The sequence below is a fragment of the Lonchura striata genome, chromosome 2, assembly GCF_046129695.1.
Source record: "Lonchura striata isolate bLonStr1 chromosome 2, bLonStr1.mat, whole genome shotgun sequence".
Classification (NCBI taxonomy): domain Eukaryota; kingdom Metazoa; phylum Chordata; class Aves; order Passeriformes; family Estrildidae; genus Lonchura; species Lonchura striata.
This window is the reverse complement of record NC_134604.1, coordinates 85,370,302-85,514,480: the sequence shown is the minus strand read 5'-3', so window position 1 is coordinate 85,514,480 and position 144,179 is coordinate 85,370,302. Positions and strand designations below refer to the sequence as shown.

The window sequence follows — 144,179 nt, the reverse complement described above, 5'->3', positions numbered from 1 at the left end:
CATTGCCAGGGCTGAGGATTTGGGAACTGACCGAGTTAGAGTTCATGGGATTCTACAGGTGGAGATGGGAATATACTGCCATGAGGGTCATCAATATTATGACAGCAAGGGCTAGAAATACATAGGTAGATATTTGATATACAAGATTATATAAGAAACAAAGATTATCTGGCAGGACTAAGAATGTTTTTCAGGGTGGTGCCAAGATCTTTAGTGACCACATCTTCATTCATCTTTGTCAGTTGTCATGTCTATCAAATCCTCCTCCCCAGTTCACCAGCACATGCATGGATTTGTACCTGCAGAGAATTATGCCCTTGCAAAAAAGAATGGAATTGTCTTATTTTAACTATTATTCAAGTTTCTAATTATTCTTCATGCTGTCACATTGGATTGTTTTCCAAAGAAGCAGGACCTACCTTGTTTTCCCGACACCAGTACCTTAAAGCAAAATTACATGTTCTCACAGCTTCTTTGCCATGATGATGAAATGCTAAAGCCTTTTTTCTCACAGCAACAGTATGTTTAGCCTGCCATGAACTAAGTTTGTTTGAGCGTGTGCCCACTCCTCAAGTTTTATAAAAAGGAATAAACCAATCAGTCAAATCTGTTTAAAAACCTGGATTAAGAGCTGGAACTAGCAAGTTAGGAGTAAGAGGTAAAGCATTTTGATATCTTCTAAATGCCTTAGTTGAAAAGGGTGAAGACTTGACTTATCTGAAAATAAATCCTTTTACCAGATGTCATCCTGGGGAACTAAACTGGTACAGCAATAAAATTTCGAAAGAGTATTGGTGTGGCTGAATTGTGAGTCTTTGTTTTCACAGGAAGTGGTCCCACCACCCATCCTCACCTACAAATTATAGTTGGGGCAATAGTCCCTCTAGTTTACATAAAGCAATCAAGAAGCTAAAGCACTAGTTGAGCAAATACTCTGTTCTGCTAAATGTGTTCAAGTTATAGGCCTCTGTCTTGCTAATATCATGTCCTAAATAGTTACATGACAAGAAATTACATACAGCAGTGGTCAAGGAAGTTGGGAATTGGAGACTGTCATAGGAAATGATTGATAAAGCCTTTTACAGGGGTTAGTGTAAGGGGGAACAACAATTGGAATAAAATTCTATTCACAGCAGCAGCTCCAAGCCTTCTAATTACTTCAGGTCTAAGAGTGACATATCTGCATAAAACTTGGCTAAATCACAGGAGGAAGAATTAAGGCTACAGAGATGAATCCAGAGGTTAGTTACATACTAGAATGGCATTTTTTCTCCCAGACATTCACGGCAGACTAGTCCTCAATCTCAAATCTTTACATCAAGATATGTTTTGGGGCATGGCTGCTATTTTTCCTCCCCCTTACATTTTTTTTTCCAGCCTGAATGAGCATTTGGATTTCTTTTCTGTAGACGGTTGACAAGTAGTTGGGCAAAAGGGTTGATGCAGGCAAAGTCACACCTGTGGTGAATCCAGGACCCTGATAAAATACACACTTTCAGCAAGAATTAATATTTTTTTTTCCCTAGTTCATTAACATAGCCATCCTTCTAAATGGAAAAGTACAGGCACCATGTATTTGCTTGGTCTGTTGTCTGAGCCACAGGAGCTGTGGCAAACTCATAGACTGTGGTCTGTGAGACCAAGACACCAAATACATCTGGGTTGGGTGCAGTTCTGAACCCAGTTCAGATCAACATGCTTTATTCCCTCTTCCTATGAGAAAATAAGAAAATTGTCTCTCTGAGTCTCAGAGTGGGGAATGATGTGTTAAACACATCACTTTCAACATCAGTTTCCGACAAGCACTTAATCAGACAGGGCTAAGTAGATCAGAAAATCAAGAAATATAAAAGCAGCAGATGTTTTGACTCTAAATAAAAGTATTTTGATAGTCATGAAGTGAATGGCAACTGTCCATCCTTCTTTAATGCAGGAAAAAAGTTGTTTGACAGCACTACATAATTTGTTGCCTTTTCAAAATGCTGTCGTGTAAATGCCACTTGCATTATGGTCATTCACAAGAAATGTCACTTCAGCCAAGCAAGCTTTTGGCTGAGGCTCTGTCATTTTCCATCCAGTTTGCATAATGAATCAGGCGCTGTGGTAAAGGGGTGCATGAGGCAGACAACTGAGGTAAGTGGGGAGAGGGCATGCTGAGAAAGCTTGGCAAGAAAATCTTCTCTCAGCTTTATCCAAACTGATAAATGCTAAGAGAATGCCATTTACATTAAAACCATGGTCAGATTACAAATAGTTTGGTGATTCATAAGCTGCTTCTTTCCTTCTGAGAGAATATTTGTAGAGCTGCGAAATATTGCATTTTAAATATAGCAGCATTTAGGGCACCATAACGTGGTAAGCGGCTTCTTTTAAAAAAAGCCTGCAATATGCATCAGCCCAAGGACACCCAGAAATTAATTTGCCACCACAGTTGTATCCCTGTTTGATGCCATCACTCCCTTTTGCCTCCTCCAGCACTGTTCAAAGCTCTTCCAGCAGAGCTCCCAGAAACTGCTGCACCATCTCCTTTGAGCCTGAGGTTCTGCTGAATGGGAGAGGAATCTGTACATATCAGCAACATTACTTCAGCCCTGCCCTTGCAGCTAATAGCTAGAATAGAGTGTGGTTCTGGCCTTATTGGCGAGACCAGTGCAGCTATCCAAAAGGCTTGAGAGCTGAATGAAATAAAATGCTGCCTTAAGTGTTTTCCACCTCCCAATAGATTAACTGGTATCTCTGTGGGAAATCAGAAAAGAGTGTGTGGGCAAGCTCATCTTTCAGGACTCACCAAGAAAGCAGATTGGTTGATCACTGTAGGCTGCCTTCAGTGTCAGAATTTATTGCCATGTGAGTTAAGCAAGTTTTCTGAGGTCATGTCCATCAGATGCTATCCAGTCAAGCTTACAGAGTTCCCCTGGTTATACAGGACATTACTATATTTGTCCCTGCAATAATGTATTTCTATAAATGAACTCTGACTACTGAGTGGACTTTGGGGGCAAATAAAGATCCTGCCATCAGTCTTAGCAAAACCATAAATTCAAATGTATGTGACACTAAATCCCTTTTCCCACCCCTGCCTTGTTACAACCAGCACTCTTAATGGATTGTCTACGTGCAGGTGGCTGGATCATCCTGTAGGAATGTGCTAAGGAGCACAGGGATGCTGGATCAATGGTATCAAAACCTGGCTTAACAATGGTCCTGTCCCTATTTGAATCATCTCTCAGAAGAATAATTTGGGGTCAGCATCTGACCCCCAAGAGACTGAAAAATGAAAGTTAAAACTGAACTAGGAAAAAACCCTACAAGCTGCGGTAAGAAGCTTAGAGTGGAGAATTAGATGCTGGCTTTGCCATGAGTGTTCTCTGGGGAATCAGTACAGTAGCAGCCTAATACATTTTATTCATGACCTGAGGAGAAATTATCCCAAGTGTGAGCATGATGATATTTCACCAAATGTAGTCAGCTTCACTGATCAGAAGATGAGAGCCCACAGTGCTAAAGAAATAGCCTATAAGAAGAAAATGTTAATGATGTAGAGGTAATAAGGACCATTTGGATTTTGTAAGGACTACATATTCTATTTATCACAGTGACTTTTAACTTTCTCTGTTAGATGGGAAAAAAAAAAAAAAAAAGCTTCCCAAGTGGATTTAATTCCAAAAAGTTTGTGTTTTTACTTCTGTAGTAACTTTTCTTGATTTAAATTTGGAATCTTGCTGTATCTAGTACCTTAATTTAGTGAACTGTCTGAATCGTGATATTACCAGGGTGGATTCAGTCTGTTTGGAACACATGTAATACAGCCTGATCTTCAGGATATGTGCATTTTTTACACCACATCCAAATAAACTAGCAACTATCCAAAAATATTTTTGCTAATATAATCTTGCCATTTTAAGAAACTTAATTTTCTTAAGCCAGCCAACACTGGGTGTATGGAGTTTATTATGATGTGGTATAGTTGAGGTCTATGTGAAATCTTTTAAGACTAGGTAAGACATCTGTTTTTAATTTCACAGAAGTAGAGGGTGATGGCACCTGCTTTTGCATTCTCTTTAAATTATTCTTAGTTTATTTTAATTGATTTTTATCTTCAAAGGTGGTTAGTAAAAACACTTTGAAGATTTACCTGGGTGTAGATCACAGAACTACTTCATTCATGGGAAAAAAAAAAATTATCAGACACTGTATTTAGTCATACTTCATTATTAACAGCAAAACTAATCAACTGTGATTGTAAAAAACTTTACTACTTGCCATCATTTATCCATAATGCTGCATCTTCATTGGAACTACAGTGTAAGGTAACCTTGAACTGTTTTCAAAAATTCTAAAAAACATTACAAAAAAATCTAATATTTTGCTTTTCTAAAGGAAAATATGACAGTTATAAAAATAACCTTACATAAAGACCTTCACCAGTGACCTGCAACAACTTTTAGAATTGCAAACATCAGGTGTCTCCAGACCCTGCAGAAGGAGATTTGTGTTACAGGAAGAATCTGGGGTTCTTCACTCTATACCCTAGAAGGTCTTCTAATCACAAACCAGTCCCAGTCTGTGTGAATCTTGTTTGGGCATTTGAATATTGTATGGTTTCTGGAAGTAAATCTGCATAAAAAATAACACAACAGAAATAAAATAAGTCAGAACCCAGAAGAAGCAGTGACCCTTGAAGGGGGAATAACATGCTCTGACTCCATGTTGCAGAAGGCTGAATAAATTGCTTTTATTAAGCTAAATTATATTACATTAATACTACACTATCCTAGAACTATGTCATACTAAAAAGATACTAAAGAAAAGCCCATGACTGTCTCCAGACAGTCATGACACAGCTTTGACCCAGTTGGCTAATCAATCCAAACAACCATCACTGGTGTCCAGTTAACAAATCACTCTTGGGTAAGCAATCTCCTTAACACATTGCACATGTGCTGTGGAAACTCAAAATGTCTCTCAGACATTTTTAGAGGCTCCAGGCCTTGGTCAGAGGCATTCTAGACCCTGGCAGACAGCTGAAAAACAGCTGTGATTTTGAGTTTGAGCCATGGAATGAGTTACCAACTTTGGAGGTGGAACAAGCAGCCACAAAAGGTTAGATAGTATAGTAAAGGTAATTACAAAATAGAGGGGAAATTTTTTTAGTATTGTACAGGGGGGTTTTAGCACATGTACAGGGGGGTTTTCACTTTGTACATGGGGGTCAGAAGTTCTAAGACGGAGGAAAGTGGGCTGAACCCGTCCTTCTTCTTTCTTCTTCCTTATCTCCATGTTTTTGGTGATGTTGGCACTCACAGATTGGTTTAGAGTAGAAAAACACTTGGCATCGTAGGTAGTAGGTATTGGGGAATAATTGTAAACATGTTATACATAATATATCTTATAAAAGATAGCAGCAACCCTGGGCGGGGAGAGACGAAGAAGACAGCAGACAGAGAGGATGTCAGGGTGTGTGTGTGCCTCTACCCAGGCTGCTGATCAAATAGCCGCAGTCCAAGAACATAATCTGTTAGATAACTAGCAATAAACTGCCTTGAGACCGAACAGCTAAAGCCTGCGGAGTTTTTCTTTGGAAGCACGGGTTGGAGGAGGAATTTCACCACCACATGAGACCCCAGAGCAAGGCTGGGGTTCTCACAATGTGCCAAACAACAGGAGCAGTGAATAGAGATAACAATTGTTTTCTTCTTTCTCTGAGCTTTCTCACTGTATCTCACAGCTTCCCAGGAAAAATCCTGGGAGAGAGAATCGTGTCTCTCTCTCTTCAGAGATTGTGAATACCACAGACTGGCATATGAAATAAATTATTATTTCAAGTGGGCATTGAATTCCAGAAGTAAACCTTGCAGAACCAAATCACTGTAGAGTATAGGACAGCATAAGATCTACCAGAATACCAGTTACTGAACCTGTGTTCCTTCCCCACGTAGGCAGGTTATTTTACATATCTAGTTCAAGCATATGATCTAAGAAATCATAATATAATATCACAGAATTTATTTCACTCTTAAATCCATGGCAAATAAAAATAAAGCAGTCACATTGAGCCGGAATGATCTCCTTTCCCATTTCCCATCAAACCAAAAAGGATGTGTAAAAATCCCTCTACCACACAAGACAAGTGCCAATGCTGTTTGGTGTTCGTATCTCCCTTTACAAAGAGAAACTATCTCATGGCTGCAGAAAGAGAGAGGAGTTGAAATGATTAGACACACCGAGGTGTGTTTTCCCAAGAGTACTGTGTGTACTCCATTTACTACTGAAGATCTTGATTTTACCACAATGTGAGTTGACTGATAAATTTTATGAAGATACAGAGAAAGACTCAGGTCTGTTGTATCAACATGGTCACCTAGTTGTCCTTCAGGATAATAGACATGGAGAAGACGAATGTCTGTAAGTAAATTAATAAATAAATTCCTGCCTACTTGTAGTTGACTGAAATGTTGAGATATGATGAAACCTGTGGGCCAAAAATGGTTAAAAGCACATTTCACAACCCAGCAACCACTTTTTAGGGTGGGATGCATGAATGGGGGTCTTCATACCATGTGCAGGAAGCACATCAATCTAAATTTTCAGCAAAATGGCTGCTCAGTATCAGCCTCAGTGTATTTTTCACAGCACCTGCTCCACCTGCTTCTTCAAAGCACAGTTATGTACTTGGCACACACACACACTCTCACCAGTTTGTTTCTTGACCACATATCTCACATGGTATGGACATCCTTGCCATGTTAGGATCTGTTCTGTGATTGAAACTGGGGGATACCTGAGCACCTTCAGTGATGACAGGCATACCTGAACTACTTTGGTTTCTCCTCCTGCATTTTCTCATCTGTCTGTACATTTAAGCCTTCTGTCAGAAGAGCCACCTTCATCCTTACAATATTGTTAGCATTCCAAACCCCCCCAAAAAACAGAGGATGATAATTTAATACATATAGAGAAATTATTTTGTCTTTCTTCTATATATGGCAAAAATTAATTTGATATAATTCTTCATACAAAATTTTAGCAAAAAAACCTTCCTTACTGCAAGATGCTTAACAAGTATTTTGATGCTAATTAATCACACTAATTCTGCATTTTTGAGGGAGGAATTTTTTTATCACTGATCTTTTGGATAAGGGCAAAGTTTGCTAGGTTTGGGGTCAGCAAGTTTTTTATTTTTAGACAAATGATCTCTTTGGCTCTTGGAACAGCAATGGTGGAAACACCTCTAAATCTCTCCCATCTAAAAGACAGTTAATACTTTGACCTTTTCACTTACATTTATTTTACATTCACAGAGCCTCAGGCACAGACTAAATTGCAAACCCCTCCCTGTTCACACACTCTGACTACAATTGCTAGCTCATCAACAGACCCAGCCAGAGGTAATTTCTTGAGTTACCTACTCTTGAACCTGGACCTCTTGCTGTCTCTTGATTTTTATTTTGTGTCTTCCCGGTTCTGTGGCTTTCTACAGACAATTTAAAAGCAATGGCAGAAAGTCCCACCCACATGTGTTCCTGTGTAACCTCTCTATGTGATTCTGCCTTGGCAGGAGGGTTGGACCAGAGGATCTCCAGAAGTCCCTTCCAACTCCAACACTTCTAGGAAAGTGAATGGGCTGCTACTGAACCAAAGTGTCACCTGTCACCTCCTCACGTCCTGTGTTCCCCACTTGTCAGTGCTCTCAGTCAGCTATGGCAGCAATGAATTCAGCAGTAAATGTTTTCTATTTCAAAACCAAGTCAGTTCTTTATTCTCCATCCTACCTTATAAGCTGCAGCCAAACCTCTCCCAGGAGCTCAGTTGAGACTTGAAGTTAGGTCATGGCATACAAGCATTTCTGGTAGTAAAGAGACACCTATGAGGATTTCACATGTTCAGGGTGCTCCTGCTTTGTGATTGCTGATTGAATAATGTGCATCCTCAGTGGCCACACATTTGTAGGCAGCTATTCTGGCAGTTGTTCTGGTGCTGTCTTATTGCTGCCTGTCACATCAGGGTGTCAGGTACCATGTCCCATGCGAAAGGCTGATTCAGAAGGTTAGGATAAACATGCCAAGGGACAAGTTTTCAGTTAATTCAAAAGAGGCTTTTTTATTCTGTCTTTAGGCATCTGTGGGAAGGGAGGAGGAGAGTCTTGCATTACTCAAGAGAACGAGGTATTTTGCCAGAGTTGGAGAACATGATTTTTTTGGTCACAGGTGCTTGAAGCAGGAAGCAGGGATCAATTTTAAAATAATATATTCTAAATTTTTTTTGTTTAACTATTGACTCATTCCTTAACTCCGTTCTGATGTCCTCAGACTGTCTGTCTTTAATACAAGTTTCCTTAAGGGTGCTATAAACCTCCCATTTCACTAGGTACCAGAATTCAGCCTTTCTCCAGCTTTTCTCTAACTCTGCAGACATAGCCAGAGTGAGCTGGGCTTTGATACTAATTGCTGGATATTTCCACCAGTAATAGGCTTGGGTAGCTCTGACTTGTGGAGACACTGGAGAAGGTTTGAGAGTTATAATCACTGGAAAGCCTCACATTGCACTGATGAGAGCAGCTGGCTCCTTATGCACTGTAACACAACCAGTGAATTGCAACAGACTTATCTTGTCAGCCACAGTGAGAGACATCAGAAAAATGTGTTTCTGTCCAATGTGGGGAATGGAGAGACCAGGTATCCTGGGGTGACCTTTTGCCTTTCATGTAAGTCGGCCAGGATGAGACTAAAGTTCATCAAGTCTCTGCAAAATCGGAAAAAAAATCAGTTTCCAGATTTCCGGGTGTTTCTAAACCCCATAGAAACTGTAGTTGAACCTGGAGCATAACTGAGGGAAGAGAGGTTAGGCTCTAAGTTCCCTGAAGAAAAAAAGTACAGAACATGAAAACTTGGTTGAAACAAACTGCTGTGCTTAGTAGTCCTGTGAGAGCCCAGAGAAACACATGCACAGGGTCTTTCCTGCACTTCCATCTGCCTGTGAAGTTTTTGTGTCAACACTGATTATCCAAAGAGTCTGTCCCATGTGATCAGCTTCTGCCAGACCTGCCACAGGAACTTCTGTTGTTCTCCATGTGCTCCAGAAAACGCATGGATTTATGGAAGACTTTGTTCCATCATGACACGCTGTGAGGAAACCAGCAGTTAGTATAGATCTATAAACATGCTCAGAGGGAGCAATTACTTCTGGCATGTGAATGATAGGATCAATATGTAAACATTCTGTATAGTCTTTACCTGTCTGCTAAGTGCATTGGGGAGATTATTTTTAGCAGTGCAAGTTGTTTGCCAAGGTAAATTTTTGTACCTTTGCTAAAGTTACTTCAGCCTGGGAAAGGACAGGGGAGAGACATCTGGTGGAAGAGCTTGGATGAAGAGCAAATCTTTTCCTAAAAGAGGGAAAAAGTTTGGACCAAGCTTGCAAACCCAAAAGCTAGGTTAATTAAAATATTTCATCCTGTCATTCTGATGTTCATGGAAGCAAACCAAAATACTTAATATTGCCCTTCAGGGTCAGACCATGCTTTGCTTCACTTCACTTCTAGCTGCCTTTCCCAGTCATTGTTAAGTGCAAGCCTCCAGCTCATAGGGATATCAAGCTTATTAATCAGCTTTCAGATGAGACCACGTTATATTGTCTGGGTCCCAGGACTGTCAGGTGTTTTATGCTGAGGATTGAGTCTGATGTTTAGATTGATCATCCATTTCTGAGCATTTAGTGGAAACTCATCTACAGTTATGCTGATAAGGTTTCCCTAAATGAGGTACACCACAAGCTGAAAAAAATTAGCCATATTTCATATTAACAGAAAGCATTTTGAACTAAAGTAAAAGCACACTGAAAGATGTAGCATGAAAGAGAAAAATATTGAAATATACTCTTCCAATGACAAAAAGTTAGGAGCAGAGAGACTGTAATAAGGAGATGCATTAAGCTTCTGCTACATATATAGGATTTAAGCATTAATTTCTTCAAAGTCATTGGAAAATATTAAATTGAATCTCCCTGAAAAGCTATACATCAAAGTGACAGAAGTTGAAGGCTACTCTTGTTGTGACTCAGAGCTGAAATGACTACCATGGATTCAATAACATGGGAAAAGAAGCAAAAAAGAGAATAGTGACAAAAAGAAAGAAAGAAAAGAAAGGAAAGAAAGGAAGAAAGGAAGAAATAGAAAGAACTCTTTCATGTATGAGGAGAATGCAAATATTTAAGAAAAAGACAAAATTAATTCCCAAAGCATTGCAGATCACAGATAGAGTTACACACACAAAGGAGTTCAGGTTTCTCCTCTATATCTTCCCCACAAAGTCCTTCAAACATTTCTGCCTTTACCACACTACTCCTTCTTGGGCCAGAGAGAGACAGACTCCAGTATATTTGTTTAGATTTAATGTGACCTTCAAGCCATCCTTGCTCTGGTATTTTTGGTAATAAGTGCAGTATGCCTGGATACTGTCAAATGGATGATGGCACTGGACAGTGGGACACAGCCACACTGGAGCTGAGATAAGCATGAAGTTCAGTGTTGCGCCACTCACAAGAAACAACTTCTAGACAAAATGATTAAATTTGGATATATATTCCAATCAAGATTTATGTCTCCAGTTTAAGGAGGAGATTGTATTTTTCTTGGAAAAACCAGAGGGAGTAAGCAAGAAAAAGAGCTGAACTCCAGCTGTTACAGGTTAAAGAGGTTAAAACCCCAAGGATAGCATCTATCTCAGCTATCAGTGGTGAGAGATAACCCCTGCCTTGCTGCCTCTCTATTCAGTTTCAGGACTTGTCTTATTCCTGGAGTCTGTGTGTAATTAGTTTAGTCCTGAACACATACCCTGTCTGCCCTGACATTTAAGACATGCTGCGTCTCCCCCTCGAATCCATGGGGACAGATCCCCTGTGGATCCCGGCCAGCTGGGCAGTGGGGTGAGTTGGGCAGAGGGAAGGAACTTCTCCTTGGATCCTGGGGGCTTGGAGAAGCTCCCACGTGAGTCCAAAGATGAGCCGGTCCCACAAGCAAAGGAAAGAGGTGCTCTCCCTCAGGATTAGTTCCAAAGTTTAATGAGGGCCTGGAGAGATCCCAGGCCACATCTGACCTTGAAGGGCATCCGGAGCAAGAGAGTCTCCTGCCCAGAGCAGCCAGACATAGGGGGGCAGGGAAACCCAAGCAGGCAATGGGGAAGGACATGGAAGCGGCTCTCTGGGGCAAGGCCTCAGAGTGACCCCTGAGGAGGGGGTCGGGGAGGAGCCACAACCAGGGTCCAGTTACCCTCTGACCCTGGGAGAAGGATCTGGACAAAGGGGAAGGGTCACCAGGTGATGGACACATCACCTGGGAGGAGACAGGGGGATGGGCTGGGGTTTGATGGACACACAGGTACTGATGGGAAAGCTGGGATGGACCAAACAGGTACAAAGAGGGGATATGGAGGGACAAACCATTATGAGGGGATATACAGTGCAAACACAACTCTACAGAGACCTGACTCTCCTTATGTCTGAAGGATATGATTTTTGTCATGCTTCCAAAATTTTGAGGCAAACAAAAGAAGCTAGGTCCATTTCTGGGCTTCCTGTCTTACCAGGACCAAGAGCTGTGATCCTATAGCTCAACTCTTCTCTGAGCCCCTTCTGGTGTCAGTCTCACTTAGTCACACTTTGCATTCTCTTATTTCAAATTCCTGTTCTCCTGTTTCAAATTCCTGCTCTCAATGCCATCAATGACAAAGCAGGTGCAGTAATTTCAACAGGTGTACATCAGAACAGATTTTTTAAAGAAAGAAGAAAGGGAATTTCATAAAACATGTTCCATTTAGTCCACAGTTCCTTCTGAAATGAGAGGAAATTATTCCCTATTATTATCGTCCTTTTTTTTTTTTTTTTTTTTTTGCTTTCTTTCACTGCTATAACAAATTAATCTGGAAACCCTTTTCTTCCTCAGAAAGTAATAAAGAAATAAGCAAAAATTTAAGGAGCTATTACTCTATTTTTTAAGACATCTGCTTCCAAAATAACAAGAGCCCAGGTCTTCACTGTTGGATTGAATAACTGCTGGTGATGCAAAAAAAGAGAAGAGACTGCTTAGGCTTTGCAAATGCCACAAGAAACAAGAAATCAAATGCAAGTCCTTCCTCACATCGTACTGAATCCTCTAGTTATTGTAGATCCTCTCTTATTCTTCTTCCTAAATCAATTCCTTTCTTCTTTTCCTCAGCTGGATGGTTAGATGGTCTCCAGAACTCAGTCCAAGGGGTGAGCGAGGTATGGGGGAAGATCCTGCTGTCTCTTCTGCAAGGTGAGTTATTTCCTCTGATGTAGAGGAAGTGTATTTGCTAACTCACAAAATTCTGCAGTTTGGTCTGTTTTACTGAGTAACAGTAACCTTCAGGGGCCTTCAGAAATGTATATTATTCCATGCTTTCATGGAACTCTTATGACTTTACCACATGATTTGTAAGGTGGTTTATGAAGAAAAATTTTAAACTCTACTTTTCTTAAAACTTTCTCCATAATGCACAAGCCTTAGAGCCCTCCAGGTACATAAATTAACTTGCTTATAACTGGTCAGGGATGTTAAGACTGATAGAAGGCTGAGAGCCTAGAAGTTCCCAGAACTGGGAAGAAGGTCTGGGGCAGAGGAGGCTGATTGCCCAAAGCAGGAGACAGTGTTCCTTAGGGTAAGGAGGTGGGAAGGGGGATGTGGAACTCACAAAAATGTAGACCAGGTCAGCGATTTGGTTGCTGAATGAAGCGTGTTGTCTGTAAGAATGGGGTATAGGAGATAAGGATGAGGAAGAGGAGGTAAAGATGAAGAGGTCAGTGTGTAGAGAGCATACTTGAGGCAAAAACATACTTTTAGTTTTAGATTTTGGGCTGACACATGGGAGGAGATGAAGAATTATATCCCCAAGCTCTGAGCATTGGTCTTACTCAGTTGTCAACATTCAGCTGTGAAATGAATATTTCAGCAGAGGGTGTGACTTACTGGGTCTGGTGGGGGCCACAGCAGGTGGGGACATGGCACCTCTGTTGCTGAGGGATCACAAACCTATGTCAAAAAGGATAATGAATAAAGGAGCCTTGAGTTTCTCTTCTGTTTGTGGTTTGGTTTTGTTTGTGTTTTGGGATCTTTTAATATTATTTTTTAAGCTGTGAAGTCTTCATTTGAAGCCACTGTAAAAAAAAAGTTGAAATAATGCTGTTTGCAGATGTAATTACTTCAAAGATAAGTGTCAGAATCAGGTGTGAATCAGTCTTTGATGACACATGTACTAAATTCTGCCAGTGTCACACTAAAAAGTAGAGTCAGAACATGTAATGATGCTCTCATATGGCATACACAGTAGAGGAGAGGTGTTATATTTGATTATGCAAGCAAAATTTGAGTTTTCCCAGCCCATGAGTGCATTTTTTTGGCAATGATAGTAGTGTTATCTTAGCTTCATGAGTTCCATGTAAGCCAGTGCTGCAGTTAATGAGAGGCACTATATACTTAACTGCATAATGCCATCTATTTTTGCTGTAACTTTGGAGCACTAATGCCCTTTAAATAGTTTATAGATTTTGCTTTGGCTGGGTGTTTAGAGCTTTCACATATTCAACCTCTATAAAATATATATATATATAGAGAGAGTTTTGCTAGTATGTAAGTAAGCTCATATAGATAGGAGTAACAACACATTGTTTAATCAACTTCCCCAAGTAAACTATAAATGGAACTCTGCTTACTTGTTTGTGTAGAAAATATGTGAATGGCATCTGTGTACCTATGCTAAAAATAGACTTATGAAGAGAGAGGCCAGAGAAGATTTTCTCAAAAAAATATGGCTTTTGCATCCTGCTGTGTTTCTCTATATTGGGAGTGCATGAATGTGGTATTTTATTTTTTTTTTTTAAATAGCTCAGTAACTCATTTATCTATTTCCACAGCATTTTGACTTCTAGGAACCATAATTGGTGTTCCATTAGGCACAGTGCTAGCTTCACTTCAAATAAATATAGAAAACTCTTCCAGTATGCATCATTAATGACTGCATAGCACACACAAAATCATTCCCCATGAAAGGAAAACAGATGGCTTCTTTACATTTTTAATATTGCACAGAGTAAAATCTTGCAATTGCTTTTATTCAAGAAAAGCTTTTGTTTCCTCTGCAGTAAGATATATTTTAGCCTTTATGGTCTCACAGCTTACGAGATAAATAATTACTGGATTTCCATCTATGACTGCAGGCACAGATATTCTCTAGGTACAGATGGGACTGGAGTATATTTATGAAACTTATAGATCATCTTTAATCAGTGGGTTCCTGAAGTGACCTTCAGATACATAAATAGCTGCCACCAGGTATCCGTGTCTGAAGCCTAGATTTCTATGGAGAAAAAAGAGTAGATAAGGAATATCTAGGGGGTAAAAAGAAAGGAGGAAAGTCACTAAGTTGCTTTAAGTTGTTCTTTGAGAGGAAGTCTACCTCTGAAGATTAGGTACAGTGCCTAGAAAAAGAACATGAGAACCTTAAGAGAGTCCCTGGTTGAACCCTCCCCATGTTCTTTCCAAGGAGAGTAGCACATATCAGTGGAGAGACTATCTTGACAAATACTTTTGTTAGAAAATATCTTGAGTTCCAGGGGCAACCTGTGTATTTCCTCCAGATGAGTTAGATGAGAAGTACACAAGCACACATTCAGCCTCACTTTTGATTTCAAAGTATATTACCTGCTGAGACTATGGTTTAAGTAGAAATCCATTTTTAGTAGACTTCTGGAAATTTATTTACAGTAAGATTCTTGTGGCTCTAGATGAGGCAGAGCCAGGCTGTTTACCAGCCATTTTCCCAATCTGTGCCAAGCACTGGGATGTGAGGAAGGTGAGGTGGTCACCTTTCCAAGTTCCAAGATATCACTAAGATATTCACCTAATCTCTGTGAGTCAGTGAGGGCAGAAAAGTGATTCCTCCCCCTCACTCAGACTCTGAGACACTTTGGTGAGACAGCACACATGAACTGTGAAGGGGCATATTAGGTTTTACAAATCTTGGTTAACCTGTTGCAGTCGAGTATTAATTCTTCAGATTGTTGAACATAATAATAACAATAAATAAATAACCTTCCTCCCTGACAATGACAGCAAGAGTATGAAAATGAAAGGTGGAGATGGTTGATATCCACTGTTGCAAAGCCCTACTTCTCAGAGAGCAGAAGATCCTTGTGAGGGATGTGCAGCCTCTCATTTGGGCACAGGTTTTACTCTGAAATGAAATAATTTATTCCAGGGAGACAAATGACTGGAAGCAGAAGTGCTCTGAATTGAGACTTGCATCATCAATAGGCCAACTTCCACACCACCCCAACTTCAGTCTAGAGTTTCCTTTGATGTCATTGTGAATGAGAGCATCAAATGCTATGTCTGACTGCTCTGATCCCAAAAAAAAAGAATAATTGACTTTATTTGAACAGTGTAACAAAGGCGTAACACAATTGGGCAATTTTTAAAATATTGGAGAAGGGCACAATGCTTTCATGGTGCTATATTTGCACTGGAAAATTTTTTCTCTGTAATTTTTCAAATTCAGATGAAGAGGAAGCTCAGACCATCTGTACTTTAAGGATAACCTGGACAACAGATGTTTCTCTTACATCATTTTACTCTCCTCTGTGATTTGTAATCTCTTTTTTGGTATTTATTTTGTTTGCTGTTTTCATTTTTTACTACCAAATTCTTACCCTGCTAAGTCTAACTTTGCTTTGAGCTGAAAAAACAGTGAGTGTAATGAAGTCAGTAGGGCTGTGCTGACATGGAGACAGTATTTTCTCAGTGAAAAAGTCTTTGGACATTGCTTCCTAATGCTGTCACACTGCTCTGCAACCATGCAGGAACTGTAGAAGCAAGTGAATTTCTGAACCAGCAATTTTAGCATCTAGTTACAAAATGTAGCCATATGGTCATTTTTGTCTTGGTCCTAAGGGTCTGTTTATATTTGCATGTTTCCTCTCAAGGGCCACCACAGATGAAGAGCACTTTGGGGACAGAAAACAACAATAGCAACATCAACACTGACTTCAGCTGGGGGAGCACATATTCCTACCATTCCCATGGCATTGTTGGGATCTTCCATTTGTTGGGATGTTTATAATTGTCAGGTTATATAAGTGCAAATGTGCAAAAAGGAAAGAGACCTACACAGAGGGAAATTCTGTTCAATGCCTTAGTAAAAAAATGTGTTCACAGGAAATCACAAAAAATGCTAATTTGCCTCAATGGTATTGAATGTTCTCTTTTCCCTTTGATATAAAAATAGGTATTTAAGAGTCCAGAATTTATCTGAAAGTGGAATGATGGCAACAGTATTAAACAAAATCTTTGTTTTTCTGCAAAAAATCCTAGTTTTCATCATCTATTCAATCACCCTGCTACTGGATCTGTTTCATTAGCATGACCTGTACCTGCATTGGAAACCCACTGCAAAATCTTTCTTGAGGTCAGTATAGCCTGGCAATGTCTCCCGACACTGTGTGGATAGTCATGATGGCTGCCTGTGACCAAAAGCACTACTTGTATGCAACTTTTCTTTTTATAGCATGTCCAATTTTCCTCCTTTCTCTCTTTTAGATTTATTTTCTCTCTAATTGCAAGTTGGAGTATTTCTGGTAAAGGTAGGAGTTTGGTAACCCTACCACTTTTAACAGTTTAAGCTGTTCATAAAATAGGAAATGGATGTGCCTGAAGTTCTTAAAATTCAGAGAAGGTGATTAATGGTGGGTGGTCATCTCCATGATGCTTCTTAAGCAGTGCTATGTGCAGCTATGATCTTTATTTGCCTTTCAACTATGTTATTCCTATTCCTTACATCTGCTTACAAAACACCTTATGTGATGCCTGATGGCTCTTCTCAGATACATAACTGAAGAAAGGGAACCTCTGAGGAAAAAAGCCCTTAACCATGGTTTAACATTTTGAATTAGTTGCCTAGGAGTCTTTGACCCTAAGGACAATCTCAGATACATCCCAAACAAGATAAATATTCAGGAAGGCCCTTGAAAGTGTCAGGTTTATATTCTCCAGCCTTCTTGAATTTCTCTCCTAGCTTAGAGAATTTGCGACACATTTCATGCAAGTTGTAATCTCCAAGGGGAAAAAAGCACTTAAGCATGCTGTCAGGCTCTTATTTCAGGCTCTCAGCAATTTTCTCCTTCCTCTAAATGCTTGTGTATATGAATGAGACTTATAGATATTGTCTGACTAAACAAATCAAATCACCAGCTATCTCATGGAAATTCCGGAGGTAACTTTGCATCCCTGCTTTTCAAAATGTCAGGGTGTCTTTTAAATATTATTGAAAGTCTGCTAGAAATGCCATTCAAGGTGTTGCAGCTTGAAAACAAACACATGAATCGAGGAAAACAAGTTTGATAACTTTGTCCTAATTATCTACAGTTTAATAATAAGAACTTAGAAGGGTACATGTATAAATTTATTAAATAATAGATGCACAATTATATTTTTACTTTATGTACTTGGTATACAAGTACATAAAGTTATACATGTATAGCATATATATAACATAATAGCACATATATTGTTAGAATACACAATTTCTGTAGGAAGGGACTTATAAAAATAATTCATTCCAGCTGCCTGACAACTTGAGAGCTGACCAAAAGCTAAAGCACATTAGTTATGTCCAGAGAAATGTTGTGAAGAACAAAATCAAAAAACCATATTAAATCCAAAAAACTGCATTCACTGCCTTTCCTTCTTCCACAAGACAGGTGACCTTATCAAAGAAGGATATCAAATTAATTAAAGAGGACTTTCCATTTGTGAACCCATTTCGGCTGTGCCAGAGTTCCTAAAGCTCTGTAAATCTAAGAACCCTGAGAAACCTGGGAACTCAAAAGGAAAAATCTGTGTGTGAACAAGAATATATTAAATCCATCCTAAATCACATTTGGAAAAATAATAGCAAGTTACTATGTCTTAAGATATCTATACCTGAAGTAAAATATCATTTGGTGGATAGTTCACAGACAAGAAAATTATTGGGGAAAATTATTCTCAGAAGAATAAATTGTCTGAAATGCTATACATTGATGGATGGTATACAGAATGGGTGGCTTATCAAATTAATGAAAACAGGAAACATCTGTGGGAAAACTTGTTAACCTTGTGTATGGGTCACATAAATTAATCACACGAAAAATCATCAAAGTTGACATAACTGATATCTTATGTGTGTCAGACTCCATCACACAGAGATTAATTGTGCTGAAACTACTTTTTGTCCAAGCTGGGTGTGCAGAATTGTGTGTTCTGATATTGCCTACTGTAAACTTTGGAATTTCTGTAACAGATTTTAAAGATAAATAAATTTATCTTGCTGGTATTTTGTTTGATATCCCTCAAATGGTAAGTCTGTGACTTGCAGGTCACAGAGAGATTCCTTCTACACTACTTTCACAGTTCTTGAAGACCCTATGGAACAACATGAAGTTCTAAAGAAACATAAAGGAAGAGTTTGGATTGAATATTCTTGCTTTCTTTTTTCACTTTCTTTTCTTCCATGTTTTCTAACCACCACTGAGACACAGCACATGGTTAATGAAGAAATTTCAAATAGCCTAAGAAATGGTGAGAACAAGCTCTCGACAAGGTACTATTGTAGTTGACATCTCTGCACTGGCAAGTGCTTACAATTCCCCTTGGGTGTCTCTAATTATAATGTATTGTTCATTAAAAATGGCAACAAGAGTTCACTGAGCCTGAATTCTTGTGATTAATTGCAGTGTTCTCCTAATCTTTTATTGTTATTTATACTTCTGCCTTCATGCAACTGATTATGCTGTACATTTACACCATTCATAGAGTAACAGGAGGGACACAAAGGGTGAGTTTGCATGATGCAATGGAGCCTTGTGGAAATACATCTGAACTTGTGCTGACCTGAGCCCAGAGATGTGCATCACTAGAAATTCTCATCTCAGAGCTACAAGGAAGCCACGTTGAGTGCTTAAGTTCTGCCTCAGAAAGATGATGAGGAGCTGGTTTTGCTGCTTTCAGTTAAGCTCATGCTGCTTCCAATTGGTGAAAAAATGACAGGCAGTTCAGTGTAGGGGAGCACCTTTTGAGTGTTCCTCCCTGTATGTGATGCCTGTATAAATATCAGTTACCAGATTTCTGCTAAATCCTTAAGGCTCCTAAATGTGTCTTTAAAGTGACCTATAGCCACTGTCTAAGCACTGATGTACATCAAAAAATCTAGTGAGCAAAACCCCCATAAAAGTCTCTGCAGCTCCCACCATCAGGACAAACAGAAATTTTGATTTATCCATGAAAAATTGCTTGCAGCAGGATTGTAGCTTGATCCACCTTGAGTTTACATTTGTCATTAAATGATTTATGATTTTCCTTTGATAATTGTAGCTAAGGTAGCAAGCAATTTTAGGTGCCCATTATTGGATACCCCAGCCTGAGATAGATGTCAATAAATTGATTTTTTGAGAAATTTCAAAGCAGCTATCTCTGAAAATGAGTTAGTCCTTCAGGTAAACTAGTGTGGATGGCTTGGAGAGGTGCACACTTAATCAAGTAAAAAACTGGCTGGAAGGCTGGGCTCAGATTGTGTTGGTAAATGGAGTTACATCCAGCTGGTGGCAGGTCACTAGTGGGGTTCCCCAGAGCTCGGTGCTGGGGCCAGACCTGTTTAATATCTTTATCCATGATCTGCATGAGGAGATTAAGAGCACCTTCAGTCACTTTACAGATAACTCCACTTTGGGTGGGAGTGTTGATTTGCTGGAGGGCAGGAAGGCTCTGCAGAGGCATCTGGACAGGCTGGACCAATGAGCCAAGGCCAACGGTGTGAGGTTCAACAAGACAAAGTAACAATCCTGCACTTAGGTCACAAAAACACCGTGCAGCACTAGCAGCCTGTGTAAGAGTGGCTGGAAAGGTGCCCAGCCAAAAGGACCTGTGAGTGCTGGTTGACAGGATTTGAACATGAGCAAGAGTGTGTCCAGGCGGTCAAGAAGGCCACTGGCATCCTGGCCTGTATCAGCAGTAGTGTGGCCAGCAGGAGGAGGGCAGTGATTGTCCCCTGCATTCAGCACTGATGAGGCTGCACCTCAAATCCTGTGTTCAGTTCTGGGCCCCTCAATTCAAGAAGGAATCAAGGTACTTGAGCGTGTCCAGGGAGGACAATGGAGTTAGTGAAGGATTTGGAGCACAAATCTTACAAGGAGCAGTTGTTTATCCTGGAGAAAAGGAGGCTCAGGTGAGATCTTATCACTCTCTACAACCACCTGAAGGAATCTTTTAGCAAGCTGGGCATTGGCCTCTTCTTGAAAGTAGCAAGCAATAGGACAAAAAGGAAACAGCCTCAAGTTGTGTTAAGGGGAGGTTTAAATAAGATATTAGGAAAAATTTCTTCCCTGGAAGGGTGGTCAGGCCTTGGAATGGGCTGCCCAGGGAAGTGGTCACTGTCCCTGGAGGTATTAAAAAATTTGTAGACATGGTGCTTAGGGGATAGGGTTTAATGGTGGACCTGGCAGAATTAGGGTAATGGTTGGACTTGATGACCTTGGAGTCTTTTACTAACTTAATAAATTTATAATTTTATGATTCTATGCATGTGCATAAAATATTGTGGCATTGACATACCAGCTTCAGTTTTGGGTGTTTTTTCAGAGAAGCCAAAATGTTCTGTGTTTTTTGAGATCTTTCTTATGTCTTCCTCTTCTATTAGTTTTCTGCTTGCTACACACCTGCTCTAAAACTCTTCTGTTCCTCAGTTTCAAGCTTTTAGTTGCAATCTAATCTGTTTGCACTGCATTGTTGCCCAGAGGCCTAAGTCAAGGCTGGCAAGGCTCCTACTGGAATGTTATGTTAATAACCACTTGGTATTGTTCTCAGTGAAAACAATTTGTTCCAACAAGTGGGATTCGTCCTGCTTTTCTTAGTGAGTATACAACTACACTCTAGTACAAATATTAAAGGCCAAGATCCTTAAAAATAGAAAGGTAGGAACCACCAGCATCACTGCATCCAAGCCAGCAGCTGCAGGATCCTTGGAGTAGCTGCCTGGTCCAAACTGCCCACCAGCACCTGGCCTTACCATCAGACCAGCGCTCCTAAGAGCAAATTTACATTTGCTTACTTCTGATTGAGGATTTTGAGCATCCAAGCATCTCCCTGCCAGTTTCAAATATTCAGACGTTTTAGCCAGGCAATTGTTGAAATTTTGGCCCACCCTGGCATGTAAGTACTGCAGGAAAAAATCATGCAGATAAGGACTAGCAATATACTGCATTAATTAATACACATTAATGGGAATTAAGGTTGCAGAGAGCATGCTTGTCTGTAATGTACTTGTTCTTCAGTACATGCAAAGTATGTCCCTAATATTACATGCACTTTTATTTGGCACTACAAAGATGCATCTCTATGGTGTAAGCTTGGCATTTTGACTTCCTGGGAAGTTTCAAAATAAATACCCCCTGATAACAAAATAATGCTACTCACAGGCAACAAAAAGTAGTATGTTAAAGTCTATATTTTTAAAATAAGTCTGTGAAATTTTACAGTAATTTGCATTTCAAGTCTGCAATTAGATTTTAAAAAGCCCACAACTGCAGCTGTGACAAGTACTCTGTTATGGGGGGGAAAAAAGCATGTAAATAATCCTCTTGTCCTTCAGTGACAGCTCTGATGAGAACAAATTTTAGCATAGCACTCAACAATTGCCTCTTCAAGGTTGTTTTCATGCTTGATACAATATGAATGGTAAACCAAAACGAATTGGCATCCAAACAAGATATGTATTTAATTCTACAAATTGCTCTTGGTATTGCACATGACCCTTTACAGAGCATCTTCTCAGGCTTTTTGGATCAGCTGTAGAGCATCCCCAGAGCCACAGAGAGGCTTTTCCTGGCACACAGGGTGATATGGCCTCCCATCAGCTCCATCATTATTCATAAAAAGGGGAGATGAAGGTTTTTAGGGATGGCCATCCATCAGTTCCCCTGGAGCTGGGAGTGCACATCCTCCCAGGAAGTGGAGCAAAACACAGTGGGCAGCCAGGTGTGCAGTGCACTGCTCTGCGCTTTGGCTGATTGTTGCCATTACCAATGGTTTTCCCTGGTGCTCATTAGGGTTGACATTTGTAATCAGTTTTTATACTTAGCTGAGTTGGCAAAAGGAGGTGCTGAGGTTTGACATAGCTCTGCCCTGAGCACCTGGCTTCACGTATGGACAATGACTTCAGTTTTAAACCCCAAAATAATCCATCATTTAAAGTCTCTTCCTGCCAGCATTAATGCTGAAATTGTAACAGAGGTGTGTTTGGTCTGAGCCCCAAGACCTCATGGAGGAAATGTGGCATCTTGGAAAATATCCATTGCCTATATCAGAAAGCAAATGGACACAGCAGGGAAAAGTGAATTACAGACACAAAAGACAAATAAAAGTAAATGATGAACTAAGGACTGGGCAGGGGAAGAGACTGATGATAGTTACTGGGAGAGTGTGTTGAAGTGACACAAGAGAGGACATGATAAGGAGAAAGGAACAATATATAATAATTTTGTCATTTATGATCCATAAAGAGGGTTATTATTTTTTTTTTTTTTTTTTCTACAAGAGGTGAAAGACTAAGATGGTGGTCAGGGAAGAAAAGCACACAATATGACTTAAAATAACTGAACTTGTTTCAGCTTAGCAAAAGGAAGATTGAGAAGGATGCGATTTCTCTCTAGAAATATATCAAAAGTACATGCCAGATAGAGAGGGGTTATTTGAGCTAGTGGGCAATTTTGGCAAAAGAGAAAAAGGGAGAAAATCAGCCATAAATACTTTCATCCTGGAGAGCTTTCTACCCATCTGAGCAGCAAGGGTGTACACTGTCCTCTCAATTGGTGCCACTGGGGCAACATCTGGGATTTAAACCTAGAGCCCATCACTGCATGGAAAAGAATCAGTGCCAGGACTGCCTGGCTTTGGCAAGGCAGGATGCTCCTAATGTTCAGGTCTTTGGGAAAAGCAAATGAAAATGAAGGAAGGATTTTCTACAGTCTTTTTGTTAGCTAGCAGTTATCAATAAGTCTGAGTGTACTGAAAATTTCCACAGTTGGCTTCACCCTCACCCAGCTAGTCCCCTGAAGCTCTTATCTTCATGTTTTACAATCACTTTACAATGGAAAAGAATGCATATCTGTGAAGACAGTGCTTCAGAAGTTACCAAGACGTTTTCTTATTACAGCTGAAGCTACTAAATATGCTTTTCAAAGTCCTTTGACATGCTAGCCAGTACTGAAGTCCAAATAAATGGCACCTAAATAAATATTAGATAGAAATTCTTCCAAAGTTGCTAAATTATTGTCAGCGTGAAGGTAGCCCTCCTTGGAAGTTCTCTTTCATTTTGGTTGTTATGATTTCTCTGTTCCTTAAACCTGTAGTAACTCACTCTGAGACTGTTGGACTGGTGTCAGTGGGCAGGAAGCAGCACGAGAGCCAGGCAATGTTTTTGGTTTTGTATATAGTAAAGTTTCTGGCCAAAAGTTCTTCACTTCCCAAATTAGAACTGTCCCATAAATTCAACATGGTTCAACACTGCTAGGTCTTGATAAACATTTCCTTTCCAACAAAGCATGTAATATGTCTGATTAAACATCAATAATACATTAAATATTATATCAACATTTTTATTAATTATTAAAATAATTGAAATACCTATCTGTTGCATCTAGGATTCCAGCCGTCTGGAGATGGGGAGAGTTTTCTGACCTGCCAGATGAGGTCTGCTTCCATTTTTTGGTGGTGGTTTGGAAGTTTTTTTTTCATTTAGTTTAGCATTTTGCTGCTAAGGAGAAGCCTGGGTGTTGTGGACAACGATGGAGAAACAAAAACTCAACCTGGTTGTTTTTCACCTCAACATCAACAGTGTAGTTGATTAAATTAAAATCACAAAAATCCTATCCATTGTCTACTGCAATTTCTGGTTTCAGTCCACTACTGTATTTTGATCTTTCCTATAGTCAACTTATAGTCTGGAAATTTTTGTATCTTGATCTTCATATAGTCAATTAAGATGTAAATTTTCCAGCAGTCTGGTTAATATTAATTTCAGGTGGTATGAAAAGCCTGTTGAAACCTCTGAGAGCTTTTCTTTCAACTATAATGGGCTTTGGATCAGAACTCATAATAGCAGTAATTTGCTTGAATCTATTCTAGCTAATGAGTGATTAGCAGATGCTTTTTCCCCTCTTTACCTTACACTTGATAAACCAGAATCCATGAGGAGCTGTGTACTAAATAATGGTGTGATTTTACAACCCTCAAATTGCTTTAGAAAATAGATTTATAAATCATGCACATAAAGGCAACGGATATTGACAAATTCTCTGCTATTAAAGAGGTGGCTTACTGAGCTTTATGTGAGCCTTTCAACAATAAAGTGTTACCTGTGATGGGGCACTGGGAAAAACAATCAGGTCTTTATATATATTGGTGTCTCTTTTCTGTTCTCTTTTATTTGAGGTGATTTGCATGTTTTTGGTATTTCAGCTCAAATTTCCTGTATTTTTAGGACAAAATCCCTGTTTAAATGTTGTTAAACAGTTGTTCCTTTGTGCAGGAAGAGAGTTATGCAAAGGAATTACTTGCTGTTATTCTCTAAGTCACCTTTCAATCCAAGCAACCTTTCTAAAAGTGAAAGATACCGACTATCAGGATTTGTTCTACTCGACCTTTCTTGATATTTAGGCATCTGGCTTTCCAGCTCAAGTAATCAAGATGATAATTAAACCTACATCTTTGTGAATGTCAAAACTGTCATCTGCATTCAGGATGTTACAGGTCTGCAAGAAATCATGATCAAGAGAAATTTAACATCAGTGAGGTCATTAGCAAATTGTTCCAGCATTGGCTTCACCAAAAACTATCTTGTCAAAGCAAATGGGATACACGGAAGCGTGTTTTATTAACTTCCTCTATAGAATACATAATCAATGTTGCTACAAAATAGGCATATTTGTCAAATAGAACTGTCAGCAGTATTTTAAATAATGCCCAAGCAGTAGTTGCAGGTAATGGGTATCCTTTAGAGTGTTTCACTTCTAATATCTTGCACTATGTGCAGTTGTATATGCATTTATAACACCAAATAATTACTTTCCTGCTGCAAATGGGCATTGCATTTTTAGAGAAACCAACAAAAACCCTCTATGCTTCACATTAAAAAATGTAAAATGAAATAGTAATTCAAAAACTAATTAATGATGCAGTAGCCTCCAGCTTAGAATAAGACAGAGTCAGAACTGTCAAGTTCATGGGAAAACATGTCTTGAAATTGTTCCCATTTGCAAATGAAGTCATGTCACAGTTTTCCAATCCCCAAACAATCAGAAGTAATTTTCTAATAGCCAATGTGGTTCTGAGTTTTCAGCCAAAGCTGTAAACCCACACTCAGCTCACACTGATACCAAAGGGAGATGACCACTGTCGGTCATGATATGGGACCACTGACATCACAGGATGTCTTCTGTCATCTGCACTGAAATCATTTCATCCAAAACTTTACAAATATAGGCAAGTGTAGGAATTATTTCCATTTCCCTGGCATTATTTCTCTCTTGTGCTCCCTATCATATGCAAAATTCAATCGCAGGAGCTCCAGCTGCAGAGCAGCATGCAACAGCACTACTGTGCACAAGTTTCCTCTGCTCAAGTCTTTCTTTGGAGATGATTTTGCAGCTAGTTGAAGAAATGAAGCTAAAAATGTTGGCTTGGAACTCCAAATGTGTGCTTTAAATAACCAGGATGTAGTATGTATTTTAGTTTCTTAAAAATAGAGTCTACAAAGATGGAAGGACTAACTGGATACCTCAGATAAATGTGCCATGTGAGATGGAGTGAATTCAGTCCATGTGTCCTCTGCTGTGGCAGGAGAATTGTACAGATCTGCAGGGCAAAGCAGCACGTCCAGTGTGCAACTGTCCAGGAGCAGTGGCAAGAAATAGAGAGTGCAGGGAGAATCCAAGCCTTGAAGGCACTCAGAGACATGTCTGGCATCCAAAGCCTGCTCATGACAGGAGACTTCCCTCCATCTTAGATGCAGTTAGATGTAGTGCTTTTGTCAGCTCTTCACATCAGAGACATGCCTAAAGCAATTGCCCAAAGAGTGCTCTGGGTCACGTTTCAGGATCATTCTCAGCCAAGCTGGAATTTCAGTCAAAACTCTCTAGCTGCTCAGCCAAGAAAGACCTTTGAAAACAAGAGGAGCACACATGCCTAACTCCAACCTAGCTCTCAACCAGCTTGTGTAGGGAGATTTACTGTCTGCTGGTTCCTGCTCCTGCAGTTGTTTGTGCCTTTCACATTAAATATCTCCAATGGAAGAAGATGTACAGATTGTTGCTAGAAATTTAAAATACTTCAGCATTTACCTACATTACTTGTGTTTTGTACTGCAAACTCTTAAGAGTAGCCCTGGGCAGGAAATTTTGTATCAAATTACTTTTGTCCCTGTAGATTAAATGTATAACTTGAAGCAAAATGTGAGCCTGGGTGAACAGAGAAAGGTTCTTAATTTTCTGAGACCCTGCAAATTCCTCTTTTTCTAGTAATTTTCAAAGGATGGGGAAACGGGGTCTCTAGTGGCAGTGCTGGCATTTTAGGAGAAGATGTGAAGCAGCAGCTCGTTGTTAGACTAATTATAGCATCTGATCTGTGAGAGACTTTCTAACAAGCAGAGGATTTAATGGTACAGCTGAGCAAGTCAGCACTTGGCAGCACACGCCTGCAGGTCTGGGCTCTCAGTAGCAGGGGTGGTTAACCTAATGCAGGGCCAGTGCAAACTCTGACCTGTGATGTGGGTGAAGGATGGAGGAAATGCTCAGGAGAGTACTGCTGGGCAAATTTAAAGTGTTTAGAAAAACTCCCCATACTCTGGCCCAGGTACATTAATATAAAAAGCACCAGCATCTGGAGACAAGTGTGCTAACCCTTGAAGGCTAGAACATAACTGAAATATATTTAAATACAGTATTAGACTGAATAACCTAAAGATTACCATGATGTATCTTAGCCCTGAGTCCACATGCTGTTTCCAGTGTACCCTCTGACAGCTGAGGTAACAGATACTTTATCTCCAGGATTTTGCAGCAGGAGCAAAACCAGCTGAAAACAACCCAACTGCTGGTGGTAAGCTGGGGGATAATGCAGAGTTAGCCTAAGGCTCCCTCTGAAGTTAACGGAACGATCAGTGCCTCCAAGGAGGATTCAGAGATGGGATCAGAGTCTTTCTGGAGAGCTCAGTGTAGGGAAAACCCAGAGAGGTGCTCTCTCTTTGCCTTGCTGGAGCTATGCAGGTGCAGGGCCACTTTCTGGGTTTTCTTTTGTTTATGGGGGGAAGAAAATTTGCTAACGTCAATTAGGCTGCAGTGCTGGGACAAAGACATACCACAGTGAATGCTGCAAAGCTAAGGGACATTGTAAAAACAAATATTGTGCTTGCTTTAATATGACCTTAAGTTCAGTTAATTAGTGATTTAAACTTTGGCTGATTTTAGGGACAGTTGTTTTTTATTTTTGTACTATTACATATTATATCCAGATAGCTTTAGTTTTTAAGTACAAATGATGCTGCATGTTGAGAAAACTGTCAAAAGGTTGATTTTCTGAACATGTATGTCAGAGTCCACAAGTCAGCTCTCACAAGCTGTAAGGACCACATGAATTAAACACCCATGATCTGAAATAATTTTTGTAAAACTCTGACCCTGTATTTGGAGGAGTTTGAAGGCACTTATGAGAGATTTCTTTGTTCAAAACCAATTCAGAGAAGCCTTGAGGTTCCCACTGGTTTTAGTGCAGTTTTCAGCTACTGCTGTACCTCTTTTAGCAAGAGGCACTTGCTGTTGTAACAGTTGTGACTATAAAACCAACATCTGTGGAAATAGTCTTGATACTAACAGAACCCTAACTGGTGGAGAAAAGAACTCCTTTGATATAATGAGCAATTAAATAGAAATTTATCCATACATCATCTCCAAAATACACAAAGAAACACATCTCTTAGCAAATATTCCCCATCATAAAACTGAGCTTGCTACATCCTACTCTACAATGCAGGCTGGACTAGAAAAAATAAATTATATATGTTACTTACAACCTGGGAAGCATTGCCAGAAGTGAGCAGAAACGTGCTGAAATAAGAGGGAGCCTTTTTGTTGATTTAAAAGGCCGTTACTATGGTGCTGAATATTTCATCTGCTTTTAAAAATTGTGACATATATCATTAGCTACTATGAAATTTAAGCAAGCATATGACAGCTTGTTCCTGCTTTCCAAATTTTCAAGGTATTTTTTTGTTCTGGGGAAGGGGTTGTAGCACTAATAGCAAGGTGTCTTTAAAACCTGCTTCCACAAAATCCTCTGTATCCTCACTTCTCTAAAATAACTTACTTAGCAATAAAAAATTTAATGAACACAGTACTTGATTACTAAAACATATAAATAAATATTGTCTTGGTTTGATATTAAAAAACTCTTTTGTGTCCTGGGTAGAAGCAGGCTTTTTCATACAAAACACAGAACAAACTTTTTGCTCTTAACTGGCAATGCCACAGCCTGAAGACAGATTGGTTTGCTATTAAGAATCTTGCTAAGTCAGTGGATGTTGTGTTTCTCTCTTCCTTTATCTACTGTATAAAGCACTAGGAAATATAGTTGTTCAATGCTCCAGAAGCTCTTCTTCTATTTGTGTGTTGTTTAGAAAATGCTTCCATATTTCGTCTTTTTCTGTAAAATGTGTAAGACAAATAATTACATGCTATTTAAGATTAAATTTGGCTAAACAGTCATCATGCTCCTCCAGTCACAGAAAAAAAAAAAACAACAAAATAATTTTTAAATCCTTTTTAATAAATTAGTATTCATTCATCAATATTTTCATAAAGCATCTCTTCATCGTTCCATTTTACTATTCTTTTTTTTCACTGCAGAAGAATACCAAAAATACATAGCTGTGCCGTAAGCAAAAAGGATTGGTTTTTTTTTAGTTTATCTTTACAATGGGATGAAATCAACATGGAGTAAAACCACCATAATATTTCTACTGTTTATTGACCCTTTCAATATAACAGAAGATAGTTCCAGTTTTCCTTTTTTCAATGCCTTTTATAAACAAATTATGTGTAAATGTTATTTATAGTAGTGTTGAGTTACAAAGGAGTTAATTAGCTATGAAATACAATACTCTGGTGTGATTTAATTGAAATTAGTGTTTTTAGTCTTAAAGCAATCTATGGTTAAAATAATATACTGCAGCTAGTGCACAGGGTCAAGAGAAAATGGGAGGTCAAGGCAAACACTGTTCTTAACACATGGTTGTACGTGTGTGTTTTTGTGTGTAAGAAGTTGTGCTGGGGCTGTAGGAACAGAATTGGCAAAAAAAGGCACAAAAAATGTGTGTGTAAGATATGAGATTTTCCTGGCTTTTTTCAAGTCAAACCAAGACATGGATCTGTTCAAGGTTAAAGCTGTTTGTGACTAAACCAATGAATGTGAAATCTTTTGAAAAAGCTGAAATGTGCAACTGCCTACTTTTTGCAAGGACAGGCAAGATGGGGAGTACAGTTCCCTGAAGGGGGCTGCAGTAACCTGCTGCCCTCCAGTAGTGCAAAGGCTAAGAGAGGGAGAGAGTTCTCAGAGACTCAGCCCTCTTGCACATGCAGGTCCCCGAAAAATCCACATTGCCTCTTTGCTCTGTGCAGAGAGTAATTTTCTGCCTTCTTGGAAATTCTGGTTGAAGCCACTGAAGAACTAATTTCAGTGGGATTTGGAATATACCTTTCTATCACAGCAAAAAACTCACTTCTTATTGAAGGTTTCTGCCTGGCTCTGTGATTTCTAGGAGGTGGGGCTTGAAGAAAAGAGTGCTGTGGTTAAATCATGATGGCAGGACCATTCTCAAATCCAACTTCTTAGGGTAGTTATTTTAGGGCACTTACAGGAAGACTTGCTTGGAGATTATTTCAGTAGGGGAACTTTTCTAAAGCAAACCCTGGCATTTATAATTTTTATTAAAATGAGATAGTGTGTTGTTTAAACATATTTTACTATTAAGATAAAAACTTGGGAGAGGTTTTCAACAATTCTATCTAATATGTAATTTGGGAGGGTATTAATTGTTAGTTACTTTGATTATAAAGGTGACAATGTGCTCTATAATACCTTCACAGTTTGGAGAGATATTAGAGATCTCACAAAACATTGCGCTTTACCAATGGGACTTAATACTGAGGAGCTTTTAAACACCACGTTTTTCTGCTCCAGCTCTATGGGTTCCTTTGAGGCTCTTCATACTGTGTAGTTGTCTGCAGATACAGTGCTTAAAAACTGCAGCTTCAGCCACTTGGCACCACTGCCAAGGATGCAGCAGGACTGCGGCGCTGATCCTGCCCACGGCAGCAGCCGGGTTCCGGTCAACATTCCCGGCTGGGGATCGCGCTGCAGCGGCGCTGCAAGGCAATGCACCCAGCCCGTCCCTGCTCAAGGAGCAGCCTTGGGGATGGAACTGAAACACCTTTGCAAACCAGGCTGCAATTGCAGTCCAAAGTTTCACAGTTCAGCTGCAAATAGGGGTGGGAACAGTAATGGGCTGTAAACGGCAGCAACCCAAGAATCAGTGCTCTACTCACTGGTAAATCAAGCCCTAGCGAGAACAGGAGGTGGTTGTTACAGAGCCAGGACGGCCTTTTCAGCTTCATTCATATTTGGTGGTTTTGCTAGATGTATATTCACACATATTTTTGCCCATATAAGTCTCCAGCTAGCAACCAAAGCTCTCTGTCAAAAATCCCATTGATGTCCACAGGAATTTTGCATGCAGAGAACTGTCAGGGCTAAGCCTGAATTCTATTTTTTTAGATCTATTTATGCTACTGTATTTGTTGTTATTTGAGAATGTACATGATAGAAACACTGTTTACAAAAAATATATCTTCTTTTCTTTAGAAAGATTTAGTTCTGCTAAATAACAAATTAGGTTTACAGATCTGAAATTGGCATACCTTGATGACTACAATCTACTAGACTAAAAAAAGCTGGAATCCCAGTGAGGGAACAAACTGAGATCAAAATTAAAATGGTTACATTTGCATGAAGGGTATGTTAATGCTGAAACATTAACAGTTAATGCTGAAACAAAACATACTCTTGTGATCTGTGATGGCAGCACACTACCTTGGTAAGTGTAAGCATATACTTTCAGTATATAAATAAAATATGAAAATGCTCCATTACTGAATCGAAGTATTGGAAGTGCTCTATTTGCTCAACTCTAGAGAATAAAAACTTATCACAGAAACAAAATATGACATAACATGCGGCCACAATAGCAAGCACAGGGAAGAAAATTATTGAGAAAATATACTTATATGCATATTATGCAAATATATTTTACATCAACATACAATGTTATAAGAATGTTAAATAATATGAATGCATGTTTAAAAACCGCTACAGCTACGTGATTTCATGTTGAAGTAACAAATAACCTGAGACATCTTCTATGCTTTCACTGGAATAGCAATCTTTAAATCTACAGCAGACGTAGAGCACATTGACAGTAGTTGAATTCTCAGCTAAATTATACTAGAAATGTGCTGTTCTTTTTCAAAATTACATAGCAGCTGGAACCAGTCCAAGGGAAGGAAAATGTGCTGTACATTTACAGTACTTACAAAAGATTCATGTCACTGTTGATGGACACTTAAAATGCTTGTTTGAAATATTATAAACCTGTATATGTCTCCAAAGACCTACAACACTCCCATTATCAGCTTGCTTGCTGCAGAAGAGAAAGCAAGAGATCATTAAAAACTATGTCCATCCTGGACTGGGAAATACGAATTATTAATATAAACCCAAAATAATTTAGCAAAGAAAAATAAATTTTGCTTGATGAAATGGTAGTTGATGGATCTGCAATATAAATAACTTATTTTAAACTTACCAGTGTAACTCTACTGCTTTATGATTAGTGTGTATGACAGCATTTACAAAGGATGTTACTAAGTACTGACTTTATACATGATTACAACTGTTCAAAAATTTCTATGACAATCAAAGTTTTGTAGTGGTAATATATAACACTTACTTTCTCAAGGCTTGCTTCTTTGATGACACCTGCCTTTCAATTTAAAAAGTTCCTGTGAAGTGCATTCCATGTTAAAGTGTCCATAACCTCAGAATGAATGTGTTCATGTGTGTGTGCATACATATTCTTTTGCTATGCAGTATGTGCTTTTAAGTACATACAGTTCTTTGCTACATGTATTCACACATACATGAGTATGGTCTACATAGTAAAAGTTCATATATATATTTTTTTATATATAAATATATATATAAATATATATATAAACTCTGCAAGCAAGTAGTACTTCACTTGTTATTGAAGTCCTTTAAAAAAACTAAGTCACTCAGTTAACATAGTATAGCCAGTAAATTAAGTTGAAAAGAGAAAATGTGAATGGAAACACCATTCTTGACCATCTGTCGATGGCATTCACATCTGTTAGATCGGGGATTTTTATTTTTAATTGCGAAGACCTTCTTCGTAAATGGCCCCTCTTGCTGTGGGAGCCTGTTCTTTCTGACGAACGCCTCCCAAGGCTTTCACGATGTGAGCTTTGTTTTCTGTACTGGATTCCTGAGCTGTCAAAGGATATAGTTGAATTTCGGGCTTCTGTAATGCTGGTGGTGACCTCGTTGCTTGCCACCTCATTGTGAATTTCAAGCGATGTTAGCAGAATGTTTCCATGGGTGTCCACCTGGGGGGAAAAAATAGAAACATAAATTCTTTCAAAAGACTTGACATTGATGAGTAGAATGTGGGTGTATGTAAATCTCCAAACCCATACAGATCTAGAAAAATAATGTAATTATTTTTAAGCATGTGATAATCTTAAAAAAGAAATGGCACTATTCAGCTGCCTAAAAGTAGGCAAGTGCTTAAATACTTTTACAAACAGGGTTATTATCATACTACCAAACATCCAGTACAAAACTGTACTTGGCAAACTCCACCATTTTCTTCTCCCTGTGAACCAGCCACATGTTAAAGGACGGTGCAGTTCAGTGAAACCTCTGCACTGCTGGCAATGGAGGGAGAGAGTAAGGGATGGATCGTCTCTCTGCTACAGTAGGAAATTAAATTAAACTGGCTGGATTTTTTTTTTTCCTAATTGTGATCTAAAATAAGATAAAAAAAAGTGCCTGTGAAGTTTGCTAAAATCACAAGAACAGTTCTGATGTGCTGAACTCTGTATTTTATAATCACAGAACTTATTTACAACTTATCTCCTGAAGTTTTCCTTCCAAAGTAATTTGCAGAGTTTTCCAATCATGACAATTTTTAACTGTAGAGATTTTCTGTCTGAGTGATTGATCTTAAAAACCAATGGAATTAAGGCATAGAGGAAAAGTGGGTGAATTAAGGAACTAGGAAGGACTCTTTCCTTTCATTGCCCTATTCCAGAAGCAAGTGACCAGTGTTTAGCACAAAATGTATTTATTATGCTAACAAAGTCAAAGTCTTGTTGAGAGAAACTTGACAGCGATTTCTATGTAGATATTTTGTTTAGTACTAATAATACATTGCTTAATTTAATAGCAACTGCAAATAAAGTAAGGTCAATGTTTGTGTTAACAGTAACCCATACCCAGTCAAGGACTACACATCACCCTGATAGACAATAAAGCAAGTCCCTGGTCAGCCATATCCCAGAGAGCTCCATACAAAAATCATCAATACCCCATATAAATTTCCAAGTACAGAGCATGACATTTTCAGTAATAAAGAAAAAGCTCCTGATCATTTAGAGTCTTAAAATCTGAGCCAGACTCTTCAGTCCTCCCAAGTGGTAAAAGAGGAGCAGCACAGAGATGTGTATGGCTCCTTCAGTCCAGAAGAGTTCCTATGAGTGGCACTGAGGAGAAGTTCCAAGCAATAGTGTCTGAATCAGTATTTGATAGTTTCATTGGTGGGGCAGCACAACCCCCAGGCCCAGGCCCTACATGCTGAAATATTTGCAGTCAATACAGGTAATGCAGGGATCAGCTCCAAATTTTCTGCCAGTTTTGGGACAAGGAAAATGAAGGCTAAAGGTAAAAAAATGTCACGTGATGGGTATTTTCAGACAGATAACACATGTGTTACTCTGTTCAAGAGAATTTAGTTCTCTGTGTCAGAAATAGCTAGTGAATCATAGAATACAGGATAATTTCCAGTTTTACATATGCAATTTATTCATCCATAATTCATCACACAATTATTAATACCTTTTTCTAACCTGCCACATGATCTAGCTGTGTCAACTGTGTAGCAGTTAAACATCTCATTTTAGAAGCATCAGTTTAAAAGTGATTGTAAAAACAGACTATTGTCACAGACTTCTGAAGTTTGCACAGTCATCTGATACCACGTCCTCTGCAAGCTGTGTGATGGATTAGAAGTATGCGCAGCTATGTGTCTGTCCATATGCATTTAACTTTTTTCACTCCTATTGAAATTATGTGAAATGGATATTTCCTTCATCAATTATTGATGCTTCAGCTTATCTCAGGGAAGACAATTATGATAGTATATCAGTAATGCTTTGCCAAGGCGCTTATAAATGGGAAAAAAAAGAATGTAAAATGCTATGAATGATATACAGGCAAGTAGCAAAAAAATATCTAAGGTATCTAACAAATCGTGCTGCTGTAGGCAATGACACATTATGCTGATGAGTGCCTATAAATAAAAATAAACAATATGAACAAAAATAATGGCATGGAGATACTTTAGTGGTGGTTAAGAAGAATTTATTTTCTCCATCGCAGAAACCCTTTGGGTACAAAAGTAATACCTCGAAGTTTGTAGAAGGGAGTTCACGCTGTTGAGCAGTCTCTGTAACCAGGGAATAAACACAAGTGTAAAATACAGTTATGGATATCATCACTTCTTATGGTGGTCTCTGAAAAAAATTATTCAGTTTCTTCTGTTCTTTTTTTCTCCACTTAGAGTACAAATTATAATCAGGGTATTTTTTAGACAATGCGCAATGCGTAAAATATCTCAACAACATGTTTTTTCCTTGTGAAGCTTAAAACTAAATCTCTCATCCAGACCCCCATGGCATCAAATGTCATCTTTCCCATCTCCTCCTAGGCTTTGAGAAACATCCTTCAGCTTACTAAAAATGTCATAGCAGAGACCATTGTGGTGGGCTTCAGCCCTAGAGCCCTGCCATCAACTCTTCTTTCCCTCAGCATTTCCTGATCTCTCCTGATTTTGTCTGCCACCTACATATACACAGACATCAGCCCATCCTGGGTACTTTGTCCTTCTACACCAAACCTCGACTGTTGTGAGCTGTCAGTTGAAAGCCTGTATTATGGAGGGTACACCTATGCATTCAGGCTTCTCTTGATGAAGGAATTAATTCTGTTCCTATTATTTCCTTGCATGTCATAGCCTTCTTCACCTTATCTGCCAACTTCACATGCCACCTTAACACAGCTACTGCCTTTGATGTGTCAACTTTTCCCTGTTTGTTACTGCCTCTAGAAATCAAACCAGAAAGGCAGTCAGGTAAGTAGCAACTTTTGTGTAAATTGTTTTTCTGAAGATACCAGTATGTCCTATGAAGCTGTATGACAGTATATGTTTTTCACAAAATGTCAAATGAAACATATTTGGAAACATAATTTAGAAATTCAGCTCTTTTCTAATGGAGCAACAGGCTTGCATGTCAAATATGAGGAAGGAGCAGATGGAGAGAAGAAGGGGTCTGCAAAAGCTAAATCAGCCTCTGGTCCACAGATACTCCTGAGATTTATTCTCTCAAACTGATTCCTTCAGATGTTTTGAATAAACCACCTAAGCTGTTGACAACATTAGAGCACTATATGCTAATACTTTGTGACAATCTTAAGGTGATGTCTTAAAGTATGAATACTTAATGCATGCAGCATGCTAAACAGTATTTGCACATAAACATGACTTTAGAATCATTTCAGCAATGATTTAAATTACTTTGACAAAGGTACACAAGCTCTCTCAACAAATAAAGAAGCAAACCAATAATGGCAGGGTAACCTGTGCAAGTCACCTCATGCTTGTCTGAATATACAGGGAAGGCAAAATCCTCCATGAGTGAACACGAGTGCTGCTCAGTGGCTCCAGGGAAAATGTTACCCCAGGTATAGATTAAGAAAAGTAGCTGACTGGATTACAGGCAGTCATGGCTACGCATGGCAAACAAGGCCAATGTCTTTGATAAAATTTAGTTTTATTCTGTATGAGCCTTAGAATACAATGTTATCATCTGGCTCAAAAATGGCATTCTGTGCAGTGGAAATTCTCCCCAAAATGCTAATTGCAGGCTTTACTCTCAAAAGCTGTTAATAAATTAGAGAGGAAACTGAGGATTTGTCCAATTTCTCATTAATTCTTAACCATCCTTCTTTAACCAAAGTACAAAGTATTTCCCTTTTTTCACTTGTCTGCCAACCCTGTGCTTCCATTCTTTTTTTTAGCCTTCTTTCTCCACTGAAGCCATTCCTTCCCATTTCTTCACTATGGTCTCCATGTATGGTTTTCACATCTCCTCCCCAACACAAGCAAGGGTTGGTGGTTTCCTTGGAGTGTTTTCCAGTAAGTGAATCAAAACAGATGAAAGCAGCTGAGTACCAAATCATTAATTAATTCACTGCTGAATCAGCATGGATACAAATATGCAAAATCAGTACTCTTGTTTCAGAATAAATTTTTATCCAACTCCATCCCTCCCACCTTTGAGTAATTACAGCTTCTGCACCAGGGTGAAGTGACTGAATCTCACAAAAGTGCACATTGAGAAGCAGATTCACTTTTGAAGGTTCACCATTTCTGAACTATACATATTACAGTATAGTAAAAAATTCAAATACCCCATCAGCCTAATGTCATTACCCAAAAATGACTGTGACTCACCTAAATGAAGCTAGAAGGAGGAGAATTAAGACAAGGTTCACAAAAAACCTGCTCCTTGCTCTTGGAGGAACACCATATCACCAGTGGACTCAACTGGATTATGTGTTCCAGGTCCAAAACTTCAGTGCCTTATTATATCTGAGAAGTCCTAAATCTACTTCTTGATTCTGCCTAGGATTGGGGCTCATTTAGATGTTAGCTATTCTAGTTTAAAAAACAAAATATATGCTATTAAATACCTTTCTCCAATATTTTTTTTTAAAAATTCAACTTTTAAGCCAGTTTGAAAGCACTTTACTAGGGCCAGAAAACTACCATAAGCCTTGATTTATTATTAGATAAAATCTGAATTGTTTCAAGTTCATTTAGTTCTCTGTTTAATATTCCATAAATTTTAAAGAATATGTTAAAATGAAATCTCCTTTTCCTCATAAGTCTTTCAGAGGGAGCATTTTCTCAAAAATAGGAAGCATTTTGTTCAAACCCCATAGGTATGTTTACTTGTTCATCAATCCCAAATTTTCAAATACCATGTAAACCCTTCCCATCATGTGAAGCAATATAAATGCAAATAGGGGGTTTAAATAACATAATGAAAAGCTCTGTAGTTAGTCTTGCATTATTTTACATCAAAATTAGTCTTTAAGTAGATACAGATTCACAGAATATTGTGAGTTGGAAGGGACCCAGAAGCATCATTTGGTCTGACTCCTGACTCTGCACAGCACTGTCCCCAAGGGTCACAGCTTGTACCTAAGAGCTGTCCAAAAGTCCTTGAACTCTGTCAGGATGGTGCTGTGACCACTTCCCTGGGGAGCTGTTCCAGTGCCCAAATACTCTCTGGGATAAGAACTTTTTTCTAATATCCAACCCACACCTCCTCTGACACAGCTTCAGGCCTATCACTTCACTGGTCACCAGAGAGACGAGATCAGTGCCTGCCTCTTTCACCTTCTTTACTTATGCATAAATGGCTTTCCAACATGTAGAAAAACATGCAATCAAACCTTAAGTTTTATCTGTGCTTAAAGAGAAATACATTGACCACATTATGCCTTGGATATTTAAAAATAATTTGAAACTGCAGGCAAAACAAAAATTATAGTGTTGAGAGTTATCCCTGAGTCTAAAAGTTGATACTTCTCTCACTGCCATTTAGATATATTTATATTAATTAATAAGTATAAAAAAATAGAAGAGGTAATTATGTTATATCAACTTAGTAGATGAGCCCATGATAACCAGCAGAACTGGGAAGATGGAAAGACCTTGAAAAACAGGGAAAGTATGAAGAAGCAAACTAAATAGGAATTTCCATATTATTCTCACTGTTTATCAAGTAATAATGAAGTTTTACAATTAGCCTTAATGTATTTCAGTGGAGGAAGAAAAGGAAACAAATGCATAGTCCTCCTTTGCCCTGTATTTCACATTATATGGATTGTTACAGTCTCTCAGATGTCCTATGAATTGCACGTACAATCCTTCTTACTGTCTCAGGATTTGCAAGATTCATACATGTGCAAAGTGGTTGCAAAACAAAACTAGTTATGTGCATGAGTCTCATTGCACAATAAATGTCCCCACCATGAGCTACAGGATGAGTTTTCTTCCCACAAGAACTGTGCTTATCACCCTTGACAGATAGATTTCAAAATTTGGTACCTACTCATCACAGTGGTGATATAAAAATCTCCCATTGTTAAAAAAAACACTGAAAAAAGTATCTAGGAAAGATGAAGATACACAGGAGAATGCTGCCAGTTTTGCTATTCTCATACTTCCCAATTTAAACTGAGTGATAATTCTTCCACAGAAGTCCGGATATTAATTTTCACATTAAAATCCCACTTATGAGAAGGGTTGCTACAATTAACAAAACTGCTAAGTAGATGTAAGTGGCCTGAGCCTCTATTCTCAGCAATGCTTGGTGGGAAGCTGCTGCCTTGGCCAACAGCGGGGGTTGGAGCCAGGAATCTCCAGAACTAAAAAAACTTGCAGACACTGTCTGATGAGAAGGGCCTTTTTATAAAGGGTTATTGCATTATTCTTGTCAGAAGAAGCTCTTCCAACATGTCTGACAACCATTGGGGGTTTGAAGCTTGAATGAGCTTGTGTGATTGTTGCCCTCCTGATTGATACGCTGGGGCTGAACTTTTGGTCCCGCTAAACTGAAAACAGAAATTGCCACAGTTTTAACCAAAAAGCAATGTTTTCAGCAGGGGACTTTATCATATATCACATAAGCCTGTGGATTGACCCAGAAGGAGCAATGTCCAAAACACATGCTCACCATTTGAGTATACAAGCAGCCTCTACCACAAGAGTGAACAACAAGTGAGAACAGTCTTGCCTTAAAGCTCTCTCATGCTGATTTAGCCATAAATTAGGCTTTATCTGAGCCCTATTTAAAATTAACAACTTATGTAGCAGAACTGAAAGCATTGAGAGCTACAATTGAAGCCTCAATCTGCCAACACAAACAGGATAAATGGAATTGATTTGTAACAATGGCGATCAATTTTCAAAGGAAACATTTTTAGAGACCACCTATTCTTTTCTGACAGTTTTTCTACAATCAGAAGACTTTAATTTAAGCATCAATACCATGTCAGGAGAAATATTTTATGAAAAATAAAAATTAATTTCTTCCTTGATCTAAGAGCTTGCCATCATATATGAGGCAGAGCATCAAGGCTTTCAAAAGAGAGTTTTCAATCCCAAACAAGTACGTGTATGAAAACTGGTTATACACAAAAAAAAGCAGCATCCCGTGTTTGTCTTAGTAACTATGGTTTACTGTGATAGGCTGGAACAATTCAGTGAGGAATACTATTTACAGTGCCTTATCTGAAATAAAATGTGATGCAAAAGCAGTCAAAAGAAGAGACAGCAAAGTGTGAAATTTCCTCTGTAGTCAGCTGCTGATCCACAGATGAGTCACTGAGAAAGGATCACTCAGGTTTCATCTCATCACCAGCTCTGAATCTTCTGAAACCTTTTCCAGAGATTCAATTTAGTCAGACATGCTTCAGACATCATGCTACCTTCAGCGGTGCTGCACAGGAAAACACAGCACAGAGTTTTTCTCTCCCCACTGCTTTTCTTTGATTCCTCTGCAACGTGAGGACACTGGCTGTGCCAATTCCATGCTGCAAGAGCTCTTCTTTCCCTTACACCTGGAGCTATTTGGCTCACTGGTTTCAAAAAAGGACAGAGCTGGACAGCAAGGCATAATGGGAGCACTGAAGCCAACAGACAGTTCAGCACAGCAAGCCTTAGTGGTAGCATATCAGGAATAACTGAGAGAGAAGTACCTAAAAGCCTGGCACTGAAGAGGCACATCCATAGCAGCAGCACCAAAATGGGGGTGGCTGTGCCAGTTTTGGCTTTTCAAACCCATAACCCCTGACAATGCAAAAGCTTTCATTATGAAGAGTTACTAAGCATGAAGTTGCTTCTTTGCAAAGCAGTTATCAAATACAACACAAACATACCCACATCTGTGCATTTTGTAGTCTAGAATTATTTTTTTATTAAACACTTCATTTATTCTACAGTCCAATAAGACTAAGAAAGCAGGAAAAGCCCTTTTGCTACTATTAAGAGGAGTGTTTTTAAACAAGCTTGATAACTTGCACTCCAGACCTCAGTTCTCATGTGTAAAAAATAGACTCAAATAGTAGTATCCACGCTGATTCTACTGGTTTTCATGGGCTAAAACACTTCAGAGTGGAAATAACGTGCAATTTTCCCACTGCCTTTTCTTGTTCCTTTTGCCTGAGAGAAAGACACTGTCTCAGCAGCACTGCCAGTCTTAGGAACCATAGATGAAAAGCTTGAACTCAGGGCCTGAGCACCAGTCAATGTGTTGAGCTGCCCCTTCTCTGCTAGTGCTGCCTCCCAACACAAGGGATTTCCACCACACCACCAGCCCTTCTGTATCAGACTCTGGCTGGACATGATACAGCACTAAGTTGTTCTGTCACTACTAATCTTGTGGGTACAAGTTACAGCATCTGATGTGGACAATAAATTGAATAATGTTTATTTTTTTATTTAGCTCAGTTTGTTTTTTGATTTGTTTTGTTTTGTTTTCCTAGTGCCCTAAGCTAGTATTCTTAATCAGTGGCAGGGACCTCATGCACATGATTCATAAACAGCAAATTCAATTACTAAAACAAAACAGCAACAGAGCAACCCAAAATAGTAGTCCAAAATAAACTAATAATAACACCTTCTTCCAGTTTTATATTTGAACATTTTTCAATCTCCTTTCCAGCACAGCTTACATTTGACAGTTAGGAAATAGTGGTGATAAGTGCAATGTGGGCTGCCTGCTTTTGGCATTCTCCCTTTCTTTAAAAATGTCGCTCAGTCCCAAAACACATGAGATTGGAAATATTTTCCAGGATTAGAAACCTTCCCTTGCTGAATGGAATTACACTTCATGGAAGACTGAAGCCTAGCCTCAGCAAAACTACAAAACCATTGATTTCATTGAACTTGCAAAAAGTAGGCTTCATGTGTGTCTCTGAGCCTCCCTTACTGTGCAATATTGCACTGCCTGAGCCTGTCCCAGAACATCCAGCACCAGAGTCCCAACTCTAAAGCAAATAGAAAGCAACTGTTAATTCCATCAGATTCAATGATTTTCAAGAGCCACCAAAGGAAAGATTGGAAGTGAATCACCCTTTACTATTCCTGAAGTGGTCAGAACCAAGGTTGCAGAGCTTTCAGGTACTGTCTTCCATAGAAAGTATGCTAATCCAGCAGGATCCAGTCCTGCTGCATCCATGGATATCTGTATAGCATGGTAAATGGTGGACATGATCCAGAAGATAAGACATTTTCCCGCTTCAAGGCATCTCGAAGCCATGGAAAACTTTGTCCAAAGTAGATCTGTTAGATATATTTTCCCTGAGATGCACATCTTGAAATCCATGGGACCCCTTGCCTGTTCTGATCACCTTCCTATGCTTCACATCTGCCAGTGTTTCTCAAATGAGAAATTTGACATCCTAAATTCAGTTAATCTTCTATCTATGTTTTGTTTCAAAGGAAGGTTTCCAATTAGCTCTACCTAATTTCTGTCTGTTTCTGTTGCATGCTGGCACTGCTTCTCTGAAGGCACCGAATCCAGAATCTGGAACAAAGCTCTGCTGAATTCCTCACCTGAGGCCTGGGGATAAAATGTTTTCTACACAGAAAGGGACCATACCATATTATTTATCCTGCTATTTGAACAGCAAATATTCACAGTAAATATGAGTATATATGATTCTACAATGCATACAGAATTCTCTTTCATAGCTGGGACTCCAAGGGACAAAGTAACACACTCTCCTTTAAACTCTGGTACACTGAATTTGTATCCTTATTTGACATAATCATAGAATCTCTTAAATTAAGAAGTCCCCTAAGGTCACTGAGTTAATCTGTTAACCCAGCACCATGTTCACCAATGAAGCATGTCCCCACATGCCACATCCACATGACTTTGAGTTCTTACAGTGATGGTGATTCCAATGCCCGACTTCTTTTTCTGTGAATAAATGTTTCTCAATATAGAATCCAATCATCCTCTAGTGCAACTTGAGGCCACTTCCTCTCATCCTGTCACTTGCTACATGGGAGAAGAGACCACCCCCCACCACACTACAACCATGTCTTGAAGTGCCGCATCTGAACATCTTTTAAATATCTCCAGGGATAGTGATTCAACCACCTCCCTGGGCAGCCTGTTCCAATGTTTGACAATGCATGCTGTGAAGGAATTTTTCATTCATGCACGGTTGATATTAAACCAGCAGAAAAAGCAGAACAGTTAATTATATTTGCTTGGGATGCTTCAGAAACAAAATAAAAGGTTGTAAGTCAAAAGCCATAAAGAAAAAAAGATTGCTATATGGTATGAGCAGATCCAGGATATAAAAATGGCATGAACTGGGTATAAAAATAAACATTTTCCTTAGTTAAGGTACTTATGAATATTTTGAAAATGTAGATAAATTGATCTCAAGATAGAAGAACTGTCAGGCATGGGGTAGTATTGGACCCATTAACAAGTCTTGTACTGAATTATGTAAATCATTTAAATGGATGAGATACACCAGATGGTTTCCAGCAAGAGAATTAAACCTTAGTGTGTACATCTGCATTACCTGCTTGCAGTTAAAATCTTCTCCATGGCTTTCAATTCAGATACTCTTTTGTTTCCCCATCTGTATTTTTTATTATTATGACTATTTATTTTTCCAGTAAAGGGAATTCCTTTGTCCTGGTATCTTAGTTCTAAGTAGAGCTGCCAACTGTGATGAGAATCTGCTTTCATAATACAGTGGAAAAAATGTGTTTACTGGTTTAGAATTGTTTTAGATATATGAGTGCTGATAATTAGGTAGTTGTGCATTACATTTACTATAGCAGACAATCATTAGGATAAACAAATATAGCTTGAAATTACTTTTATGATACTGGTTTTGATAAACAGGTAGCAGTTTTGTCACTGTGAATTCTTCTAATTTACAGCTGAAACAAAAAAAAAAACAGTCTTACTCAACAGAACTGAATGAAAAAGCCTCATTGGGAGCATTTTAGTAAAAAAAAAGAAAGATGTTCTATTCAAACTGACATGACTTGTTAATGTCAGATACTGCTGAATACCTTGAAATTTTCTTCCAAAGATTAAAAAAGGAGGTATTCACTGGATAAAGTAATACTCCAGGCAAGGAAATAGGCTTGAGTATAATTAGCATAGACCTTGCCAATACCATGCTTCAGAAATCAATCTGAAAGTTTCTCTAGGACTTAGACTTTTTTGCTGATTTTTAACAGCAGATGACAATTCCACACACAACATTAAACTATGGTGTCCAGTTAATTAGCATGGCAGAACTAATCCTTTATCTGTTCTCTCCCATGGTAAATGCATTCCCTCTAAGTGAAGAGAGGAAAGATGTGCTCAGATATGCTTGCACAAATGTACATAGGTATTTAAAATCACAGTTAATTATATTTGATTTAGAAAAATAAACACCTTTGTAGATCTGAGCCTTTATTTTCAAGCTAGCTTCCCTCCCACTGTTTTCTTCTTACACTTGTCATACAGATCATACTCACTTCCACATCTGTATGCCTATGTATAGTCTTCTATGTCGGTTTCTGAAAATGAAAATGGCCAAGGTTGTTCACAAAAAGATGTGGTTGGTTGTCACCAGATGGTGATGTTTTTATGTAAGCCTTTTTGTTTTTTTCATACTGATAGTCTTTGTGGTGTAAAAATAGAGTATATATAAATTCAAGGAACCTACCCGATTGCCTTCAAACCTTGAGCGATCGTTGTTTGCCTTTGTTGTTTTTTCTGCAAGTTTCTTCTGCCTTTGAGGGCCTTTTCCAAAGAAAATGTAGTTGACAAAGGCGTATTCAAGTAAGGCCAAGAAGACAAACACAAAGCAGCCCATGAGATACATGTCAATGGCTTTAACATATGGAATTTTAGGCAAAGTCTCTCGTAGGTGAGTGTTGATTGTTGTCATAGTCAGCACAGTCGTAATTCCTACACAAAGAAAAAAAGATCACATATCTTACAACTCCAAGCATTCTGTTTTATTTTCCTCCTTGGCAAATATGCTTTGTCAGTGGGAAGAAGCTTAAGAATTTGTAAAAGATGTCTTGCAGGTGACATCACTGCAAAAAAAAAAGCAAAATTAAAACTTGATGCATTATTATTCTGCTACAATTATTTCCTTCCTATGAGCGGGGGAACAGCTAACAACGGGGTCTGGCACCACTGCCATGACTTAGTGTAGCTTCATGGAAGCCAAGTGTAGCTGTACTGAAAATCTCTGCCATGGAGACCAAACTGATGTATAACAAGAACAGTGCTCACACAGATGGTGAGAGACTTCTCACGCAGTTTTAAATTTCTAAGAGTTAGGCAGTTGGTTGATGTCAGTTCTGTAGGATCTCCCTGTAGCAGACAGGGAGAGACAGGTACTTTTCTTGAGCAGTTCATTCCAGCTAGCTTACATACCTAAAGGACAATGTATAAGTGGAATTTGAGATGACTAATTTGGAGCAGTAGGCTAGTTACATAGAAATAAATGAGGTGAGCAATGAGAGACAGACAGGTATGTGAATTTTTGGAAGGAAGAAGGAGGGAGAGCAGCACTTTTATAGAAACAAACTGGACACTAATAAAATATCTACAAAATATCTATAAAAACCTTTTGTCAAGGTATTTTGTCAAGGATAGACATAGTACTTGAAAATATATTACAGTGCATTGTTACGAAAATCTGGAAAGAAAAGCAAATTTATTGTTAGTCTGCCTGAATTCAAAACTTCAGGATCTTTATCTCTGCTGGAAATTCTATGGGAATTGCAAATCACAGGTTGCTGAAAACACTGATTTGTGGAATAAGTCTCATTTCAAGGCAAGTCATTCTATTAGTTCTCCTCCATTACTATTTTCTTTGATTCCATAATTATACCATCAGTTTACATGCAGTCACTAAAATACAGGCAGAACAACAAAAACAAAAAAAAAGGATAAAATAAAATTGCTGCCATATAATAAAGCACAGCTTCTTTTACCCAAAGAGACAGGAATAAAGACAATATAACTCAAAATCAAGCTGTCAGTGTAAGCAGTGTCCCTCCAGGGAACTCTAGTAATACCCTATGAGATTGTGTAACAGATATTTTGGATATTTAGTAGGTTAGTGTCATGTGGTTTTCAGTGTTTTTCCTCTAAATTGTAAAACAAGTGTGCATTGATGCCAGATGTCTGGTGATCTGGAAGATTAGGCACACTAAATAGAAAGGTGGTTATCACTAACCAAAGGGAAATACATTCCCTGGGATATTCTGAAATCCTGTGGTCAAATGTCCATCTAAAGCTCAATAATTTATTTTAAAGCACAGCTGGAGGAGAAGAAGCTGATACTCCCCTAAGACAAAAAAATAAAATAATCTTGTGATTACAGTCCTTCCCACAAGGGAGGACTCCAGAGATTATTCTCCTCACTCAAAGGACTGAATTTAGTAACTTCTAGGGCTAACTAGCAAAAATTTGAGAGAGCAGAATTGATAGGTTTGAGTATTTCCCTTGAGATCAGCCCTATATCACCGTCTGTCTGCAGTATCCATAGTCTGGAATGAGCTGGCATTTGCTCTGCACCTTGGCTTCACTCTGGAGGCAACTATTTGGTTCAGTGCAGCAAGGGATCAGGCACAGGGGCAAAACATAGAACTGAATGAATAGAAACAGGCTCTTGCAGAGAATATAGGATTCTTGCAGGGGCTGGATCAAAGTTTGTGTCCCAAGAATTGCACAGGGAATGCTTCCTCGAAGAAATACTTAGGAAATCGGGTATACCTTCTCTGTACTGCGCTTTTCAGAGCCAATCATATATGTCCAAAGGCTGTATTGCCATTAAACTGTTATACCAGTTCACATTAGGATGCCATGTAAGTTCACAGACACTACATAAGAGGGAGCAGCTGTTGCCTCCCCTGGAGGCAGAAAAGCCCTCCAGAGAGACCTTGACAAATTAGAGGGCTGGGCAGGCAATCACCATCCATGTGAAATTCAATGAGGGGAAGTGCCAGATCCTGCACCTGGCATGGGGCAAACCTCAATGTACAAACTGGAGAACAAAAGGCTGGAGAGCAGTGCTGCAGAAAGTGCTGGGGGTCCTGGCTGATGGAAATCTGAACATGAGTCAGAAGTGCCCTGGCAGCCAGGAGGGCCAAACGTGTCCTAGGGAGCATCAGGCACAGCATGGCCAGCCAGGCAAAGGAGGGGATTGTCCTGCTCTGCTCTGCTCTGCACTGGGGCAGCCTTACCTTGAAGATTGTGGGCAGTTTTGGGCACTGCAATATAGAAAAGATATTGAACTATTAGCAAGTGTCCAATGGAGAGTAACAAGGATGGTGAAAGGTTGTGAGGAGAAGCTGTACGAGGAGCAAGTTAAGTCACTCAAGTCTGTTCAGCCTGGAGACCTCATTGTGGTCTACGACTTCTTCATGAGGGGAAGAGGAGGGACAGGCACTGATCTCTTCTCTGTGGTGACCAGTGACAGGACCCAAGGGAATGGTCTGAAGTTGTGGAAGAGGAGGTTTAGATTGGATATTAGAAAAAGGCTGTTCACCCAAAGGGTCGTTGAGCACTGGAACGGGCTCCCCAGGGAAGTGGTCACAGCACCAGTCTGACAGAGGTCAAGAAGCCTTTGGACAATCCTCTTGAGCCCATGGTGTGACTCTTGGAGATGGTCCTGTGCAGGGACTGGAGCTGGACTCCTGTGGGTCCCTTATGGGACCTTCCAACTCACCATTTTCTGTGATTCCATGATACCAGCATAAGACTAATAAAAGGGGGTATACAAAGGAACATAGGATTAGACCCATGATACTGAACTTTATTATACAAATGCCACCAATCATGTGACATAATCACAAGGCACTAATTGTTTTCTGAGAGAAACTATTAGATGGATTTTTGTCCTCTCAAAAGGACTTTCTACCAATTGGAAATAGAACATCTGGTCTCCTGAGCTTGCCTTGTACTCTCTGATTTTTGTTCTGATATTTGTTTTATAGTACTTGATGAACTTGTGCTACACAGAAATGGGTCACATGAGACAGTCTTGCTCCTTAAACAAGGAAAAATCTGATGAACCTGTAACAGAAGGGCATGGAATATCCTGGAATGGGTATGGTAACTTCTGTCTAACCATCTGTTCTCTGCAGTCCTGGCCAGTATGTATCTAGATGCTTCAAACACAGTTGTGTTTGAAGTGCTGCCCTCACTTGGTCCACTTGGGTGGATCTCTGCTATCCAGGAGCTCATTTATGAAAACATCAGATGTGTTTGGGCTCTATGCCCCACTTCCTATTAAGCTACTACTTAGCTTCAAGCTGCTAAACAAACACTGGCTGCTGAGTGGTAATGCCAGCTTGTGTCATGCCCATATGTACCAACTAACCCACAATATATGCAGAATTACTGCACAGTAACTGCAGTTAATCTACAGTATCTCCAGCTACCCAAATTCAGATGCTGGGTAATGTGTTGCACAAAGGTGACTACCCTGCCTGCTTTGGTATGTGGGACCTTGGGAGACATGAGGTAAGGAATCAGGGAGTCACAGAGACATGGGTTGGAGTCTGAGTTTGCTGAAAAACATTGCAGAAAAATAAGGGAACTAAGGAGTATGCTCCTCTCTTAAGGAAATAAGAGAATACATCAGGGAGATAGCACAGACTTAGTGACAATTTTTGGGTAATGGGGAAGTGACAAGGTATGTGTAATTGAGAAGCACAGAGTTGAAGACAGAATTTGGGACAAGATGAGAGGCAGAAGTATTTATAAGGATTTACAGATCAACTTAATCTTCCTTAGCTATAGCTATCCCTGAGTATGCTTCTGTAAAGGATGTAATATTTGCTGGGAGAGATTGTCATAGAATTTGTCCTGGTTCTGGCCAGGACAGGGTTAATTTTTGCAGTAGCCAGGAGGGGACCTGGCTAAGACCCAAAGGCTATTCTATACCACCTCACTATACCACCAGTCATTTTCTGGGAGGATGTTTCTATTCAGGCAAGTGTGGTTGCCATTGAGTCACAAGTTAGTTCCACAATGAGCATTTTTGCTTGGGAATCACTCTCTCTTTTGTGCAGTTTTGTTATTAGTATGTTGCTGATCCGGTTCTTTTTCATGTCTTATTGCTGTTTGCAGTAAATTGTTCTTACCTCAGCCTGGGTTCTCTGCCTTTTGTGCCTCCAATTCTCTCCAGCCACTCACAGGGGAAAAGGGGACGGGGAAAAGAAGGCAGCAGTGTGGTTTTAGTAGGACCACTAAATTGGAGAATATTATTCCCAAACTATGAAAGAATCACAGAATGGTTTGGCTTGGAAGGGACCTTAAACATCATCTAAGTTCGCTGCCATTAGCAGGGACCTTCCACTAGATCAAGTTGCTTGAAGACACATCTAAGTTGGCCTTCAACACTTCAAGGGATGGGGAATCCACAACTCCTATGGGCAGCCTGTTCCAGTGCCTCACCACCCTTACAATCAAGAACCTATTCTTAATCTGAATCTATCCTCTGTTGTTTTGAAGCCATTCCTCCTTGTCCTGTCACTACATGTCCTTGTATGAAGTCCCTTTCCAGCTCTCCTGTATGCCCACTTTGGGTACTGGAAGGTGCTGTAAGATTACCCTAGAGCCTTCTCTTCTTTACAGTGAACAAAACCAAATCTCTTGGCCTGCCTTGACAGGAGAGGTGCTCCAGCCCCTGATCACCTTTGTAGCCCTTCTCTGGACTCACTCCAACAGGTCCATGACCTTATTTTGGGCATCCCAAACCCAGATCCAGTATTCCAGCTGGGGTGTCATGAGAGCAGTTGAAGAGAAGAATCACCTCCCCCACTCCGCTGGCCATGCTGATTTTGGTGCAGCCCAGACACAGTTGGCTTTCTGGACTGCAAGTGCACATTGTTGGTCATGTTGAGCTCCTTGGCAACCAACACCCCAAGTCCTCAGGGCCGTTTCTCAATCCATTCTCTGTCCAGCCTGTACTTGGGATTGCCTGACCCACATGCAGGATCTTGCACTTGGCCTTGTTGAACTTCATGGGGTTCATGTGAGTTCACCTCTCAAGCTTGTCAAGGTTTTTCTGGATGGCATCCCTTCCCTCCAATGTGTCAACTGCACAATCTTCTAGTGACCTTCCCTTATTTAAAGAATACCTTGATCTGAAAAATCCTTGGGCAGGAATCACATACCCACATAACTGTACTAAATCCACGTTTTTCTGTCATGAGGTAAATGATACTTTAAGTTGTCATAAACATACACTTAACACACCATGTACTCTGAGGGTTAGGTGGCATAGTATGGTCCATAGCTGATGTGTCCCTATGTGCTGAACTAGCAATGGTTCTTGAAGTCAGTTCCTGCCAGTGTCAGTTAAAGCAGCCAGGACCTCAGGAGGAGGCTTGGAGCCACATTTGTCCTCCCACACTGAGCTGGACTAAAGCCCACGCTCAAGTATGATTGTGGAGCTGGTGTCCTAGATGAACTTTTACTGACAACAGCATTAACTTTGATGAGAACAAGTCTGGGACCTGTATGAGCAGCTCATGCCTGAGATTTAGGGGTAGCTACACTCTTGTATGAAGGGGAAAACATCACTTTTGAGGCAATACTGGATGACATGATTTTGATGCAAATTATTTTGGAATTTCAAAACACTGACATCATGTTGTAGTTTTTAACAACCTCTGAAGGCAACATTAAATCTGACATTTTAATGTCCCACTCATTTCTGGCACATACCAAGGGCAACTCTTGCTGCTGATGCATCATAATTGATCCAGAATGACACCCATGATAAAATGGTAATCAGTATGGAGGGCATATAGGTTTGAAGAATAAAGTAGCCAATATTTCTCTTCAACCTGAAGCTCAGTGAAAGTCTTGGATAGGCACCTGAGAAAAGAGAGAGGGAAACAGTGTTACCTACACTGAAGGAAAGACACTTGTAGATAGCTGCCTTCAGTTTCTACACATTTTGTGGGGTAGTATGACATCTGCAGAACAGTAAGGATGACACCTTCACTGTATTACTCATTTGTATTAAAAGAAACCTTGCAGTGAATACAGTGATAGCCAAGTAATTTGTATTTGGGAAGAAAAAGAGACAGTAAATTACTTTAGACTATTGAACAGATAGGTGAGCACCGGTCAGTTTTGCAAAACAATTGCTTAGATCTCCAAGTAAAATGCTTATCCAAGCACACATTTTTTCTGTATAGAATTTTTATTGAGAGAATAAGTAATGTGCATAGGTTTTCATTTACACTGAGGAGTTGATCAAGAGATCAGATTTCTTAATTACATCTGAACTATGAGAAACATGCAACCTGTGATGTCAAAAATAAATTGTAATGAATTCCACTAAAGGAAAAGCCTTCAGACTATATCTTCTAACATGAATTACAGCCAGCCTGAATTTTTCTTCCAAACATATTTTAAACCAAAAAAAAAAAAAAAAAAAAAAAAAAAATTTGTGTGTCTATATATAGTTCATGAACAGTTAGAAACAGAAAAAATTAACAGTGAAAAGAATTAATAACCTAAATACTAACTTAATTTCAAATTGGTGTATATCTTACTAAATTTGTGTTAATCTGACGACATTTTAGACATTTATATATATACTCAGACTAATATATTTAGAAATCTCAAATTGTTAAAAATAATTGTGACTTTTTTCACTGAATGCAAAGATGATTAAATCTGAGTACAGCTGTATAAGAAAAAGGTAGTCATTCAAACATTAACTCTACAAATTCTGTATCAGTCTTAGATATAATTCTAGCAGCTCATCTAAAAGATCTAGTTAGTCAACATACTAAAAAAGTATTCAGCACATACCAAGAACCCAGCCATGTATTAGAACACTTCCCACCCATTCTAGTGCAAAGATGTAAAAACTATGAAAGATTACATCTAGAGAAAAAAAAAATTAAAACCTTCCTTTTAAATTATATTCATGTGCTTAAGAAGCTGCATTTGCCCATATAGACATGAATTTTGGATTTCCTAAGAAAGAAAGGGAAAGAAGGAATAGAAAACTGCATATTTCTCTCCATCACATTCCTGATAGTTTGTTACACTTTGAGTCAGACCACAGAAAAATGCCACACCATTTCTAGGCAGCAGGAGCATCAAGGTAATATCAAACTCGTGCAAATATCCTTAGCTGTTGTATCAAACCATCTCAGAACAACTATCATCAGGAAAAGAAATATCTGGTATGTGTATCTGGTTGCTGTGATTACTTCAATCAGTAGCATTTATTCCAGAATGAAATGCCTTTAAGTTTCACCAAGAGGAGTATATTGGTGGAATCAGAAGGATGTATTTCATCCTGATTAGACCAAGGTTTTCTGCTGTCTGGAGCAGTTGACACAGTTTTCAGCAAGCAAACATATATACTGCAGCTTGCTTAATATCTTCATTTTCTAAAAAACAATGTTTCATTTCAAAAAACAAGTTTTCTCATTGAAACCAGCCTTGCTTTTTTTTTTTTTTTTTTTTTGCAAAGCTTAACATTTTCATTTGGATTCTCATAAAAATGCTTTTGTGGCCTTGTGTCTGCAGACTATATAAATAAAACAGGAGACCAAAATGAAATATATAAACACTGCTATCATGAAATACATTAAAAATGCAGCAGATCTGATCACCTTTCTGCAATAAGAGTAGAGCATCAGACAGGAATCTTTATAATGCTCTGTTGAGAAAAATTACTTCATATAATACACTACCCACTCAAAGGATTCTCTATAAATGTGTATAAAACTTTTCAAAAATACTGTCCAGGTCTGGATACCTGTGGAATATTATTGATATAGATGATAACTGAAATACTGATTCTTTAATTAAATAGTATGAAGGATTAATTCAAGAAAATTCAGTAGAATTGAATCATTGAATCAAAGTCAATTCTTGGTTTGCTCCAGAGCCAAGGACCCTGAATGCACTAGGGAAATGTAAAAGAGTAATCTTTTAAACCATGTAAAAGAGTGATCTTTAGACATCCCTAATGCTTCACCTGTGACCATCACCCATTACATCAGTACCATTTCTGTCTAATTAGGTAAGGTAATTCCTGAAACTAGTGAGATCTGGCCTTATAGGTAGACTCCCAAGAGAGCTGACCTCAAGGCTAGAGACATCAACCTAAATATGCTTCAAGCACCAGGTTCTTTGTCCTAAAGTTGGAACCCCAAGAACCATGTCTAGGGCCAGGGCTGTCAGTGCCTTCTGTCTTCCTGCTCTAGAGTTGGAGTTGACTGTAACAGATTCAATTGCTATTCTGATGGTGCCTTGATCCTTTGGAGTTGGCTTGTGACATCTCTCAGACACCAGCAAAAGCTGATGGACATGATATACCCCCTACATCCTTTTGATAGCACGTGGATACCATGAAGACTGCCTTATGCCCACTCAAATAGCTGTTGATTAAGCAACCCATTTGAACTGCTTACACATGAGCTTGGTGTCTAAACTCCAGCTATCTGGCAAATGAAACCTAGAGAATTATTCACCACCTCCTAAAATGGACTCCTATAGGTGTACTGAATTTGTTTCCAGACTCCACTAACTGCATGGACTAGATTCTGGCCAACTCACACACCTAGTTCAAATGTAGACACTGAAATTATATTCCTCATAAATCAGAACAAGACGAATCCAGACCCCGAAAGCCTCAGGGTAGATTTTGATGCCGTGAGGCTCCTGGGCAATATAAACAAAAGTCTTGCTGGCATTACAGCAGTTGACATGTATAGTAGAACATAGACTTTGTTAAGGTCAAGTTGAAATTGAAACATGAACTGGTAGCCTCATTTTTTTATCATACTACATAGCCAGGGTTCTCCTTTAGGTACCTCTCCCTGAGACTGTGAGAGTTTATATTACTTTCAACTGAACTGCTTTTATGTCTTCAAAAATTATCTGTTGACCCTGCATCCAGCCTGCCATCTCTGCTGCAGTATCTCACCCCCAATGAACAGGCCACAGGAATCTGTGGGAAAAAAACCAATTACCCTCCTTATTTCCTGTAGTTAATTCCCACACTATGTCTGAGTGGCTAAAGCTCTGTGAAAAGGATGGGTCCTAACTTTCATGTAGCAAAGACTGTAAGTCCAGATCTTTACTTATCTAGAAAAATTCATTCTGTGGATTACTTGTTTAATTAAGTTGACTTCTGGGTAAGCTCAGCAATTACACTGTTGTCTGATTATGACTGCATAATGATTTGTCAATTGAGGCTCAGTACATTTAGAGATTAATTGCCAGGAAATTTTAATTGCTAAGCTTCCAGAAAAAATTTATGTTTTTTTTCCTTTTAACCTTGTTTTGCCTTGTTATCCTTCCTCCCATCCCATATAACATGTTGATATATATGGGCTAATTTAAATACTACAGGAATAACAGAATTTTATCAGAAGTATTTCAAGCTAACAGGACTGGGAATCAAAATATGAAAATGAATACTTAATCAATACTCGAGCCCCAAATGTTCCTTTTCCACATTTTTGGGTACTTGATAAAAAGAGATTACTTTTTTCTGTTCCAATTTCATTAAAAGCTAGCAAGCTGAAATATCTGGCTTCAAGGTTAAATTGGTCTCTTGCTGTTTTATGCAAGTACGAAACAAGATAACAGAGTTGGTCAGTTACAGAATTCTTACTTTAATAGCTTCTTCTGGGAAGATTCTTTGGCTAATTGGAAAGGTACTTTACATACTGATCTTTCAGAATACAGCAAATACTTCATTTTCAAATCTTTTAAGACTACCCTCCTCTTACCAACAGGTTGCTAATATGGCTTTGACTGCTGGGTGACTTGAAGCTTTTAGGTGGTGTTTTACATATCCCCATTCCTGTTCACTGTCCAAGCATTTTGGGATAACAAACATTTAGGCAGATTCAGGTAACAGACTTAGCACTGCATTTGAAGCGTTTGAACGCATGTATTTGCTTGTGCATGGAGCATGAGCTGTTAGTGGAAACCATGGAGATCTAGACTGATCTAGCCAGCTGATTCTAAGGGTGTGATTTAACTGTCTATACTGAGGTGTCTAAAGCCATTTGAGGTGTGATAGGCTAAAGAGGAGCAGAACAGAACACTACTTAAGTAATCAATACTGAAGCAGTAGATGGTGAATATAGGGCACAAGGCTCTAAGATGCCAGAACAGCAGCCTAACTGCTAAGCAAGATCTTCTACAGCAGCTCAAGAAGCAGCAGATTGTTATGTTTAGGCAACTGAATAGTGTCTTAAAATATTCATTTGAGAAAACAGAGGCATTCAAGAGCTGAATAGCTCTTTAAGCTTCACTGACACCACTGACTGGATAGAATTTGACTGTGGGCTTAATTCAGTTACTGGCACATGGGCATCCAGTGCCATTTAAATATCTTACGGTATCCTGTATGGCCTTCAGTTGGTGTGAGAAGGATAGTCAAACCAGGTATTTCTTCTCCAGAGCAATTTAAAAATCATGAATAAAGGGAACAGGCTATTGTACATGGCTTTGCAGATACCTTCTAGAAACCTGAAGGCTTTATTTAATTCCCAATCAAGTGCTCTCTTTTTTTAAACTACATGACCATACTTGTTTCTCCACTAATCTCAGGTATGCTGTTTTCTAGATTTTCACTCATATTTGCTTATTTTCCATAAATCCTCTTCTGTTGCTCCATTACTACCTTCAAGAGTGCTACCCTTGATCAAAAATACAAAGCTTCAGCATTTTCAATATAAATCAGACTTATTTTTATGAGGGGATTCGTGGTTTTGTTTGTTTCTTTTCTTTTTCTCCCAAAAACATCTTATTGGTTCATATTCAGTCTGAGATCAACACCAACCCCTATATTTCTATACACAGAACTATGGCATAACCTGGCATTCTCTATGCTTAATTTGGAAAGGAATGATTAGTTGCACAGATGCTGTATTTTGAACTCATCCATACTGAATTTTATACTTTTTTTCATGCACATTTTGTTAATTTGGCAAGATAAATTTTAATTTCTCTTCCATAGAAGGAACTTTTAACTTCTATTCCACAGAACAGACATGCAGTTCCTCCAGCATTCTTGCAGCTCCACCCAAATTTCTGTCATTATTGATGGGGGTTTTCCCATGCTTATCGTTGCTTCTCAGAAGTAACTATGGGAACAGATTTTTCCTTTTGCCTAAATTACACAAGATTATACAGCACAGTTTCTCTTGAGGGACAGGAGAAATAACTAATCCAAAAGATGTTTATGGCATGACTCTGAAGTCTTCTTTCAGTTTTATTCAATCAAAGCACACTAGGACTGAAATCTCTGAAATGTTTCCGGAAATATTACACTCAAAGAACTAACATCTCCCTCTGAGACTTAAATAACCTCAAAGCCAAAAACATGCCTAACTTATTTTCAAAAAAAATGTAGAAACTGGTCCTAATTACTAGGACTGTAAAAGACTCTTGAGAAGAAACTTGAAAAGCAGCTGACTTTATGTATCTGATGTGCTGGCATGCTTTAGATTTAGATTTAAATGTGGTTTTGAGAAACAAATGTGATGTTTCCATGCATGGAAATACTTGTCATAAAATGTCATAATTAATCAAGCATTTTTATAGTGTCCTGTATCAAAGCAGTAGTAAATTCAGTATTGTGTCTTCATCAGTGAAAAAAATGAAATGTTTCAAAAAATGGCACAAGAAACACGCTCTTCTCTGTGACTTCTTAATGCCAAGCAGTCTTAAACCCTGAAGCATGAGACTTTTTTATTCCTTTCACTAGTGTTTTTAAGAAAGAACCATTAATATTCTGAACATTTGGAAAGTCACAGAAATATGCACTCCTAGTTTTTAGTCACGTATTTGTCACATATCTCTTTGGATTTCTCATTTTCCTGATTTTTACAAATCTCTCATCTCTACATTACTAAGTCATGCACTTAGTGAAATATTTCATACTGAACTAAAAGGTGGCCTTGGACTGTCATAAAAGTCACTCCACAAGTAAATTCTCTGTATTCTCACTGTTGTCTAAAAGAGCCTTTCTACAAAAGCATATCCAGTCCTGTGGAGGGGCAGGTAAGCCCTGGCTGCCAAAGGTGACACTAGCTGCAGGACAGAAGGCTAGAGGATTAGAGCAACTGATTCTCTCTATAAAAAAAAAATCTTCCATTCACAATGGTAGCCAAGAACAGCAGCAGCTGGCAAACCCCCTCATACTAATTTCAATCCCAGCAATATTTACATTTTGTTCTGAAATACAACTCATGTTTCTGTGTACTTTGAAACAGATGCTGTGTCCAAAGAGTGGGTGAAGTGATGCTTACAAACATGATTGAGCTTTGCTTCATTTGTTCTGGTGTGCTGAGACAGATGGAACAGCACACTCCTGTGGTCTGAACAGCACTGAAAATCCGAAGGCCCAATAATGAACCAAACAGTGGCCCCATATGTGCTGATGGCTTTCTGTGTTGCTTTACTTTTATCACACATATTCCTATTTTGGTGTCTAACACCAAATATGTAAATCAACCTTACACCTTGTAATCAAAAGACATCCAGTGCTGTGAGTTACTACTAACTTTTATTCCATCTTCAAGGAAACAAGCAGGGAATTAATTTTAGCACTTTAACAATGACTACAAATGCACTGGATGGCTATTTATCAGTGCAAATCAAGAGACAAAAGACATTACATTCACTATATAACAACAAAACAAACAAGCACTGAAAAGTTGCAGGGAGGTGTTTATAAAACTGGTAGCTTTCTGACCTAGCATGCCAAAACACATTTATGTATGGTCAGTTACTCTGTAGGTTACATTTAAACTCATGTTTCAGTTGTGAATGACTTAATACTTATTTAGACCATAGATATTAAGGTGTCTAGTTAAATAACACATACATACACAAAAAAGAAAAATAAACAAGGAGGCAAAGAATCACAAAATGGTTTGGTTTGAAAGGGATGTTACAGACCATGTAGTTACAACATGCCATAGGCAGGGACACCTTTGACTAGACCAGGCTCCTCAAAGCCCAATCCAACATGGCCTTCAACACTTCCAGGCATGGAGCATCTACAACTTCCCTGGGCAGCCTCCTGCCTCCCCCTTGTTACAGAAAATAATTTCTTCCTGTATCTAATCTAAATATACCCTCTCTCAGTATGAAGCCATTTGCCCTAGTACTATCATTATATGTTTTTGTAAAAAGTCCCTCCCTACCTCTCTTGTTGGCCCCATTACATTCTGGAAGGCTGCTAGAAGGTTCTCTTTTCCAGGCTTAACCTCAACTCTCTTAGCCTTTTTTCATTGGAGAGGTGCTCCAGCCCCCTGATCATCTTTGTGGCCCTCCTCTGGACTTGTTCCAACAGGTCCATGTCCTTCTCATGTTGGATGTCCTGGAGCTGAATGCAGTATTGAATGAAAGTCTGGAATTTTCATGGGCTCCTACCTCCCAGGTAGGAGCTTGTCAAGTAATTTCTTGTCAAGCTTTGTCAAGTAATTTCATTATCCAAACATGCAACACAGGCTACATATTGTGATTGGCAATAATAGTTCATTATTATTAATAAAACAGTAATTTTCATGCACAAGAGAATTAAACACTAAATGTGAAAATGGCAATACTTGCCTGTGGCAAAGACAACATTCTTTGACACCAGTCTGTATTCCACGATAGAGAACTGAGGAAGTTCAATCCTCTCCACGCCAGTGACGGCGTTATCTCCACCTCTCCAGTAGAACTCGATGTCATCAGTTGTGTAGCCATCTGCAGGCAAAGCAAGGGAGTCAGAAATAACATCAGACTCAAACGTAGCTTCAAACACGCAGCTTGTCATTTGTGACAACAAAAAGAATTGGTACAGCTGGAGAGCTGTATGGTATTTTGCCTGTGGGAAGGTCTCCCACATTGCTACACCATTACAGTCTGCCTGGGAATTTTAGGCAAAATACTCTTTTGTTTTTTTTACCTTTTTTTACCACTCATGTATTATTCACTAATGGTCACAGTGAGAAGAAAACACTATGCAAGATTTAGGATATCAAATGCATTTAGCATTGAAACTGAATGTATATTTACACTGATAACCACCAGAAGAAGGTTGATTATTCAGTGAACACATAGAAACATAATTGGGGCAGACCTTTTCCATTCACAGTAAACTGTGTTGCATCATTTCCACTAGCTTTCACTAGTAGAGGATTATAGCTGAATATAGAATATATACTAGTATTTTCTGTATATGGCCAACATTTTCCAGCCAGTAAGAGAAATGGACCAGATACTTCTGAAGAGCTAATATACACTTGAATATTGCAATCCTAGGACATGACTAGGTGAAAAAGAGAATACTGTTCTTTTTGTAACGCAATTTCAAATCATAAATGAGGTCAGTCTGAAAGCCCAGGGTAGGTCCTGCACCAAGATGATCCATACATAATAAAGCATACTGAAAGGAAAGTGTATCACAGCATTTGCTCTCTTGAAAATAAATCTGATAAAAATACAAATATTCTTCTCTCATGTTGAAGATAAGCATCCAGTCACTACCTCTGCCAAGTCAGGCAGTAATACTAAATTACTTCATTCTGTCCTAACCACATTTTTTCTAGGATGTATTCATCTATCTAGAAATAGATGACTCCTTCTATCTTTTATAAATTCAAATAAACAGATAAAAAAAATCTAAATTGTGATAATTACATGATTCAAATAGTGTTTATAGACACATATGTAAATATTACACAGTTTTATTAAAAAAACCCCAAAAATCCTACAACAAAATCCAAACTAGATTTCACATGCATTTTCTTAGGTACATACAGCTTTCTATTTCCAGAGTACAGTTTTGTTCATCTAATGGGTATCTTCTCAAGTCCATCATACATGCTGCAGTGGTTGTGATTCTGAAATACAAGCATCAAACAGTTTTACCATACAGCCAGTAATCCAGGTTCTGGGTGATGGGGTTGTTTATCTTCAAAAGCAAAGACCCTCTGAAGAGAAGCTTACAGTAACTGAGAACCTGGTCCATATTTTTACACTGAACAGCAGCCTAATGGAGCAGCAATTACACTGACTTTCAGTGGAACAACTCGCTGTGAATTACCCTTATGCAACTAGCCCCTTTGGGGTTCAATGGACCTACATGAACATTTGCTGAGATTAAAAGATACAACTTTATAACAGAAACCATGAAGTGAAAATAGTCTGTCATAAAACGTCAAAATTATTACAGCTGCACAAATAACTGATTTCTTGGTTTTGTGGCAGGTCTTGAAAACAAACCTGAAATGTTGGAAAAAAGTTTTAAGTTCAGCAAAAATCTTTGTTTTAAATCTTACTTACCTGATTTTCAAATTGAAAGAGGATTTTGTTGTGAAGCTCCATATTGAATTTTATCCCCTCAAATAACAATACACTTTTGCTTCTCTGCCTATTTAACCATTTAGCACTCTAAGGATGGTTTTGCAAAACACTTCACTATTGATGAATCAGCATTATTCATCAACCTCTTGTATATCAGGAGAGTCAACAATAAACATGTGCAACCAGAACAACTACCTTAACAACTTCACACAGCATTGTCACTTCATTTTGTAATTAATGGATTTATGTATTTGTCCTAACTTTAGATAGATATAACCATATGCTCATAATTAATCTGCAGCATATTTTGATGTTTTTTCTGAATCACAGCCTTCACCAAGGGTATGTACATTATTATGCATCATTATCTTTATAATGGCATCATATAAATTATCTTCTGAATCTGACTAGCTCCATTCCTTACTGAACCTTTTTTGATATAAACAAGACATGGACCTTGCACAGTTTGTTCCTAAACAAATAATATTCTAGTGATAGTTTATGCTAATATATACAAGATGGGAAAATGCCTTAAATGTACCTCTAAAAGCTGCAACTCTCAATGTTAATGTTTTTTTCATGTGTCTTCTCTGAAGTTTTTTCTTCTACCCATTAACCTTCTCAAATTACAGTCTTCTAATCTGGTAAACTACTCTAATATTCCAGGGCAATGTTTCAAGAGAAAAAAGTAGTTAGGTGCCTTTCTTCACATCTTTCACAGTAAAAAAAGCCCTATGTTGTCCTTATGAATGTTCTATCCAATCTCAAAGAAAAGGAAGGAAAGAATGCTTATCCTTAGTACATAGGATCTGACTGTCCTCTGAATACTCTTGTACCAGTCCCACAGGATGCCAGGTACCAAATATTGTATCACAAGAGGATACTTAGGTTAGCCTTCCTCCAAGCTGCATCTGGGAATTGCTCTGGTTCCTCTGTTAACACAACAGAGTGGGTTGGAGCAATGTACAAACAGCAGCTCCTCAGTTGCTCTGGAGTTTAGGGAAATGTCTTCTCTGCAACCAACATTTGCAAATGCCCTTCTGGAACCTCAGGCAGGGTGGTAAGACACAGAGCTATTAACTATGGAGATGATTAATCATCTGGGTTGTTTAGCCTGGAGAAGAAAAGGTTCCAGGGAGATCCTATAGCATCTTTCCAGTATCAAAAGATAGGCTACAAGGGAGCTGGAGCAGGACTTTTTAGAAGGATGTGTAGTGGTAGGACAAGGAGGAATGGCTTTAAACTGAAAGATGGTAGATTTAGGATTTTAGATTTTAGGATGAAATTTTGACTTTGAGGGTGGTGAGGCACTGGAACAAGTTGCTCAGAGAAGTTCTGGATTCTCCATCCCTCTAAGTGTTGAAGCCTTCACAGGACTTTGAGCAACCTAATCTAATCAAAGGTGTTCCTGCCTATGGAAGGATGATTTTATGGTCCTTCCCAACTCAAAGCTTTCTGTGATTCTTTATATGTCTCCTCAATATGGTTACTAAGAGCAGCTCTAGCTAAGCATATAAAACTAGGATTAGCATACAGTCTTAGAGGAGAGAACTTACTCTTAAATCTGTGATTATTGATAAGCAAGCAATGATGCCGTTAACAAAGCCATATTGATTCTGCAATGAAAAGATCTTGCTCCTGAGTCAAATAATAGCTGTGTTCAAAGTAAAACAAGTAGGCATGCTTGGAAATTGTTGATATGAAGGTTCTCTTCCATGCTTTAGAAGATAAGCACACTAACCTAGGTCTCGTGTGGGATCCTGCAGCAGAATCCACATGAGCTAAGTTGATACAAAAGGGAATGTGCTAGCAGACTCTTAACTATTATGTTGTATAGCTAGCTATAAATGCCAGCCTTACAGAACAAAAATTATTAATTTTACAATATTGTAAAAAATTACACAGCTGGCAAATGTATATTCAACTTAATAATTGTGTTATGACTTTTAAGAAATGTATTTTTATTTTGGTCTGTTCACATACTCTAGTAGGTTTGCATCACAAGTTCCAGTACCAGAAACTGCACAATCTTGCTCAAGATATTTTTACACTACAGAAAAAATGAAAGAGAAAAGAAGAAACAGACAGAAATAGACAGAAACAAATTTACCACATTTTTTCAAATTAAGTTTAGTACTCAGAGGTCCCTCCTGAATCAACATTCAAGCAATTAAATTTAACTTGCACAAATGCACATCAAAAGCAAATATGAATGGCTCAGGCTTGTGTATACTCCCAGGAACAGCAGGTTTACTTTTTAGAGGATGGGATGGTGCCTGACACAAGACAACAAGGTTTCAAGAATTCATCATCATGGCAGTGACAGAGGAATGATTGTGAGCCAGACAAAGATGAAGTGGGGCACAGGCACAAATACAATTTGGGTCAAAGCAACACATAAAGGAAATGTTTTTAATTTTTTTATAATTTCCTGCTATGCTTTTCTTTCCTCTGGATACAGACTCCCTTAGCTTTCTCTGGTACTATATTCCTGGGCCCATTGCCTTTGATTATACTGCTATATTGTATAGGAACCCCATCTGTGATGGGCTGTGAGGTGCTGCATATGTAACTGAGAGAAGGATATTTTATGTCCCCAAAACCTTTACAGTGTGAAGCAGTCTAGGCAATATAGATACTTCATATGTGAGTAGGTCACAGTCCTGACTGCTTACTTTCTTGATACAGAAATACATTAATCCAAAAAGAAGTGTGGTTGCCTTGTCTGACTGATCACAACTAACTTTTTCACCCTGCAAACATTCATCATGTTTCAAATATGGGTAATAATTATGTGAGTCTTTTCAGATAAAATACATATATTCCTCCACTCCAGTTACTTTTAACATTTAAAATTGTACTGCCTAAAAACAAGAGGTTTATGCATGAGAAACACAAGCAGCCAGACTCTATTTTTGATCCCTAGACTATAAAATAGTTATTACTTCCATAGTCTCTTATGGAAAAAAAAACCCAACTGTTTTATCACCATTTTCCTTGTAGATTGTTCTGAAGAAGGTAGAACAAATTCAGTGTGTTGGCCAAAGAAAAACATTCCCCAGAAATGGACTGAACTTCAAAAAGCTACTGTTCCATTCCTCCACTATCACAGACTTCTGCTGCAGTAGCAAAATGCTTTCTCTAAAGCAGAGAGGAACCTTGGATGACTGAAGGTCAAGTCCTTCAAAATTGTGATAAATTCTACATTGTTCAGAAGAGAACACACATCCAGTGTGGCTTTGGAATCACTCTCAATTATATACGTGTTGAGGAACTGCTCCGTTCTGTGGATGTTCTGTAATTGCTTGCAACCCTCCAAAATCTCACCTATTATTCTGAGTGACCCTGTGCTTTTTAGCACATAAAATTCCAAGTTCTGGCCTCAACATTGGCCCTGGACTGCAGCTTGAGCCCAATGCCATTGGGATGCACTGAAGCCATGAAAGAGGAAGTAGGGTAATGATGGAACTTTAAATCAGCAGAGATAAGGCTCAGACATTTTTTTCCTGTTGATCACAATGTCCTATATTTTGCCACAACTTAATTTAAGACAGTCATTCTTCACTATGTAACTTAGCTGCTTCAGATCATGGATATCTCACCCTGGATATTACATGCTTTCAGACAAAAGGAATGGGAAGAAGTGTACTACACATGAGCCACTGGTGCAAATCCTGCTGAGCAAATCCTATTATGTGAAATGTATCTGCTTTGGACACTTGAATTTTGCAGAAGAGGAAGCCAACTTATTTAAATACACAGCTCTATGACACATAATCCTCACCTGAATGGGTACAAATGTTCTTAGGCTGTGACAGAAAGACTTCCACATATTACTAGGATCTCAATAATTCTAATCTCCTTTAGTTTTTTATTATATTGCTTGTGAGGATATTTCTTGACATGAAGAAAACGAATATATTTCAGATACTTTTTTCTTACATGTAACCACTTGAGAAAAGTGTCCTAAACCGGTAATGTTCCATGCTGGGTCAATACCTTGCAAAACAAAAGCCTCCTTTTGCCGAAGCTGGTTAATTACAGAGAAAACATTCTAAACTTCTTTGAAGTTTCATATTAGGCTGAGTCTATCTCTATTCTATGTCTAGAAAGATTCATTCAATTCTCCATAATGTAATACGAGTTAAAAAGATGAGGGCCAAGACCAAAGTCAAGTAAAAAGATCTACTGTTGATAAAAAAGAGAAGCAGGCAAAATATTGATATTGGACATAAAACACATCTGCACCACTTTTCTGATCTATTTCTATTTTAGGGACTTTTTATCCTTCACTACCGATGTGCACCAATCTTCAGTATTATCTCCGCTTAAATATACAAGAAACTTCCAATTATGGAAATGGAGCTCTCACTGGCAAAGACTTGTTTTGCTGGTTTAAACCACTGGAGCAAATGAAGTAACCTGTTCAAAGAAAGCCATATTTTGATACTACTGGGTTTTCCATAAAGACTTTTGCTAGTGTAGTTAAGTTTATTAAGGGAAGGATACTTCAGCATTTCTAACCATAAAAGTTATGGCAGAAAAGGAAAAAAAAAAAAAACACTAGTCAAACCTAAAATACATAGAAAGTAAGAGAATATAAGGTCACTTTGTACCTCTGGTTTGAAATGTAACAATTACAGTGCTGATTCCTGCTTGAAGAAATCACTGAAAGCACTGGGTCATGATCTTAGCTGTGGCTGCCTCTCCCCAACCAGGGCTACTTATGGCTTTCTTTGTACAGACTATGAACACATCAAGAGACAACATAAGCACCCACATTCAATCTTACTGCCTGTATTTTGGACAGGATTTTCAGGTTTACAATTAATATGTGCCTTACTGTTTCCTATAGCCAGTGGGCTTTCCAGATAGGGTGACTGTACAGAAACAGATAAAACCTGACTGAAGGCGCTTCTGGCAAAATTAAGAAACATCGAGTGTGTCATTTGTTTTCTACTGGCATCTCTTAGAGTTACAGGGAAGGTTACATAATAAACTACCCAATGTTTGTAATAACCTTGTACCAGGAAGCAAACATCAACAACACATAACAGCAGTGCTGAAATCTTCATCATGGAAGCACAGACCTGAGGCCGTAAAGCACCGTTCCGTCCGGGTGAAGGCGAATCATTCGATTCTTCACAGTAACACCGTGCACAAATGATTTCTTGTCGTTTAAGAAGTAAGTGTCAGGCACCCAAAGCTGATCTGCCACTCGGTTATCAAGCGTGAGGTTGAGAGGTATACCAGCATAAGCCAGCCTCTTATCTCTCCAGTACTGTTGAAAATACATAGTCAAAGTGTAATCCTGGTGAGGAAAAAAAAAGAGAAGTACAACAGTCAGCCATACTTTGTGTAACTAGGAGAATAATTTCCCTGTTGATAACTTATTCTGCTGTTGATTAATTTTAAATTTAATATTTTTAATTGTTTAATAAAAATTAAACATTTGTATCACTAAAGTAATAGTTCATATAATTCAAGTATTGCTGTAGACTAAGAGGGCATTTCAAGTCCTATGAAATTCAGCAGGTATCAGTATCATTTGTCCTGCTCCTGCTTTTCGTTCATGTAATTCCACTGATAACTGCCCAAAATTATCATATTTGTGGAATGATAAATGACATAATGGGTAAATACTGACATCTTCCTCATTTTTAAAAATGACAGGTAAATGGAAAAACATTTAGTGTTTTGAAGCATTATGCAAATTTCTGCCTGAAAAATAAGCTGAAGGTATGTTGATTATACATGTACATTTGTGTGAGACTGCATTTTTCAATAACACAAATATTTTCTCATCAACAGACTACACTGATATTTTGAATAACAGTAAATGGTATTAAAAGCCCACTAATGTCAATGTTTGGTTTTCATAATTTTGTCAGTTTTAAGGTTTATGGTGTCTGCTACAAGCTGTGATCACTAGTGTAAAAGCCTAAACATGGATACAGAAGCTTAAAACATCCATTTAAAAATTCTTTTTTTCAGATTTTGCTAACCTGACTACTTCATATCATAATAAGGCTATATTGAAATGCTTTGAAAGGCTTAGATGGTAGGCCTCATTCATTAGCTTCATGGTATTATAAAACATTAAAAAAACACTGTGAACATTTTAAAGTTATGCACCAGCAAAACTGAAAAAATAAATCACACGAAATAATTCAGACTGTAAGTACAGACCATTAAAACTCTGATTTTCAAATTACAGAAGCGCTCTGAACAATAAAACCCTTCCTGAGATTCTTCAAAAATACTTAGAAATTTATGTGATCTCAAACACATTTAAATATATAGCAGCAGGTGTGCAAGCCACAGGATACCTGCATTTGCATCTGGTTCTACAAGCTGGTGATGCAAAATCCCTCAGGCTTGCTGCTTGTTTGGGAAAAGGATTCTAAGTTTTCTAAGCACGGCTGTTGGGAATGGTCCATTTGTGTAATGGGTTTCATGTGGACAGAATCCAATTCCAGGCACTGCTCCTGCCCTGTTCCCCTCAAGCCCTATGGTCCTTCCTTGAAATCATATGAAACTTGAGCCTGCCTTTCACACTCAGAGACTTTGCATTTTTGATTCAGTGATTCATTCTCTTTAATGAGGGAGCTGCTATGGTTTAAAGAAATCAAATTTAATTGCTTAGAAAACGAAATCATTATAGATACCAAGGAAAAGCTGTTCCCATTTTAAGAAACTAATAGAAAGACTTTGAAAACAAAAGGGCCCAGTGATGGGGAAAGGAGCCCACGTGGAACTGCCTGGAAGGAATCTCATTCCTCAAACCTCAAATCTGACATGACTGCTCAAGAGAATGAGCTGTAACCTTTTTGTCAGCAGCTTTCTTCAGTGGGACTGATAGTCCCTGCTCAGCAGTGAATGAGACACGGGGTGCACCTGCCTTGCTCCCATTACCAGGTCACAAAGGCATCTCTCCTCACATTCTCTGTAAGCATTTTTCTAACACTGATGCATTAGAGCAAATATCCTCTACCAGCTCTGTTTTGCTCTATTTAGTAAAAGCTTGTTTTAATTAACATTGCTGGCTTCTATAATGGTTTGCACAGCAATGTCAAGAAATTTGGGATTATAGAAGTTGTGGACACAAGAACAGCACACCAAAAGCTCACTACATATAATTGCACACTATATGCACAAAATAATACTAAGAAATTAAATAAAGGAAAGGGGTAGCACTGCATAGGGTTGAAAGAAGTCAGCTGGACAGTACCAAAATAAAAGAAAAGCAGTACATCTGAAAAGAAAAAAAAAAGTTTTAGACTACCTTTCTTTTTCATTTGGTTTGAGATAAAATATATGCTAACAGCTAATTAATGGAGTAATTAATAAGCTAAATAAAACATACATATCAATAAAAACACTAATAATCTGGAATTTAATTTTAAAATAAAATTTACTATGTCAGGGAACAAGTTTACAAATTATGCACTGAAACAAAACAACCATCAAACATGCAAAACTTACTGTGTCTTGAATGAAAAAAAGGACTCCCAAAACACATTCTCTAAGGTATAAATTTCACTAGTGCTTTCTTTATTAGCCCTGCATCCTTCTTATATAATCTTAATTTTAAATTTAAAAAAATCCCTCAAAACTCTCTGTCTATTAATCTATATGATTATATTTGCATTTTGTACATTTGGGCTCTGCCAGCCTCACCTGCTCTGAAGATGATGACAAAAAGAATTAATACGAACCATGCTTGGCCACCATCATACTTTTTCAGTCCCCTCAAAAGAAGGGAGCAGCAGGCTTACATAAGAACTGCACTGAAACTGCTTGGCTCCACAAGGAGTGATAAATGAGCAGGAAAGGCCAGTTCCTTAGGCTCCACCAAGTCGCTCACTCCCTGCAGAAAATATACTTTTTAAAACCCATATGGATCAGTTCCTATTCTTTGATTAACTAATTTTCAAGACTTTGTATGTATAAATAAAGTTTTTCCCTAGCCTAGACCCTGGAGGAAAATGCAAAAATGGTTTGAGTGTGGACTGGAAAATATGAACTAGATATTACAGGTAAATGAGAAAATGAACTTTTACCACTCAGTAAGTAGTCTACAAAGTTATTAAGGGCCACCTCCCTCCAGGGAGCTTCTGATGCCTAGTTCTGATATGGAGGTCAAGAAGGTAGATGTCTAAAGCCAGAAGAGATTCATACCACTACAGCTACTGCATTAGGGGGCTATTGTATGTCAAAGATGACAAAGAGCTGCCAGCTACTACAAAGAACAGTGGACAATTTTCTTAGCAGCAAAGACCTCTATAAAACATATTTTATTCCCTCAAACAATACAATGCAACATTCGGCATTTACCTCTCCAGATCCTCATGGTAACAAAATCACACAAAGCTCCGACAGCCAACAAACACAGTGTTTCTCAAGTACAGGTGAAATGTCCTCAGAATGGGAAAAGCTCGACTGCACAGGCAACATGATCTTTCTTTTGTGCATTTAAAGACCCTGAAAGGGTCTTTATCCCTACAAGGATAAAAGACCCTACAAGGATAAAAGTGTGTTCTCCCCAGAAGGATAAAAGTGCTGGGCATCCTTGAATTTCTAGCATGGCAACAATGCCACTAATGTAAGGAAAGGCACACAAAAAGGTGCAATGGCTGTTCTTTCAATATAGTTTTCCTTGGTCAAGGGGAGTGGAAAACAGAATTAAAAACCCTCAAATATCCAAAAATATCCAAAAATACTTTGGATATTTCTCAAGTTAAGACATTTAGGTACAACAATAAGGAGGTTGATATCACAAGTAGTGTATAATACATCTGTGGTCTTCGTGGGTACTGCTTATGATTTTAATACATCTTAAGCAAGAATTATAGACTAACAAATATTGTATGTGCTAACCACGTACAAAGAAATTTTAAGTGTTTTCTACATTATATATTTCTCTCTTGGACTGACCATACCATGCAGGAAACAAAACTAACCCACTCCTAAAAAACCACTTCAGACAGATAATGTACAGTACCTAATACACTGACTATAAGACAAATTAATGAAAAATACTAATAAGCTGTTATAGCAAAGGAAACAATTACTTGTTTTCTATTACAGGGCTTGTTATCTCTAGTTTTCCTCTCCACTCAATAACAGTGAATGAAAAATTTGAAAATATAGTTTGCTCATAAAATAAAATTAACGTAATTATAGCAGCAATAATGCTCTAAATTTGACTATCACTGCTGTCTTACTATATCATGAATCATTGATGCTACAAGTTTTCTATTAGCTGTAAAAATGTTCCGTCAAAATGATTGCTAGATAAACACTGCAATTAATAATTAAGGTGGAATACTGTTAATATGGCAAATAAGCAAAATAAAATCTTAATGAAAAATGAAAGAATATATTTTAAATTATTTGATATGATCAGAAAAAATGATGCAACAAAAAACTATTTCACTGCTTGAGAACATAGCCTTGTGTCTACCTAACATGCAGGTTCCTGATTTAAATTTGCATTTGGATGTAAATTCACATCCTTGTTTTCTTGACCAAAAGACAAAAGTGATTATTACCACCAGTTTCTGGATTATTTAATTTTGATGAGTTAATAAAGTAAATACTTATTCAATGGATAAAAAACTTCTTGAAAATCCATGCCTTAGTCTCTTTAATGACTTCAAAGGCTCTTCCCTCACCTTCTACACAATATCAAAAGTTAGAAATTAGATATGGCTCCTGTAGTATAAAAAGCTATTTCTGCACCATTGATGATCTAATTCTACTCCTTCCAATAAGACCAAAGTGAGTTGCAAAGCAAACTCATGAAACCTATGCTTTGACAACACATGTGTAAATCTGTTACCATACCATACGCAGAAGAGTCCTGACAAATAGATTAATGCACACATTTATTCACACAGCTAAAAATGAGTTTAAATAAGACATATTCGGAAAGGCTAACCATAAGAAAACAATTTACCAGCAATGCTAGTCAGCTGTGTGAGGTGATCACAAACATTTTTCTCAGAATTCAAAATTTTCTAATAGCTTTAGCAACTTCCATATTAAACAAAAAATTATTCAAGAAAGAATTTCAAGTCATAGAATCATTAATGCTGGAAAAGACCTCTAAGATCATTGAGTCCAACCACTAACCACCATGCTCACCACCAAACTTTATCCCCACAATCCACATTTACAAGCCTTTTGAACATTTCTAGGAATGGTGATTCCACCACTTCCCTTGGCAGCCTGTTCTAATACCTGAAACCTCTATTTTCACATTATATTTTGCTTGTTGACATTTTGGGTTGTCCAATGTCTGAACAATACAGTTTCTTACTTAATTGCCATAAAGTGGAGAAAGCCACCAAAATCTATTTTTCTTTAAAGTCTTTTACAAGAGAACTGCCTGATGAGAATATCTCTGGCAGTAGATGTAGTTCCTGGGCAGCCTGAGTGAAGGAGACTTGAGCATGCACACAGACACACACACTCATCCACCCTAGTCCACCAAAGCTGCTTCTTCCTACGTTTCCTGGTCTACCTGCTGTTACAGTAAAGGTTCATCTCACCTATAAGATCCTGACTTGGGCTTTTCTTTGACACTGTGCAGAGCCTCCACAATAATGACAGGTTGAAAACGTAGCACATATTTTCCCAATCATGTAGCTACAATGCTCTTCCAATTAAGAAAATACTAAAGCAGCTCAATCACTCTGATTTCACTGTGACTCTCCATACATCCACGTTGTCTTGATATCTTTTGTACAAAATTACCATTACTGTTTTCCTCTTCTACTGAAACACGAAAGAACGGTGTTATAAACAAGAATTATTTCGCCTCCAAGAACCGACTTGATTCTATAAACATATTTCCAAATAAAAGTGTGATTACATGGGTCTTTCCTGCCCCTCATACCCTTTGGCACAAGAGCTTCCACCTCCACTGACAGCCCAGTGCCTTCTCCAAAGAGCCCGCTTCCCATCGAGTATCCTTGGGTACTCTGAGGAGGGTTGCCATACCAACCAGAGCTTGGCTTTCTGCAGTTAAAGAGAGCACAGTTGACATAGCAACCAGCCAAAGCAGCTTCTCCACTGCTTTTCGGGCACAGGTGGTGGTCACTGCAGTGGGATTGAAGCTACTGAGCAGGAATGAAGGGAGCAACCAAGACCCTGAGGGGTACTGCCCCTAGCACCTTCCTGCCACGGCCAGTGGAGCTCACTCTGCAACATCTGGGTATTGGCTCTTTCCTCTCTGTTCCTCTACCCACCCCAAACTGATGGGGATGCTTTCCTGCTCTTGGGGTGTTCTCTCATCTCAACATCAGAGGACACTAGCTGGCAAGAAAGCAATTGCTTGGGGTAAGCTTTAGAAGGTGAATATAGAGAAAAAACAAGTTCCTGCAAATATTTAATTTCGGGGACATAAGACAGCCTGGGCTACTTAATCCCTGACAGATGAAGGTGGGGGGAGAATACTTCAACATACCTCTTCTGATTCAGAGTATCACAGGAATTACAACAACACAGGCTTCTCAGTAATCAGGAATTTCTATGCCCAAAAGACTGATCAAAGGAAAACTAACACACACCTTTACACATCATGGGTATAATACTCTCTGACCCAGAGCAGAAAGCTAGCAAAAAAAAAAAAAGTACACTACATCCCTGAAGAGCTGTCTAAAGAATTTGTAATAAATTACAATCAAATTGCATGTGCTGATGGACAGATAGAACAAAAAATTCAGTATCAGATAGGTCCCTCCTAAGAAAGAGGAATAGAAATGCCAGATATATAGATGCTGTTCTTGAAAACTCTAAAAGAGATCAAGTCACAAAAAATAGTATCAAATACCCTTAAAAAAAGAAAAAAAATCATACGAAAGAAAAATAATGCTAGGCTAAGTGATTCACTGAACTTGTTTCAAGAAGCACACTTCAATGCCAAAAAGATTTCATGAAAACAGGTACATTTAATTGCACTAATTGAAATCCTGCTAACAATATACAGGGAAGAAAAAAATCAACTTCTGTCAGCTGTCAGCTGGTTCCCACAATTGAGGCAGCTGACCTTAGAAGGATGGGAACTGACAACTAATGGAGTGTGCCTCCTACACAGTAACAGGATGTGCCACCAGTGAGTTGGAGAAATGAGCTACTGCCCTATAATCTTAAAGCTGTAAGTTTACTTTTTTTCAGCTTGGAGGTATGAAAAAAGGTTAAAAATTTGGGATAGACCAAGTACCCATTTTAGAGAATAAAGGACTTCTCACACTTCTACTTTGCTCTTTCCATAAATACATAATCTTATATCTTTCCTTTGCATTTCTTAAATTATCAATACAAATCTGGAAGGAAAAAAAACCCCAAAACTCTGAGAAAGCCCTGTAAATTTGTATTATTTGTCATATTTATTCAGGCCTTCCAGCTTCTTAGACTATTGAATGCATACACTCTTTTAGTGTCTGCAAGATGTTTCAACACAGACTCTGAAGTTGAGCATACACAGATGTGTTTTAAATACTGTGGCCATAAATACATAGCTCCATGCCCCTCTTATTTGTTTTGATTAAACATGAAAAACATTTAAAAAATTTTCACTATTTCATGCTGAAAAGTCTACAGTTTTTTTGTCACCATAGAATTGTAAAAAGACCATTGTAAAGGCACTTGTAGATTTGGTTTTTTAATGCACTTCGGAGTCCACAAAAAAATCAAAACTGTATTTAGGAACAAAGAGCTCATAGATAGATGCACTTGAATGAAAACACGAATCTGTTCACATCCACGCTTTTTGGTTAAAAAAAAAAGGAGTATTTACTCCACTGTGGGAAGAATTTCTTAAATTTTATCATCTCCCAACCTATCCATATGCTGACTCTGGGAGCCAACCAATCTCACTGGCACTGGAGCACCAAGGCTGACACCCAAAGTTCTACTTTCTGTCCGTAATTATCTGAAACAGCAGATATTCTTATAGAAAAAACCTATTCAAGACAGACACAGTGAACAAAACACCCTTTGAGAAAGAGAGCAAAAGCACATTAGCCATCAAATGCTTCAGCTATGCTAAACTTGAAACATAATCTGTGTATTTTCAGTATCAGGCCTGGAGGGCATCCTCACATCCTGCTAGAACCAAGGGCCCAGGAGTCCAGGTCAGCCCCTGGCTCCATCAGCTCCTGCCCCACCGATGTCACAGCAAGGCTGGTCTTCCACAGCCCTGCCCCATCCAGCCCTGGGCCAACCAAGCCCTGCCCACCCGTGGGCCCACGACTTGTCCCAACCCCAGGGAGGTGCCCACACGCAGGGCTGGGGCTGTCCTGGTACCCCCAGCTGCCCTGCTCTGGGATGGGATGGGATGGGATGGGATGGGATGGGATGGGATGGGATGGGATGGGATGGGATGGGGTGGGATGAGATGGGCCCTGGCTACCTGCTGCCTCTCTGCCTTTCATGAGGATCCTCTGCTGCTACAGACACCTTGGCCACTGCAGCTCTCTATATGTCAAAGAGCAGTTCATTTGTTCCAGGCTTTTATCTGTTCATTTCAGAGTAAGGGAACGAACTGGAAGAGATTTATCCTTGGTGGCTGAGGATTGCAAAGGTGATGCCTGAGCTATCCTCTGCTGCCTCCTCCCTTCCCTCCAGATGTGTCACTCACACTGCCAGCTTCTCTCACATCTTCCTTTCACTCCATTAGTAATGCAAATTCCAACTCTTTATCTTACAGTAACAAAATTAGGATGCATGCTAAGTCAAAAGGAAAACATACATTTACTAACAACTCATTACAAAGGGTAGGACAAACTCGCCCTGTGATACGGCAATGCTCATGAAACTCAGCAAAGCACAAAATAAATAAATGGACAACCCCCCGCAAATGCTACACCCAAGAGGAAGTATTGCAAGCACACCCGATATTTAACATCCACACAAACTTCCTGCTGTACAGAGACCTGTGGAAGAAGTGGCAGAGATCTCTGACAGTGTCCTTTAAAGATGAGGCTGTGAATGATTTTATAGAGAAATGTCCTGCTGGAGGAGAGTCTCCCCTCTTGCATGGGATCTGAACATCCTGCAAAGACCTGCTAAAAACCTTTGAAGAGAATCAGATTGTCCAATTGCAAAAAGAAAAAGGAGAGTTTCAAACTACAGTGCTGGCTATCTCCTTAAGCCACAAACAGTATGGTCTATAAAGGCAGGCATGTCCAGGGGTCTGTGTCTACTTAGGATATTTAAAGCAAAACTGATCCTGTAGCAGATAATTATTTTCCCTTTGTGTGAACCTCATGCAGTTCAGTAAGACCAAGTGCAAGGTCCTGTACTTGCATCAGAGCAAACCTAAGGACAAATACAGGCTGGATGGAGAATGGATTGAGAGCATTTCTAAGGAGGACTGGGGGGGTGGGGGTGTTGTGGGAAGTAGGACATGATCCAGCAATGTGCACTTACAGCAAAATTCTTCATATACATCTGTGCTAGGTGGACACACTGATTTCAAAGACACACCTCAAATTCAGAAGCATAGGTAGAGACAAGTTATTTACAGAAACTAAGTTGTCTTTCCCACAGGTATAGCATATAACCATTGCTCAATTACTTACTTAATTAATCTACTATTGTCAAATATCTCAGAAGCAGGATGTGCATTTATGAGGCAAGAAATAATTTTCCTCACAAGGCCTTTGGGTGGAAAAAAATGTGTCTCTGTAAATCAGCATGAGCAAGGTATATTATATACCATTGCTTTCAGATAGAGATTAGTATTCTGCAGAGTCGCTCAGCTAGGATGACTAGGTGACCTCCCAAATATGAAAATTATACCCTTGACCATCTATCTACCTCTGCTCCTGCTCCAGCAGTGTCTTTCATGCTGGCTTCAGGCAATGGTGTAGGAATGGAGGGTTTAGACTCATCAGGAACTGGATAAACTTTGTACAAAGTCTTTACAGAAAAATGGGATTCAGATAAAGCTGATGTAAGTAAAAAACAGGAAGGTCACTGAAGAAGGAGATTGAATAAAGACCAGAAGAAACTTAAACACGTGCAGGAGAAAATCTGGCTTGGGGATATATCATAGAGGAGTGAAATTATAAAAAGCTTTGTATCCTTGAGAAGAAACATAGGACAGAAAGTTCATAAAACTCAGGTAGGAACAAGATCACTCTGTGCCCGAAAATATAATTTAAAGATAGCATAGAAAAAATAGCAACAAGATCAAATACATGCATCCTACTATTGAAATGCTACAAGTTTTAAATTAAATAAAGAAACGAGGACACTTAGTTTTAAGAGACAATATTGACCGAATAGGAGCATGAAAGACTTGACAGAAGGAAAGGCAGTCAATGGAAACTACAAACTACACAGGCAAGAAAAAAAGGATGCAGTATATGTTAAAGAATGCTTTGCATCAGATAATTGTTCTGAATGTTGCACATTATGGATTAAATCACCAGGACTACAGAAATACTAGAAAAAGCTGTCACTCCCTGATCAGGATGACAGTGGTGTGAGCGAGGTATCAAGAGATTTAAAACACAATAAGAAAATAAATTAGTAATCAGAAACTTCAATCACCCCCACAAAGACTGGGTAAATGTCAGGTTCGGGTGTGATGAAGAGACTAAATGACACCACAAATGACTGATTCATGGAGAAGCTTTTCAGCTAAAAGCTGAAACAAGCCAAGATACCCCTGACTGTGTTCTGAGAAATGTGCAAGTAATGGGGCAAAATGCTGTGACAGAAACACTGCTCATTAACCTGATGGAATTGAGAAATTCTCTTTTAAAACTGAGAAAATATTAAATTAATGCAGTTTTTGATTTCAAAAAATAAAAAACTTGCTTCAAAATTGGAAAAGATTGTTTATAGTCATCATAATATGATTTTTTAGCTAGCGAAAGCAACTGTTGAGTAACAAACAAACAAACCCCAGAATGTTTACTTTATTACAACTAAAAATATGTACTTCAAAAATAAGAAGTCATATCTAAAGGAGAAGAAAATAGCTAAGAAGATATACAAGAAAAGCAAAATAAAAAAGCAAGACAAAACTGCCTAAGCATTATTTTTTTTTTAAGGCATAAACACTCACTATAAATCATCAAATAATATTGAAAGAAAGCATTGTAAAGCAAGAATGCTTTATATTTAGATTGTTAATGACCTAGTATAAGACAAGAAACAGAGACCAGCAGTTTTTGTGACAGTGGGAGGTCACCTGCAGACCTGAATGAGGATGTTTGCAGGCCTCCATCATCCTCATAAACATGACAGACAGGAGATGAACACTGAGGTACCTAAGTTTGTTTCAACATTTCTTCGAATAGTAAAAATGAGAGGTGTGAGTGTGAGGAGGCACAGAAGGACAGCAGTAATCTGTATGCCTCAGTGATGAAACAGAAAAAAAAAATCAATGTTGATGCAAAGTAATGCACATGGGGGAAAAAAAAGAAACAGTCCTAACTATGGACTAATTTGTAGGTTCTGAGCTAACTATGGCCACTCAGGAAAAAAGAAATGGTATCAAATGATGGTATCAACCAGCACTTTTATGAATAAATCAGTTCAGTATTCTGTAAAGTCAAAATAAGCAAACATTACAACTATTTGGAAAAGAGATAGAAAGGCCAGTCTGAATGGAGCTCTGTGCAATCTGATCTAGCGAGTGGCATCCCCACACATGGTGCCAGCAGGGCTGGAAACAGATAATCTTCATGGTCCCTTCCAACCCAAACCATTCTATGGTTTCTGAAAAGTGTTGAAGGAAAAAGGAAAACTCACTACACTGCACCATTTTAGTCAACTTGCATGTTAAATACTGAGTCCCCTGTCCCCACCAGGGCAGAGAATAGCAAGGTACAAAGAACTGCATCAAGGGGAATGAAGGGTACAAAACTCCATACAAAACCAGACAAAACATGCAAGGACTTTTCTGCCTACAAAAGAAACAACTAAGTGATAAATTGAAAATACCTGTAATAATGTTGTGGAGGAGGCCAACAGCTATTTACTCCCCCTTACTTTGAAGAAACAGAGACCAGAAAATGAAATTACCAGATGCTGGGCTCTGATGAACTGAAAGGATACTCTATTTTCACACATTATGTATATGTATATGTATATGTATATGTATATGTATATGTATATGTATATGTATATGTATATGTATATGTACATGCATATGCACATGCATATGCATACGTATATGCATACGTATACGTATGTTTAAATCAGGTGGTTCTTACCCACTGCCTGACACCAAAAATAAGCAAATGTCTCAGGAAGCCCTGAGTAGTTCCATAATTTGATGCTGGAAGAATATCAGAGAACCAACATAACTTAGGCTCAACCAACTTTTATACTACGCAAGAGCATTCACCATTGCCCACAGTAGGAAACTGAATACCAAGAAAGGCAGATTTCAGGTTTAACTTCATAAGGCCATTCTTGTGTCTTTATCTTCTAGGAGAACGCTATGAAGTCATTTAGGACTCTGCAGTGTTGTTCAGGAGCTGATGTGACTGTCCTGTGGTGTTAATAAGCGCTGCTGTCAGGGCTGACAACTTATCTTTGCCAGGGGAAAGGAAGTAAAAATTATAACCTGAAACACTTACACAATTCAGTTTTGATCCAACTGCATATGATGATTTTGAACATGAGATTTTTGCAAATAGCACAAACATGTCAATGTAGAATATTTTACTGCCTGTCAAAGTTCAGAAATTATTTTAGAGTCACTTCTTTAATGATTTTGAGCGATACTCATATTCAGTTTAATTTGTCTAGCATCTGCTCCTGGCAAATGTAAGCAGATGTGTCTAATTATTAACTTTTGATACTTGTATATGCATAGCATGAGTAAGATCATGAACAGACTTTTGAGAAGAGGAGGCTAAATACTTTTGAAGCCAATGACATGGCAATGAATCAGATAGCTAAAATATCTGTTTTATAGTTGTGAAGTTGGCAAATAATCACAAGCCATACATTATTCCAAGAGAAAACATAGTTCGAAGATGATAGATACATATGTAAATTTCAATTAGGTTGGAGCTCGACATCAGAACCATGTTCTTTCAAATTTAAACTCACGAAATCATAGAATATCCTGAATCAGAAGGGATCTAGAATCATCAAAGTTCAACTCATAATGAGTTGATCAACAGGGGTAATATCCTTGACTTTATTTTACAACTGTAATACCATTCACATTTTATTTGAGTGGGTTTTGCCTAATGAGAGATTTTAAATTAGTTAAAACACCAGTTAAAATGGTGCTTTTTAACACAACACTACAATTAAAAGCAGAAGTTTAACCATAAACCCCCTGCAGAACCTCTAACCCCACACCTGCTTGTGCTGCTTCTCCACCTCCCTCAGGTACATCTATAGTCTTGGATTTTGTGGCCACTTGGGCCACAGTGCAGCTCCTGGACTTGCTGCTGTGTCCAGGGACAAAGTGCTAGAGAGTCCCTGGAATCTTTGTGGTTATAAAAAGTATGTCAGCAAGGGAGTGTGGTGGGTATCTAGGGTGATATGATCAGGAAAAGCTGAAATCTGACAACTGCTGCGAGAGCAATGTAGTCTCAAATCAAGAGGTTGCGCTGTTCACACAAATGCAAAGTTGGTTATGTTATACACAGAGATCATGTCAGTAAAGGAGGAAATATTTTATTTTAAATTATCTATTCAAACTACAGAAAAATTATTTTAGCAGTTTAAATATTATGTCACCTGTTTTTGTCCATACTATGCAGACAAAATGATTCTGCTTTTGACCAAGTATCAAAATTTATACAGGGTACAAAACTTGTAAATAGTTCAAATTCTGCTAGATAAGAAAGATATACCTAAAACCATATTGCATGCCAATATAGATCATTAGAGAAGCTAAACATAATTGTTCCTCCACCTCATTGTACTATATTCAAATTTGATTGTTTCTATATATACAAACACTTTTTCTCCACTTTTGGCTACTTTTTGTGACAGCTACTATAGTGTTTATCTTTTTCAAATATGATTTGCAATTTTCAGCTACAAGCAGAAACAAAATTACCAAATTATTAATTGTATAAAACAAGAACATAAAGTAACCCCTATCTTTAACTCAGAAACTAAATGTAAATCTATGTGTGCTATAACCAAGTTTTACATTATCTCTTTCACCAGGTTTATCCCACAAAGAATTCATTCCTATATGACCAGCTGTTCTACATGGACCCAAATCCAGCAGCTCACCTTCAGAGTAGAAACTGCTGGATGCTGAACACATTAAAACATCTGATGCTATAGTGGGAAAAGGGATGTCAGAAATTTAGCTGTAAAGACAGAAATGGGTGCATTTGAAAAACATGGTTGATTGATTATCTTTTGCAGCTAACTGTAACAAATGTGTTTACACTAAAAAAAGAACTGGCTTTCTTTGAACTCAGACTCTGCTCCCTAGCTAAGTGATTTATTCTATGCTAAGAAAAGGCCTTTGCTTGAGTTATTGATCTATCTATGCATTATTACTACAATAGCATGACATGGTAAATATATTGCAAATGGATTCGTAAAGTGGGTCCCTGGTTATATAATGACTAAATACAAATATAAAAAATTTATCTTTCCTACCAGGAGCACAGATTATATACGCATTTGTACACGCAGACATGCAGTCTCTAAATCCTGGTTCCATGCTACTGTATATGAGATACACAGTGTCTTTCTGCCACACTAACTCATCTTTTTAGTAACTTGGCTCGCCTACTTAGGCTTTAGAAAGGTTCTAGGTTATAGTCAACATTTCAAAACAACTAATTTGTGATCATTCACAAACCACCTGAGGGTGCACATGGAGGGTTGAAGCTATTGTTTCAAAATGTTTATCTGTGTCTATGAATTCTAGAAGGCTAATTTAATTAGAAATTATTTTTAAAATATCACTAGGCAATAGTGCTTTTTTGAAGAAGGAGCATTTATTTCACATACTTCAAATTTTCAAAATTGATTGATATTTCTTTGCAGGAATAGTTTTCAAAAGTCTACAAAATGCAACGCCACTTGGGTGTTTCCATTAAAGACAATGACACATTATACTGAAAACTGTGAAAAATTAGCCCATGCCTTTCATAAGACTACACCTTCTTTGACTGCCATAGTATAAGTTACACTTCAGTTACTCTACTAAGTTAAGCTCTCCTTCCAGTCAAAAGGAATGAAATAATTTAAAATTGGGGAACACAGAAGAGGAAAGTTGCATGCCCAGGGACTGAAAACACCAATAGCTGATAAGTCAGTAGAAATCCTAGATGATGAAGCTGGGTATTTTGGACAGTTACAAGAGCACTAGGCATATGTGCCTAGTGATTCTGATATTTTGTATCAATGAAATGCATGAAAGATGCTACTATAATCCTAGCATGCAGCTAGGATGGATGTGATGGAAGTCAAAGTGCCACTGCACAAGATACCAGTTCAAATTTCCTCTAAAATACACTGAAAAGTTCTGGTCACCCGTCTTCAAAAACTTCAGCTGGGAAAAGTGCAGGGGAAGGGCTAATGAAAGCCCAAGGGAAGAGAGAACCTGTCTTCTGAATCAAACACTGGCTTGTTTAGCTCAGTGACATGAAAAATGGAGTGTATGGTGACTCCATCCGTGCACTACATGCACTGTTTCCTTCCAGACTAAGTAACCAGAGATGGACAGATCATGTGCATCCACATGCAAAACACACTGTCAGCATGTATCTGCTTTATTTACTTTGATCCCAAAGAAGAAAATACTCCATGCTCAGATGTAATCGAAGACAGTATACAACTGATTGCCTCAAAAACCACCCAGAAACAGTTCTTCATTATTTAGCATTAACTTTTCACAGAAAGTAAAAAAAAAACTCCAACTTTTATAAAAAAATAACCAACGGGTCCTTTTTTTTTCTTTTTAAAGGTGTTTAGGTGCAGTTACAATGTAGGCTCCTAACCTACCTATGATCTTGAACTCCTTACTGAAGCTCTATGCAAACAAATTGTTCAAATTTTAATGGGAATTCATTAGAATAATTTAATGAGATTTTTTTTCTTCTTTATTAGGGAAAAAACATTAATTATATTTAGAAGCATCACCTGCCTGATTTATATTGATCTGATTCATTGGTTGCTGTCTTTGATTGCCACTAATGAAAGATTCAAGTATTATTAAAACCAGAAAACCTGAACTAAACCAGAAGCTGTGGGAGTTGTCCAAGCACTCTTAGGCCTAAAGCCAAAAATAGTGGCTTTACTTATGCTATAAGTGGCTTTACTAATTGCTATACTTATATATAGTAATCATGCTCAAAAGTGTACTTCACACTGCACATGTGCGTTTGGAAACCAAAACACTGACCTCAAGAGCAGTGAAACCATGTGCACAAAATCTGCTGATATTGGAGAGATGAGGAGACAAGACCCTGCTTTGAGAGTGCAGTTTGAGCAGCCTGATGAGTCAGGAGCTGCAGCCCTTTGTGCTCTTCTGATTTAACTGCAGAGTTTCCTAGGAGTGGTCTAATGCCCCAGTACAGGGATCCAAGTGTGACTGATTACAGGGAAGAGCTCATGAGGGGCTGATGGAGACTGAAGACACAAAGCAGGGCTAACACTCTTCTTTGGCATCCCAACACCTTGCAAAATCAGGGTGTAAGTTCCAATGCAGGTATAAGCAGTCTCTGCTTTCAGACTTTTTCTACATCATCATGTCAGGATGATGTTTTATTTTACGTATGCTTATTCTGGCATTCAAGGGTTATGCTCGCTTTTGGCTAAAGGGAAGCGTCACATGTCGAAAGTATTGACAAAACCCTGGAACAACAGTGACAGTGTGCAGCTTACACTCAAATGCTGTTAATCTTGCACTTAGATAGGATGAAAGCACATTCACTGCTTTAATGAAGACCTCTGGCATGTCCATGCCCAGATAAGCATTCTCTAGAACACAGCCACAGCAGAAGAGCTGCCCAATTTAAATTATTTCTATCAAATGATTCAGGTTCTGGATTGAGCTCAGACAATTTACAGATAATGGGCCACATTCAGCTAATGTGATGCTATTAGAACTCTACAGGTTCTGATGGGGTTGTACTCCTGTGTAAAGGAGATGTTAATTTCTCCCAGTAAACAATAAAATAATGATTCATGTAGAATACTATGATGGAAGACTAAATACAAACCCAAAATTAAACATGTATGCTTCCCTTCTTGCAGGGAAAGCATTTAATGGCTTTTTCTGTTGTGTTCAGCCTGCTAAACATTTCTTCCTCCTATAAACTGTGTTTCTGCTGAGGCAAATTCTTCATTTATTGATTCTTTTCTTTTTACTATTCAACCTACAATCCTCCATGATATGGTCCCTGTCACTGGAGCTTTATCCTTTTTGCCATATTTTTGTTTCTGAGTGTATCTAATTTGATCTGTGCTTTTAAATGCATTTCTCCTTCCACAGAAATCGTATTTCTTCCTCTAAATGTATTTTCCCATACTTGTTTCTGCCACTATGTGCTCTTTAGATTACCTTTGTTACAGTATCATCAGACCAGAGCAATAGAGTCCTCCTCATTTCTCCACTGTGGATTTAGTCTGAATTCACACAGATGTAACAGTGCAGAAACTGAAATAAAACATTTTAAAGTGTTGGGATCAATCTTTTTCCAGAAGCCAGTACTTGTATTTATGTGAATGTCTTTTAATAAATATTTCTCTTCCTTCTGAAAGTGCTGTGAATAACAAGCAATCATGGAATTCTGCAGGGGTGGTCTTAGAAATTTTGCTGGTTGCTGGCTTTTACCATTTTTCTGTCCATCAAATGTGTTTATTCACTGTTAGATGTAAATCAGTTTAAATCTCACTTATCTAAACCTCACTAAAACACACAGGTAGTAAATATAACTCCCTGCCTTGGATAAAATTGCAGATCTTTGAAGCAACCTAAAAACAAACCATTTTATCAATATGCTCAGGTTTTTACATATTATGTGAGTTACCCAGGCTCATGTTTATGAGGACCATAAATTCACAAGACAGAAGTAAGAGGAAAGACTAAAATAGATTTCTGAAGTTCAACCAGAAGCATTCTGCATTTTGTTCTAAGATTTACATGCAGGTAAAACAGGTAAATGGCTACTGATCCCTCTATTTCTGGCAGTTTCGTGGGCTGATACTGCTGTGTGTTTTAATGTTGAATTACAGGAGGAGGAGTATTCACTGGTTCATTCAGGTCTCACTACCTGGATATTTATGCATAAAGCATTAAGGAAATGGCACTTAGTAGTTTGGAGACTTTCCTTTGACTTATATAGATTTCAAAACCAGTCTGTCCAAAGGGCCTCAGGATAACTGTTGAGAATAATTAAAACATTCATTATCAAGTAATGAATCACGGTAGATTGCAACCAAACTAATCTGATGCAGGGACTATATTTCCTTATTTGTTGCCTTCATAAACAACATATACCACAACCTTCCCAAGATGCTGGTTGAAATTTCCTTCAGATGGATTAGCCAAACTATTTCTAAGCAATTTTAAAAAATCCATTCTAGAAATAAGTAATTCTATTCCGAATATAGCACCCTTACTGAACATTTTGTTCTTTTAGTCCTCACATGTTGCATCTTTACTGATCAATTCATTCTTTACTGAACATTTTATTCTTTTACTCTTCATATGCAAGAAAAAAGTTGACACCCTTTACTCAAAATGTACTAAAATATTCTGAAGTGTACACACTTTCCCTTCACTGATCATTTTAACTGTGAAGTTGTTTCCAGAAAGTTTCAATCAGAAATTCTTCAGCAATCTTGGTCCAGCAAGTTCTAAACTACGTTCTTTGCTGTTTTTTGTCTCAGAAGAAAACTGGAACAATCATAAAACCATAAAAATTCAGCCCTAACATGTTAAACCTGCAGTGCAGTTTTTACTAGGTCCTCCAACCATAATGATGAAATCCCATTAATTTTGTGTAGCTGTCACTCCACAAGAAGAAACAGCTTTGCAGAAAACACCACAACTGATTTATACCTGTTTGCATGTGTACAATTTAGTTACAGTCTAGAAACAATGCAAGCAACAGAGATGGAAACTGGAAATACAAATGTTCTGTTGCAATGAAGTCAGCCTGGCTTGAGGGCTTCTGCTCTCTCTTGTTTGGCAATGCAAGACACAAATATTTTGATTATCTATTGCTGTCATATGACACAGTGTCACTAGCTGATAGATTTTAAACCAGTGCAAATGAAAGGAGTTCAGAATGACACCCATACACAATAGATACGGACCCTAAAATATTTACATCATATTTTCACTGAGTCTGCAGGGAAAAAACACAAACTCTAGCACACTTTCCTTAAGAAGCCTTGCAAGTATTTCAGTCAAATGGAAATTCAGTATTTTTGAAGTTATGCTTTTCACCAGAGAACCCAGACTTTTGATGAAAGAACAGAAATAACTGGACCACTTGGAGAGCAGCACCTTTCACATGATTCAGTTAGGCAAGAAACATTATGTGTCATTCTAGTGCCTGAAACTATTTGAAAATGCAGATGTTGGAGATTTAGTATCTTCACAAATATACACATGAAAAGCAGAAAGGACCAACGTAAAAATCATAGAATCACTCAATGGTTCAGGTTGGAAGGAACCTTAAAGACCATCTAATTCCAACACCCCATCATGGGACACCTTCCACTACATCAGGCTGCTCATCCAGCCTAGCCTCCAGGGATGTGGTACCCACAGCTTCTCTGGGCAACCTGTTCCAGTGCCTCACCACCGGCAGAGGAAAGAATTTCTTCCTTCTAGCTGATATAAATCTATCCTTTTACAGTCTGAAGCCATTCCCCCTGGTCCCTATCACTACATGTCCTTGTACTCAGTTCTCCAGCACCCTAGTGGGCCCCTTTAGGTACCAGAAGGTGCCATAAGGTCTCCCTGAAACCTTCTGTCCCAACTCTTTCAGCTTTACTCCAGAGGAGAGGTGCTCCATCCCTCTGACCCTTTTGGTGACCTTCCTCTGAACCCCTTCCAACAGAGTCCCTTGTCTTTCTTGTAGTGGTGACCTCAGATCTGGATGGGGCACTCCAGGTGGGGTCTCACAGGGGCAAAGCAGAGGTGGAAAACCACATCCCTTGACCTGCTGGTCACGCTGCTTTTGATGGAGCCAGGATGTGATGTGCTGGTCCCAGTACCGACCCCTGGAGGAATGGCACTGGGACATGGGCATTGAGTGAGACCATCCAGACAACGCTTCATCCACTGAGTGGTCCACCTTCCAAATCCATGTCTTACCAGTTTAGAAAAGAGGAGCTTGTGTGGGACAAAGTCAAATGCTTTTCTAGGCTCGCACGACCACTTGCACTATCAGTGAGAAGACCTCTGCATGTGTAGTCCTGGGAGAAAGCCAAGACCCACAGATGGGATTTTGGGTGGAGTGCTTATGACCTTATTTCTGAACACAAGGGAGATTTCTCTTGTATCCACACCATGGGACCAGGAAAACAAGACTTTTCAAATGCCCTTTCCTTGCAAATAAACACCATTGAAGACCAAACAACACCAAACACATTAATTTCCCTTTCTCACCAAAAAGGTAACAAGATCCAGCATGCTATCACTCTGCATGAATCTTAACACAGTAATACCCAAATGTGCTTCTACAGTTGTAATGATTAATTAACTAATATTTACAATCTAATATTAACTAATATTCATAAAAATTTTCATTATTTAGCATTTACAAAATTGATTCTGTCTGGAATCATCATGAAGCATCAGACAAATGGAGAAGATGAAAGGAGACATGCTCAGAGGCTGTTCATATATTAATGTACTTTAATACACTTGAAATAATTGTTCAGAAAAACCTTACTTTTCACTTCAAACGTTGAGACATACACCACTGCTAAAGTAGAGATAATTGACACCCTGTGGATGCAGAAAAAAGACAGACAGTTTTACTTTATACATACAATATTTTAAAATGTAAACAAAGGAATTCCTAATTACCTCTGTATTGAACTCAAGGACTAGCTGAAACAGCTCAGTCATTGTGATATGCTACCATTTCAGTCCTTCCCATTCAGTAAAACATCAGTCTATAACAACTGGAGTATGTGGTTAAAATACAAAATTTGTTAATTTCCTGCTTATAGAAATTTTATTATCTTATTAAATGAAATTAATTAAAAAAAACCAAGTTGCCTGCTTAAGAAGTAGCAAAAGCATCTTCAGCTTAATGCCTTTGCTGAGGGTAGCAGGTGAAAACACTTCTTTTTTTTTCAGAATCAGTGACTGCCATTTCAGGCTGCAAAAAATAGAAAGCAGTAAAATGTCAGCTGACACAATGAATATCTGTATAAAAGCAATGATACAACTTGGCTAAAGCTAGGGAGATGGATGTGATAGCTGAGGGCAGTAGAGCTGTCAGCCTTCTATGCAGATTTTGTTGTATTTCTTATTAAAAAAAAAGAAATACCATTTATATTGTGCACTACAGATACAATATTTTTGCATTTGTTAGTGCTTACTTTTCTATCAGCACTTTTACTTTGTCACTGACACAAACTTGAAGTATTAGTAGCCACAGAATAAAGGTATGCAACAGGATGCACACTTAATTAACTGGCATCTGCTTGTACATTTGTTCAATTAAATCAGGTCAATACAAGTGTTAAAGCAAACTTGATCAAAAAGTAATCTTATTTACTTAGATAAACAAAATAATTGCATTAATCAAACAGAGCATCTGCCAAATTTCCATTATGTCAGTTTTAGTGAAGAAGCAATCCCAAACTCCACTGGCAGCCACTCCAATGCTTCTGAGGATATTTGACCTACACATGTGCACATCATTTGCATCCCCATAAACAAGAGAAAAACACATTTCTTTCTTACATCTGTCCTATTTTGGTAGCTTTGGACTATTATGTGACCTCTCCTATCAATATAATCTAGCTGGCACTAATTCAAAGAGTTTGTTCCTGCCAAATAGTTTTCTCTATCACAAAAAAGCTTCCTACTTCTGTACTCCCACACATATTTACATCCATCTTTGATAGCCTGTGGACTGCCAGGCTGTAGCAAACATTCAAAAAAGTTTGCAGAAAATAAACTGTTCTAGCTGAAGAAAAATTAATTCAGAATGCTTTTATTGTCTGAGAAAATATGTTAATATTCATACTGTCCACTGCAGTTGGTTTGGTGTTGTTGTTCTCAATGGCAGTACATAAAGACCATGAGCTCATACAAGACAGGACAAGGATTAAAAGAGTATCTAAATGTCAAATAACTTAGGTAAACTGGAGTCATCCGTAAACACCGTGGTGAAGACAAAATGTATTTTCCTGGTACACAATGCTGATGTGACAACAGATAAGAAGAGTGAGAGTAGTAGCAAATGCTGTAAACCACTTCCTACTCATACCAGTATAAGCCCTTATTTTTTTTTACAAAAAAAAAATGACACCATATAAAAACAAGATGGAAAATCAGTGGCAATGACTGGTAGGAGATTTTATTCCCTTTTTTACTCCTAATGAAGAAACAACACAAAAATTATAAATGAAAATAAGAAGAAAATTCTACCCAACAGACACCATTTACTTACACTGTAAGAATTAACATAAACTCAGCTAGATCTATAATCCTTCCAGTTTTGATGTTTGTGTGCACACATTGCTTGAAAGGACATATACATAAAAAACATAGGTTTTTTTTTCCTGAAATCTGTAAAGTAGTCATGGGAGCATATTTGTTCTGAAAAACAACCATTACAAATATGAGAAAGCCTATTCAAATCTAGGACTGTAAACACTCAATATGAGATAAATTAACTTAGAAAAGTTTGGGCTTTTTTCCCAAGCAGTACTTATTTTAGGGTCTCATAAGACTTCAGTGACTCTTTATGAATTTATTCCAGTCCACAACATACTGTCTTCAAGTGTATTACTTATAAGCTCATTTAGTGCTCAAGGTTGTGCTTTTTCAGAGTGCTCAGAATCTGGCATCCAAACACCAGTTTGTGACCTTGCAATACAGTAACCCATCCCACATCTTATACAAAAAAGAACAGGTTCACTCTACCGGATACTTGACATAAGAACAGTGAATGTTTGGCAATTTCAGACAGCCAGATGAAGACACCATTTTCTGAACCATCTAGTAGCTTGCTGGCTACTTCGTAAAATAGCTCAAATTTTCCTATTCCAAGCCATGACTTTTTTTTTCCCCTTACTCTTGCCTTTTTCCTCTCCCCTCCCCCCCCCTTCCCTAACATCTGCTTTTCTTACTCCAGCTCTTCTCTCTTTTTTCCTTTTCTTTTTTCCTTATAAAAAATAGTAACATCCATCATTAGAACGACTATGCAGCAAAGGCAGTGAAATGAAACTCAAGTGAATGTTGTATGACAACAGGAATGGTATTCCTTGAGCTCACCCAGGATACTCTTGCTGAATTTTAGTTCTAGTCTATCATATTCTTAATTCTCCAGCCCTGTCTTCCTCCTGAGCAGAGATGCACACAACCTTTTCCCTGCAGAAAGATGTGATTGCATATTTCAGTTACAGGTTCCATATTCTGAACACTTGTGATCACTGAAAAACTCCTTCACTGTCAATAATACCACATATTGCTGGACACTAAAGAGGCAGAAGCGTCTAAGGAAAGAAATACTACATGCTATAATAAACATCTGAAATGAGGCCAGACTTGTATTTTGTTTTATGAACAGTAATTCCAGGTACAGGCTACATGGCAACCACATTTTCTTTTTCATGAATGACAGAAACAAGAAAAAAGAAAACCGCTATTAATTCTTCAGAAAGCAGCATGTCCTTAGGCCTAGGGTCACGCTGCTGTATTTTAGAGACTTACATGAGTGAGATACGTAATTGCCCCAGGCCAGTGGAGAAGAATATTTAGATCTTTGACAAGCTGAAGCCTCTGAGGGGCACTTCCCTTTCTATTGACTACATGTGCAACCTAGGACAAATGCACTCAAAATTTAGATGTCTCATATGAACCTCAATACAGATTTCATAGGCAAGTTACTCAACTTGGACTAATTAGGGTTGAAACAAAGCCATCACTGAACTAAACACTGCAGACTCTGAATCTAATATCTATTGCAAATACAGGTTTAGATTTGCTGTACCAATTTGCACCACATAATTGTGAGCAACTGTTGCCTGTTTCAGCTCCTCCTTACATTTCTAGAGCTCAAGAGTTGATATTTGTTTGTAATGGGCTTAGAAAAAAGCTTTACATTTCACTTTCTTGATGCCTCGAAATATTCTGTTACAGGAAGGACTGTCTATTTACCCTTCAATAAAATACACAGATAACTAACCTCTTCAAGTACAGCATATGTCTCTATAAATATTTCACCACACATTTTGTTGCAGAAATAAATTAAGAAATAACACACCCACTTCCGCTACAATTGATTCTGGCACTTACACTTGCCAGACATACTCAACAACTACTGCACAAGCATTGGTGTGTGGCTGTCATTTTACAAATACACTTTAAATTCTAATCCCAAAGTTATAAACAAATAATTTGTATTTACAAACCCTACCTTAATTTTGTTAAACTATCTAAAGCTGTAATTCAATATTTATTAGAAAAGCTTTTTTGTTTGTTTGTTTTTTTCATTTACTAAAAGGAAAGAGGGATAAGTGAACAAAGAAGGATCACAGAATCATTTAGGGTGGTAAAGACGTCCAAGATCATTGAGTTCAGTCTTTGACCAAACACCACCTTGTCACGTAGACCATGGGATTGTCTCACATTGTTTCTTGAACACCTCCAGGGACAGTGACTTCACCTCTTCCCTGGGCAGCCCGTTCCAATGCCTGGCCATTCTTTACATAAAGAAATTTTTCCTGATGTCCAATCTAAATTCCCCTGGTGCAGCTTGATCCTGTTGCTGGTTGCCTGGAAGAAGAACCTGATCCCCACCTGGCTATGACCTCATTTCAGGGAGTTGTAGAAATTATAAGGTCCCCTTGAGTTTTCTTTTGTCTAGGCTAAACAATCCCAGCTACTCCAGCCACTCCTCATGGGACTTAAAACTCTAGACCCCCTCACCAACTCCATTGTCCTTCTCTGGACACACTTCCAGCACCTCAATGTCCTTCTTTAACTGAGGGGTCCAGAACTGAATATGGAATTTGAGGTGTGGGCTCCCCAGTGCTGAGTACAGCAGGACAGCCACTACTCTGATTCTGTTGGCCACATTATTGCTGATACAGGACAGAATGTCATTGGCCTTCTTGGCCACATGGACACACTTTGGCTCATGTTCAGTGGCTTTGGACCAGCATCCCCAAAGACTTTTCCTGCTGAGCCATTTTCCAGTCATAAAATAATTAACATTACAAAACAAATTTTGACTCATAATCATAATCAGACCCTAAGCCCAACCTAACCTTATTCTTATTTCCACAGAGAAATAAAATGTTGGTTTAGAGAAATTATTAATCACAAAGCCAAGCCAGTATTTCTATATTAGAAGCATAACATAGGGAAAAAACCTTGTCTGCCAAGCAATTTATTACAATAGGTGTAATTGTGGAGAGGTGACTGGATCTCTGACACTGAAATTCATCCTCCTGGAGCCTACTGTATTTCTGCACTCTGCTCTGGCAGATCTTTGTGTTATCTGGTTCTATGCTTTGCAGCACTCCAAGATGTACAGACCTATTCCTCTTGGATAGCTAAAATTTCTGCACAAGGCTGCAGATGGGACATATAACTATTAGATGAGCCTGGAACTCTATTCCTGGAACTTACCTGGAAGCCGGATGGAATAATTGCAACACCCAAAGGGTCACTGATAAGAGATACTGACTACCTGTGATTGAGCCAAGCACTATAAAACTCTCAATTACAAAATTAGCACGGATTTAAAGAAATTAAAAAAAAAAAAAGTGGAAGAAAGAAAATAGAAAATAAAAACTAGATGACCAGAAGTTGCAAAGGTATTGGACTGAAATAGATTACCACATCAGAGGTAGCAGCCAAAAATATGGCCCACAAATTCTGATGCTAAAAAAATTTCATGTCTCCTATGTAAATTCTCCTACTTTCTGTTCTATTTTGCTAGTTTAGTCATAGAAGAAGCCCCACACTGTTTCATTTTTTCTTTAAAAAAAAAAAAGGTATGAATGATTACAAGAAATACTTAACTAATTCAACTCATTTTCAGCCCCTGTCTGTAATGTTAATTTCCAACTTTTCCTCCCAGACACCCTCAGAGTACACTACCTGAAGGGACTTTCAACTCCCAAAGCTGCAAAAATCTCCAGACAGACAATGTTTTACAATACATGCCCTGGTAGTGTAAACATTCATTTTCCTGAATAGCTCCTTGCCAAAGTCTTGAAAGACAGCAGGATTTTTACTTTGAGTAAGTGATTGGTTCTTAATATCTCTATATGTACAGGAAATAACCATATAGAAACAGTATCTTCAAGGAATAAATCTTGCTGGTATAGAATTTGTCCTTTAGAATTACATGCCTGGTACCTGTGCTTCTGGTTCAAGCACTTCAGTTCTTTCCACATAGAAAGGAGAGTAAAAATATAACTTAATTACACCAATATTATGGTTCCTACCTATTTTTTGACCTAAATTGATAAAAGGTGCAAGTTTGCGTATTTAAGTATATATATATCTGAAGACTAGAAGAGTGCCTACATTTTATTCATCTCCCGTGTTCAAAAGTAATCTTTGAAAATTCACAAAACAGAGTCAACAAGAACAGCAGGGAAAAATTCAGTTGTTCTCATTAATTCTACATTGAATTAATTGAGCAATTTAATAGCAGAAGTGTATCTGCCAGACATCACTCATTTTACAGTCATTAAAACTCAAGGTAAGAAATATTGGATGGAGAGTAGAAGAGCTGTTAAGATACAACAGAAGGGCAAAATAGTACTCCATGCAAATTGTTGTTCAACTAAAGCAACTTTACATATTTAAAATTTTTTTACAATAATTATTTAAAAGCTGTTGAACAAATTTTTGGGCTTTCGAAAAGGCAGTATGATTTAGTTCTGGGAGAAAGTAGGACCAATTCTGTATCATTGGTGTGCATTCTCTTGAAGAAATCTAGCGAGGCAAAATAAAAAGAAGCCCATCTCATGAGGGTGTGCATTAGAAACTGGGAGAAGACATTCATGCCATTTCTGAGTATGCTTTCTGGGGAATTTTGATCAGGATAAATGTACTGGAAGTGTAGAGGTAGACAAACAGGAAAATGGCTCTAGGCAAAGCTGCAGTACAGACCTTCCAAGAAAGTGAAGGTGAAACAGGTGCAGCAATGAGCTGACTTCTGCTGATGGCTGACAAAAGATTGAGACAGAAAAAGAGGGAGAAGCAAAGGAAGGCAAGAGCTTTCAGTATGATTCAAGCCACTGTAGCCAAAGAAATCAGAAATTCTAGTGGGAAATCTTAAAAGGCTGCAGGTATTTCAAGTGTATGTCGACTGATTTGAGTGACAAGCTGAAAATAATGCTGCCCAGTTTGGTGCAGCCACAGTGGAGCTGCTGCTGCACAACACTACCCATGTTTGGAACAGCTAAGGGGAGCTTCTACTGGTTGTCTGGAGAGACCAAGGACTTTGAGCAAGTTGCTCCATCTGAAAAGGAACTATGAATGATTAAGCATTGGATGTATGTGTCAGAGTACAGGGCAGTCCCAAAAGAGCCCTCAAAGGTAAGCCATACATCTGCCTGACTGCTCCCAGGTTTCTGCCCCCTTGCACAGGGTTCCCAGGCTGTCTGCAGAGCACAGAACAGGCTGGCAGACAAACACAAACCTGGGACTTTGCTCTAAAACACACAGGTGCATGGGTTGCTTCAGAGAAGCTATGGATAGTGATAGCAACAAGAGAGACTAAATCTAAATTATACTTTTGTTTTCAAACACACAAGGAAAACCAAGAGCAGCCTAAATACCAGCAGATAACATTAGGAGTGAGGATGCAATTTTACCTCCCTGGGAAAAGAGGTTAACATCAGTAGGCTTGCAGTATTGATGCCAGATGGACTTTTTCAAGCATCTGTAGATCAAACTGAAGTCTTCAGGCAAATCAGAGACAAATACATGTCAGTGTCCATGACCCACTCATAAACAGTATCAGGGGAAACTAAACCAACCAAATAAGCAAATGCAAACAAACCTGGAGGCAGAACTTTCTATGTTTTAGGCATTGACTGAGAAGTGTAATGTTGTAATTCCTTTGTGGTCAGCTACTCCAGCAGAGACATAAGGCAAAATTAGTCCAGCTAAGCAGGACAATTTTGATAAAAGCATGCAAAGCATACAATCAGAAACAATATGCTTTTAAAGTAAAAAAATTGTTTACACAGAAGTGCATTATAGACATGATCAGAATACTGCAAAATTCTAAATGAACATTTTTCTGCTTGGATTAGCCATGCTAAATGGGCAATAGTTTTGCCCTTTCTTTCTATTTCCTTTTTCTTCACAACTCAGTGCTTAACACAGTGCCTCTTAGTACGGATTAAAGTGAGAAGATGTAGGTCACTTGAGGGAAAAAAAAAAGACAACAGCAGGATTTTTATCAATAATTTAGCAACAGAACCAAGAAATACCAACATTTTGGAAATGCCAAGATGGTACTTTAGAGCCATGCTTTGCTTTTTTCCATGGTTTACATATAAAGCAATAGTTTTGACCTCAGGAAGCATCCCTGCATGTCACCTCCAAGTGATGACAATGGTGAATCTCAGCAGCAAGGGACCTGCTTCTGGCCTATAGAGAGCTGCTTCTTGCAGTGCTCTGTGAGCACGATGCCTCGGGAGGCTGGAACTGAACTTCCATTCACAATCTCTTCCCACTCATACTTGTGTGGGAAAGCAAGAGCCACATGGTCTTGCTGTCTCCTTCTCTGTTCCCATACCCAATCTATACCAACAAGCTACACCTTTTCCATTTCCAACTAGGATTAATCAAATCAGCTATTAAGACCATTAAAAATGAGGCTAATGAGACAATAATTAACATCACAATCAATGTGAAACATTTTAAATACAATCACAGTAACAAAAGCAGAAAGACACTTTGAACTACTCAGTACAAGAAAGAAGGAAAGCAAAAGGGGACTGCTACGTCATTTTCTGCAATTCTGAAATGCTAAGTCTCTTTTATCTCCAAGCTACTGCAGTAAAATATAGTACTTATGGAATCTGAAATAGATTTTCTAAGGAAAAAGATGTACCACTTTCATGCCAGCCACAGAAATGCTATTTTATTTGTTGTTTTCCAATGACAGTCATAGTAAATCTTAAACATGAATCTTGCATAATCCTGCAGCTCATTCTCTCTTGTTTGTGGATTTAATTAGAGATGGATAAGGTATGGCCCAGATAACTTTAAATATAGGAGAAAAATATTTTCAAGTTAAACAATCAAGTAATTATATTTTCCAGTGCAAATGTATACTGTTTATTTAATTTGTTTAAAAACATATGCCAAACACCTTCCTCTAATAACCATCAACTAGCAACACAGAAAAGATGTGAAGGGTGTACAGTTATGCTGAATGCTCTCTGGTGGAAACTTTAATTTGCGTGGAAGTCCCTGTGAGTGCGTATTATGCAAAACGGGTGTTGAAAGATTAAACAGGGCATAGAGAAAAGGGATGGACTGAGCCTTTGTGGTCTAAGGTAGTTGTTTGTGTTTGGTACTTTGATGATGCTACAGAGTTGTTATAGCAACAGGCCAGAACCCTCTTGGGGAGGAAAAAAAGGAGGAAAAAAACTCCAACAAACCAAAACAGTTTATGTGACATGTGGGTCACTGTGCATGTTTTGATGGAACAGGCATGGGGAATGGACACTGTCCCATTCCATAACCTCAGTAAAAGCTTAAATGTCTCCATTTGTTTCACTTGGGACTTTACGATCCATTAGACTCTGCAATCAAATGTGCACATCCCTCCTTTAATCTAAATAAAATCTTACCCAGCCTGGTCAAGTAGAGGAAAACATATGAGGATATTACAAAAAAACAGAGAACTTTTTCCTGACTGTATTGGGTCTGGCTGAGCTGGAGTTCATTTTGGCAGCACTCACAATGCTGTGCTTTGCATTGGTAGCTGCAAAGGTGCTGATAACATTCCAGCCTTTTGGCTACTGCTGAGAAATGCTGGCACAGCATCAGCGCTGTCCCCTCAACATTCTGCACCCCACCAGCAGGATGGGCTTGGGCAAGATCCTGGGAGGGGACACAAGCAGCAAATTAACCAGAGGGACATTCCAAACCATAAGCTCAGATATAAAAGCTAAAGGAGAGAGGAAGAATGGGGGACATTTGTAATTTCACAGTGTTTGTTTTCCAGAGCAGCCCCTACGTGTGCTGAATCCCTGCTTCCTGGGAAGCCTGAACATTGCTCACCGATGGGAAGGAGAGATTAATTCTTTTTTTACCCTCTGCTTAAGTATGTGCCAACTTTTGCTTTTTTTTTTTTTTCTTTACTAAACTCCCTTATCTCAACCTACAAGTTGTTTTCTATCTTTTTCTCTCTCTGCCCTGTCCCACTGGGAAGGGGAGTAATAGAGATGTTGGTGGACACCTGTCACCCAGCCATGGTCACTCCACTATAGTGACTGTTTCATAAAAGCTCTGAAAATCCCTAGCTTTTCCCCTCCTGCCACTCATGCCTTCACTTCACTTCCTGCTGTTGTGATCAACAACACCAGCAACTTCTAATGCAAGTGTTTTGAAAGGATTAGTGTGGTAAGGGAGTTGGCCAGACTTATGACTGAACTTGGAAGCATGGAAACTCCTGAACTGCAAACAATGTCAGGCTCTTCATTGTTTACTATTACGCTTGTCTGCCTCCTTCACATTTACCTTTGCTTGACTTTGAAAGACTCACCAAAACCTGACCATTCCTAATGATCTTCTGAAGAATAATAGTTAGTGTCTGGAAATTTCAAGAAAATATTTTCTATTTTATTAGTATAAAACATCCATAAGGGATAATTCATCATTATAGGCCAATTTTAGATATTAAAACTATCCAGATATGTTATCCTTACTTTTTTTTTTTTTTTTTTTTTTTTTGCAGGAAAATTGTGAAAAAAAATTATTTAGCAATGCATCATAAAAAAAAACCCTGAAAAATCTGAATTTTTGTATCTTCATCATCTTGAAAACAACGGATAGAATTAAAAGGGTTATTTCAGAAATGTATTAATTCTAAACATTCATGTCAGCATTGGTGTGGGAAAAGTCACACATCACCTTCATACAGTAATGAAGATTGACTATAAAGAACCAAAGCAACCTGGACAAATGTTCACATCTAGATGCATGGCATGTAGCATATTGTAGTTTTTGGTTTAAATTGTCAAATGTAGATACAGGAAGGGTAACATCAAATTATGACAACTACATTATTTGGATACAGCAAATCTAAGTTTCTAAAGCCTTCAGGCCTCTAGAGTATGTCAAACATTGTTACACTCTCATGTTTAGTGGCCCTTAAATGTGTATCCTAATTATGTAAATACCTACATTTTACATAAAATTCCTCAAGGACTACTGGCAGACAAGGGGACACACCTTTTGTATAAATAAACACACACCAGGAAGCGGGCTCCCCAGTGTTTCAGTTCTTTTTAACCTAGGACTGGCACAGAGCTGGAGGAGGAGGTGAAGTGCTTGAAGAGGCAGGAGCAGAGAATGACTTTTCACCCACTTACAAAATTCATGTAAGACATAAATGTAACTCCTTGCACTATGCAGGGAACGGAGATATTTTTGAAACACATCCAGTTCAGCCCAGAAAGGATAGCCCCTGTACATTCAGCTCCATGGGTATGTGCTGAAGATGACTAGCTGGCTGAGGATTACTCATGGCTGTGAAACCTGCTCTCAGCATTCACAGCTGATAAGCACACAGTGCAAGGCCTTCGGCTGTCTATATTTGTACCACTCTGCTTAGAGGGCTTTGCATTTGCTTAGCATTGGTCAGGTCATTACATCAAGCATCAGTGCTTCCCTGTAAAGCAGAACGATTGCCTGAAGCAGTTTTAATCAGTTTGTAACTGGAAATGTTCCATACAGGTCAATGGCTATCAGTTGTTGAAGTGTGCATAATGTAATTAGCATGGGCTACAATTGCTATTTTTGACTTAAATAAGGGTCTTTTTGCTAAAATCCACAACTCTATATGGATAGCTATTGAACTCTCTATCTTCCAGTAATGTCATAGTCCATGGAGGCTTTTTTCTCCAAATCAAGAAATTTAGACTGTTTAAACAGAACCATTATGCATAAATACTTCTGGAAGGTCAGAAGGATGAAGGGCCCATTTGGCTTTCTACAAGTCCATATTCTGTTGCCCTAGCTCTGCAGAATTTAAAAGCTGTCTTTCTTTTATTAGTCAAAATAGAACATGTATTGATTGATACATGTTGGGGTGCATGAAAAATGTTACTGCTGTTACCATATACCTTGTGAAGCCTTCCACAGACTGTTCCCTGTTATGTCACACATTATTCACCAGACACCAATTTTTTTCTTCTAAGTCTTTTGGACTCAGCTGTCTTATTTCAGCAGGACCTTGAAACAATAACTCTCTGCTCCTAGATGTCTGCACCCCTAAAAGCAATTGCGAACTAAAAGGTCAATACCTTTCCTTCAAGTTCTCTCCAAGCTTCAAGATTTCCTGCAGCTCCTCCTCAGCTAAACCGGTGGACAGCTTTTGAAGAACTTCCCTATGTTTCTAAGTTATTTAGTAATTAAACAGACCTGCCTTTGAAAGGAAAGTCATGCGATTATTCTGAGGAAGACAAGACAACTTTTCCAGACTCCTGATAGTGTCTGCTGCCCTCTCATTGCATTTTACATTTTTAAAACCTAACTTTCATCACAAGGTAAAATTAGCAGTGAAGCAGGTAATTTTTAAAGCATCTATTCATAATGTTAAACAGAGCAAGGGACTTTCCCTTTGAATTCACATGTTAGCATCCATCACTACAGTCTGTGTGTTCCTTGTTCTAAATGGCAACAAGGAAAAAAAACAACAAAACCAGGGAGGCAAAACAACTGCAATGAGTAATTATAAACTAAAATTATATTCAGTGCTACAAAAAGTTTCCTTTTACTGTTAAACAGCACCATTAACACAGCACTTGAATGTATTGGTTTAGATTGGGCTATATTTGTTAGCTACTGCAGAGAACAGCAAGAACACAGTCTTCATTCTGTTTATTCCCTCAAAGATACTGAGATATAAAATGATGTATGGGCATAAATACAACCAATTCTACTGATATTCTGACTCCTTTGCATACTAAAATAATAATCTGTTTTTCATATTCCATCATTCTCTCAATGTACCAGAAAGCACTAAAATTTAGAGCTTTGTCACTGGCATTCTAGCAGAAATGGGTCATGAGCAGTCTTAAACCTTCCTTACCTGTGAAGGAGAACTGCATTAAAAAAGGGTGGGGAAGATGAGGATAGCTCCCTTTGCAGAGGAGTATAGAGCAATTTGATAAAATAAAAAAAATGAACCAGATAGGAAAGATATAGTGGCTTCCAGAAGATGAAAAGCACAAAGTGAATGTGATGGAAGAAGATGAGGCAGTACCGGGATTCCCAATGTGAGAGTTCTGAATCCAAGATTACCAGAAAAAAAATCTACAATTGCTTAGAGTGTCTTCACTTAAAAAAGAAGGATAAAGGAGAAATGTGTTAGATAAAACAGAAAAGGAAAGGCAGTGTCACTAAAGGACATGGAAGTAAGGTTGCATCACACCAGGACATATTTTAAAAAAATACTGTAGACATGCATTCACAATTACAAGCAGAAAGAGAAAAAAATAAAATTAGTTGTAACCTTAAAGAAACACAGAATATGAATGGAAAAGCAAGCCCGGGGCTCTTTATTTATCTATGTATTGTTGAATCTTGATCAAGGAAACAAAAACTTTTGGATCTAAATGGCAACAATGATCAAATAAAAAATATATTGACAATAGTTAGTTTTCATTCAGACGTAGGCTAGAGAATTCATAAAAGGGTTTAACTCTCATATATGTACAAAGGGAGTACTTTGGTAACAATTAGAAAAAAGAAAGACATTCAAGCATGGCAGCTTGTCTTAATACAGACAATGCTGAAGAAAATGTTCTAATCACATTCTGCACATTCAGAACTTTGAGGGAGATGTTTGTTTTTGTTTGTGGTTTTGTTTTTTAACTGCTGTGTCTGAAACATAATTATTAATTATTCAATGCATTGTTCTGTGGAGAGAAATGCCAGTCTGTTTCAGATGACCAGTTACTGGAATTACACACATTTAATTGTTTGCTCATTCTTCTTCATTACAGCCTAGTCTAGTCCCTCTCTGTGACCTTTGCACATTCCTTTTTTTGCTCTCCTTGCCCCATTCTTGACAGTGAGGTGGAAATTTTGAAGGCCAAGAATGAGAGGAAGGCATGAGGAAACGACTTTGATTTTCTTCTTTCTCCCCATGCTCAGCAGACTTCTCTACTTGCAAGCTGGGGTATGCTCTCCTGTTTCTGAAAGGCAGAAGGGAGGGAGGGGGTCACTTGGACTGGTAATTTGTGCCCTTACCTGTTCATAGAAATAGGTATCAGTGCAACTTTAGGAATATTTGCTGTTCACTGTCATTTATATCTGCACGAAGAAAAAAGGGGATGTGAAGAGCACTTCTACCCAAATATGTTTTGTTTTGGCTTAAATCTGATTGTAAACTTTAAAAAAATCCAAACAAACAAAACTTCACTTCCTCTTCACAGCAGGGAGGCTTCACTAGAGTAATGAGTGCACTCCCAGATATCCTTGTTTATCCTTGTTTAATCAAGACTAAAATTCTAAGCTTCGTAGGCAAGGTCTATTATGCAAATTAACTTGAATAGTTCAAAATGTCTTAATTTGTATTGAAAAGATCCCATTAGTATGTGCATTCCTCAAACTAAAGGAAATCTGTATACTAGTGAAGGGTGTTTTTATCTGTATAATTAGTGTAATTGTAATAGCTGCAAAATGAAAATCTGTAGGCACACCCTAGAAAACATGAAGTAACCAGTAATAATTACCATTCAGCCTAACTGGTTGAAGAGCTCCCTTGTAGAGACTTTTAAATGTGTTTAGTTTAGAAAGACCATGAAAAATCCCAACATCACAGGATGGATAAGACTGGATGAAAGACAACAACGTTGGGGTCATCTGGTCCAACCTCCCTGCTCAAGCAGGGTCATTCTAGAGCACATGGCACAGGATTGTGTCCAGACAGTCCTTGAGCATCTCTAGCAAGGCTAAATCCAGCCTAGGTTAAAAAGCTAGATAGACAGTCAGTTCCACATCAAGTGTGGTTTACAGCTTATATAAATAGTTCATTCCCATTAATGAAGCCTTAAAAAGTACATAAAAAACACAGTTAAGGCACAAATGCTGAGAGATGATTAAGAAGTTGTTGGTTTTGGTTTGTTTTAAGCTTGACTAAATAAATTCACATTTACCACAATATTCCTAACTTTATACCTGAGCAGAGGTCACACTGAATGAGGGGGCACAATATACATGCTCCAGGTTGAGGACACACCAAAGTGAGCTGCTAAGTAAGACCTAAATTACACCTTTGTGAGGAAGCTCAGCTGGGAGGCCAAAGCCATAGACGACAAATTACCACTTTGACCTCAGATATTTGTTCCTTCAGACACAAAGAGAATACCTTCTCCCCTGGGGGCTGCCTTGAGGACAGATAGATATTATTTTCTATCCAGACTAGGGACAGCCATAATACACCAACCCCCCCAATACCCCTGCTAGCACTGCAGGGAACCTGGGCTTCTGAAGTGAGCTCCTGAGCAGATCTCAGCCTGGCTCTCCACCTCTTGTGTAATAATCATGCTGCTTTTCAGGATGCTAAAATCATGGTCTTAAATTAAAACCTGAAAATCCACAGATGAAATACGGAATGTGAATTTTATTCCAGATTTGAAGGGCTGTTCGCTGGCATTCAAGTAATGTAGGAGGATAAAAACTCTCTCAGAAGAGAAGTCTCTGTTAATAAGACCTTTGGAAAGCACACACTATTAAGCTGAGTACATAAGAGCTAAGGATATAATTCTCAAGCAGCAGTGACTGTATTGTGTCTTGAGACAGGAGTGTCACTCTACTGAATACTGTTTCCAACCTAGCTGTTTGCTATGGTGTCCTTACTCAAATGATTTGTACTCAAATACATATTGATATACCCAAAGAAAAAAAACTTTTTATGCTACTGATGAGTAGACCGTAAGTTAGCCTGCATCTTTGATATCTAAAATGAAAATATTAATATTTCTATTATCTTGGAGAATCAGGCTACAGAGCTCCCCAAAGGAGTTTTCACATTATTTTCTGCACACTATACTCCTGGATTTATATTCTAGTAGAAAACAAAAGTAATTCATTTCCCAGTGTATTCCAGCTTGCAAGAAGAGATCAAGCACATTATGTGAACAAGATGTCAGAGGAAAAAAAAAAAGTCTAGCTGTTTGAAATGATAATTAATTTACCATAACAAATAGAAAGAAAAAACATTTGGCAGGTGGTGATTGACTTAGCATTGCTGCTAGCAAATTTCAGTTTACTTTCAGTAACAGCATGTTCACTGCATAGTAACCCTGAGTTCACTTTTCCAAAATCAGTGGAGAAACAGCCTGTCAACTGCAATAGATGTAGCTGGCTCTAGGGAGCTGGTCTAGAGTACTCAAAGTTGTGAGCAGACAAGGCCTGTCTTCCGTTTGGGGGCACACCATTCACAGAATTACAGAATCAATTATGTTGGAAAAGACCCTGGGGATCATTGAGTCCAACCTATAACCCAACATCACCCTGTCAACTACACCATGGCAGGTCCAGTCTTTCCTTAAACACCTCCAGGGACAGTGACTCCATCACCACCCAGGGCAGCCCATTCCAATACCTAATTGCCCTTTCTGTGAAGAATTTTTCCTAATGTCCAGCCTAAACTTCTCCTGGTGCAGCTTAAGACTGTGTCCTCCCGTTCTGTCGCTGGTTGCCTTGGAGACAAAGCCTCACCTGGCTACAGTCTCTTGTCAGGTGGTTGTAGAGAGTGATAAGGTCACCCCTGAGCCTCTTATTCTCCAGGCTGAACACCCCCATCTCCATCAGCTGCTCCTCAAAGGACTTGCACCAGCCCCTTCACCAGGTCCATTGCCCTTCTCTGAAGGGCATATTCCAGCCCTTCAGTGTTTTTCCTGAATTGAGGGGCCCACACCTGGACACAGAAGTTGTCCAGGTACAGGGACAAAGTACAGGGGGACAATCCCTGCCCTGGTCCTGCTGGCCACACTACTGCTGACACAGGCCAGGATCCCATTGGCCTTCTCGGCCACCTGGGCACTGCTGGCTCATGTTCAGCAGCTGTGGACCAGCACCCCCAGGTCCTTTTCCACTGGGCAGCTTTCCAGCCACTCTGCCCCCAGCCTGCAGCGCTGCATGGTGGCCAAGGTGTACTTTGTTAGTCTTGTGGAACTTCACGCAGTGGTCTCAGCTCATCCACCCAGTCTGTTGAGATCCCTCTGCAGAGCCCTCCTAGATCCTAACACCCAACCTGGAGGCATCTGCAAATCCACTAATGGTGGACTCAATCCCCTCATCCAGATCATCAATGGAAATATTAAACAGAACTAGCCTCATCACAGATCCCTGGGGGACACCACTGTTGCCAGGACATCAACTGGATGCAAAACCACTCACAACTCTGGCCCAGCCATCCAGACAGTTCTTATCCAGCAAAGGGTGCACCTGTCCAGGCTTTTTCAGGAGTGTGCTATGGAAGATGGTGTCAAAGGCTTTGCTAAAGCCCAGGTAGATGATATCCATGGCCTTCCCCACATCTACCAGGCAGGTCATCCGGTCATGGAAGGAGATCAGTTTGATTAAAATCATGCTAGCCATTCATAGTTATCTTTGCCTCTACTTCAAGGGCTGTTCTTTATATTTACAGAAGGCATATAAAGTACTGAGCAGTAATCCTCTAATTTTATCTGACCATTTATGTTCAATGAGGCTCATATTGATGTATCTTGTACATCAAAATGTGTAATTTGAGAAAAAAAAATTCTTAAATGGAAAATGCAAACAGGAAGAGGAGGAAGAGGAGAAGGATTACAGATTAAATATTAAAAGAATACAAACATGGCTTGACCATCTAAAACACTTCCTCAGCTGAGAAATGATAACTTTCTACAAGTGGAGCTGCTCCCTTGTAAGTATTTTATAAATCACTACTCTGCTGGTGAATAGTATGCAACCCGTTAAGCCCCTAGAGATGTTATATCTACATCAGAAAAGAATGGCTCTATTTTTAGCCACAAACATGTTCTGGGTAAAGAAAAGCAAAGTAAAGCCATGGCAATTAAACCTAATAGCTGTGCACAGCAGTCCTGTCAGGCTGCCTCTGCATAGGTGAATGGAAAATGCATTGGGACTAAAAGCTCTGTAGCAAAAGGAAATTGGACAATTAAAATGATTTTCTGATTTGGCATTTGTAATCTGGTTTTTTTTGGGGGGGAAGAAGCCAAGCATTTGAGATTTTCATCTAATTACAGAGAAAACATTTCAGTGAGATTTGGTCCCTTGATCCTGTACCATATTCCTTCTAAGAATTAGAAATAAAGTGATTTTTAATTTCTTGAAAAAATGAGAGAAAGATCTAGTCATGCACCATTTGGCTCTCTGCTTTCCTTCCAGGATTCCCAACTCCACCTCTAGTCCTTAGATCCTTGGAATAAACCCCACGCCAACAACCAAGCGAACATTAAAAAATCAAACAAACAAACCCCCCACAACCAGTGAAACAAACAACAAAAACAAACAAACAAAACCACAAAACCCAAACCCCTCACAGCCCTGAAACACAAAACCGAAAGAAACTCCTAACACACACAAAAAAAAGCTCATTTATTTTTCAGATATTGCAGATATTTCTCATTTGCCATTGGCACAAATTTGACAGTGTTTGGGTACAGCCCTTGGAAGATACAATACTCAGGATAAATAGGTGCTAATTATGTTTTGAAGAGACTCTTAGCACTTTTTGACATGTTGCATCTCCAAAAATTGGCTGTTCTGAAAATTTCAAATAAAGCTCATCTGAAGTGAGATGTAGCTGAAAAGAGTCATTAGAAGAGGCATGAAGACATTCTGGGACATTATTTGTTGGTAATAACAAAAATAAGAAGAATCCTAGGAGCTTTGAAGATTTTTAAAGAAAGCAAAATTACTAAATACTATTTAGAGTCCTAATCATTATGCTTAACTATGGGAAAACAGTTTTGGAGGAAACAAAGGAGTAACAAGATTGTTAAAATGGTGGAACCAAGCTGTCTACCACATTGTTGAGTGACATCCACTTTTCACAGCAACAAGCAAGGAAGTTTTACATCCAGCAATGCTTTAAGATGAAGTTTTCAGCATGACATTAGTATCTGAATTAGAGAAGCTGCATTTAGGTTTGCATTGGAAAAACATAACATCACTAAACTGGAAGATTTACTACATCAAGGCTTACACACTACGGCATTTGGTATCACATATCTGGACTTTTGCATCTTATGTCCAAAGAAATAGACCCAAGAGCTCTTCCACATGATGCTACAAAGAGCAGAAAATAATCACAGCATTTATGAGCCAGACCCCTGAACAGGGCCCTGAGGTCCAGCATTTAAGACTTGTCTTGGAGTCTTCTCTCTGAAGATGAAGTACTGCAGTGCTTCTGCCCACAGGCTGTGTGTGATAAGGGTCAGATGCAGGTGGGAAAAAATTGCTGATAACTGGCATATCTAATTTGAGCTTCCAGCACCTGTGAGGGTTTTTCCTTCTTGGGAAAATATAATCAGTAGCAGACAGCTTTCTAATGTATGTTTATAGGGATACTGGAACCAGACATTTAAAGAGTGGAAAAAAGGATTTCAAACCACAACTAACAGAAATATACAATCTCAAAATTTGCACATGAGAATCCCCTCTTAAAATAAAGGGTTAGCACCCATTTATGATCTCTGAACAAACCTAGGCTCTTTGATAGTCTCTATGCAATCATTTCTTTATACAACTGCCTTCTTCTTACCCTCCAGCCCAGAGCTTCATAGTCCGAAGCACCATTTCACGTGACTGTCTTAGTCAAATGGCTTGGCTCCAAATGGCTATCACAAAGATTTCATTTTTCCTTTCTGAAGAGGGCATATGCTCCTACAAACTCAAACCCTGTGTCTGAAGTACCTCTCCATCTATAATAAAGGCATTTCACAGCAGTTACAGATACAGATGCTGTGTCAGTAAACACCCAGGACCACAGACCTATTTGTTACTGCTTTGTATCTCTGAAGATCTGCAATGAGGGGAAGCAGGAATCAATATGTGCAGACTGCAGGAATACTGAGTAACTGCCAAGGTGGCCAGACACAGCTCTCCAAAGGCTGGAGGAGAGGCAAGGGAAATGGAGAATCATAAAGTAGAATAAAGAACCCATAGACACATGAAAACTCCTCTCCAAATATTTTGTCCCCATGTATTGCAGAGAAAATATAGAAAATAAATTTCTAGATGAAAAGTTCTGTATTAAGCTAAAATTACAACTCAGAACATACTTTAGTAACTAATGGTAATACAAAAGTATTTCACCTGTAGTGAAATAAACATTAAAAGAGGAGGAAATTGAGTGTTAAAACTGAAAGATTCAAAAGCACTGAAAAATGTGTTATCCAAGTACCCTTGGGTATGTCCAAAAGCTATTCAATGCAAAAACCAACTATAACAACAACAAAAAAAAGTTCAGTAACTCTGAGATATCCTTTTTTTCACCAGAAAAAAGGCCTAATTTTCATCAGCAATACAGAAAAACAATATTTAAATTCAACTTTTTAATTTTTTATACTAATACCATCCTCTGGGATCAACAGAGAGCTCAAGACAGAAACTGTAATCTAGTGCTGTAACTACCATCAGCTTGGCTAAGGGCAAAAGACTCAAGTCCACCTTCCACAAGGTTTCAACGTGAATACTTACATTATGCTACAGGAGTTCACTATGTCACAAAAAGACACAGAGGGTATGTGAAATAAGACTTGCACATATATATAAAGCAGCAGAGGGAGAAAGAACCTGACCTTAAACTGTTAATTTAACAAAAACACAACTGCGCTTTCCAGCCTGGAGCCAGTGTTACATAAGAACAGTAATAGAGAAAAATGGTTTCCATGCAACATAGTCTGATAATCTATCTGAATAAGAATCTATTTTTAGTTTTTGAGAAAAGTGACATCTTCATATGAAAGCATCACTTTCATTATACTCAAAAATTACTTCTTGTCAGTCATAAGTATAATGTGTACCATCTATTTACATATTTTACAGATTTGATACTTTACCTGATACATCTCCTACATATTACTTTCTATTAAAATACATATAATTTAGTAGAATATTTTATTTCAGTAAGTTCTGTTTATTGAAATGAATAAATACAAGATTTTTCTTGAAGCCAACTGCATTATGTTCTGTAAATAGAAGTCAATGATGTTTCTGTAGTTGTAACTTTTGAAGACACTGATGTAATTTCCTTGTAAACCAATTTCTAATAACAGTAGGTACAAGAGGATAATTAAGATTTTTTTTCCCCAGCTTACCCTTTGCCCGTTTAAAAATTCTTTCTCCTGGATGCATGATACTCATACATAATGCTCATCACAAGCAGAATTCAGAAGATGCTGTTAATTGTGTCACTGTTTTGTATTGCAACAGCACTACAAGATTAATCTGGAACAGGATCCCACATGAGAAGTCTCTGAGCTAGTACCTAAAACAAACTACTCACTAGACCAAGGAAAGTTAAAGAATAAAAAAAGCAGGAAGGAGAGCATGACAGCAAAAGAAGTCACGCTAATGTCACTGAGAGAGGGCACCATGATTTCTACATATAAACATAGGCAGCAGCACAAAAGAATTGGGAAAGCAAAAATGTCAGCAGAGAGGGAGCTCAACAGAAAAGGGAATGGTAGAAAACAAATTTGCATATTAAAAGTTTAAGCAGAGAGTTAGTGGAGGGACAGATGACCACACAAATGGTCACAGGTGACTAAAGGCCTGTGATCCCAGCTGTAACTCTGCAACTGGAGAGTGACTACCCTCAGCCCAACCCCTTGGTGAAGTAAAACCTAGAACCCCAGGCAAGTGACTTTAACCAGTGAAGTGTACTTCACATACAGCAATGTAGGATTGTGAGTACAGTCACTTGATGCTGAGCTACCATTCAGCTTCTCATTTAGTGAGAGCTGCTCTGTGTCCTCAGCAAGAGCACAATCACCACAGGCTTGCTCATGCACAAGCCAGCATGATTGTTCATATTTATGTTTTTCCACGATGATCAGTTCTGCATGTGTATGTTAGGAAAATTGTGGATTTAGCTCATATATATTTGGAGTTCATATATATATATATTATTCATATATATATATATCTTGAATAATGCAATTCAGCACTACCAACTTCATCTCCTGGGAAAATGAATAGTTATTTAGCATAAACACTTTGTTTACAGCCCAAACTCAAAAACAATGCTGGCTAGCCAGCAGACATGCCCAAAGCATGTTTTTCTAACGAAGAAAAACACCCTCAACAAGGACAACACAGTAATGAACAAACAAATTATATCTATTGCCTACATAATGCTGTAATTACGATAGGATTTAAAGATGGCCATACCTTAAAGGGAAAATCTAGGGGAAAGCATAAACCAAAGCAGTTACTGTTTCTAGAAGAAAAGCTGAAAACATGTCAAAAATAATAACTGAAGTTGTACATCTACTAAAGCTTGTTTTAAATTTCTGTACCATTGCAATTGCATTGTACCATTGCATTGTACTTTTTGCAATTGTGCCAATGCCATATAGACCTTTTTTGTGAAGCACATTAGCTGAAAAAATAATTGACACAGGTGGACTGAGCACTGCAGTGCCAGGACCATCAACCTGGCACAGAGGTGCCAGGGAAAAGCCAAAGAAGCACCTGGAGCCACAGGAAGGAGAAAGCAGCAAAGCCACCTTTGCCAGTGGAGAAAATATGGCAGCTTCAGTTCCCATAGCAGTGAGTCCCCTTTTCCCTGATACAAGATGTCAATGCTCTGTCCTTAATTTTTAAAATCTTCTATGAATTCTGATATTGCTTCACTAACATTAAATTCAGAAGGACAGTCTCTGTAAAATCATCAGGCTTTGGCTTCTATGGAAGAGATCACTAAGATAATATTATTTTCAATGCTGTTGGTATCAAACACACAATGGAAGGGCTTTTTTTATCATTACCTTGTCTCACGCATGTTACATAATAACAACTCTTACCAAGGAAAGCATTGATACACCAAAGTATCACATTGCAATATAACAAAATATCTAAGATATTTTAAGACTTGGAAGAGAAGTAAGAATCAATGAATGAGCAAAAATGTAAATCTATTTATGAATAAGTAAACAAGAATAAATCCTATGGTATTGGGAGTTGCTTTTGGTGGACTTTCTTTTCCATTTTACAATGTACTGTTTATAAGAATGTGTAAGATATAGATTAAATATGTAAAACACATACATTATCACATTTCAAAGATATTGCTGCCAGAGCCTTATTTTTAGGCTTTGGTCCAAGATGAAGGACGAGCTTGACAAGGGCTATGTAGCTCTGGAATACAGAAGAGTTTGACTGTCACCTGAGACAGCAAGAGCCAGAAGACACTGAATAACCATTTTGTGCATGTATGGGAAAATCAGTTTCTATGAGTGAGGGGGCTCTCACACAAACACTTTCAGTGCCTGGATGTGTAGTAGGGAAACTAGTAGATGGATAATGTGCTGGTCACCAGGGAACCTGGAAAAAATAAGATGCATTTTTGTAGATTTTTTCTGGCAAGTCATTTGCAGAATTCAGAGCAAGACACTCCATCAAGAAGTGTATGTCCTTGTGGCATATACAAACAAAATTTCAGTTAGTAGCTGTAAATTCTTTCTTTATTGCTAATATTATGCACCAGGTCTTTATTTAAGGGGTTTCTGTTTCTTCTAATATTGGGGCTTTTTAAAATTCAAACAATATTACAGCTGTATTTCAGTTGGGGTCAGCCTGAACATTGTTACAGCAATTGCTGGCACAATTTTTGACCAAATGTGTTTGGGCTGAGACAACTTGGTTATTTAATTTGAGTTCTTTACTCTTCTCTTTTCCCACACATATAAGCCATGTGTAGAATCTTAGATTAGTGCAGCAGCAAGAAAGCAAATCTATCTTCTGCCAATTCTCCAAGCAAATCTTAGTTAGCGTTAATAAAATTAGTCAGAGGCTGAATGAGAACAATCTTATGTTTAATAGTTTTTAAAAATCAAACTTTTAAAGAATAATAAAATTTCTTAATGTTAGTATGTCAGTGGTATTTTATACTATATACTCTTATTTCTTAATGATAGTATGTCAGTGGTATTACACTATATACTCTTTAGCTGGCACTGACCCAAGCATATTGCTGATAAAGCACTACAGCTGAAATCATTATGCCACTTACACACTTAGGATGCTGGACTAAGCAAGTTGATTGCTACTATCAGCATTTGCCTTTTGATGCAAAATAATAACTCAGAATATAATTCAGTGGTAAAGGAAAAAAAAAGAAAAAAAAAAAAAAAGAACCAATTTTACCTGTGGCACAATTCCAGTGAATATACATGAGGAAGACTTTGGAGCAATTCATCAACTAAATCTCTTGTATTACATATGTTCACTTAAGGTACCATGATTTTATTCTGAAAAATGCTGAAGCAGCACAAAATAAGCAACGAATCTGTATGCAGCAGAAATTTCAATTACCTGAAATGTTTCTTGAAGCTCCAAGTCAATCTTTAGCTGCCATAGAGAGATCATAATACAGGATTTTCTGATTTTTTTTCTTTATAAACTACACCCTTGTGAGTGCCTTCCAACTGATTCTATAAAGACAGCCTGTGGGGCTTTGTGCTTGTTTTTCTCTCTGGATTTGCAGATTTGTATGTCCTAAAGCATTGCTAATCCGTTGTGATGTAAACTCTTTGCCAGTTGCTGTTTGCTCTGTTTTGGATTCCCTATTTCATTCTGAAAGCAAATTAGCCTCCATGTAACTACCTGGCTGGACTACACATTTTTGCTCAATACTGAAAAATCAGAGCACATACAGACACTCCCACATCACAGTAATCATGACAGCAGTAATTTTTGCTGTCAAATCTTCTAGGGTCAATGTTGTCTTTGTCTCTCATTTTTAAGGAGAATACTGTGTTCTTAAAACCCACTTAATTCCATTGTTCACACATGTAGCCCATCTCCAATATACCCTTTACAAAAAAACCCAAAACAACCCAAAATAAGAAAATGATTAGTCAAATACACACACATGCTTTATTTTGGTGGTAAAACAAGAGGAAATGGCCTCAAATTGCTCCAGGGGAGGAAAAAATTCTTCACTGAAAGAGTTGTCAAGCATTGAAATGGTTGGCTCAGGGAAGTAGTTGAGTCACTATCCCTAGAGGTACTTAAAAGACATTTAGAAGTGGCACTTAGGTATACAGTTAACTGTTGGACTCAATTATCTTAGATGCCTTTTACAACATACATGGTTCTAAGACTCTGTGAATGTTACAACAAGTAGAGGAAAAATGAATGAGTATAGCAGAATGTTTCTTAAGGTATATAATATATACTATTTCATGCATTAAGCAACTGAAAGGATATTTAAAAGGAAAAGGAAAATTAGACACTGCGCATTTATAGCATTAAAGAGCATCACATACAATTATGACATTTCAGTTCTGAAAGCAGGGAAGAGCCAAAAACCAAAAAAATCTGATCACCCATGTTCTGACAGTCCGAAAAATTTTCCCAGTATCATAGGAAACTGTGATGCTTTCAGCACAGAGTTAGAAAAAATTTTGTCTAACAGAGTAAAAATAATTAAACTTATTACTGTGTCAGAAGTTTTCTGCTTTTCATGCTATTGATGAACTGCTGGCAAAAATTAGTTTACATGTCTCGCATTTTTAATAGAGATCTATGTCTACTGCCCTCTGGACAGTCTGGATCTCTTAAATTACATCTACTTACTAAGAATTTTAATAATTGTTTCAGTGACTGATATTAAGAGCTGAAGAAAGCTAAGCTACAAAAAGAGCAGCACTTCAGTAATAATTATGAAACTGTAGTTTTAGGTAAATACTCAAAAGAAAAGGAAGTCTTCTTCAGCAGGAATGAAAGTATCTTGGAAAAAAGTTATCTTGTTTTACATATAAGTCCCAGAAAATTTGGTGCTTTGAAAAACACGTCCCCATGCTATTTGCAATTATTTTGGTGCTACCTAGTAATTCTCTTCAGGTTTTTTTCTTCAAGGTTTTGGGGTTTTTTGTTTGGTTTGGTTTGGGGTTTTTTTTGTGGTTTTTTTTTTGGTTTTTTTTTGTTTTGCTTTGGGTTTTTTGGATGACTTTTTTTTGTTTGTTTGTTTGGGCTTTTTCTGAGGGGAGAGGGACAGCTTGGAAAAATGTCCTGTTAAGTAACAGAGAGAGGAGAACAGGAGGAAGCCCAGTATTATAATTTACTCATTACCAGTCTGATTCCTCTATCACTAACAAGTGCAGGTGTGAAGAGAGCTACAGTAGATAGTGGATATCAGAACACAGATTAGAGCATTTTAACAATGATGAGCAGAGTCAGGGCAAGGGAGAGAGGGAAAGACAGAGAAGTTGTAATAGAAACTCCAGCTGGTGCAGAGCGAAGGTGATGGCAAGGATATGTCTAATCACACACCTGATTACTTTAAACATGCCCCAAATTACATAAGAAAACTGGGGTTTCCACACCATGATAAAGCTTGAAAGAAGCAAAATCTCTGAGACAACAGTTTTGCTGCCTGATTAATACATCAGAAGGCCCTCTAGAACTTATACCAAAACTACAAACTGATAGTGCTGAGGTAACACAAATAACAGAAAGATGGGTTACAGCAATCCCTCAACATCACAAATGCTAATCAGCAAAATACCTGACACGAATTCCAGCACCCTGAAAGAAAGGCAATCTTGTCAAAACTTGTGTTTCTAAATTGAAAATCCATCTTCATTTGTACAACTGCTGAGCTGGCATTAACCCCACCACTCCAGCTGCAATGGATGGAATGCCTGAATCACAGAAGAGTATGATTTACAGATTTTACCCGTTTGCTGGGTATCAAGAGAAATTTCCCAGCTAAAAGCATGTTTTTGAGCAGGAAAGGTGTGCAAGGTGAAGGATGCAGCAGCTCATGCACTACAAAATGTTCTGCAAAAACTGTTTATGACACAGAGACCTGTACAGTTGTCTGTGCATCACATCAGTCTGACTCATTTACTGCCCTCTTAACAGCAAGTAATCATTACAAACACCATTGCTAAAAGTTCACCCAGTGTTCTCCATTTGTGGACTGGCCAAGAACAACTCATGAAAAGTATTTGCGACTAAAGATTTGTTTTCCAAGCTGTACAGATCAGCCTGATAAGCTGAACAAGCTTAGAAGTGTTTCTGGAAAGGAAAATGATGTTCTGCAAAAGTGCCTTAAAAAACCTGGGGTATTCCTATGTGGCACAAACCAATGTCTGAGAATAAACAATATACAGATATTCTCTAAAGAAAGCCTACACTGGTTATTGTAAGATTACTTCAAGGCTACATCTGCTGTTATTGGACTGTCTGTCCAGGCTGATATAGCCTGCTGACATTTTGCTATGAAGATATTTTCAGCATTTTGGAGTTCTGAGTCTAAAGGGTAAAATTAACACCTTTCAGTCAAGCAAGATTTGCAAATATTCAAATAATTTCAGCCTGAACACTGGTCTAGGCAGGCCTATCCCTGAATGTTAAAATTATTATTTAACTCCTTACTGACCACATCTTCCTAACTTTAATCATGTTGCACACAAGGCATGGTAGAGTCCTTTACTCTGGAAATACTTGCTGCATTTAAATAAATCCATTACAGATTTCTAAGAGAAGAGGAAGTACCATAAAAACTACTGAATGCTATCCCTTGCAATGGCAGGATTCGATGGAGTCAGAATTCCACCCCATGTTAGAACAAGAAGTTACTGAACAGTAGCCTTAGAAGGGCAGAGGCAGACTCTTAAATTAAGGTTGATGAGATGAAGACTGGTGGACATTGTTCTTCTTATTACTAATCATTATGTAAAAGGTGAGACTTCCAGTTTGCAAGCTTAATGTTCCTATGCCCAAAGCATTTCTATGGGCAGAACTTAAATTGCTTCAGTGCTTGCAGAAGTCACACACAGCAGTTCATACAGAAGCAATGCCTGCTCAGGTAAACAGTTCAGAACAGGAAAGAGTGTCTTCTCCAAAATCTCAGGAATCTCACTTCTGATTTTTTTTTTTACCATGGGGTGGAATGACCAGCCTTTGAGAGTGCCAGTGGACAGAACTCCACTGTCATTTCAGAATCAAAGTTCTTGGACACAATGCAAACTCTTGTGGCATATTTTGGTTAGGCACCTCCTGATCAGTTTCAGGACTAAAATGATTCCAGGTTCATATCCTGATTGTCTGCCATGGCTGTGTCTTTAGCATCCAGATGGTAAACAGTGAAAATTGATGGATAAAACCTGGCAAATCAATATCTGCTTGACCAGGTATTTCAGTGTTTATACACAAAGTACTGTATTCCTATATATTGAAATTATCAGCTGGAGCAGGTCTGCTTCCCAAAGTAAACTGATGCATTGCAAGACAGAAATTATTTTGACATGACAGGTTCTGACGTGTGGTAGGTGACAGATGACTGAGTAAATCCACAATACACTGTACAAATGGAAATGGAGAGGTAAAATGCTCGTGCTCTCATTCCCATGGCACAGCAGTTCTAGCCAGGTTCTTCAAACACATGATGTGTATAAGGACCATGGCACCATTGCTCCAACAGGCACAGCCTCTGTGTGTTTGGATATGCCCTTGGAGAACCAGCCCCACCAAGACACAGCTCTGAGGAGGGATGCAGCCTGCTCCAGCCGCTTCTGGCTTGGATGACTCGACAGACTGCCCTGTATTGAAGTGGAAGACTGCAAATGTAGCACAAGCTACTTGCCTTTTGTTTATGGATGTGGGGCATTTCCAGAAAAGGGACATTAACACTGCCCTGTCATGGTCTTGGTTCAGAGTAGTGACATCTGAAAACTTCTAGTAGAAAAACATTCTGGTATTTTATCAATAGGAGGGAACTGAAGAAACAAACAAAAAAAGCAGGAAAATTGCAGTCCAGTAATGTCAGAGAAATATTCCAGTGAAAGAATGTGGATGATGCAGAGTTGGCAAAGAAGATGAAGACAAAAATGAAGAAAATGGGCAAGGGGTCCTAGGATCATTTTTTAAACCCAGAGTTTGTTCAGTGCAGCAGAAATAGAGGTGATTTCTTTTGAAACTTATCTTCCATACCTATACTACTACTGCACTGTTCATTTGGGGTGTCCTCTAAGGCAAAAGCTATGCACTTGTGCAAAACAAGAAGCAACACTCTACGGAGCTAGGTAGCCATATTTCAGCTAAGGAGGAAATTACTGAACCTTTTTATAAGTAAAGTTTAAAGCTGAGATTTCTAGTACTGGAGGATAGTGGTTTGCATGAAGTATAGACAGCAAAGAACTTCTAAGTTTTATTTTATTTATTTCCAAGAGTATTTACTCCATTTCAGCAAGTGTATCACTTCAGCTAACATCTTCCTAAACCAAACAAAGCTAGGCACTTAAATGTATTTTTAAGCACATAGATAGTTGGTTTGATGCCTCTCAGCTGCAGTTTGCAGCAAAGTAAATAAGGCCTGTAAAATAAACATTAAAACATTATTAAACATTTCATGAAGAAAATATTGTGGGATGTGATGCATCAGGAGACCTGAGTATGCTCCACTTCATGGCCTATTGCCACACTGCTCAAAAAAAAAGCAGCTCAGGCTGAACATTTTTGAAGGCAAACATTCAATACCTAATTACATTTTATAAGGACACAAATGGTGGCACCATATCTCAGCATTACTAAAAGGAGTACAAATATTACCAAATCATCCGTACAGCTAAAACCACACCATTTTTATTCTACATAATCGATTACAAAGGCGAAGTAGGCAAAGAAGTTATTTTCATCTTAACTAATCAAAATCCCAGCCTGGAATAAGCAGTGTTAAGTCAAAGTGTGATTGCTGTGCAGCCATTAAATAAGAGCCCAGTATACACCTCAGTAGGATAGTGGTGGGCAGAAGAAGCAGTTTTGTACTTAAGATCCAGGTGTAATATCTGCCACATTTAGTTCAACTACAAGTTTTTGAAGCAATAATTTGTGACAGGTATTATCATTAGAGGACTCATAACAAAAAGAAAAAAAAAAAAAGTATTTTTATCTGTATTATTAGTTCTTGAACTCTGTACCCATTGATATTATTTTTTTCTTTTACCTAAAATATTCACTATCAGCAAAATGAACAATTTCTGGATATATTTCTGGATTAAATGTTGACTTAGATGTGTTTGTTTACCAGCAGCTTCTCCTCAAGATACTGGTATTACAGAACATCAGTATTTCACAGTTGTAAGCACAAACAATCCAGGCTGATGTTTGCTAAAGTGGATTTTTTCAACTTGGCCTGTGAAAACCTGAAGTGGGATTTGTGACCCACCCCTTGCAAGCATGCAGTAGCCCATTTGACCTTGGAAGTGAAGCACCTGTAGTTGTGGTCTGTGTTCAAATTCCCTTCCCTAAAATGCAAAAGCAGCCTTAGTCCCGTACTCCAGTCACTGAGAGAAATTTTGGCAGTTTGATCAATGTGTAAAACCTCACAAAGTTTAAGATAGGTTTTTCAATATCCTCCAAATCAAGCAATTTGTCCCAAATACAACCAACAGATTTAATTAAGTACACTAGGCTGTATCAGGCTGTGAAGTGATTTGGCAGTAGCTTTTCATATAAACTGAAACCTCTGCAAACACAAAGCACAATCTTTTCCAAATTTCCAGCAGCTATTTTCATTCCCTCCCTTATTTTTCAAAGAAATGGGGATGGACATCAAATAAATGGTTTGAAATAGTTCTGGTAAAATTATATGCAAGCTCAAAGCTGTAAACAACACAGGCCAAATTAGTTCTTCCTCCTCTTAACATTTTCATTAGAGAGTAAAATTTTTGATATACATGCCTTGAAAGCCTGATTCAATTTAATTATGCCTTAGCTCTCATCCAAATAACATAAATTGAGTGATTTCAGTGATAAACAAACATAGTAGGACTACAACCCACTTACACTGCATACTGTATATTTTCAAATCTGTTCAATAAATATATATTTAGTTAATTGACTAGCAGTTTACTCAGTGGACAAACACTGAAGCTAAACACTGACTCTTAACTATGCATAACATAGGCAGTTATCAATTCTTAATCTACTTTCATTATCTGAAAAAAGGGAGCTTATTATACATACCCTAATAAAATTCTCAATTATTACCAAAACCAAAGTATGCCATGCTGTAGACAGATTTCAGGTAATAACAATAATAAATTAGGCTGTCTGTGCTCTTGATACATGTAAACATTACAACTTTCTATAAAAATACTAAAACAGTGGAAGAATTATTTATTGTGTTTTCTCAATAATTTATGGGTCAGGAGATTTCAATGAAACCTGTCTTTCTGATGTTCTTTGTAAAGTGTCTGAAAATTTAAATAAAATGGCTGAGGTTCAGAGCTGTCAAGCCAGAGAAATCTCACTTGGAGGAGGAATAATGAATCATGGTGCCTTTCAGATAATTTGGACTCTCCTTCTCCAACATTTTCAGGTACACTTATTGTAGATATACAGCTGGGAATACATCTGGGCACATAGCTGGCAAGTAAAACAGCTATAAAACTGAAGACTACCCACTTCTATATTAAAATCTTTTCAGCCCTATTAGAAGTGAAAAAATAACTTTTCATTACATACAGAACCTAATGGAAGATTGAAGAAACTTAGCTACTATTTATTTTACATTAGTCTGTAATGGAAAATGCTTCTTTCAATCACTTATTATTTACTCACAGTACTCCTACTTCACATCAAGAAATGTTATGTAGGGCCTTGCATAAAGACTTTTTGAAGGACCAGCCTCATGAGAGAAGAATCAAAAATTATGTCTGCTTCCCTAAAACTTCAAGGAAGAACAAATCCTACCAAATTCCTGCACTTTTCCCTTTCATCCTGACTACCTCCATCTGATTTTCTTTCTTCTGGAGGTTTTGTTCAGAGGCACATCCCATTACCAAGGAGCTTTGCATCAAAAAATAAAGGTACAGGAAACCAGCTCTAGTTTTGGAGCCAGATAACTCCATAGTTTTTTAGAGGTTTCTAGCCCCTATAGTTGCATTAAAAAAACCCAAAAAAACTTCAAAAAATGAGTTCTCACAGATCAAAACACCAAACACAACAAAATGCCTTACAAATTGGTTTTATATCTGAGAAGCACTAATATAACTTCATAATCAGTTTCAAGATGTGACAGACGTAATTAGACTTCCCATCTGACACCTGGACATAAAACAGAGCACTGCCACCTTCCTGCTCAGCCTTCCTTCTGCCAGATGATCCCAGCCCATCCCTCTGCTCCAGTGCTGGCTCTCTCACTCATCAGGGAATATAGATTTCCCATTGCTCCAGTTCTACACTCTTTCTTGAAGGTTAAGATCATGTCATGAATATGATTCAGACCTCAATTCAAAAATGAACTGAAGACAAAAAGCGTTCAATGAGTTCTTCAAAGGCAAATATTAGAGGCTTAATACTCCTGCATTCTCAATCATTTGTCTTTGCTAAGGATCACAATGGTATTGAAGAAATACATTTTACAAATGAGGTATGTACACTCAAAACTATATTATTTGAATTTTATGAGTGAGTCATCTTGTCACTCAATTATTTGAAATTACTTCTTCCTAAGCATGTAGGTATGCAGTTTATAAATGGAATTTTCACTAGTTAGCTTCAAATCTCTTCCACAGCTCAACAAATCCCACTGACCATCTCTTCCTCACAGTTGCTCTAAACAGCCACCACACAGATTATTCATGGGTATGCATACATTATGTTTCCTCTAATGACTCTGGATTGTTCTTGATTTTTTCAATATCTGTACACTATAAGCAAAGATTATCTCAGGATTAGGGTGTTTATTTAGAGTGTATCATATGGTTAGAGAAACTATTCTTGTGTTTGATGTGATGCCACTTAAACCTTAGGCCAATTTGCCATTCCTTCATTGAGATGTAAACAATTTCTAACTAATTGTTAATAATTATTTGGACTTTTTTCCTGATCTTCCTATAGAATGTGTATTATGGTTTTAAAATTTCAAATGTAAAGAAGATTATGCGGCATAAAACAAAGTGCCAGTTAATACTGTACATGATGCTGCACTTGAACTAGCCAAGCATGAGAATAATGTAAAGGAAAAAGGTGGTTTTACTCATAAACTATTTTACTCTTGAAGTATCACATCATTTATCAAATTGTGTTTTTAAACAGACCGTAAACCTTGAAACTGTATTTTCTAAAAGTTTCCACAAAAAAAACATTTAAAAAGCATTTTTTCTCCAGTTACAACACCAGGTGAGGGAAGCACCTTTATTCACTTTTATTTAGCAAAACCTTTCACATAGGACTGCTTGTAACTCACACTCCAACCCAAGCATGCCTCACAGTAGTGCTGGAGCCAGGACTTAAAACATCATTGCCAGTTTGAACAACCCTGGCAAGGCTCCCCTTTGTTCTGCATCCTTTCTGCATTACTGTGCCACAATGCCATGATGAACCAAGTCAAAAGGACTGCAGCAAAAGCATGACCGCCCAGAATGCCCAGAATGCTGTCACTTCCAGGGGATTTTGAATGGATGAGCTGAAAGGAAATCCTGCAGCCAGCTTACAAACTGTGGGCCCTGGGGCTGTGCTCTTTCAGAGGCTGAGCATGTTTCAGCAGAGCACAGAACACTGACAAAGCTGACCCAGAGCATACACCATGTGTATTTTCTCCTTCCCTTTGCAGCTGGCAATCTCTCTTTGAAGCAGGTACAGAGGTTTGTGCTGTCAGCAAGAGGGAAGAAGAATTAAAACACCACAGCTGCTGCAACATTCCATCACCTGGGGTGAGCAGCACAGGTCTGGAAATGGTGATTCTTCAGGGAAGGCTCCAAGAGGGAGCAGCCCCTCACTGTCTCCTCTCACCCATGTTATTCACTTTGGAGCAGTCTGTTCATTCTGAGACTTCTCAAATGCATGGGAGGTAAATATTCTCAGTTTGACTAAATCTAGTGGCTCTGAGGGGACAGTAAGTATTTCAAGTTCTATCTGACTTCTGGTGGAGCAATAAATGTAGAACTGTGGGAAGAATAATTTATTTTTTATCCCTGACTTGTAATTTCTGTTTCTTTGTGATATAGAAAATAATAAAAATGGCAAGAAATGTTTCTCTTTTAAAACCACTTCTACTCCCAAAAGGTGAAGCTGCATTTGCTCATATTTCCACTCAAGAACATGATAAAAACATTTAAGCCAAAATGAATAATTCTTGTCAGAAATCATCCATGCTTCTAAGAGATGACAAAAAAGGGATTAGAAATTTATGAGTATAATCAAGGCAGGTTCTCTACAATAAAGAAATTGGTTTTAATTAATATAGCAGAGAACCTACCCAGAGCCTCCAGAGACTCCCTAGGATGCGCTGGGAGTTTGGAAGTCACAGCTTATTCAGAGGGTTTTTCCTCCAGTGGCCACTCTGCTGCATTATGAAATGCACTATGTGTCACTGCAGTATAAGAACTTGTAACAAATTTCACTGGCACTAGCATTAGAAATTTACGATGAACTCTCCAAGTATAAAAGACCATTTAAAATAACTGCCAGAAGGGAAAATGTTAGAATTGCTACTGCTTTTATCAGTCCCTGCAGTAGAACAAAACAAAAAAAAAAAGTGTACTTTAGAGTTCTAACAGTAACGTGTTAATAAGTATAGGTCAACAGCTGTAGGTTTTGAAAACATTAAACACAATAATGCAATTGCAGAAAAAAAAGAAGCTTTTTTTTTACTGTATCTCTACATTTTGTTTGCAGTCATCCACTTTATTATTAAGAAATACTCAACAACTCTAACAAAAGAAAAAAAATCAAAATAAACAATTTTTAAATCCTCTAATTTTATCCAAGTACCAGGAAAAAATGCTCAAGGTGGTAATGGAAACAGGAGTTATTTTTGTTAGCATTATAGGTCTAAAAGAAGCAAACTCCTTAAAGCTCTAGTTTTTTAATGAACAGGAACAAAAAACAGTTTAGTGAATCAATACAACATTAATGTTGGTTGATCCTACTTCCTTCTCTTTGAGAATATAGAATTATCCATGATTTTACCTTTCTAAAAGATTAACTGGAAGACTTGCAGAAGACTGAGTGCAACACAGGACTCCACCTTGGAGGCAAATGCCTACCTTACAAAGAGAAACAGTTCAGACACTACAAAAATACATAAGAATTATTCAAGCAGAAACATGATCTGTACAAAAAAATGTTATTTTGAAAAATTAAATTAAAAAAAGCCAGGACACATTTATGTAAAATGTCCAAAGTTTGCCTGTGTTAATTTCTAATACTATGAGATATCTTAAAGGAAAATAAAATGACAATCCAGATGAATAATGTTCTATTAAACAATCAACAAGTTATAAATAATGACATGCTTGTCTATGAACTATTAAATTAATATTTTTTACATTTATTAGTACCCTTACATGCACGTAGTACTAGGAGTGTAATGCATCGGGTAAGATATACCCAAAATTATAAGAAATCATTTTTGATGTTAATATGTTCGCAGGACCCAGTGCGGAGATATTTTTAAAGCTGGGATTTTTGCCTGCCTATTTTATTGTATGTGAAATGTTTCCAAAATCAGCATGTTTCTGAAATATTGCTTCTAAGACGTGTTTTTCAATTGTCAGTCCAATTAATTTAAATAGATTGTTTTATGCATAGCTAAAACTAATAAAGTTTAACGTTAAACAATAACACTCTCACACTAAATTATTTTGCAGACAAAGGAAGAAAACACAACATATTTTCATAAAAGAGATTATATTAAACACCTTTAAATAAAATTCCCAATTGATACAAAACATCACAGTTTTCTGCACTAACTTCAGAATTGAGATATTGCAGGTACTGGCACGTATCTTGAGTCATGGGACGATCTCGTCAAAGAAACAAGTTTGTCATCTGTATTGGGTGCATGACAGTGCTCACAGGCCACCATCTGAGATGTATGTCATGTGTCAGCACCAAGAACAAGAAAAAAGCTTTCTGCAGAAATCAGAAGGTTCTGGCAAGAAGGCAGCTTGTTGCTTGCTACTAGCAGTCTCACTGGAAGACACCATGGAAAGTACTGCAACTTCAAGAAAGCCTTTTCAATTTCATCTGGAGTATTTCCTTTCCTCTTCATTATAATTCAATAATATATATGTAGCTACACAGGTTATTGAGGATATTAAATATGTACTTTCTGTGGTGGTTAAAGTGTAAAAAACATATTAAATAATTCTGTTGTGAAAATAAACAGGCAAATTATGCATCGAGCATAAAATTCAAGGAGATTCAGTGTCTATTTGAAAGCAATTTGTAAAGCAGTCTTGCTCCTCCAGTAGCAATCACTCTAATTCAACAACATGGCTTTTAAAATGCCACATCGCTGCACATACCTGGACCTACTTTCCTGAGCTTGGACTGTAAGCAGAACAGCAGGAACTTAAGGAGCACGTAATTATCCCAGCATGGCCCCAGCTCTAAGGCTGTGCTGAGAGCTGAGGGTTTTCTGTGTTTTTTGTGATACCTGTGGTCTTACCTAGAAATTAAAAATCTAATTAATGCATGCATCAGTTAATGACTTCTACAATCCTGATATATAAGAACTCTCTTAGTCAGGCTCTGCTTCAGTTCAACCTGAGTGTTCACAGAGTCTTTAGGGATATGCTGTTATATCTGTGCACACACTGCTGGCTGACACACCCAGTCCCAGTGCTACACTTTTCATCCTAGGCTTCATCAGCCAAAATAGCTTAACAACCTTCACATCTGCCCTGTCCACAGTGACAGCCATACACTTCATGCAGTCATTCAGCTAACTTTACAGAGAAAACAACACCCTAAGAACAGCAGACCTTTATTGAGTGGATGTAACTTTACAATGGATCATAAAGATCTATGTAATAGGCTGTATTCACATGCTATCTTTTGAGACTAGTCTGTCAGAATTGCAACTATAAACCCTCAGAGAAATATTTAATAGGTATGTGATGCTTACTTCTCTGAAAGTATCTGATGGATCTGGATCTCACTGGGAAGGACAAAATTTTTTTAGGTAAGCTTTTTTGGAAAAAAAAAAGCTAAAAAATAAATAATCAAATAAATGGCCAATCATATCTATGCAATAAATTTATTTCAAGCAGAGACTTCCTAGAACATGACACAGAACAAATTACAGAACACAGGAGTGGTCATCATATGCTGAAATACTGGTTTTACCTGTGCTGTCTAAAATAACAGTGACAAAAGAACTTTAAAACTCGGGCTGTAATCCACTTCTGCATTCCTGGAGTTAGCTGTGCCATTGCTTCTACATAGCCCTAAGTAAACAAAAGCCATTTTAAATCTTTAGTTTCCCACTCGTGCCAAAGAGATTCAGCAGGCACAGAGACGCGGCTTTGTTACGCACACACCCTTTTACTTTGCTAGGAGTGCTTAGCACCATGAGTAGATTCCAATAGCATTGTAGTTGATTCCACAATGATAAAAAGTAGCATCAACATTTGTCTGCCAAAATACATTGATTTTGAGAAAATGTAATTTAGATAAAAAAGTCATTGAAAAAAATCAATGTTTTGTTTCCAAGTCTCTGTAAATGTTTCAGTATTATATTATTCAGTATTCAGTTTAATATTAAAATAGAAATACATAGGAAAAAAATCAGCATTATGATAATAATATTTAGTCTACTACTTGGTGTGCTCCTGCCCTAAACTCCAGAATTCTTTCAGAAGGTTTCTACAGAGCCGTTTCTTCATACCTTGCCAAACTAAGAGTTTTAATTCCTCAAAAGGCACTTGAATTTGTCTCCCATCTGATCACAGCAAGAATCCACACTGGAGTCTAAAAACTCATAGCTGTTGTTAAGGAAGGGCGAAGAATGTATAGGCACTTGTGCATTCTCTTGCAACATTTGGTTATTTGGCAAAAAAAAGTCTTTGAACTGAAAAAGAAATAAACCACTTGAAATAAACCACTGGAGGGATTTCTGAGCACTCTGCAGCAAGGATTAACTTCTCCCTTTTGCTGCCCACTTTCTGTTCACCTCCTACTCCTCTGCACACTTGATACTACAGCAACCAACTTGTCTGGAAAACTCTACACTGGTTCCACAGTAGATAACAGCTAAGAACAGGCTGAGGTGAAGAACCTGAGAAAGTACATACTGAAAAATTAAGACTGTGTCAGTGAAAGGTCTGTCTGTGTAGTAGGAACCACAGATTATGTGTAATCTGAGACACTGGGGGACTCATCACCAACTCCTGATTGTGTTTGTCTTCAGGTACTATACCTCAAGTACTTTTTTATGAAGCAAATACAAATTATTGTCCACTCCCTGAGATGCAATAGTTAAACCTGCTCTATTGGATTTTCTGTCCCAGATTTCACAATTACTTAGTTGTGAAGCTTTATCTTTTTAGAAAGGAGGAGTCGCGAGTTCCAGAAAGAATAACTCATCTGCTCTCAATTCCTATTCTGCATTAAAAAAATACAGATTTTAAATTCTTTCAAAATGTATTACAGTTTATTTTTTTAAAGTTCATTGAAGTAATCAAAAACTCTCATCTCAGGGATTAGATACTACCTTATACCATAGAACTCGGTATTGTAAGTAAAGGAGCTTGAGGAAAAGTAGTCTCTATTTATCCATAACTGAATATTCAAAGACATTTGGATTTTCTCTTCCTGAATTCCCAGTAATTCAAACATTACTTCAGAAAGATTTTTGAGGACTAGTGCAAATTAACGCAAAAGATCTGCTGCTTGCAAAATTCAGGACTAGAAAGTCCAGAAATTTAAGGGAGAGTTTACAGCTTTTCCCTGTTACAGCCACTGACAGGCACACACTACTTTATACTGCTTGCACCTGGAAGTTTTCTGACATTCAGAGGAAACAGCTGGTGAAAGTAAGCAACTTCCAAAATCTGTATGTGTGCACAGGGGCAGATTTCATGGCACTGTCAGTAGTTAACAATGGGCAGCTCTGGGGATTTAATGAGTGCAGCTAACAATGATGATGATGAGCATTACAACAATATGTTGTAGAAAAGTATGATGTACAAGAAAAAACATGGCCAATATTTATATATAGATATTCCCTTTATGTAGGTACACAGAGGCTAAATAAGCAGAATAATTTATTTTAATATCTTTTAGATTAAGCATTAAGAAACCAATTGCAACCACATATATTCCTGAAGCAAAGTCATGGAAACACAGCTTTCTTTCTTTTTTTTTTTTTTTTTTTTTTTTTTTTTTTTTTTTTTTGTTATTCATTAAGCATCTGACACTAGCCCCAGTGAGAGATATGATACTGGGCTAAGACACATTTGGTATGAACTGACACAGCAATTCTTACACCTGTTTACCACTGCCACTCACAAACAGTCAAAAAATGAGAGTAAAGAGGAAGGTATCACTTCAAACTAGCTGCTAATTAAGTCATGAATAAGTAACACATCAGATGGAGATGTGCTTCAGTGTCCCAAAATGAAATGACAATTAATTCTAAAAACAGGAGTCAATATGGCTTTGAGTTATCTATATTAGCACTGTGGTTCTAATTGGGAATATGCTTTTGAAGTGCATCTGCCACATGGTCTCCCTTTCTACACCTTGGTGCATGCTGCAAACCTGTTCTGGAGCATGTCACAAAATCATAGAATAATAGATTGTTCTGGGTGGGAAGGGACTTTAAAGACCACCTATTTCCAACCCCACTGCCATGGGCAGGCAGGGATACCTTCCACTGTCCCAGGCTGGTCAAAGCCCCACCCAATGTGACCTTCAATGCTTTCAGGGATGGGGGATCTACAACTTTTCTGTACAAATTGGATGGTCGCAAGCCAGAGGTGCTCTCCATAAGAATACCTAGGGCAACAACTATGAATTATGCCCACTGAACCAAACCAGAACTTCTCCTACAAACCAACTCTCAGCATTCAATACAGACATGGGCCACCCAGTCTTCCAGAGATCTTCACCTACTAGGCTGAACACTACCAGCTTTTGTCACCAAAAATTGGACCAGACCTCAGACAGACAGGTTTCACTGGTCAACTGAAGGATCTAGGATGTGCTTCCTCTCTTGTCTGTTGTCCCGCAGCACAAGACTTTTAAGCCCCTTTAGGTAGACCTTTTGAGACCTATTAATGAAAAGTGATTTCCTGTTATTTCAAACATACAGTTAACATGACATTCTGGTAATCCATCCCCTTACAGACTGTGTTGTGCCTTGGATTTGTAAACTACCTATTCCTCACCCACATCTCACTTGTCAGACTCTTCACTAGAGCCAAGACACATTTGGGCAGAAACAGACTGGATGCTGTGAGGTCTTCCTGCAGAGCACACAGGTAGCTCAGTGCCAAGAAGGCATTTTTAATGGAAATCTTACAGACTGCTGCTAGGAATGGCAATGTCTCTTAGCTTCCTTTTCCACTGATTTGATTCCAAAATAGACAATTTCCCACTTTTGTTAATATAAAGCCTCCACAGTAATTCTACATGGCATTAAAAAAAAAATCACCTAATTTGAGTATGCACCAAACAAATTTTTATCCACATCAAATTTATTGACATTTTTCCCCTTATCTCTTATACACACTGAGTATGAAGTATTTCTTTAGAGTGCTGTAAAGGAAAGTGGAAGCTATATTTGCATCACAAAAGCGCTCTAATGATGGCAAGGATGAAAAGAACAAGGTGATGGCATCACACAACTGGCCATGGCACCCAAAAGAGACAACTTGCCACTGCAGCATCAGCTGTAGGTCTGAGGCTTGAGTCTGGAGCCATGCACTTTGTCCAGAAAAAAAAATATTTGAGAAAAGCTAAACTGCAAACATCACTGGAGCCTTTTGTCACAGAAAACTGCAGAGAATTTTTATCAACTCTGGATTCCTGCTGAGAATTCACCTCCATTTAAAAGTTCAACACGTATGGCTTAGTGAGGATGCTTAATAAGGTTAAATGCAGTACAGACAGTACTTCTGGTACCAAAAAGAGCTGAATTTATTAAGCCTGCAGATCAGTAGATAAATTTCTCAGAGACTCTATAGCTATCTCTGTACTAGTGGATTAAACATGACTAGAATATTAAACATATACTCTGGCATGAGCATCTCAAGTCCTCACTATTAGACTAACCCTCCAAAATGGGATGTCTGTATGTTAGCTGGGTGTCAGAAGCAGCTCTGGCACTTGCAGACTCTTGAGCAGTGCCTGGAAGGCCTGGAAAGAGAGTAACAGCTGGCAGGGGCCAAAATCATATGTGAGGGCTCCAAGAATTTACTGGTAGGGCTTGTTGGAGTTAGAGTACTCAGAGATGTTTTCCAAAATCTGTTGTGGAGCAATCTAATGGCAGCAATGTCAGTACACGTCCCCCCATTATATTTTTTTTCTGGAAGTTGAATGTCATGGTAGGGCATCAGAAGAAACACAGAGACACAGAAACATAAAAGCAGCTCAGGGAAATTCAGTTCTTGGGGATATTCATGGTCCAGCAGTAACTGTTGAACTGTACAGTCTTTAAAAATTTCTTTAGTATGTATACTAACTCTAAATGACACCAAGGCTCTGAAAATTATTGAATATTTTTTTTTAAAAATTACCTCCCCTTTTATAATGTTTAATACTCTGGTTTGTTTATTCCTGTGGAGGGAAAACAAAGAGAAGAAATGGTGTTGGACCTATTGGTTGATATAATAAGATTTTTTATTTAGTTTTCATATTTTTCACTGGGAGTTTGGCTTGAAAAAAATTAAGAAAATATTTTCATCTCCATCAGATAAAACAGCTCAAGGGAAAAATGGAAGAAGCTGTCTCAAAACACCTTCTTTTTCCTCTGGTCCCAAACTAGCCAGGCTGAGCCAGCTCTCAGCATGAACTTCAGCACAGTAAGGACTACAGAAATAAGAAAGACAAGTCCTCTAAGTGTCAAACAGAGCCCAGTGCACACAAATTCTGTTTTCTGCTCAGCCTGACAAGCTCTTTTCTGTATCTCGCCCAGACAGAAAGAGAATATTAGCTCCAGGGAGGTATTTTCAACAACATGCCCAAAGAGAATCCTCAGTTTCTTATTTAGTCTCTTGTACTGAGACAACATCCAACACCTAGACCCTAGAAAAGGATCTGGCTATTTCCTAGACCTCTAGATTAAAAAAATCCCCTTTTCACACATAAAACTTACAAAACAACACTAGAAAGATGTCAGCAGGAATCCCAACTGGCATTATTGTTATTGGCCACTAAAGAGAACCCTCTGTGAACAACAACAAAGATAAGCTGGAGAGTAATTAATGCAAAAGGGCAGGTTTTAGAAGCACAACATCATATGAGAACTCCAGACAATATTCTTACAAACCTGAGGAGTGATACTGTTCATATCTGTATGAAGATGTTGAACTGAACACAGCCCCAGTTCTGTTACATATTTTATTGCTTTGGCTTTAAAAAAAAAAAAAAAAAAAAAAAGAGTGGGAATCAAAGAAATGAAGATCTGAACTGGTTTTGGAATTCAGTTTTGTAATTATATACAATTCTGCTGCTGCTTTTAGCATGCACTCCAATACTCACAATGCTGGAATTCTAGTTTTTCAGGGATAATACACAGAATTAAAAACATGGCCATTTCTTGCCCTTCAAAGCACCTAGAAATTCAGGTGATGATACCTAACTACTTAAAAATTCCACTTTTGGTGTGAAGATCTATCTACAAGTCTGTAGCTGTACTGCCATCCTACGATGACACAATGAGATGACTGATGGTCGGGATATCAGCATTAGTGCTGGATGGATTTGCTTCTGCCATTCTGTATGACAGACAGCACAAGATGGGCCAAAACCTCTTCTCTTTGACCACTGGAATTGTACCACTGCATGTAACAGCCAAATTTGACACAGTATTTGCCCTGGAAAGGAAAAGACAATGTGTTCCTCAGAAGTTTGATATGACATAATATGCTAAACTAGTCTCCTCTGGAGTTTTTTCAGTCAATCAGTAAAATAACTGTCTTGGAGTATTACTGAAGACATGATTTTGATGACATGGAGACTACAGCTCCTTCTGAGTGCCTGCCTGCTCACCGATGGGTTTTGTGAAAAGCAATCAACATACCCTGTCCCCGCTGAGTGATGATAACCAAATAAAATTGAACTTTCATTCCACTGTGATCATATAGTAATCCAAACATTTAACAATTCCCTCCCACCATCCTTCCTTGCACTCTCTAATGCCATTAGAAACAGTCACAGTTATGGTATGGCTCAATGCAGCAAAAGCACAGGTAGGAGTATACTGGAGGATTTTTTTGCAAAGGTCTGGTACAGCAACCTTTTTAAAAATAAAACCCTTCTTATATTTCTTTATACTGCACAAATATCTGCTATTCAAGTCAAAAGTCAAAATAAATAAACAAGTAAGACATTGTATAACAGTATCATTAAAAATAAGCACTTTCTGTTTTCAAAGAAATTAGCATGCCATTAAAATAAAATTACTGACAGCCCTGCCACACCAGCAGAAAAGTCAACATGGCAAAGGACTTGAGGCTGAGCACTGAGCACTGAGGGTGGGGTGCTGGCTGTAGGCAAGGGCATCTTGAATATGAAACAGCCTAACTGGCAGGGGGTTGGTTATGCTACACAAACTGATGAAAAAATATCACACTTCTGACAACAAATGACCAGAGAATAACAGACATGAAGGCTTGGCAAGGGACAATAGGGAGAAGAAGATGGAAGTATACTAGTGGTGACAGTAAGAGCTAGGACAAAATCTGGTTGCAGTGATAGATGACCACAATTCAATGACAGATTGAAAAGTAACCCTGACACTTTCATCCTTTGATTGCCTTCATCAACATTACATCTAGTCAATTCTTCATACCCATTATTTCCATGTATCTGAAGATTTATCACTCATTTTTGAGAGGTAGTGTTTAATTTTGTGTCCTCTAGAAGCAATTAACTAAATCCATCTTCTGAATTTTCAGCACTGTTACTGCATTATTGCCACGTTTTCATCAAATTCCTCCGAAGTGATCTGCCATTAAGTATAGATTCATCATAACATTTTATTTCAGGTTTGCTCTTGTTTTATGATCATGAAGGGCACCACAATAACATGAATATCTAAAGAGACACAGGATTCAACAATACCAAACACAATAGGATACAGATGACAGTCAATATTGCTCTGTAAATGTTAAAAACGAAGAGCACATAGAGGTGAAAAGAATTTTAGAACTCATTTATTACCATATTTTGCAGTATCAAGCTCAGGAGAGCTAGCTAACTGTGTGCCAGAAAGTAGCAAGCTATGTTTCTATTCGGCTTCATTCAGCACTGTTTTCAGGGAGAGGGATGGATCTAGTGTTCCCCACAACATGATTTTTTGGTATTTTCGGGTGGGGGGGGGTTGGTTTTTTGTTTTGGTGGGGTTTTTTTGGGTTTTATTGGGTTTTTTTGGGGTTTTTTTGAGACTACATATCCTAGGAAAAGGACTATAAAAATAATGATGAGAAAAACCCAGCCTTCTGCTTTCCAGCACAAAGGATGTGAATAATCAAGAGTCAAGAGGGATGAGAAAGAAAAATTGCAAAAGATTCATACAGGAGTCTCATGAGATTTGGTCACTTTCTCAAGCTATTAACAAAAATCATTCAGGGACTTGTAGGGAAAAGTAGCAGTAAATGACTGTGACTTCTGTCTTAAAGACAGCTGCTCAGTGAGCGCCAGCAGTCAAATTAATGGATATACTTACATCTCAGTAGAGTAATTCTTTTTTTATTTAAGCCACCTTGCATTTAAGAAACCTTTGTGCCAGCAGGTTACTAAATGATGCTATACATGTGTGTCTCTAAGTAACTTACAGGGATATAATGCAAGATTCCAAATGAGATCCTTATAGATGTGACTAATGAAAGAAAAGCATAACACCACAAGCATTAGGGCTAGATGACTCCTTCAGGAAGGCTACACAAAAGGGATCTTCTTAGGCAGTCAGAAGCCTTTATTTTTAATGTAAAGACCATGAAATCATAGAATACCAGCTTGGAAAGTATCCCATCTTCCAGATCACTCATGAAGGTATTACACAGATATTTATAAAACAAATAAAGACTATTATACTAATGGATAACAAGATTACATTATGCAAACTTCCGGCTTCCCTTTCCAAATTACAGCATCAGCATCCAATTCAAAAGGCACCCAACATCACAAAAATGGGTATGCTGGGAAAGACATACAGTATCAGCCTTGATGCAGTCAGGTTAATAATATATGAGCATGTGATTAAAGTGGGTCTACTGGAAAGATAAGCTGATCAGCTACCTTAAATGCATTTGCTAATTCACTGCCCATCTTTTTATTCCTCTTTTTTTCCCTGTTCATCTAAGAGAGATGGTTTATAAAAAGAATTGCAGGCAGAAAATCAGCATTTTTTTTAATAGCTAATTTATTCACCAGCTAGCTCAGACATTTTTTCTGGGAAAAAAGAATGAAATGCCAAAGGAGACACCATTTTTGATTAAAAGGAAATGACATATTTCCTTCTTAAAATTGATTTCTCTTAATCACCTCTCATTCATCACACGAACACACACAGCTACTGCTAACTACTTCTCTACACACTCCATAAGCCCTTACTGCCCAACGACAACCTGCATTCTCTGTCACACAAGGTAAAGTGAAATCCAGTCCATCTCATCTGTGCAATTAATTTTCACCTACGTTCTAGGTACCTAACAAAGGCTGCTTATGGGACTCTGGTACTTTTTTTAGTTTGTTTTCACAAAGTAAGTATGCTGGAACTCCTTCACCTATAGACCCTTATCTATCTACACTGAAGTGAACAACATCTCCTCTGAATTTAAGTGCATGTAAACTGCCCAGTGTAGCTGTCCTGTTGTCCTGGTTTGTAAGATAAGCTTGTATTCTATTTGCCATCTGTTGGAGGTTGGGTAGGTTTATTATCTCTTCCAAGAATGATGGTTTGCTCCGAGAGGCAATTGTTTGTTAATGGGTCATTGACTGACTCACTGCAGGACTGGTAACATAACACCATCCCATTGTGAGATGCTCCACCCAGAGGGGGAAGCCAAGCACTTTTTTATGGTATAAAGTGGTACCTTTTGGGGGACAGAGCAGCTCTCTCTTTGCGGGATTCCCAGAGAAGCAGCTCCTTCGGTGGGATTCCCAGAGAAGTGGCCCCTTCGCTGGATTCCCAGAGGAAGACCAACCCAACTGCCACCAGATCTTCAGAGAAAACTATACCCTTCTAAAGATCACCACTTCAGCTGCAATTCATCAGCCACTGCAAGAGGAGCAGCTGTAATTTCAACTGGACTGCTACCAACACCCCGACTCCTCAGTGTGTCAGGTTGTGGACTTTATCACTAGTTCTGTTTGTACCAATTGCATTTGCCTTTTTAAATTGTTATCTAGTTTTCTCCTAGTAAAGAATTGTTACTCCCATTCCCATATCTTTGCCTGAGAGCCTTTTAATTTAAAAATCCTGGTAATTCGGAGGGAGGGGGTTTACCTTCTCCATTGCACAGGAGGATTTTGCCCTCCTTCACAGACTCCTGTCTTGTCAAACCAAGACACCTGTGTTCCACCTCAAGCTCCTTCTCTTCTTCAGTGGCTGTCTCTCACCTACCACATCTTTCTTCTCAGTCATGCAGGTCAACATGCAACATTTGAACTGCATGGAGTTGCTGTCAAGGGCCATGAAGCCAAGCAAGACCAAGAGACAGAGTTCACCCCTCATAAACAAGTCTGCAACAGCAGTTTCCCAACATGCAGGGAATATCTGTCCACCTATTTTCCCAATTAATCAAAAAAAAGAACTGACAGCTCTGACACCAGTGCAGGTGGCATTCACGTCACTTACTGCCAGAAGGGTAAGAGGTGAGCATTTGGCTTAAGCCAAATGTACAGTACAGTACTGTACAGAGAATGGAAAGAAACAAGGCACAGTGAATTATCTACAAGCTCACTGAGCTCTGCAGTGAGCTGTCTTTAATACAGATCTGCCAATCAGATCAGCTGGAGAATCACAGCTCTCCCACTAGAAATGATGGCTGCATAACCTCACATGGATGCAATGAATTGCACTTTCTGGATAGCTCTAACCTGACAAATGAAGGGAGCCATTTCTATCTAGATTATTTCACAGCACAACTAGCTGCATCCAAGCTGCCTACTGGCAGCAGAGCTGGCATGTGCTGGCCTCTAGAGAGTATCAAACCTGGGAAATTGCTGAGACAAATCCATGCTAGGGACTGACATACTAATACATGACTGAGCTCAAGCATGTAGGTACTGACATTCTACAGATTATCAGGAGTACCACAACTCTTAAATTTAACAATGCTATAGTCTGTGGCTCAAAGCAAAACTAAGAGTCATTTATACTGTTCTGCAAATCTTGAAGACCTCTTCCTATGTAAAGTTCCAGTTGGTTTGGGAGATATTTTTGTTATCCAAATAGAAACCCATTGTATATGATGGGAAAATGCTTAGAAAGTCCAAATGAATAATATAGGATTCCTATGTAAATAGTCTAGGAGGTCAGAAGCTAAAGCACATCACTTCTGAGGCAGAGAAAAAAAGACATGTCAATGTTTTATATTATGAAAAAAAGGCTTAAATAAATCCTTTGCATCTTTAACAACAAGACTTACTGTATTACTCAGTAATATTGAGAAATTAAATGCAATTTTGTATCATCTAGTATTTTCAACTTCAAACTTTCAGTGCATTCTAAAAGGCACAGTAGCATAAGAAATCACCAGGGAAAATGGTTTACAAAATAACATTTGATAAAGTAGGAAAATTAATTTATATTTTAGGCTTCTAAATCTGGAAGATTCTATTTCTTACTCTTCCTGAACTTTTTCCCAACTGAAAAATGGGACAGGGGCTCTGATTCTCTGCACAGCCAAGTGCAGTTCCTGGAAGGCAAAGCCCTCAGATTTTTGACTGTGCTACAGCCCAGTGTAAAAGTATGAAGGACCCTGCCCAGCTGAGCTCAGGTACACTTGCATTGGATTACAGCTGAACTTTTGACACTGCAGCTAAGCAATGAGCACACATGCTAAAGCCATGATAAGTAAGTAACAACCAGAATGGGAAACCTTAAAATATCCCTCATGTGAACAAGACACAGGGGAATGAAGCTCTTCAAGTAACTTTAGGGTTAACAGCCACCAGAGTAAGACAGTGGGGCTATCTTGTATCTCAATTCAAAAATGATCTATTTTTAATCACATGGATTTCAGCTTACTTTCAAAGGCTATCTGCTCTGTCCTACATATATTTTGATTCAGAATTCACAAAAAATCTATATGAAAAACTGACTGCAATCCACACTGTGCACAGAATTCATAGGCAGTTCATTGACCTGCTGGCTAATACTACTTAGTTAATTAAAGCTCAGCTGTGTACCAGCTCAGAGCTGTCTTCTAATTATTTTCAAAAAGGAAGGTTAAGAAGGAGCAACAGGTGGAATTCATTCCAACATTAACTGAAGAAAAAGCATCTATCCTAAGTCAGTCAACTCCTCTCATTGTCTTCTCCATCCCATTACCCTATTAGTACCTCCAGATAGATACTTCAGGAGGGCCCGTCATCCTTGTCTTAAATACTTGTTTTAGTACAAAAAATACTCCCTTATGGAAGTGCTTCTCTCTGTCAAAGGGCACTCTGATGATCTACTTTGGCTGATCATCAGGGATGCTGGTCACACACCAAATAACCTATTTAAAGCTTGTGAGACAAGTCTTATTCCGAGATCTAACTCCCACAGGTACAACCATTCTGTACAGAGCTCCATGTTGACATAACTTCACAGCATCCAGAAATTCTACTAGCTGCACCAGAGGTACCTCTGGCATCTCTGCAGAGTGCTGTATTGTGCCATGGAGACATACCCATGAACTAATGAAAATTCAACATTCCTATTAGTATTAAGAAAAAAGTCATTAACTGCTATTGAACTGCCAATTATCCAGTGTAACTGCAGACCTCCCAGCACAGCTGTTTTATCTTCCTTCTCTGCTGCATGCAATATTACATTCATATTGCAGATTACATTATCACAGCGACCTGTAACCAGCTCCTAACTGCTGAGAGAACAAATTATTTTGCCAAAGTTATCGGTTCAAATCTGTAATAGTGAATAATGAATTAGACATGCCCAGACTTGGGGATTTCTTTTCCTTGCAATATCTGTAGTTATGAGGAACTGTGACATTCAATTACAAATATTAAATAAACTGTCACTTTGAAATTATTCCTCTTCCAGCAATTTTTATGACTCCACGTCACAGGGGAGAAAAAAAGAAATTTTGTCCTGGATAAGCTAAAACCCCTTAATGGTAGCTTAATATTATTCAACCTCTTCCACTGAAAGTTTTTTATTATCCTTCAGTATTGATGGATTGCACTTGATACTACCCAAGTTTGAATTCTTTATAAAATCCTTTTAAAAGGAAAACTGTGGGGAAAAGTAAATTGTTACTACATCATCCCAGTGCTCTGGTGACACCTAACAAAAGGTACTCTCCTCAAGTTACAAATCCCTGGAGATTGTGAAAGTAACCTAGAGAAGTAGTAACACGTGTTTGTTTATTGGGCTCCTCCCCAGGTATCCACCACCAGCAAGTAGCAGAGGCAGGACATTGGGCTCTGAGGACCATTGTGGCAGATGTGTCATGGAAGGTTCTATGTTTATCTGTTGCCTTCTGCCAAGCATGGCATTGCCTGCCTTTATCAAGTTGCTAAGCTTTCTATATCACTACAGACATCAAACTATCTAAATAAAAATTCAGTGTACTTATAAAGATCTTCATATAAATATCCCTCTTTCCTTATCTCTTTTTCTTTCTGTCTTCAAGGGAGTGAAAAAAATTGCTAGGTATAGAGTAGGTAAAAATTCATATAGTTTATGTCAATTTTCCATTCCTGTTAACTGAAATTAGTGTACTTCTTCATTACCTGGGCATGATAAAAGTCTTTCAGCAGAAGTAAAAATATATAATGATTACATGCTCAGAAGTCCTGACCTTGTAGCTTCATAACTTTTTGTAATGACTACTATATATATTTGTAAGAACATACATGTGGCACCTGGTGCAATCGATGCAAAGGTACTGAGAACACAATAAAGATTTATATACGATGTTGGTAACTAATGACATCTCAGCTGGCAAGGCATATATTTATGGCACTGGCATTTATTCCAAACGTCCTATGGGAAGCTTCTCATCTTCTGAGGCGTCAACATGATACCAGAAGCAGCTAAAACCACACAAGCTGACAGAAACAATTATTTAATCAGAGCAGAGATTCACAGAAATAGAGTGCTGGAGAACACCTCAAAGCTCCAGCTAGCCCAGCCTCTCCAAACTGCAAAAAGTATTTAACTAATCCCTTCTTGAAACCTGAAAGAAAGGAGATGCTACAAAAAATGTAGCTAGATGAAAACCAATTTTAAATCAATTCCCTAATTTCTTCAGGTCTTAATTCAATTGATTCTAAAGAGCAACTGATCATCATTCTCTCACCGCCAGCATCCTACGTATTGGGAACTTTTATTTCCTCTCCCTATCCTATCTTTCAGTGTCAAACAAACCCATCTACTTCAATGTCACTACATATGCGGTTTTGTAATTATTTTAATTAGAAACACATTTTTCCGTTCCTTACACCTCCTGTTTCTTTTCATCTCCCTGAAAGCCAATGAGGAAACACTGGACACAACAAACCCTGTGTCTTGTGAATGACACTTCTATTTATGTATACCCCAAGGTAAGATGTGCCTTTTTTCAATTATACTGCACCTGTGACTTTTTCACTTGCTTTAAATTCCAGTCCAGTAAGACCAGAATTTAAATTTAGTGTCCTACTGCTTTGCCAAATCTTTATAATTTTAAATAATGGATTCATCATTCCTTATATAATGCAGCACTTCACGCCTGCTCCTTCTTTATTTGGGCTATTCCTCTAGTTTGTAAACATAATTTTGAACCCCTTTTTGTCCATGGAATACTTGCAATTATTCTAGATTGATATCATCACAAATCATATCTATTTCATCATCCAAGTCTGGATGATTCAACACTGGCACCTGGAGTTGGTTTTTAAATAGTCTATTGGCACCTCCCAGCAACATTAACTACCTCCCTGTCTCTGCATGAGCAGGTATTCCTTCCCCTTCAGGGTAGCTGCTTTGCACTGCGGATAAGCAGAAGCCTGCCATCAGTTCCCCTGGACAAACAGAAGTCATTTCCCTATCACACCGTCTGCTACAAGCACTTCTTTCTCTCTCTGTCAATAAGAACTATGAAACATGACAGAGATGGAGAGAGAGAGAAAGTGAGGCAGGCTGGGGGAGATCATGGGTACTGTACTGAGGAAGAAAAACAGAGACAAGGCAGAGGATGGATGATCTTGTGGCCAGCTGGTAACTAGAGAGCAGGTGACCTGTAAGATAGACTATCCTCCAGGATCAGTGCCTGTTGCTGTGCCCCTCTTGTAGTGGATTGATGCTGGCTCATCACCAGCACAGTGACAGCACTTTGCAGGGTTATGTCGGCTTCAGGAGATCCTTCCCTGCTTGAGCACTACTTCTTTCTGTTTCCTTCCCCCCCTGCCCCATATTAGCTATAAAATACATGTATGTATGTATGCATGTATCAAATATATACACACATATATGCAAAATTATCTATGTGGTCTTTCTACCATAGTATGATCTACTATTCTCCCTAAATACATTAAATTATAAAATATATAAAAGCAAAATCAGATTATAAAGTTACATATTCTACTTTATACTCCTGTGATTTGCGAACTAGTAATAGGCCCTGTGCACATGAATCTTCTTATAGCTAGAAAACTTGTATTTGCAACATGATTATGTAACCATTGTATCAGAACAACTCCTTTAATTTCTCCATCTCCATATTCAAAGCAAAGTATGTCAAAACTTGGTTATGATTTCCTGCAGGAAGTAATATCAAGATTCTGCCTGAAAAAATATTTAGGAAATATCTGTTTATGGCAAGAAATAGAAGTTACATTTCCGGTAGGAAACATAGGTTACATTTCACTGTGTGTACTCAAAAACTAACCAAGTTGCCTTGGCTCTCTCCATAGCCATTCAGGAAACAAGGACACCTCCCAGAAATAGTATTCCTTCCATTTTAAAAATAACAACCACACAGACATTTAAGATATCTGTTGCAAATTATTCACTATCTCCTTCTTCAGTTTCCAGAGGGAGCCTGGAGTATAAGCTCTGGCTATACATCTAAGGAACAATTGAGTTACCTAAGCAAAGGTGTCTGGTGCCATTTTGGATGCCTGGAGTATGCAGTACCTCTGCACAGAGCTGGCAGGTACTGCAAAGGATCTATGCAGGATCACTTCAGTTCTAGAGAGGTAGATGGAGTCCAAACAAAATACCATTCGGCACCTAAAATATCTAAGAAGCACTAGTACATTGCCTTTTTTTTAAGCACTCTTGATTGCATCACCTGTATTGACAAGAACAAGACTCAGTTGTTTAAATTTCAGGAGCTGGTGTGTCTAAAACCTAGGCACAGAAAGATGGCAGAGGATTTGAAGGAGATCTACACCAACCTGGACTGGAAACAGGAGGACAAGTATGAGACTTTGAAACCAAAATGACAGTAGACACCTTTGCCCAAGCATCCACATTCTGTTCTAGATCTCCATTAACTGCACTTGTAGAGTTTAGCAACTTAGCTCTCACTTAGACAGCTAATGCCATAAATCTCAATTTACATAAATGGAATCCAATTTTTTTACCATATAAAGTAAGATGTGACAGATTTCATTAACAGAAGCATGACGTTCTGCACCCTCAGTACTTCAGGTGAAGTATGAATTAATTATTCTAAAAAAATTATTTGTGTATCCCTGTCAAGGAAAATAGACACTATTTAGTCTCAATGAACAGTAACTTCAGTCGACCTTAGGGCGACAAATAAAACAGCTTGTCAGAAAGATGTCAAAATTGCTTTAAAAATCAGCAGGCACCCAATGATGTCCATATGCATACTTGCAGTTTTATACAGGCACATGCATAAGAATAAAAATTACAGTGTTAGCATAGAAGAGATTACATCTTTTTTAGAGTGACAGCCTAGAATAGATGACATCTTTTTCAGAAACAACAACTCATCTGTTTTAAGGTCTGACTTTATGTCAAACTAATTTTCTGACTAGAGTATTCTCAAAACAGCAGGACAACTATATAGCAAATGATGCCTCCTGGGTTTTGCTGGTTTAATTTTATCAAAATTAGAGCCTTTGAAAAACCCTAGATGGACAACTCTGAAGTCCTCTCTATAAAAAAAGACAATGCAGACAGCACTACTGACAGCACTAACCCATTTCCTATTCTCTGCACATTATCTCTAAGGAGAAAGGTTCATTTTTGCACTAATCCCCTTGTTTTCTTCGTCCGCTTTACAGCATTATTTCCCATTAACTATAAAACACATTCTAAAATTATAGTAAAATGAAAGTACAGTACTTTACTCTTACAGCTTCAATAATGACTTTAAAGAGGGAGTTATTTGGAGATTCAAAGCATTGATTATTTAACTTCCTAAGATACAGAAGTATTTGGATGCTTGAAAATTGAACGCTTGAAACTAATGCATTTGATTCACAGACCAAACATTCAAGAAGAATCAGACTATGAAAAAAATTGCAAATTGTGGTCACTGGTCTGAATGGAAATAGGCTGACATACTAGTAAAAGCACAAGAACTATTTCTTTTTCAATTCATGTCATGTGAGCAAAACACATAAAAGCACAGCAAAACCAAAATACAATCAACCTGAATCATGAAAAATGATAAAATTTATGGCTAAATTCTTGAAACCTGGCAACAGTAACCTTCCATACTCTTTATTTGTAAGATGACTTACAGTGTATTTCAGTATTACATCTGTTGTTATTATTGATCAGTATTTTGTTTGGAGATTTATATTTCTGACCAATTTATAATGGTTTTAAATACAATTATTGGTTGTAGGCACAAAAATAGGTAGGTGCTTAAGTATCCAGTTACACATATCATTTGTGAAATAGGCAAATAATTATGGGAAAGAATGTACAGGTTAAGCAGGGGAATAAAGCACACTGACATACAGACAAATATGCAGGTAATTACCAGATTGCAGCCCTTCCCTGAGAAATGCACTTCTTATATGCAACTTCATTAATTCCCCCTTGCTACTATATATATATATATAACTTGAAGTATAAATATCTAATAATGTGATTTTTATAGCATACATGTTTGCAACTTCAGTAATGCTACTCAGTACTTTCAAGATGTTGTGAAATTAAGTAGAAACTGCTTATTTAAAACTTTTCAGTAGAACAAGTTGATGGTCTGCAATTCTGGTACTTGTATCTGTCCTCCTGATCCAGCTTAGCATTTCAACATCAAAAATAAATAAAAATGTTAATTGCTTCATGTAATCCAACGAAGATGTACATGGCTATCAGTAAGACCATTCTAAAAAATATCTACAAGTACCCTGGATGTATAGGCAAAGGACTCTTAGTGATTTTCAACAGAAAAACTAAAACCGCACAAATCATTTTTTAAAATGCTGGAAAGATTAATAAATAGCTAGTAAATAAAGATTCATAGAGGAATATATTATATATAAACCTACAGTTTGATTATTAATAGAAAAGAGCATGATACAAGCTGTAATTCCTGTTAAAAAGAATTGTCATCATGTCACTGAAAGCAATATTACAGGCTGCCTAGGAAGTAGCATAATAAAACTTTCTGTAATAACCTTCTATTTATGTCCATAAAATTGAAGAATGGTAAATCTCTGGTTATTTTATTTTTAATACAGAGATGAATTTTAACAAAGTAATTTATAAAAGGTTACACCAATGTCTAGATTTCAATCAAAGGAATTAATATCCACACTACTACAGTTCACACAAAGACATTCTTGCAACACATTTCAATAGCTGATGAGGCTAAAGGTCAACACTCACAATATCTGTTTGGAATTAAATGAAAGAATATGCCAAAGTTTAAAAGTTTAGTTGGCTATCAGAATGAAGTTCAACAGCTATGCCTCAGTTCTTCAAACTAGCTGGGCTTTTTTTTTCTGTCCAAATTACTACTTAGAATAAATACTTGAGTAATCTTGAAAAGCTCCTTATCTTCATCCTTATTCACTGTTCATTGATATATACTCAAGAATTCTTGCAGACCAGTAAACAGTTACTTAAAACAAGTATAAGTAACCAACTCAGGTAGTACATGAACGTAGCTGTGCCTAGTCAAAGATGACTTCTTTTCCAAGCAGGTGAGACAAGCCTAGCTGAAATTCTGGTTGTAGTAAGGTGTTCATCAATCAGAAGCCCTTCCCGCTCATTTTTCCTGAAGTAAACTACTACAGTTTTTATAGTAAAAGTACTCTAGCAACTTGCTTCAGAAACACATTACTTCTTTCTGTTACAAGATCTGTATTGATGTTTTTTCAGATTTGCACTGGTCCATGAGACGGCAGAGGAAAAGGCTGCCACTTCTCTGCAGCTGCTCTGGCAACTAATGGGTAAAAGTGGGTACTGACTCCTGGGGCAGCTGGAAATTTAAGCACTTGGTACACTGTCACACTGTTTGGGGACAAATTGACCATTTTCTTGAGGAGCTCCTATATCACCAAGGATCTGATTACCCAGCCTAGTATAAGAAGCAGTGTAATTACTTACTTTTTTTTATATCTCTGCTAGTGGGTTGGACAAATTGTTATTTAAACCTAACAGGCTTTCCTGCAGCTAGGGAAAAAAAAAAAAAGTAAAAGCACAAAAAGCAGTATATATCCCCTCATTTTCTTTCCAATCTCAGTATGCCTTTCTCTGATATTTATTATCTCTCTGGCACTTCACATACACAGTGTTATATATTAATTTAATGAGTCATGCAATGCTTCCCTAAGACTAGAACATATCCAAAGGTGGGGAAGGTGGCAGTGGGGATAGTGAAGTCAGATTTTTCAATTACACTTCAGAGAGAAGCTTTCATTCAGCTCCCATTTTTTTCACTTGAGAAGAAATTCTACAGGTTCAGAAAAGCCTGTCAAATACATGAAGTGTCTCTGCAGTTTCCTGAATCTGCATAAGCCTAAGACAGACTCTTGCAAGAACAATTTCATTTTTTTCCCTCCTGAATGAGTAGAAAGGCTGGCATTGGTGACACTTTTAACTGCAAACGGGTAACTGTATCTCTGTCAAAAACATCTTTTAGAAGATAAGAAGTAGAGCAAAAGTTTCCCTCTCAGAATTTCAAGTAGAGGGGGTGAAAAATAGTGGCAGAATTAATGAAAATACAGCGATCCAAGATATACCAGCATGTAACACTGCAACAGTGCATTGAAGGAGAGGTAGTGCAGTGTTAGCGTCACATGTATTACAACAGAGCTCAGCTTCCAAACGTATACATATTACTTTTAATGCCATAAATAATTGCAGAGTAACTGGTCTTTCTACACGAGATTTGCAAAAGAAAACAAGGAAAAAAAATTGAGGCACACAGAGAAGGAGTAACTTGCTGAGGAACATGAAAAATGCACCTCAGATTTAGGATTAGGACAAGAAACAGAAAGTGTAGCTTCTAGGCTTGAATCATCAAGCTATACAGACGAGAGGACCAAAACGCAGAAAAGCAATGAACACCTTCCTGTCCATCAGTGAACACGACAGCCCCGCGCAACATCACTTTCCGAGACAAGACTAGACTATTCCTCCCAAGTCCATTCACAACCGCGCCGGTTCTGGATGCTCAACAAGCCTTAAAGCACTCGCACATGTCAGAGTTTACCCAAAGACGAGCTGGGTTGTTCGATTTTTTTTTGCCCTGAACCGCGCAGTTAGCAGGGAGATGCCGACAGCCGCGGCCTCCATCACCGGCCCCGGCAAGCCCGCCGGCCCGCCCCGCATCCCGCCGGCTGCGCGGCCGCGGCAGGTGCCGGCGGCCCGGCGGAGCCCCGGCCCGCTCCGGCCGCCCGGGGCCACAGGCTGGGTGCAAACCAGCGGCCCGACACACTCCCGGAGACGGCCGCCGGCAGGGGAAGCGGGGAAGGAGGAAAGCACGCCTCCAGGGAAATAAAGTTTTCAAGCGAAGAGGGCAGCGCTCGGAGCGCCGCGCAGCCCCGCCAGCGCCCGCCGAGACAGCAGCGACTTCGTGAGAAACGAGGGACGGGGAACGGGCGGCCGTGACCCGGGCGCCGGCCGGGCTCGCCCGCTACTCACCATGTTGACTTCGGAAACCATGTCGATGCTGGCGATGTCGATGTTCATCCCCACGCAGACGGGCGGACCTGCAAGCAGCAAGCAGAGCAGACCTTTACCCGGCGGCGAGAGGTGCCGCGGCAGCGCGGGCGCGGTGGCCGGACCCGCCGTGCGGTGACGGCTGCGGGAGAGGGGGAGATCGCCGGGCGGCAAGCCCGGGCAGGGCGACTCACCTCCGAAATCCGGCCGGAGGCGGATGTCGTAGCCCTTCAACAATTTATCCACAGTTTCTTTCACGAAGGACATGTTGCCGGGATCGTTCACACTGTGGGGAGAAAGAGACGGGGGTGTCGGGCGGGAGAGGCAGAAGCCGGGGTGCGGGGAGCCGGGGGCGACGGCGGGCGCGGGGCGGGAGGGGGAGGGCGGGGGAGCGCATCAGCTTGTTCCCCTGGAGAAACGCATCCCGCGCCGCCGCCGCCGGGGCACGCTGGCTCCTACCTCTGGGCGCAGCAGACCACGGCCACCAGGACGGGAGCAGAGAAGATCCCGAAGATCCTGCCTCCCCCAAAGCCCCACATCCCTCCGCTCCGCGCTCCCTTCGCGCAGCAGCAGCAGCAGCCGCCGCCGCGATCCGGCTGCCCCGGCTGCCGCTGAGGAAGAGGCGGAGGCGACAGTCCCCGTTCTCCCCCTACCTCGCCCTCCCCCCAAAATAATCCCCCACCCCCTGCCCCAGCAGCACCACCCGGCCCGCGGGAGCCGCCCGCGCACCCGGCCGCGCTCGCCCCGCGGCCGGACGCCGCCGAGCCCCGGAGGAAGCTGCCCTCCGCCGGAGCCCGGCCAGCCGCCTCCCTCCGCCCGCCGCCGCCCGCCCTGCCGCCTTCCCGCCAGCCGGGAGGGGAGGGGACGGAGGGAGGGCGCCGCCGTCCCTCCGGGCGGAGAGCCCGAGGTGGGGCGGCGGGGGAGCGAGGTTGGCGTGGCCGGGACCGGCAGCGAGGGGCGGCGGCTCCGCGGGCACCGCCTCGGGGCACGCCCGACCTCTGCACGGCACCGGCCCCCGGGAACCGCCCGGAGTCGGCGATGGTCACGGACAGCCGCCGCGGGGTCTCCCCGCAGCCGGCTCCATCTCCCTGGGGTAGGAGCGGGACTGCGGGGCTAGGGCAGCCTGCAGGGTCCCGTCTGGAGCCGGGTGAGAAGGGGCTGCCCGACCCATGCTTCTGTCCGCCCCTGACCCTCGGCCTGCCGCTCTGTTTTGGGGGACTGTGCCCACCTGCCCTGTGGCACATCGTGGGAGCGATGCTCGGGGTGAGCCGCTGGGGCGGGAGAAGGAGATGGCCTGGGAGCCCTGCCTGGACTTGCCAGGGCCTGAAGCTGTCTCTGCCA

General features: G+C 38.7%; 1 protein-coding gene across 1 annotated transcript; it reads right to left on the bottom strand.

Annotated features, from left to right (window-relative positions):
- Window positions 1–28,894: 28,894 nt before the first annotated feature.
- GABRB3 (gamma-aminobutyric acid type A receptor subunit beta3) lies at window positions 28,895–143,496 on the bottom strand. The gene is made up of 9 exons (XM_021546709.2): window positions 143,298–143,496; window positions 143,033–143,124; window positions 142,821–142,888; window positions 65,079–65,299; window positions 59,443–59,525; window positions 58,249–58,386; window positions 50,362–50,514; window positions 44,330–44,574; window positions 28,895–32,829 (listed from the first exon to the last, which is right to left on the bottom strand). The coding sequence occupies exons 1-9, from the start codon at window positions 143,375–143,377 to the stop codon at window positions 32,479–32,481; spliced, it is 1,431 nt and encodes a 476-aa protein (XP_021402384.1). The 5' UTR covers window positions 143,378–143,496; the 3' UTR covers window positions 28,895–32,478.
- Between the last annotated feature and the right edge of the window lie 683 nt (window positions 143,497–144,179).

Bases quoted from the DNA above. Each gene is read 5' to 3' on its own strand.
- GABRB3 (XM_021546709.2), bottom strand. From the start codon at position 143,377: ATGTGGGGCTTTGGGGGAGGCAGGATCTTCGGGATCTTCTCTGCTCCC. The intron at 58,387-59,442 runs GTATGTACCTAA...CTTTGCCTGCAG, and splicing joins TACTCTGGAAATAGAAAGCT to ATGGCTACACAACTGATGAC. The intron at 50,515-58,248 runs GCAAGTATTGCC...CTCTTTTCTCAG, and splicing joins GAATGTTGTCTTTGCCACAG to GTGCCTATCCAAGACTTTCA.